The 113779-nt window shown below is 45.9% G+C and overlaps 1 protein-coding gene across 7 annotated transcripts; it reads right to left on the reverse strand.

The window, feature by feature from the left end:
• Positions 1-13096: 13096 nt before the first annotated feature.
• LCMT2 (leucine carboxyl methyltransferase 2) lies at positions 13097-74738 on the reverse strand. Of its 7 annotated transcripts, none has more exons than XM_030546767.1 (14): positions 74600-74738; positions 62830-62954; positions 60641-60722; positions 60132-60261; positions 59167-59323; positions 58511-58700; positions 57841-57948; positions 57103-57193; positions 34470-34715; positions 34041-34271; positions 21728-21825; positions 14985-15172; positions 14760-14895; positions 13097-14023 (listed from the first exon to the last, which is right to left on the reverse strand). In XM_030546767.1, the coding sequence occupies exons 1-14, from the start codon at positions 74642-74644 to the stop codon at positions 13856-13858; spliced, it is 1995 nt and encodes a 664-aa protein (XP_030402627.1). In that variant the 5' UTR covers positions 74645-74738; the 3' UTR covers positions 13097-13855. The 7 variants fall into 7 exon arrangements, with proteins under 7 accessions (XP_030402627.1, XP_030402625.1, XP_030402626.1 ...); XM_030546765.1 differs by having other exon boundaries at positions 60081-60261; XM_030546766.1 differs by lacking the exon at positions 74600-74738 and adding an exon at positions 69627-69658 and having other exon boundaries at positions 60081-60261.
• Positions 74739-113779: the final 39041 nt, after the last annotated feature.

Below are 113779 nucleotides of genomic sequence, written 5' to 3' on the forward strand. Positions count from 1 at the left end.
CCCTTAACTATCTGTTTATGACAGCTATAGACCGCCGGGATCTGATTGGGGTATGGATAGAGACCTCTTTAATGTCTTTAATGAAGTAAACACAAAGGGGAAATGTGTGATTATGGGGGACTTCAACTTCCCGGATATAGACTGGAGGACGAGTGCTTGCAAGAATAATAGGGGTCAGATTTTCCTGGATGTGATAGCGGATGGATTTCTTCATCAAGTAGTTGAAGTACCTACGAGAGGGGATGCCATTTTAGATTTGGTGTTGGTGAGCAGTGAGGACCTCGTAGAAGAAATGGTGGTAGGGGACAACCTTGGTTCGAGTGATCATGAGCTGATTCAGTTCAAACTAGATGGAAGGATAAACAAATGTAGATCTGGGATTAGGGTTTTCGACTTCTCGAGGGCTAATTTTAAAGAGTTAAGGAAATTAGTTAGGGAAGTGGATTGGACGGAGGAATTAGTGGATTTAAATGCGGAGGAGGCCTGGAATTACTTTAAGTCGCAGCTGCGGAGACTGTCAGAAGCCTGCATCCCAAGAAAGGGGAAAAAAACCATGGGCAGGAGTTGTAGGCCAAACTGGATGAGCAAAAAACTCAGAGAGGGGATTAGACAAAAGCAGAAAGCTTACAGGGAGTGGAAGAAAGGCAGGATCAGTAAGGAAAGCTACCTTGGTGAGGTCAGAACATGTAGGGATAAAGTGAGGAAGGCTAAAAGCCGCATTGAACTGGACCTTGCAAAGGGAATCAAAACCAATAGTAAAAGGTTCTACAGCAACATAAATAAGAAGAAAACAAAGAAAGAAGAAGTGGGGCCGCTATACACTGAGGATGGAATGGAGGTTAAGGATAACCTAGGCATGGCCCAACATCTAAACAAGTACTTTGCCTCAGTTTTTAATAAGACTAGTGAGGAATCTAGCGATGATGGAGGGATGATAAACGGGAATGTGGATATGGAAGTGGATATTACCGCAACTGAGGTAGAGGCCGTACTTGAACAGCTCAATGGGACGAAGTCGGAGGGCCCGGACAATCTCCATCCGAGGATATTAAAGGAATTGGCTCGTGAAATTGCAAGCCCGTTAGCGAGAATTTTTAAGCAATCGATAAACTCGGGGGTTGTGCCGTATGACTGGAGGATTGCTAATGTAGTTCCTATTTTTAAGAAAGGGAATAAAAGTGATCCGAGTAATTATAGGCCTGTTAGCTTGACGTCTGTAGTATGTAAGGTCTTGGAAAAAATTTTAAGGGAGAAAGTAGTTAAGGACATAGAGGTCAATGGTAATTGGGACGAATTGCAACACGGATTTACTAAAGGTAGATCGTGTCAAACCAATCTGATCTCCTTCTTTGAGAAGGTGACGGATTACTTAGATAAAGGAAATGCGGTAGATATAATTTACCTAGATTTCAGTAAGGCGTTCGACATGGTTCCGCATGGGGAACTGTTAGTTAAATTGGAAAAGATGGGGATGAATATGGAAGTTGTAAGGTGGATAAGGAACTGGTTAAAGGGGAGACTCCAGCGGGTCGTATTGAAAGGTGAACTGTCAGGCTGGAAGGAGGTCACTAGTGGAGTCCCTCAAGGATCGGTTTTGGGACCGATCTTATTTAACCTTTTTATTACTGACCTTGGCACAAAGAGCGGGAATGTGCTAATAAAGTTTGCGGATGACACAAAGCTGGGGGGTATTGCTAACACGGAGAAGGACAGGGATACTATTCAGGAAGATCTGAACCACCTTGTAAACTGGAGTAATAGAAATAGGATGAAATACAATAGTGAAAAGTGCAAGGTCATGCACTTAGGAATTAATAATGAGAATTTTGGATATACGTTGTGGGCGCATCAGTTGGAAGCAACGGAGGAGGAGAAGGACCTTGGGGTACTGGTTGATAGCAGGATGACTATGAGTCGCCAATGTGATACGGCTGTTAAAAAAGCAAATGCGATTTTGGGATGCATCAGGCGGGGTATTTCCTGCAAGGATAAGGAGGTGTTAGTACCGTTATATAAGGCGTTGGTGAGACCCCATCTGGAATACTGTGTGCAGTTCTGGTGTCCCATGTTCAAGAAGGATGAATTCAAACTGGAACAGGTTCAGAGACGGGCTACAAGGATGATCCGAGGAATGGAAAAACTGCCTTATGAAAGGAGACTCAAAGAGCTTGGCTTGTTTAGCCTGGCCAAAAGAAGGCTGCGGGGGGATATGCTTGCTCTATATAAATATATCAGGGGGGTTAACGTTAGGGAGGGAGAGGAATTATTTAAGTTTAGTACTAATGTAGGCACGAGGACGAATGGGTATAAATTGGATATTAGGAAGTTTAGACTTGAAATTAGATGAAGGTTTCTAACCATTAGGGGAGTGAAGTTCTGGAACAGCCTTCCGAGGGAAGTAGTGGGGGCAAAAGATTTTTCTGGCTTTAAGACAAAGCTTGATAAGTATATGGAGGGGATGTTATGATAGGATCGTTAATTTGGGCAATCGATCTTGGATTACCACCAGATAGGTCTGCTCAGTGGTCTGCGTGGAGATGTTGGATGGGATGGGAACTGAGTTACTGCAGAGAATTCCTTCTTGGGTGCTGGCTGGTGAGTCTTGCCCACATGCTCAGGGTTTAGCTGATCGCCATATTTGGGGTCGGGAAGGAATTTTCCTCCAGGGCGGATTGGCAGGGGCCCTGGAGGTTTTTCGCCTTCCCCTGCAGTGTGGGGCACGGGTTGCTTGCTGGTGGATTCTCTGCAGCTTGAGGTCTTCAAACCAATTTTGAGGATTTCAATAACTCGGTCCTGGGTTAGGGGTTGTTATAAAATTGGATGGGTGGGGTTCTGTGGCCTGCCTTGTGCAGGAGGTCAGACTAGATGATCATATTGGTCCCTTCTGACCTATGAGTCTATGAGGTGAAGCCTCATACCCCTAAGGCTGGGAGGTCTGCTGCCACCACTGATAAGAAACGTAGAGTAGTGGTGGTTGGAGACTCTCTGCTGAGGGGGACGGAGACACCCATCTGTTGCCCTGACCGTTCATCCCGGGAGGTATGCTGCCTGCCAGGGGCCCGTATCCGAGATGTTACAGAGGCATTCTCAAGGATTATCCGGCCTTCTGACTACTACCCCATGCTACTCATCCATGTGGGCACAAATGATACTGCGAGGTGTGATACTGAGCAGATCAAGAGTGACTACAGGGCTCTGGGAGTACGGGTTAAGGAGTTTGGAGCACAGGTGGTATTCTCTTCGATTCTTCCTGTTGAAGGTAGGGGCCCGGGCAGAAACAGATGCATCATGGAGGTGAATGCCTGGCTGCGAAGATGGTGTCACCAGGAGGGCTTTGGCTTCCTCGACCACAGCATGCTATTTGAGGAAGGACTGCTAGGCACAGATGGCATTCACCTTTCGAAGAGGGGAAAGGCCTTATTTGCGCACAGACTGGCTAACCTAGTAAGGAGGGCTTTAAACTAGGTTCGACGGGGACACGTGAGCAAACCCCACAGGTAAGTGGGGAACAAGACCTGGGAGATGGGTTGGAAACAGGAGGGAGCACGGGCTATAATGGCAGTGAGGAAGGAGGGTCAGGGCAAAGCTGGGAGGCAAGATCAAACCAGTATCTCAGATGCCTATATACAAATGCAAGAAGTATGGGTAATAAGCAGGAAGAGCTGGAAGTGCTAATAAATAAATACAACTATGACATTGTTGGCATTACTGAAACTTGGTGGGATAATACACACGACTGGAATGTTGGTGTGGATGGGTATAGTTTGCTCAAGAAGGATAGACGGGAAAAAGGGAGGAGGTGTTGCCTTATATATTAAAAATGTACACACTTGGACTGAGGTGGAGATGGACATAGGAGACGGAAGTGTTGAGAGTCTCTGGGTTAGGCTAAAAGGGGTAAAAAACACGGGTGATGTCGTGCTGGGAGTCTACTACAGGCCACCTAATCAGGTAGAAGAGGTGGATGAGGCTTTTTTCAAACAACTAACAAAATCATCCAAAGCCCAAGATTTGGTGGTGATGGGGGACTTCAACTATCCAGATATATGTTGGGAAAATAACACCGCGGGGCACAGACTATCCAATAAGTTCCTGGACTGCATTGCAGACAACTTTTTATTTCAGAAAGTTGAAAAAGCTACTAGGGGGGAAGCTGTTCTAGACTTGATTTTAACAAATAGGGAGGAACTTGTTGAGAATTTGAAAGTAGAAGGAAGCTTGGGTGAAAGTGATCATGAAATCATAGAGTTTGCAATTCTAAGGAAGGGTAGAGGGGAGTACAGCAGAATAGAGACAATGGATTTCAGGAAGGCGGATTTTGGTAAGCTCAGAGAGCTGATAGGTAAGGTCCAATGGGAATCAAGACTGAGCGGAAAAACAACTGAGGAGAGTTGGCAGTTTTTCAAAGGGACGCTATTAAGGGCCCAAAAGCAAGCTATTCCGATGGTTAGGAAAGATAGAGAATGTGGCAAAAGATCACCTTGGCTTAACCACGAGATCTTGCGTGACCTACAAAATAAAAAGGCGTCATATAAAAAATGGAAACTAGGTCAGATTACAAAGGATGAATGTAGGCAAATAACACAGGAATGCAGAGGCAAGATTAGGAAGGCAAAGGCACAAAATGAACTCAAACTAGCTATGGGAATAAAGGGAAACAAGACGACTTTTTATCAATACATTAGAAGCAAGAGGAAGACCAAGGACAGGGTAGGCCCACTGCTCAGTAAGGAGGGGGAAGCAGTAACGGGAGACTTGGAAATGGCAGAGATGCTTAATGACTTCTTTGTTTCGGTCTTCACTGAGAAGTCTGAAGGAATGTCTAATATAGTGAATGCTTACGGGAAGAGGGTAGGTTTAGAAGATAAAATAAAAAAAAGAGCAAGTAAAAAATCGCTTAGAAAAGTTAGATGCCTGCAAGTCACCAGCGCCTGATGAAATGCATCCTAGAATACTCAAGGAGTTAATAGAGGAGGTATCTGAGCCTCTAGCTATTATCTTTTGGAAATCATGGGAGACGGGGGAGATTTCAGAAGACTGGAAGGGGGCAAATATAGTGCCCATCTACAAAAAGGGAAATAAAAACAACCCAGGAAACTACAGACCAGTTAGTTTAACTTCTGTGCCAGGGAAGATAATGGAGCAGGTAATTAAAGAAATCATCTGCAAACACTTGGAAGGTGGTAAGGTGATAGGGAATAGCCAGCATGGATTTGTAAAGAACAAATCGTGTCAAACTAACCTGATAGCATTCTTTGATAGGATAATGAGCCTTGTGGATAAGGGAGAAGCGGTGGATGTGATATACCTAGACTTTAGTAAGGCATTTGATACGGTCTCGCATGATATTCTTATAAACTAGGAAAGTACAATTTAGATGGGGCTACTATAAGGTGGGTGCATAACTGGCTGGATAACCGTACTCAGAGAGTAGTTATTAATGGCTCCCAATTCTGCTGGAAAGGTATAACAAGTGGGGTTCCACAGGGGTCCGTTTTGGGACCGGTTCTGTTCAATATCTTCATCAACGATTTAGATGTTGGCATAGAAAGTACGCTTATTAAGTTTGCGGACGATACCAAACTGGGAGGAATTGCAACTGCTTTGGAGGACAGGGTCAAAATTCAAAATGATCTGGACAAATTGGAGAAATGGTCTGAGGTAAACAGGATGAAGTTCAATAAAGATAAATGCAAAGTGCTCCACTTAGGAAGGAACAATCAGTTTCACACATACAGAATGGGAAGAGACTGTCTAGGAAGGAGTATGGCAGAAAGAGATCTAGGGGTCATAGTGGACCACAAGCTTAATATGAGTCAACAGTGTGATACTGTTGCAAAAAAAGCAAACGTGATTCTGGGATGCATTAACAGGTGTGTTGTAAACAAGACACGAGAAGTCATTCTTCCGCTTTACTCTGCGCTGGTCAGGCCTCAGCTGGAGTATTGTGTCCAGTTCACGCATTTCAAGAAAGATGTGGAGAAATTGGAGAGGGTCCAGAGAAGAGCAACAAGAATGATTAAAGATCTTGAGAACATGACCTATGAAGGAAGGCTGAAGGAATTGGGTTTGTTTAGTTTGGAAAAGAGAAGACTGAGAGGGGACATGATAGCAGTTTTCAGGTACCTAAAAGGGTGTCATCAGGAGGAGGGAGAAAACTTGTTCACCTTAGCCTCCAAAGATAGAACAAGAAGCAATGGGCTTAAACTGCAGCAAGGGAGATTTAGGTTGGACATTAGGAAAAAGTTCCTAACTGTCAGGGTAGTTAAACACTGGAATAGATTGCCTAGGGAAGTTGTGGAATCTCCATCTCTGGAGATATTTAAGAGTAGGTAAGATAAATGTCTATTAGGGATGGTCTAGACAATATTTGGTCCTGCCATGAGGGCAGGGGACTGGACTCGATGACCTCTCGAGGTCCCTTCCAGTCCTGGAGTCTGAGTCTATGGTGCAGAGCTAGGGCCTATGGGGGTACTGAAACAGTGAAAGGGAATGTGGGTGGGTGAGCAGGAGAGGGGTATTAGAACACTGCAGTGGGCGTTGGGTTGGTAGGTTTCAGGGATGGGAGTGAATGGGGAAACTAGGGGGTGGGGGGAAGGAGTTGAGGAGTTTGGGGCAGTGGTAAGGGGCAGAAGCTTTAAAGAGGAGGGATGGAAGGGGGCTAGGGAGCTTTATCTTTAGAGCATGTGAGGATTAGAGGGAGTCGTTTGGGAATGGAGGGAGGGAAGACATAGGGGAGGGTGACAGGGAGGTCTGTCAGCCCTTATTTTCCCCTCCAGTTTGAAGGTGATGCTCCCTCCCATCCTCTTCTCCTGGCTTAGGCAGGCAGTAGAGGGTAGGGGAAGATAACTCCCATTTACAGCCCCATTTCCAGGGTAATGGCTGAGGCTGGAGGGGGTGTGCCTCACAAAAGGGCAGGAGGGCTGAGCCCCTCTCTCTGGTATGAGCCAGGATCAGGGGGTGCCTGCTGCTCTATCGGGTCTGCATGCCTCTCCCAAACACCTCCCCCCCATGTGAGCCACAATCTGGGGGGCAGGCAGAGCCCCCATCATGCTTAGGCTGCCTCTAGCAGTGGGAAAGGGGCTCCAGGCTTATCCTCCCCACCATGAACGCAAGCTGCCTTTCCTGTTCAGTGAGCACAGTGAGAGTGCTGCAGCTACCTGCTGCAATTCAGATGAGAACACAAAAGCAGACTTTGACTCCCTCAGGGAACTGATGGGCAGGATCCCCTGGGAGAATAACATGGGGGGCGGGGGAAGAGTCCAGGAGAGCTGGCTGTATTTCAAAGAATCCTCATAGAGTCTGCAGGAACAAACCATCCCGATGTGTAGAAAGAATAGTAAATATGGCAGGCGACCAGCTTGGCATAACAATGAAGTCCTTGCTGATCTTAAAAACAAAAAAAGAAGCTTACAAGAAATGGAAGACTGGACAAATGACCAGGGAGGAGTATAAAAATATTGCTCAGGCATGCAGGAATGAAATCAGTAAGGCCAAATCACACTTAACATCTCTTGCTAGCTGCAAGTCCAAGAGTAACAAGAAGGGTTTCTTCAGGTATGTTAGTCACAAGAAGAAAGTTAAGGAACGTGTGGGCCCCTTACTGAATGAGGGAGGCAACCTAGTGACAGAGGATGTGGAAAAAGCCAATGTACTCAGTGCTTTTTTTGCCTCTGTCTTCACGAACAAGGTCAGCTTCCAGACTGCTGCACTGGGCAGCACAGCATGGGGAGGAGGTGACCAGCCCTATGTGGAAAAAGAAGTGCTTCAGGACTTCTTAGAAAAGCTGGACGAGTACAAGTCCATGGGGCTAGATACACTGCATCCAAGGGTGCTAAAGGAGCGACGGATGTCACTGCAGAGCCATTGGCCATTATCTTTGAAAACTTATGGTGCTTGGGGGAGGTCCCAGATGACTGGAAAAAGGCTAATATAGTGCCCATCTTTAAAAAAAGAGAAGGAGGAGGATCCAAGGAACTACAGGCCAGTCAGGCTCACCTCAGTCTCAGGAAAAATCATAGAGCAGATCCTCAAGGAATCAATTCTGAAGCACTTAGAGGAAAGTGATCAGGAACAGTCAGCATGGATTCACCAAGGGCAAGTCATGCCTGACTAAAGCCTAGATAACTGGGTCTGTGGATAAGAGGAAAGCAGTGGACGTGTTATTCCTTGACTTTAGCAAAGTTTTTGATATAGTCTCCCACAGTATTCTCGCCAGCAAGTTAAAGTAGTACGGGTTGGCTGAATGGACTGTAAGGTGGATAGAAAGCTGGCTAGATTATTGGGCTCAACGGGTAGTGACCAATGGCTCTATGTCTAGTTGGCAGCCAGTATCAAGTGGAGTGCCCCAAGGGTCAGTCCTGGGGACAGTTTTGTTCAATATCTTCATTAATGATCTGGAGGATGGCGTGGATTGTACCCTCAGCAAGTTTGCAGATGACACTAAACTGGGAGGAGTGGTAGATACGCTGAAGGGTAGGGATAGGATACAGAGAGACCTAGACAAATTAGAGGATTAGGCCAAAAGAAATCTGATGAGGTTCAACAAGGACAAGTGCAGAGTCCTGCACTTAGGACAGAGCAATCCCATGCACTGCTACAGACTATGGACCAAAAGGCTAGGCAGCAGATCTGCAGAAAAGGACCTAGGGGTTACACTGGATGAGAAGCTGGATATGAGCCAACAGTGTACCCTTGTAGCCAAGGAGGCTAATGGCATTTTGGGCTGTATAAGTAGGGGCACTGCCAGCAGATTGAGGGATGTGATCATTCCCCTCTATTCGACATTGGTGAGGCCTCATCTGGAGTACTGTGTCCAGTTTTGGGCCCCACACTACAAGAAGGATTTGGAAAAATTGGAAAGAGTCCAGCGGAGGGCAACAAAAATGATTAGGGGGCTGGAGCACATGACTTATGAGGAGAGGCTGAGGGACCTAGGACTGTTTAGTCTGCAGAAGAGAAGAATGAGGGGGGATTTGATAGCTGCTTTCAGCTACCTGAAAGGGGGTTCCAAAGACAATGGATCTAGACTGTTCTCAGTGGTAGCAGATGACAGAACAAGGAGTAATGGTCTCAATTTGTGGTGGGGGACGTTTAGGTTGGATATTAGGAAAAACTTTTTCATTAGGAGGGTGGTGAAGCACTGGAATGGGTTCCCTAGGGAGGTGGTAGAATCTCCTTCCTTAGAGGTTTTTAAGGTCAAGCTTGACAAAGCCCTGGCTGGGATGATTTAGTTGGGGATTGGTCCTGCTTTGAGCAGGGGGTTGGACTAGATGACCTCCTGAGGTACCTTCCAACCCTGATAGTCTATGATTCTATGATGCAGGATAGTAGTCTACAAAACCTACCATTAAATGTTGGCCCCACCCATTGACACATCAGGACACAGCACTGGTCAGGTTGACTTGGCCTTTAGGCCCTGCCCACCTGTCACCATAAGACCCCCTCCGGGGTTTTACTTCCAGGGTCAAGATGGACATATGCCTGGAGGCATGGGGGGGGGGGCAGCATGTTGTCAGAGTTAATAGTAAAGAATAAAAGTGTCAGACACCTAGAAGAACATAAATTGAGCAAAAGTCAACATGGTTTCTGTAAAGGGAAATCGTGTCTTACTAATCTATTAGAGTTCTTTGAAGGGGTCAACAAACATATGGACAAGGGGGATCCGGTGGACATAGTGTACTTAGATTTCCAGAAAGTCTTTCACAAGGTCCCTCACCAAAGGCTCTTACATAAATTAAGTTGTCATGGGATAAGAGGGAAGGTCTTTTCATGGATTGAGAACTGGTTAAAAGATAGGGAACAAAAGGTAGGAATTAATGGTAAATTCTCAGAATGGAGAGGGGTAACTAGTGGTGTTCCCCAAGGGTCAAGTCCTAGGACCAATCCTATTCAACTTATTCATAAATGATTTGGAGAAAGGGGTAAACAGTGAGGTGGCAAAGTTTGCAGATGATACTAAACTGCTCAAGATAGTTAAGACCAAAGCAGATTGTGAAGAACTTCAAAAAGATCTCACAAAACTAAGTGATTGGGCAACAAAATGGCAAATGAAATTTAATGTGGATAAATGTAAAGTAATGCACATTGGGAAAAATAACCCCAACTATACATACAATATGATGGGGACTAATTCAGCTACAACGAATGAGGAAAAAGATCTTGGAGTCATCGTGGATAGTTCTCTGAAGATGTCCATGCAGTGTGCAGAGGCAGTCAAAAAAGCAAACAGGAAGTTAGGGATAATTTAAAAGGGGATAGAGAATAAGAAGGAGAATATATTATTGCCCTTGTATAAGTCAATGGTATGGCCACATCTTTAAAAAAATGGAAGTTAAATCCTAGTGAGAATAATAGAACGGAGCATAAACTCTGGCAAGTGAAGTGTAAAAATATAATTAGGAAGGCCAAATAAGAACAGTTAGCCAAAGACTCAAAAAGTAATAGAAAAAAATTTTTTTTAAGAACATCAGAAGCAGGAAGCTGCTAAACAACCAGTGGGGGCCACTTGACAATCAAGATGGTAAAGGAGCACTCAACGGCAATAAAGCCATTGCGGAGAAACTAAATGGATTCTTTCATCAGTCTTCATGGTTGAGGATGTGAGGGAAATTGCAAAACCTCAGTCATTCTTTTTAGGTAACAAATCTGAGGATATGTCCCAGATTGAGATGTCATTAGAGGAGGTTTTGGAACAAACTGATAAATTAAACAGTAATAAGTAACCAGGACCAGATGCTGTTCACCCAAGAGCTCTGAAGGAACTCAAATATGGAATTGCAGATCTAACTGTGGTTTGTAACCTAACATTTAAATTAGCTTCTGTACCAAATGACTCGAGGATAGCTAACATGATGCCAATTTTTAAAAAGGGCACCAGAGGTGATCCTGGCAATTACAGGCTGGTAAGCCTAACTTCAGTACCGGGAAAATTGGTTGAAACTATAGTAAAGAATTGTCAGACACACAGATGACCATAATTAGTTGGGGAAGACTGAACATGGATTTTGTAAAGGGAAATCATGCTTCACCAATTTACTAGAATTCTTTGAGGGGGTCAACAAGAATGTGGACAAGGGGGATTCAGTGGTGTAGTAAGAAGAGGGCCTGAAACATAAGCCCATGTATCAGAGACCTGGTATGAGGCCCGAGGCGTAGGCTAAAGTAGTCAAACCTTTGCTGATACAATATAAAGCAAAGTTAAGTTGTGAGCAAGAGGCAGGCCCTGCTCACAGAATCTGGCAAGAATAGGGTTGATATTGCAGAAACACATATTCTAAGAAATGTGAGGCACAAAGCACTCACACAAGCACATTCCAGAAGGGTGATACCAGTACATTCCTCAAAGATAACAGGAACACACTGATCCATCTTAAAGATAAGGTCACGATGACAGCATGATGAATAGAAATGTTTTCAAACCAACATATACAAGGCACCTGATACGTCAGGGGCAATACGTAATTTGTTTGTATCTGTGCATAAAGATATATCTCAGAGGGAGTGTCTTTGGCCGGCCTAGGAAGAAGTGGAAAGTCCACCACTGACTGAAGTATGTCCATTGTCACGGGTATACACGTCTTAGTATACTCATGGAGTCTGCCAGGTGCTATTACCTTGCTTCATTGATAATAAATTTGGCTGGGCACCTTCGTACCTTAATGGATTTTTGGTGGTTCGCTCGAGGTCTGCTGTGCCAACTATCTGCGCAGAGCTGGAGCAGCACACAGGGAGAACATATACACAGCTGAACATCTGATGACAAGTGCACATAGTGTACTTAGATTTTTAAGTACACTCATGCATCTGACGAAGTAGTTATTCACCTATGAAAGCTCATGCTCCAAAACCTCTGTTAGTCTATAAGGTGCCACAGGAGTCTTTGCTACTTTTACAGATCCAGACTAACACGGCTACCCCTCATATTAGATTTTTAAAAAGCCTTTGACAAGCTCCCTCACTAAAGGCTCTTAAGCAAAATAAGCGGTCACGGGATAAGAGGGAAGGTCCTCTCTGGATCAGTAATTGGTTAAAAGATAAGAAACAAAGAGTAGGAATAAATGGTCAGTTTTCAGAATGGAGAGAGGTAAATAGGGGTATCCCCCAGAGGTCTGTACTGGGACCAATACTAATCAACATATTCACAAATTATCTTAAAAAAAAGGGGTAAACAGTTAGGTGGCAAGATTTGCAGATACAAAACTACTCAAGATAGTTAAGTCCCAGGCAGACTGCAAAGAGCTACAAAAGGATCTCTCAAAACTGGGTGACTGGGCAACAAAATGGCAGATTGCATTTATCAACATTGAATGTCAAGTATTGCACATTGGAAAACATAATCCCAACTATACATATAAAATGATGGGGTCTATATTAGCTGTTACCACTCAAAGAGATCTTGGAGTCATTATGGATAGTTCTCTGAAAACATCCACTCAATGTGAAGTGGCAGTCCAAAAAGCAAACAAAATACTGGGAATAATTAAGAAAGGGATAGATAAGAAGATGGAAAATATCATATTGCCTCTATATAAATCCATGGTACACCCACATCTTGAATACTGTGCGCAGATGTGGTCGCTCCATCTCAAAAAAGATATATTGGGATTGGAAAAGGTTCAGAAAAGGGCAACAAAAATGATAAGGGGCATGAAACTGCTTCTGTATGAGGAGAGATTAATAAGATTTGGACTTTTCAACTTGGAAAAGAGACAACGAAGAGGGGGTATAATAGAGGTCTATAAAATCATGACTGGAGTGGAGTAAGTAAATTAATTAAGGAATTGTTATTTACTCATTCTCAACTGAAGAACTAGGAATCACCAAATGAAATTAATGGACAGCAGGTTTAAAACAAACAAAAGGAAGTATTTCTTCACACAACGCACTGTCAACCTGTGGAACTCTCTGCTAGAAGATGTTGTGAAGGCCACGCTGTGAAGGCTATAACAGGGTTCAAAAAAGAACTAGATAAGCTCATGGCTATCCACCAGGATAGGCAGGGATGGTGTCCCTAGCCTCTGTGTTCCAGAAGCTGGGAATGGGTTACAGGGAATGGATCATTTGATTATTACCTGTTCTGTTCATTCCCTCTGGGGCACCTGGCATTGGCTACTGTCAGAAGACAGGATACTGGGCTAGTCTGACCCAATGTGGCCATTTTTATGTTCTTGTCTACATCTCCATGGATTCTGGCATCACCCTACCCAATAGCTGTGGAGGTGACTGATTGCTTTGATGGAACAGGGAAACTTCCTATAATGGGTTGGGAGTGCATCAGGATACCTGAGGCATGAGCTGCAGGGCTGTGTCTGCCTAGTCTCTTCCCTACACTAAACAAATGTTTTGCCCCCAGCGCCCCTGAAAATCCCCCACAATCTTTGGCTAATTGTGGTTCTACTGCATACCCTAGGAATTAGGCCGGCTCCCTCATTTCATCCGGAGGGGCTATGGCACCAGCAGAAAAAGCAGCTTTGGGATGATTATTTATTTTACTATGTAAAATAATGAGAGAGAACAGTAGAAAAAAAGTAGGATACATTCATGTAGACAATGCCAGCCACTCTTCCCAAAGTCACTGCTCAGACCACCAGGCTGTCACATCACCTCTCTAGGTCTTCAGCCACTTTTCAACTCCCCCACTGCCCAGGGTATTTTTGCTGTTCTATGTCCTTGGACCTCCCCACTGCCATCAGGCCAGATTACTGCTCTGGGTGGCAATCCCTCGTGGGACCACATCACCGGCTTGTGCCGCAGTACACCCACTTCTGCTATAGGGCCACCTGGCCTCTGCGGTATGCAATTGCACCATCTTCCCATGCTGCAGCTCTGTGGTTCTATCCTGGTTTATCTCCCATCACTGACTGGTCAGGATGTTGCTGAGGCCTAAGCAGACGGGGTGCAGGTTGAGATGGGTCCCAAAGGAGAAGCAGTTCCCACCACCACCAATAAGCAGCAGCTCGCTTTTGTCCGGCAGGAAGACGCTGCTGTGATTATACAGCATTAATGGCCACTTCAGGGACACCTGGAAAAGAACAAGAGTCCTGTGAGGGAAACGTACACTGTCCGTTCCAGGTGAGCTGGCCAGACTGGCATTGGAGAGGTGCATGGAGGCCAACAGGGAGCACGGGAAGTGGTGGTGGTAGGGTGCATGGACAAAGTGCTCAAAGCCTGGGAGGTGGAGGGAGTCTGGGTGTTCAGACACCCAGAGTGTGTGGATCAGCCCAACAATTCAGAATTCTTTGCTAGAACAAAGAGTAGGGGGCAGAGCAGGGGCCAGGGCCAGCCTGCTGAAAGTTTATATATGGAAGCCAGTGACCTTTCACAAATTACAAAAAAAGTTCTGAGGAAAGAGGAGCCTCCTCTAGCCCACCCCAGCCGTAGCCCTCTGTCTCCTCCCTTCATTCAGCTTCCCAAAGGCAGCATCCTTGATCCTGATCTCTCCTCTTCCCACATACTCTGTGACTCCTGTGGCCTGGGCCATCTTGGTCTCTCCCTCCTCTAGTCTTGGCTATGGCAGCTCCCCACCGTTTGGCCTCACTGAGCCACAGAATCCCATCTCTGCTGAGATCCCCATACACTCTGTCCAGGCTGAGTCTAGCTAGCAGATGCAACAGCATTCTATTCTGGTCCCAATTTATCCCCTTCTGTATTCTCTATTCCAGGGGCCTAGTCAGTGACAATCAACAGAGCCCAAGAGATTGCTCCTCCCTTCATGGAACACAGATTCCTCCTGGAAAGGGGGTTGTTTTAGCACTTACAGTGTCAATCTGATAATCCAAGCTGAAACCCGTCGTCAGGTCAATCACAGTCACACCGGGTACTGATTCAGAGTGAAGCCATACTCCCCCCACAAGCAGGAGTTTCCCATCATGTACATGGGCAGTGTGTGAATATCTGCGGAAAGAGTTCAGAGAGACAACTCCAGTGATGAGGAGAGTGAGATATAGGGCATGTACTCACTGTCCCATCGGATCGTCACTGACCTGGGGATGAAAGGAGGGTGAGTCTCTACACCCTGCCACTGAAAGCCACTCCCAGTCGGTCTCAGAAAGAGCACAGAGTTCAACGGTTCCCCAGCTGCTCCCAGGCCCCCTGCAATGAGCGCTCCCCCGTCCCAGCTGCAGGCGCTGTGAGAGTGACGGCCCTCAGGGACTGGGCCCCCAACAGGAATCTAGACAAGCAGAACACAATGAGCTGTAGGTTCAGAGGATCAGGAGCAAGGAGAATGTTTGTCCTTCCCGTTCACCCCCAACCATCCCCACAGGATTAATCTTTCCTTTTCTCACCCCCACCCCACCCCTGGGATCTGGCACTCTCTCCTCAAGGAAAGAACTGCAGGTAGATTAGGTATGGCTGAAGGTGAAGTGAACCTCAGGGAGGACATGCCCAGCTCCCCACTGGAGGGAGGATTCTGTCTAATCTATCTCCAGCATTTATAAGGCCTCCATTACTAGAGTATCTGACCCCCTCACAATTTTTAGCATATCTGGTCTCATACCCCTGAGAGGTAACGTAGCTCTTTGTAACACTTCTTCATCAGCCTCTCACCTAAAGCTTTTAATACTGTCTCGCTTGACCGTCTCATAAACAAACTAGGGAAATACAACTCAGAGCGAGCTACTATAAGGTAGGTGCATAACTGGTTGGAAAACCGTTCCGAGAATAGTTATCAATGGTTCACAGTCACGCTGGAAGAGCTAACAAGTGGGGTCCTGCAGAAATCAATTCTGGGTCCAGTTCTGTTCAATATCTTCATCACTGATTTAGATAATGGCATAGACAGTACACTTATAAAGTCTGCAAACGATACCAAGCCGGGAGAGGTTGCAAGTGCTGTGGAGGACAGGATCAAAATTCAAAATGATCTGGACAAACTGGAGAAATGGTCTGAAGTAAATAGGATGAAATTCAATAGGGACAAATGCAAAGTACTCCACTTAGGAAGGAACAATCAGTTGCACACTTACAAAATGGGAAATGACTGCCAAGGAAAAAGTACTGTGAAAAGGGATCTGGGGGTCATAGTGGATAACAAGCTAAATATGAGTCAACAGCGTAACACTGCTGCAAAAAAAAGCGAACATCATTCTGGGATGTATTAGCAGGAGTGTTGTAAGCAAGACACAAGAATTCTTCCGCTCTACTCCACTCTGATTGGCTTCAACTGGAATACTGTGTCCAGTTCTGGGCACCACGTTTCAAGAAGAATGTGGACAAATTGGAGAGAGTCCAGAGAAGAGCAACAAAAATGATGAAAGGTCTAGAAAACATGACCTATGAGGGAAGATTGAAAACATTGCATTTGTTTAATCTGGGAAAAAGAAGACAGAGAGGAAATAACAGTTTTCAAGTATGTAAAAGATTGTTACATGGAGCAGAAAGAAAAATTGTTCTTGTTAACCTCTGAGGATAGGACAAGAAGCAGTGGGCTTAAATTGCAGCAAGGGCAGTTTAGGTTAGACATTAGGAAAAACTTCCTAACCATCAGGGTGGTTAAGCACTGGAATAAATTGTCTAGGGAGGTTGTGAAACCTCCCTCATTGGAGGTTTTTAAGAGCAGGTTAGACAAACACCTATGTGACGCTCTATACCTCAGGAGAACACCCTACACCCCCACATTCATCCTTACAATATGATTGTGCGGTATCCAATGCCAAGTTTGTCATGTTGGGTGTCTTCGGGAGGCTCATGATGCACTGAGCATTGTTGTTAGAGGTTGTAATTTCATGTATACAGTTATGAGGCTGAAAATATGTCCTCACCACTTAAAACAAGCCCAGGCAAAACTCTCCAAGAGCAGAGGGGCAGTTCACACCTCATCAGGGCATGTATGGGACAAACCCTGCCCAGCCTCACAGGAACAAAGGACACTGGCCTAGGCAGCAACAAAGGATCTGTTGGACTCTCGAGTGAGTCACCCTCCTTTTCCTTAGTCAGTGTGGGACTACGATGAGGTAATGCTTACCTGACCCTAAAGTGGGAGGGGGCCAAAGCCAAGAGGGAAGAAAGAACATGATAAAACAGAGTAACGTTTGCCATGCTTTTCCTCTCTCTTCCATCTCCACCAAGCGATTGATGCACTGATCGAAGGGGAGAAGCTGTCTGAAGAGCAACCAGCCAGTTTGTGGTGAGAAGCATCTACATTTGTAAGGGCACTGAAAGTTTAGAATGTGTTTTGCTTTTATTTCATTTGATCAAATCCAACTTGTTATGCTTTGACTTATAATCACTTAAAATCTATCTTTGTAGTTAATAAATTTTATTCTACCTGAAGCAGTGCATTTGGTTTGAAGCATGTCAAAGACTTCCCTTGGGATAACAAGCCTGGTACACATCAATTTTGTTGTTAAATTGATGAACTCATATAAGCCTGCAGTGTCCAACAGGCATAACTGGACACTACAAGATGGTGGTTCCTAGGGTTGTGTCTGGGACCAGAGATACTGGCTACTGTCGTTCAGTTGTACAATCCAAGAAGCAGCTTACATGCCAGAGGCTATGCCTGAACAGTCCAGGAGTGGGGGTTCTCATAGCAGAGCAGGGTAAGGCTGGCTCCCAGAGTCAAGGATTAGAGTGACCTAGCAGAGCACTGGTCCAGATAATACCAGGGGAACGTCTCCTCTAATAGCTCAGATATCTCCTCAGTCAGCTCCTTGAGTCAGGCTCTGGTGACTTGAAGGCATCCCATTTGTCCAAGTAACTTTTAATTTGTTTTATCCCTATTTTAGCCTCTTCTGATCCTACCTCAATTTCATTGGTATTCACTATGTTGGTTATAGACTACAGGTAGTAGATCTGCAGTTTCACATTTGAGTTCCTTCAGAACTCTTGAGTGAATACCATCTGGTCCTGATGATTTATTACTGTTTAGTTTATCAATTTGTTATAAAATCTCTTCTAATGACACCTCAATCTGGGATAGTTCCTCAGATTTGTCACCTAAAAAGAATGGCTCAGGTTTGGGAATCTCCCTCACATCCTTAGCCATGAAGATCAGTGCAAGGAATTCAATTAGTTTCTCAGCAATGGCCTTATCGCCCTCGAGTGCTCCTTTACCATCTCAATCATCAAGTGGCCCCACTGGTTGTTTAACTGTATGAACAAAGGCTGAAAGAACTGGGTATGTGTGACATTATACCTCGGGGGAGCACCCTGTAACTCCCATATTCATCATTTGTATATAATTGTGATATTTCATATAAAGCATGCCATGTAAAGTATTATGGGAAAGATTATCAACTGATGAAACCCATTGTTCTATCTAAATATGTATATCATTAACACATATGAAGTTATGAGATTGTGCTGTATGGTTGTCACTAAAATATGCTGTGAGTTGGGGAATCGCCCAGATATTAGCTCCCCAGAGCCAACAACAAGGGAGGTAACCAATGCCTGGATGGGTGTTGAATAACCATCAACAGCCATTGTCCAGCAAGGGTGCTACAATTCAATGACTCACTTGCATAAGACCACACCAAGAAAATTGCTAAACCTTGCCTGGTGACTCAGCAATGCCCACCAGACATGGCTGGACTTGTGTTTTCCAAGCACATGGATTGAAGATATAAAATAGGGGACAGAGGTTTTGTGGTTTGTCTTTTCTCTTATCCCTCCCATGCTGAAGGCAATGAGAATGCTGGAGCTGAGGAGATTGGTCCCGAGGCTAACAAGGAAAGCCTGCATATGAAAGACTGTAACCAACCTATCATAAACATAAAGCTACAGGTAGAATAAAATCCCCTCTATTTGTAAGGAGTTAAGAAGCTCAAATAACCTGGTTGGCACCTGACCAAAAGGACCAATGAGGAAAGAAGGTACTTTCAAATGGAGGGGGAGATGGGGGAGGTTTTGTGTGTGCTCTGTTTGTTGTTAGAACATAACATAAGAACATAAGAACGGCCGTACCGGGTCAGACCAAAGGTCCATCTAGCCCAGTATCTGTCTACCAACAGTGGCCAATGCCAGGTGCTCCAGAGGGAGTGAACCTAACAGGCAATGATCAAGTGATCTCTCTCCTGCCATCCATCTCCATTCTCTGACGAACAGAGGCTATGGCACCCTTCCTTACCCATCCTGGCTAATAGCCATTTATGGACTTCACCACCATGAATTTATCCAGTTCTCTTTTAAACACTGTTATAGTCCTAGCCTTCACAACCTCCTCAGGTAAGGAGTTCCACAAGTTGACCGTGTGCTGTGTGAAGAACTTCCTTTTAGTTGTTTTAAACCTGCTGCCTATTAATTTCATTTGGTGACCCCTAGTTCTTGTATTATGGGAATAAGTAAATAACTTGTCCTTATCCACTTTCTCAACATCACTCATGATTTTACATACCTCTATCATATCCCACCTTAGTATCCTCTTTTCCAAGCTGAAGAGTCCTAGCCTCTTTAATCTTTCCTCATATGGGACCCTCTCCAAACCCTTAATCATTTTAGTTGCCCTTTTCTGAACCTTTTCCAGTGCTAGAATATCTTTGGGGTGAGGAGACCACATCTGTACACAGTATTCAAGATGTGGGCATACCATGGATTTATATAAGGGCAATAATATACTCTCAGTCTTATTCTCTATCCCCTTTTTAATGATTCCTAACATCCTGTTTGCTTTTTTGACCGCCTCTGCACACCATGTGGACAACTTCAGAGAACTATCCACGATGACTCCAAGATCTTTTTCCTCATTCGTTGTAGCTCAATTAGCCCCCATCATATTGTATGTATAGTTGGGGTTATTTTTTCCAGTGTGCATTACTTTACATTTATCCACATTAAATTTCATTTGCCATTTTGTTGCCCAATCACTTAGTTTTGTGAGATCTTTCTGAAGTTCTTCACCATCTGCTTTGGTCTTAACTATCTTGAGTAGTTTAGTATCATCTGCAAAAATTTTGCCACCTCACTGTACCCCTTTCTCCAGATCACTTATGAATAAATTAAATAGGATTGGTCCTAGGACTCTCGGGACAAAGAGAGTGACCAAGCAGGTAACACAGCTCCTACTGATACATCTAAACTTACAGAAATTGTAAGTAATAGAAAGAAAATGCCTTAGACTATCTTTTGTTTTAGCTTGTGAATTTTCCCTATGCTAAGAGGGAGGTTTATTTCTGTTTTTGTAACTTTGAAATTGAGCATAGAGGGGAATCCTCTGCGTTTTAAATCTTTTTATTACCCTGTAAAATTACTTTCCATCTTGATTTTACAGAGGTGCTTCTTTTACGTTTTTCTTTATGATAAAGTTCTACTTTTAAGAACATGGTTGGTTTTTAGTGTCCTAAAAACCCAAGGGTCTAGTCTGTGCTCACTTTGTTCCCCAGGAAAGGGGGTGAAAGGGTTTGGGGGCATATTTTGGGAAATAGGAACTCCAAGTGGTCCTTTTCCCGAATCTTTGTCTAAATCACTTGGTGGTGGCAGCAATACCGTCCAAGGACAAGGGAAGGATTTGTGCTTTGGGGAAGTTTTTAACCTAAGCTGGTAGAAATAAGTGTAGGGGGTTTTTCATGTGGGTTCCCACATCTGTACCCCAGAGTTCAGAGTGGGAAGGGAACCCTGACACAACCGGCAGTATCCAGTGGGGTGAGAAAAACTACTTAGTCCAGATATTATCTAGTCTAATTAGGTTGAGAATTTAGACCACGCCTTTGTCTTTTATTTTCTTTTGGTAACCACTCTGACTTTTGCTTATCACTTATACTCACTTAAAATCCATCTTTTGTAACCAATAAACTTATTCTAATGTTTATTGTTACCAGTGAGTTTGACTGAAGTGCTTGGTAAATTAGTAAACTTGCATTGCTCAAGAAAGGGTCTTGAGCAGTACAAGACAGTATATTCCAGTGTTACAAGGCTGGGAGCTTGGGGATTTGGCTGGTGCCTTTCTCTGTGTGATTTGTGAGTGGCTCTGGGAGCATTCATGAAATCTGGATGGACGTGGGGGCTCCACATGTGGTTGTACTGCACGGTAACAGCACCTAGAGGGGTTTGCTGCTTGCTACCAGTAAGGCATAGTGAGAAAAAACACAGATTAGTAGTTAAGGGGTCACAGGTCATATTGTTATTTATGCCTAGAGCTTCAGCAAGGCCTACAAAATGCACTAACTTCAGATAATATTTCCCTTATTTAATACATCTTTAGTTTTAAACGCAAGACATTTTGATAAACCCACTTTTTTCCCTTATGGATCCAGCATATTCAACTAATAAAAAAATATTTATATAAAATCTTTTTTTGTGCATTTTTAATTGAATTCCAATTGCAGCTTGACACAAATCATATAGTAAATAAGAAATGTGTCATTCACTATTTTCTAACATAAAGTAATGTCAAATAGAAGAGCCTGAACACATGTAAAGTTATATAATTGCTTAAATAAATGTGTACAGATGTAGTGTAACTTCCTGGTTAGAGAGAAATACTAAATTTTAATATAAATGCTAAATTTAATTAGAAATAAGGTTTAATGCTTACCAACAATGAGAATCAACTTTTCTATAGGAAAATAACTAAAAAATACAAATGTAAAACAAGATTAGAATTGATTATTTAAATCAAAGTATCTTTCTTGCCATTTAAAATCATGATTAACATCTGTGATTTAAATCAATCTATTCTGCTGCCTCAACTCACAAAACTGGAACATTAAATGGGCTCCCAGTACTGGAGCGCCCAGTCACAGAGCTAGGACAGACATTATTCCTCAAGGTCTTGTGGGGTACTTACCCTTCTGCAGGAAAACTCTTCCAAATGCAGGAAATACCAGTCCCCCAGGACAGGCTGCACAGCAGAACGGCCCCCATAGATAAACAGGTACTTCTGGCCTAGAAAGAAGACACAGTCAGCTGAACAGAGGAGCTGGATCATGAAAGGTCACGTAGGCCACAGATGCATCTTCTGCCTGGATCGCTGCAAGGCAGTTGTCATGGGGGACCTCAATTATATCCACAAGACTGGATGCTTTGTACTCCAGACTTCTAAGAGAGTCTGCCACTATCTAGCAATTCCACTAGTGTCTGTTCAATCTCTCCCTGCTAGCTAATGTAGAACCAGACAGCTGGAGGGAGAGACTAGGCATAAGCCAGCAATTTCAGGATAGTCAGCCTAACTCATGCCTCTTGTCTGAGTCAACTAGAAGATATTTTTTTTATCTGGGGTGGCCAAACTGCGGCTCCGGAGCTGAATGCAGCTCTTCAGAAGATAAAAGGCGGCTCCTGCTAGGAGCCGACTCTGGGGAAAGAATGGTAAGTGCTGAGCACCCACCAACAGCCCTATCATCCCCTCCCCCCCCGAGCCTCCTACCTGCTGGCAGCCCACCCAATCAGTGCCTCTTCCTCCCTCCCTGTGCCTCACACCTGCTGCAATCAGCTGTTTTGTGATGTGAAGGGGTGTGTGGGAAGAGTGAGTACATGGCTCACTCAGGGGAGGGTCAGGAAGAGGTGGCGGGGAGGTGGGGGCTTGGGAAAAGGGGTGGAGTGGGGGGGCAGGGCCTCGGACAGAGCCGGGGTCCAGAACCCCCTGGCTGGCACCAGTGTCTCCTTGAATAAAGCACACGGTGACTAGCTGGTGTGGAAAATTTTAATCAAAATTTTTCTTACACCATCTAACAATGGAAAGCAAATGCAAACAGAAAATAAAAAACACAGATGAAAAAATGGAGGCTTCTAACAGGAATGGGAGAATAAGTACTTTTTTGTTGAACATAATGGTAAGGCCATGTGTCTTCTTTGCCAGGCGTATATCTCTGTTCAAATCTTCAAACTTGCAGCATCATTTTGCTCCTAGCTGTCCCTGCCTGCAGGTGTATGGGATCTTGGGGAGCAATTACCACACAGGTGGGGTGCCAATTAATTTCTTTATTAAAGGAAAAAGGAAGTGGTGGGAATTTAACAATGAAATACGATGGGATGGGGTGTATAGGGTGTTTACAATGGACAATGATGGGGGGGTTCTTATGAACAGTATAGGGAGTTCTAACAGTGGGGTACAGTAAGTGGGGTTCAGCACAAGGGGATACAGTACAGTCAATAAGCGTATCAAAAAGAAATGCAAAATAAAATGGTAGCTTCTATGTTATAATTACAAGTAAAATGTGAATATAAGTGAATTTATGCAATGTAACGGTATAAAAGAAAAGTAATGACTTAATTTGTGAGGCCAGAATAGCAGATAATCTGTCAAGGAACAGGAGCGGGGAGGGGAGTGAATGATTAGTGGCAACTGATGAGAGGAGAGTGCGGCTGGAAGCAACGAGAGACTCTGAAGCCCTGCAAGGTAAGGACAACGGAGCAGTGATGGTGATCTGCGGTAGGGGAGGGGCAGCGGAGAAGGGCTGGAGAGAGGTTTAAGCAACAAGTGGACACCAAAAACAAAGGGAAAAAAAGCGGCAAAGGGTTTGGGAAGTTTCACAGGGGGAGAAGCAGCAAGGGGTTTGGGGAGTTCGGAGGGTGATGCAGACGCGGGGTGGGGGCAGCAAGGAGTTATGACAGGGAGACACGGAGAAGCACACAGAGGGGGAGATTGGAGCCGGGGAAAAACAGACACGGGAAAGTTCAGGGAGAGATCGGGACAGCGGGAAGACTAATTTAAGCAGCAAAAAACTTATCTGTCTTAACCAACGACTAGGCAAAACAACAAATATCATAATTCTAAGCAAACCTATAACAAGCAACTATACGGAGCAACAAAACAGTAAACTATAACAAGGCAGGTGAAATTTACAAGCTCTACAATCTTAACAAACTATGACTTATTAAACTAAAAAAAACAAAACCTGTGGTGCACCTTATGCTATGGGGAAGTCACAAAGGGCAGAATGGTATGTGCCCAGGATACAGCTCCCAAGGAAGCCAAGGAATGGTGGCTGAAGCCAAGGGATACAGCTGAAAGCAGGGAGCTCCGAGGCAAAGTCCACAGGAGCAGAGTTTAGCAGCGGCACAAACTTATTTTTAGCAGCAAAGCGCCGCGGAGTTTAAGAGAGGTTTTAAGACACAGACCAAGGTTTAGCTTGAGTCTGTGTGCTGGGGAAACAGAGCCAGCAGCTAAAGTAATAAAATAAAAGTAGGGAAAGTTTCACAGAGGGATTCTTACCAGTCCCGAAGGCAGCAGCAAAGGCAGAAGCAGCAGCAACATCAGAAGAAGCAAGGAGGGCTCGTACAGTCTCAATAATCAGGAGATCTCTCAGGTAGCAATTCGTTCTTCATGGGGGGGGTTCAAAAAACGGGGGTACGCTCAAAAAATAAAACGAGAGTGGAGAAAGGACCCCCCAGAACGCCTAGCTGATCAGACCAGGCAGCAATGCAGGAACCTTTCTGATGTTGGTTTCAAAAATGTCTGTTTTTAAAGGCAAACTCAGGCAGTTTCCCGCCAGTAATCCTGACAGGCTCCCTCTGTCACAGGGGAGGAGGCACAGGGAAAAACCAGGCAGGTGAGCACAGAAACATGTCTGGGCAGAGTCCTGTGCAATAGGTGACTCAAAAGCACATGAGGCCTATGACTCATGCCCAGGATCTTAAAAACACAATAGGTCTTGCAGCTCTGGACATTGCCTGCCCTACACCGAGCCCAGGTTCAACGAGGTGATAACAGGACTAACCCTTTGAACAGGGCAGTGGTCCCATTTAGCACGCAGCACAAGTGGCCATCCCTTTGAGAAGGGCAATGGCTCTTGTTAAACAACTCAAGGGGCCCTCCCTTTGAGAAGGGCAGTGGCCCTGGTAAGAAATTTAACAGCCAGGGAAGGGCGGCCACAGGAGGAGAACAAAAACAAAATGGAGTACGGGGACAGCTGTAAGAAACAAAATGGAACAGACACTAGCCATGCACATATGGATCAAGAATTCCCACAAGGTTCTGAATTCTGCACTTTAAAACTGAAAACTTTGAAAGGACAAACAGATGTAGAAGCCTAGTTGTGAACCAGATTTGCCAACTGATCACAGACTGTAATGTTAGCCCCCTATTATGTGGGCTGGCACATAACCAGCGTGAAAAAGCCTGACTCTGAAGGAGAGCTTATAAAAACTGCCTCACTGATGTGATTTCAAACCTGTTACCAGAGAATGAGAATCTACAGAAGAAAATGTCTGGCCTGTGGTTTTCATGCCACACAATTGAACCTGAATCTCCAGCCTAGGAGGAGGGGACCTAAGGACAATTCGTAGCTCTTCACCGAACCTTCTCTAATTTATCAACATAATAAGAACATAAGAAGAGCTAGACTAGGTCAGACCAAAGGTTCATCTACCCCAGTATCTTGTTTTCCGACAGTGGTTAATGCGAGCTGCCCCAGTGGGAATGAACAGAACAGGTAATCATCAAGTGATCCATTCCCTGTCACCCATTCCCAGCTTCTTGCAAACAGAGGCTAGGGCTATCATCCCAGCCCATCCTGGCTCACAGACATTGATGGACCTATCCTCCATGAATGTATCTAGTTCTTTTTTTTAACCCTGTTATAAATTTGGCCCTCACAACATCCTCTGGCAAAGGGTTCCACAGGTTGACCGTGCATTTTGTGAAGAAATACTTCCTTTTGTTTGTTTTAGACCTGCTGCCTATTAATTTTATTTGATGACCCCTAGTTCTTGTGTTAGGAGAAGGAGTAAATAATAATTCCTTATTTTTTCTCACCACACCAGTCATCATTTTATAGACCTCTATCATATCTCCCCTTAGTTGTCTCTTTTCCAAGCTGAAAAATCCCAATCTTATTAATCTCTCCTCATACAGAAGTCATTTCATACCCCTAATTATTTTTGTTGTCTTTTTCTGAAACTTTTTCCAATTCCAAAATATCTTTTTTGAGATGGGGCGACCACATCCGCACACAGTATTCACGATGTGGGCGTGCTATGGATTTATATAGAGGCAATATGATAATTTCTGTCTTATTATCTCTTTCTTTCTCAATGATACCTAACATTCTGTTTATTATCCACAATGACTCCAAGATCTTGAGTGCATAGTTGGGATTATGCTTTCCAATGTGCATTACTTTGCATTTATTAACATTGAATTTCATCTGCCATTTTGTTGCCCAGTCACCCAGTTTTGTGAGATCCTTTTGTAGCTCTTTGCAGTCTGCCTGGGACTTAACTATCTTGAATAGTTTTGTATCATCTGTATCATCCCCCTAGGGGATACTTTTATTTACCTCTTTCCATTCTGAAAACTGACCATTTATTCCTACACTTTGTTTCCAATCTTTTAACTACTTACCAATTCATGAAAGGACCTTTCCTCTTATCTTTACTTTGCTTAAGAGCCTTTGGTGCAGGATCTTGTCAAAATCTTTCTGAAAATCTAAGTACACTATCTCCACTAGATCCCCCTTGTCCACATGCTTGTTGACCCCTTCAAAGAATTCTAGTAGACTGGTGAGGCATGATTTCTCTTTACAAAAACCATGTTGACTCTTCCACAACGAATTATGGTCATCTATATGTCTGATAATTCTGTTCTTTTTCAACTAAATTTTCAAGCAGTTTGCCTGGTACTGAAATCAGACCAAGTACCTGCTCTGGCCAAGATCTAGATGTCAGCTGAGAAATGACAAACTCATAGCTGGAAGTCAGCCCAATTCACTTTATGTTAGTTTAAACAAAGTGATTGTTAAATGTATAAGAATGCATTTGGTGTTTAAATTTCATGAAAACTAACGGGATGCTCATGCATTGTTTTCACTTATCCGTATTCTGTTGGAATGTAATAGCAAACATTTACATTGTATATACCAGCGTAACTAAATAACTTATCAAACGAGTAAGAAGACTTATGTAATGCAAATTAAGAACTTCCCTATTAAAGTGCTAATTTTTGTGCATTTGAAGGCAAGTACTGATGGTATGTGATGATCAGAGATCAAAGACTCTCAATGCATTCCTTTCTCTCAACCCTGAAAGAAAGAGCCCACGTGGGTAGAGATCTAGTCAGCTTGTTTTCAGTGAGAAACAGCTGTAAGGATGGACACGAGGAAAAACATTTCACCTCTGAACTGTTGGATTCTAACAGGGCAGAATAACTGAACGAGAAGACTGAGATCACAAGTTATTCTGGGTATGGCTGAGAGACTGTTGGGAAACTGGCAGATACTACATTTCTGCTACCATTTGGAGTTATAGACCATGACTCACCTGTACAAATATTTTACCTGCTTTAACATCTCAAGAACACTCATTCCTTTTCCTTAACTAATAAACCTTTAGTTAGTTTACTATAGAATTGGCTGCCCTTGTTGTCTTTGATGTGAGATCTAGGATGCTGAGTGATCGATCTCTTAGGACTGGGTGTAACCTGGAATATTTTGTGATTTTTGGTGTAAGTGACAATTTTTCACACAGCCCAGCTTGCCTGTGTGGCAAAATAGACTGTCCCTGCCAGCCTAGTGGACTTTCTGTGACTACACTGTAAGACTATTATAGTACTTTAGGAGTTCACATTTGGTATCGGGTTGGTGAAATCTAATTATAGAACACACCACTAGTTTAGGGTGTCTCCTCTGCTTTTGATAGTCTGCCCTGAAGTAGGCACTTGTGGTTGTGAGCATGTTGAAAAACTGGAGCAAGTGCAAAGAATAACAAAAATTATTCACGGGGCTGAACAAGTGCCTTACAATGAGAGACTTTAACAGACAGCTTTTGATCAAAAACAAGTTTGAGAGGTAACTTAGCCCTGGTCTACACTATGAGCTTAGGTTGAATTTAGCAGCATTAGATCGATTTAACCCTGCACCCATCCATATGACAAAGCCATTTTTGTTGATTTAAAGGGCTCTTAAAATCGATTTTGGTAGTCGTCCCCGCCGAGGGGATTAGCACTGAAATCGACATTTCCAGGTGGAATTTGGGGGTAGTGTGGACGCAATTTGACAGTGTTGGCCTCTGGGAGCTATCCCAGAGTGCTCCACTGTGACCACTCTGGCTTTCAACTCAGATGCAGTAGCCAGGTACACAGCAAAAGCCCTGGGAACTTTTGAATTTAATTTCCTGTTTGGCCAGTGTGGCGAGGTGATCAGTGCAGGTGACCATGCAGTCCCAGAATCGCAAAAGAGCTCCAGCACGGACTGAACGGGAGGAACTGGATCTGATCGCTGTTTGGGGAGATGAATCCATGCTATCAGAACTTCATTCCAAAAGACAAAATGCCAAAATATTTGAAAAAATCTCCAATGGCATGATGGACAGAGGCTGCAACAGGGACCCGCAGCAGTTCTACATGAAAATTAAGGAGCTCAGGCAAGCCTATCAAAAAACCAAAGAGGCAAACAAACAGCTGCTCCAGGTCAGAGTCCCAGACATACCGCTTCTATGATGTGCTGCATGCAATTCTGGGGGGGGCCTTACCACTACCCCACCCCTGACCATGGACACCTGCAAGGGGGGGGGAGTCTCATGCAACAGGAATGAGGATTTGGGAAATGAGAAAGAGGAGGAGGTGGAGGAGGATGATAGCGCACAGCATGCAAGCAGAGAAACCATTCTCCCTGACAGGAACTGTTTATCACCCTGGAGCCAATATCCTCCCAATCCTCCCAAGGCAGGCTCACAGATCATGAAGCTGGAGAAGGCACCTTTGGTGAGTGTACCTTTGTAAATATAATGCATGGTTTAAAAGCAAGCATGTTTAATGATTAATTTGCCCTGAAGACTTGAGATGCAATCGCAGCCAGTACTGCCCCTCCTTTTAAATGGCCAACCCAACTGGTGCTTGGTATGGGAAAGGAGGGTGCAGTTGTTTGAAACCATTCCCATATGTTATGAAAGTTGAAGAAGCCGAAGGACTGTGGCTTACCATGGGTGCCTGCAAGCAGAATTCTGTTGCTCAGCTGTGTGATCTCTCACACCAGACTGGCAGGCCCTCAATATGAGAGGCAAAATGCAACCTTGTACCAAAACCACATGTGCTATGTAACGTTAACAGCTTGGTTCACCATGAAAGAGTTTACCCATTGTTCTCTAAAATGTGTCTTTATAAATACCACTCTCCCTTTTTTAGCTCTCACAGCTGGAAATGTTTCAACGCTCCCTTTATCAGCTCCTTCCCAGAGGCTAGCTCAGATAAGAAGGCAAAAAAAATGCACTTGTGATGAAATGTTCTCTGAAAGAGCTCAGCAGAACGCGTGGAGGCAAACAATGTCAGAGTCCAGGAAAGCAGAAAACGAACGTGAGGACAGGAGAGATGAGCTAGATGAGAGGTGGCAAGAGCAAGACGAGAGGTGGCAGAAGCAAGATGAGAGGAGGCAGGATGAAATGCTGTAGCTACTGGGGGATCAAACTGATATGCTCCAGCATCTGGTGGAGCTGCAGGAAAGGCAGCAGGAGCACAAACCGCTGCTGCTGCCTCTGTGTAACTGCCCACTCTCCTCCCCAAGTTCAATAGCCTCCTCACCCAGGCGCCCAAGAATGTGGGGCGGGGGGGCCTCCAGGCACTCAACCACTCCACCCTAAAGGACTGCCCAAGCAACAGAAGGCTGGTATTCAATAAGTTTTGAAGTGCAGTGTGGCCTTGTCCTTCCCTCCCCCACCACTCCCAGGCTACCTTGGCAGTTATCCACCTATTTGTGAGATGAATTAACAAAGAATGCATTATTTTGAAACAACAATGACTTTATTGCCTCTGCAAGTGGAGATCAAAGCGGGGAGGGTGGTAGAGGAAGCAAGGGGGCAGGTTTTCATCCAGAAAAACAAACAGAACTGTTACACCATAGCCTGGCCAGTCATGAAACTGGTTTTCAAAGCTTCTCCGATGCACAACATGCCCTACTGTGCTCTTCTAATCATCCTGGTGTCTGGCTGCATGTAATCAGCGACCAGGCAATTTGCCTCAACCTCCCCCCACCCAGCCATAAACATCTCCTCCTTACTCTCACAGATATTGTGGAGCACACAGCAAGCGGCAATAACAATTGGAATATTGGTTTCGCTGAGGTCTAACCAAGTCAGTAAATGGCACCAGCGCACTTTTAAACATCCAAATGCACATTACCACCCTGATGTCCAAATTGCCAGGGCCCATGCTTTGAGAGAAGTCTGTGTCCATGTCCTCATCATTATCGTGATCATGCTGTCATCGCCTCCTCACCAGCTTTTGCAGGTTCTAGTTCTGCACATACTGAAGGCTAATGAGCGATGTGTTTACAATGCACACAACAGCAGCGGTGAGCTGAGCAGGCTCCATGCTTGCCGTGGTATGGCTTCTGCAGGAAAGCAGAGTTGCAGTGGAAATGGTGGATAACAACGGATGCCACGAGAATAGATATTTATACTGAACGATGAGAAGACCACCTGCAAGGTGAATTCATGGCACCAGGAGAGCAGAGTTGCAGTGGAAGCGGTGGAGGAAGACAGTTAGCACTGAGCGCATTTCCCAAGGAAGAACACACATTCCCAGAAGCCCATGACAGACAACATGGAAAAATTCGCTATCAAGACAAGCACGAGAGCATAGTTGCAGTGGAAGCAGTGGATGACTGTAAACTGGAAAACCTTTAATTCTCTGGAATAAAAGGGCTTTAGAGAATTAAAATGGTATACCTTAGGCTTTAGGTTTGATGTGGTTAATGCTATGAGATAGTCAACAGCTCCTCGGCACTTCTGGACCATGAATGGCCTTTCCACGACGCTTTCATTTTATGGGTCTGGAGTGCCTTTAAGACCAAGACTTGGTTCTCCACTTTGAAGGAACACTCTCTGGCATGTTTTTTATACCAGGCCTTTTGCTCTTTTTGAGCATTTTTTAAGGGTTTTTTTTAGCAAGGGCTAAAGAGTTTCAGAGGGTGTTTTGTAGGTTGCTTACAAAGTTCAGAATGTTAGTTCCTGGAGAAGGCGTAAACTCCTCCCATTCTTGCTTCACCAACTGTAATGGCCCCTTAACCTTGCGGCCATACACACGTTTAAATGGTGAAAACCCTAAACTGGGATGTGGTACAGTCCTGTAGGCAAAAAGCAACTGCTGCAACACTAGGTCCCAATTATTGGAGTGTTCATTTACGAATTTACGTATTATGGCTCCCAAAGTTTCATTAAACCTGTTCACCAGGCCATTTGTTTGATGGTGATAAGGGATGGCAACCAAATGGTTCACCCCATGAGCTTCCCACAGGCTTTTCATGGTCCCTGCCAGGAAATTAGTTTCTGAATCTGTAAGGATATTGGAGGGCCAACCTACCCTGGCAAAAATGTTTGTTAATGCCTGGCACACACTTATAGCCCTGGTGTTGCTTCAAGCTACCGCTTCCGGCCATCGGGTGGCAAAATTCATGAAAGTCATTATTTATTGCTTTCCTCTGGGTGTCTTTTTTTGGAAAAGGACCCAGAATATTTACAGCTACTTGCTGAAATGGAACCTCAATTATGGGGAGTGGCTGGAGAGGGGCTTTGACTTGGTCTTGTTTTTTTTCCCACTTTTTGGCACACCTCAGAAGACCGGACATAAGTAGAAACATCCTTGCCCATTCCCTCCCAGTGGAATGACTTCCCCAAAAGGTCTTTGGTCCTGCTCACCCCAGCACGGCCACTAGGATGATCGTGGGCTAAGCTTAAGAGCTTTACCTGGTACTTAGTTGGAACTACCAACTGTCCTTGAGAATGCCAGTCTTCCTGATGTCCACCAGAAAGAGTTTTCTTATATAAAAAAGTTCTCTTTTTTACAACAAACCAGGATGGGTTAGAAGAGCTGAGAGGCAGTGGGTTGCTTCGTGCTGCCGCCTAAACTCCCTGGAGGCTGTTATCTGCTTCCTGCTTGGCCTGGAACTGTTTCCTTGATGTTGGAGACATCAGTTTCTCATTGAATTGTGGACTTGGGCTTGGTCCCTCTTGAAGTGATGTAGCATGATGGGGCTATTTTTGTTGACTGTGAGCCGCTCTTTGCTGGCACACTATGTTGTATTTTAGGCTCCTGCTGAGCCTCTTGCGTAGGGTTATTTGCTGCTGCCAGTGCAGGCTTGCTAGTGCCCTCTGGCATTGGAGTTGTAGACGGGGTTGCAAGCGCTGGATTCAGTGCTGGCAATGGTTTTGGTGCTGGTTGCTCCAGTTCTGGTTTTGGGACTGGCTCTGTCTGGGTCTTTGGGACTGGATCCACTACTGCTGCCGCAAACATGGGCATGGGGTTCGGTTCCACCACCTTAGTATGGGTCTCTGGCAACACAAGCTGGGCCCTTGCAGGAGGCTCAGGAACAGAGCTAGGTGTGAAGGCTTGCTTAGCCTGGCTGCAGGTGACCATTCTCACCCTTTCGGCTAGCTTCACATGGTTGTCCAAGTCTTCCCCAGCAGCATGGGAATGGGATAATTATCATAGACTGCAAAAGTCCACATTCCTGACCAGCCCTTGTACTGGACAGGCAACTTGGCTCTAGGCAAGTTTAAAGAGTTTGACATGAAGGGTTGAATCGTTACCGGAGCCTCTGAGTTGATGAATTTGGGGTTTACTAAGGATTGGTGGAGAGTTGACACTTGTGCTCTAGTATCCCTCCATGCGATAACTTTCTTCCCACCCATACTCACGGTTTCCCTTCGCTCTGAGGGTACTTGGGAGGCATTTGGGCCGGGGGACCTTTGGTGTCGATTCTGGTGTAATGAACTGCAATTTGTTGGGGTTCTTGGGGCAGTTGGCCTTTATATGCCCCAGCTTAGTACATTTAAAACATTGCCCAGCTGACTTGCCACTGGGGCGAGGTGGGTTGCTGGAGACTGGTGTGGTGGGACGATAAGGAGTTGGGGTTTTCCTTGGGATGTAGGTGGGGCCTTGGGCTGCCCCTAGTTTTGTTTTAGGTTACTCCTTCTGATATTTGCTTCAACTGCTACTAGTTATTTTCTTTTCTACCACCTCCACCCATTTGGTTTCAATTTTCCCCGCCTTGATTACAGTTTTGGACTTCCCATTTAGGATGTACCTTTCTATTTCCTCAGGAACACCCTCTAAGAATGGCTTCATTTGCATTAGGAAAGGCAGATCTTCCAGAGATTTAACGCTTGCTCCTGCTATTTAGGCATCCCAATTTTTTACAATGTGGTAAGCGTGTCAGGAAAATGCCATGTCTGGTTTTCACTGCTCAGGTGTTAGCCCCATTCTAATCCTGGCCTTGTTTTTAAAAAGTTTGTAGCTGTTTGGATGTTTTTTAGGCATTTTAGTTGTCACCTCTGCTAAGGGTCCACTGAGCTGCGGTCTCAGCTCCACTATATACTAGTCTGTAGAGAGGCTGTATTCAAGGCAGGCCCTTTTGAAATTTTTTAAGATGGCCTCTGTATCATCGCCTCCTTTGTAGGTGGGGAACTTTCTGGGATGGGACGCGGTACTTGGTGAAGGATTGCTACGGTTGTCTGATATATTCTGCTTAGCCCTGGCCCTTTCTAACTTCAGTTTATGCTTCTGGGCTGCTCTCTGGGCCTCCACAGCCCTCTTGTGGGCAAGTTCCTCTGCCTTCATAGCTCTCTCATGGGCAGCTTCTTCCCTGGCCATCTGTCTATTACATTTTTTTATTCTTTTCTCAGCTTCGAATTTAGCTAATTCTAGTTTTGCTGGACATTGCGTTTCGCCATACTAACTCCTGCTTGCCTAGCTTACCCGAGCTAGAAAAAAAAACACCTTGCTTGTGAATTCCCTTGCAGGAAGTTAACTATCTTGCCCTCAGGCAGATAAAAAAATCTCCAGCTGCTCACAGTTTAAAAAAAAAAATATCCCTTTGTTAAAAGAACTTAGCACCTCTGCTTCCAGGCAAAGAGAGAAAAAAATCTCTAGCTGCTCTCAGCTAAACAAAAACCTTTTTGGCTTTCAAGCAGCCAAAAAAAACAAAAACAAAAAACCTGTCCTTTCAAAATCCCACTGGGCTTTTGGTTATAACAATAAATAATAATAATAATAGGAGATTTACCTATCTCCTAGGACTGGAAGGGACCTTGAAAGGTCATACAGTACAGCCCCCTGCCTTCACTAGCAGGACCAAGTACTGATTTTTGCCCCAGATCCCTAAGTGCCCCCTCCCTGTCATAACTAAACATTCTTCCCCCACTGACTGAGGAAATTCTCTTTTGGGCCCTTTTACCTTGGCACATCACTTCAGTTGTAGTATGTCTCCAGCGCGATAAGGCTAGGTCCTCAGCAGGCTGTGGGCTCACAAGTTCCACCACAACACAATCTGGATCTGAGGCTGTCATGGATTCAGGAAACCTTAGCCAAAGGATCCCCAAATCTGCATTCGTTGGGGACATTCGCCCACCCACTGCCAGGGCCTGGCTCCCAGAAACACACGTCACAGTATGGAACAACCGTCCACCTGAAGAGAGAGAACACCAAGATTCAGATTGGTACCTCTACAGGAAGACTGAGGGTTACCAGACCAAAGGCTTCAATCCCCTCTACCCTTCAGTGCTGAGCACTGATAGTACAGTATGAATCTCCCCCTTCCCCTCCAGGGTTACCCCATTAATATTAGAGATCTCTGTGTGTGCTCCACCCTAGGGGGAAAACGTACCCCAAGTGTTACCAGACTTTTCCATTTTCACACTTCTAACACGCCAGTTGTCCTCGTGTCTGATTAGGACATGGAAATCTCTCAGGCGGCAGTGTCGTCCACCCTGCTCTCCGAAGCCTCCAGTAGTGAGGACCACGTGTGGTTTGATAAGTACAGAGTGGTGGCCATACCGCCTCAGGCCAGCGATTGAGCACACAGATGCAGAGATGCTACCAGCAACTCTGGGAGGGTCATCAGCAGAGAAAGCTGCAATCCAAAGAGAATCAGACTGAGGCATAGGGGTTTGTTTGCAGTAGTGCCCAGACATGACACACACAAGAACAGAGATTACCCTCTAACCAGAAAAAAGTGAGAGAGCTTAAATTCTTTCACTTATCAAAGAGAATGAGAGGTGGGCTTGATTACGGTGTGTAAATACCTTCAGGAGGGGAAAATAGCAGGTACTAAAGGGCTCCTCATTCTAGCAGAGAAAGACAAAACGCGAACCAATTACTGGAAGCTGATACGAGGCAATTCAAATAGAAATAAGACAATATTTTTAATGGTGAGGGTCATCAGCCATCGAAACAAACTGCCAAGGGGACGATGGATTCTGCATCTCTTTTCAGAGTAGCAGTCGTGTTAGTCTGAATCCGCAAAATGAACAGGACTACCTGTGGCACCTTAGGGTATGTCTACACTACAAAATTAGGTCAAATTTATAGAAGTCGGTTTTTTAGAAATCATTTGTATACAGTTGATTGTGTGTGTCCCCACACAAAATGCTCTAAGTGCATTAAGTTGTTGGACTGCGTCCACAGTCCCAAGGCTAGCGTCAACTTCCGGAGTGTTGCACTGTGTGTAGCTGTGAGTAGCCATCCCACAGTTCCTGCAGTCTCCGCTACCCTTTGGGATTCTGGGTTGAGATCCCAATGCCTGATGGGGCAAAAACAGTGTTGTTGCTGGTTCTGAGTACATGTCATCAGGCCCCCATCCCTCCCTCCCTCCATGAAAGCAACAGACGACAATCATTTTGCGCCTTTTTTCCTGGGTTACCTGAGCAGACGCCATACCACGGCAAGCATGGAGCCCACTCAGCTCACTGTCACCGTACGTCTCCTGGGAGCTGGCAGACGTGGGTCTGCATTGCTACACAGCAGCAGCTCACTGTCTTTTGGCAGCAGACGGTGCATTACGATTGATAGCCATCGTCATATTCCTGGGTGCTTTTTTAGCCGACCTCGGTGAGATCGGTCAGGGGCATCTGGACAGACATGGGAGTAACTCAGCCAGGTCATTCCCATCTTCTGCTGAGCACCCAGGAGATGACGATGGCTTGCAGTCATACTGCACCATCTGCTGCAGCCTAAGATGTAAAAGATAGATGGATCAAAACAAGAAATTGACCTGATTTGTTTGTGAAATCAACAGCCTGCTAAACCCAGGGTTTTGAGTTCAATCCTTGAGGGGACCATTCTGTGTGACAGTTGTTTGTGTTTCTCCTTGATGCAAAGCCACCCCTTTTGTTGATTTTAATTTCCTGTAAGCCATGTCGCCAGTCGCCCCTCCCTCCGTCAGAGCAACGGCAGACAATTGTTTCACGCAAAACCAGGCGAGGAGGCACCAGCAGCGCGGTGACAATAGGGTCATGGTCATAGACTTCTCACAAAGTACGGGCCGGGCACCGTGCACATCATGCTGATGAGCTCTGAATGAGCTCTGCAAACACACTGGCCAAACAGGAAATGAAATTCAAAAGTTCGCGGGCCTTTTCCTGTCTACTTGGCCAGTGCATCAGAGTTGAGAGCGCTATCCAGAGCGGTCACAATGGAGCACTCTGGGATAGCTCCGGAGGCCAATACCGTCAAATTGCGTCTAGATTATCCCAAGATCTGTGAGAGTGAGGGATCATCTTTCAGGATAGGCTATAGATCTTTGATAATGCACTGGAGAGGTTTTAGTTTGGGGCTGAAGGTGATAGCTAGTGGCATTCTGTTATTTTCTTTGTTGGGCCTGTCCTGTAGTAGGTGACTTCTGGGTACCCTTCTCGCTCTGCCAATCTGTTTTTTCACTTCAGCAGGTGGGTACTGTAGTTCTAAGAATGCTTGATAGAGATCCTGTAGGTGTTTGTCTCTGTCTGAAGGACTGGAGCAAATGCGATTGTAACCCTAACCCTCACTCTCACAGATCTTGGGAGACAGACCAGGCCTCGCTTACAGACAGCCCCCTAACCTGAAGCAAACACTCACCAGCAACCGCACACCACACAACATAACCACTAACCCAGGAACCTATCCTTGCAACAAAACGTGATGCCAATTCTGTCCACATATCTATTCAAGTGACACCATCATAGGACCTAATCACATCAGTCACGCCATCGGGGCAAGTTCAGCTGCACATCTACCAATGAGATATATGCCATCATGTGCCAGCAATGTCCCTCTGCCATATGCATTGGCCAAACTGGACAGTCTCTACGCAAAAGAATAAATGGACACAAATCTGACATCAAGAATCATAACATTCAAAAACCAGTGGGAGAACACTTCAACCTCTCTAACCTCAAGTGACAGTCTTGAAGGTGGCAATTTTACAACAAAAAAAACTTCAAAAACAGACTCCGAAGAGAGAGACTGCTAAACTTGAATTAATATGCATATTAGATACAATTAACTTAGGTTTGAACAGAGACTGGAAATGGTTAGGCCATTACACTAACTGAATCTATTTCCCCATGTTAAGTATCCTCACACCTTCTATGGGTCATCTCGATTATCACTTCAAGTTTTTTTTCCTCCTGCTGATGATAGCTCATCTCAATTCATTGGCCTCTTACAGTTGGTATGGTTACTTCCACCTTTTCATGTCCTCTGTATATATAAATATCTCCTTGCTGTATGTTCCAGTCTTAACATCCGATGAAGTGAGCTGTAGCCCACAAAAACTTATGCTCAAATAAATTTGTTAGTCTCTAAGGTGCCACAAGTACTCCTGTTCTTTCTGCATCTCTTGTGATCTTCGAACTCAGATTAGTCCCTTTCTGGATGTTGCTTTAGCCAAACAAAAGGTTTTTGTGCTTGATACAGGAGTAACTGGTTGAAATTTTCTGGCCTGTGTTATACAGGAGGTCAGATCAGATGATCCAATGCCCCCTTCTGCCCTCTAAATTTATGAATTAGCAAAAGTTTGGAAACAGAACTGATGCTGTACACACAGCAATGCCATACTGTATGTGTCGGGAAGACACCCCATTGTGACGCTGCAGTCTATACGGTTTTATAAAATATATGCTAACAAGTGAATATAATGTAATTGGAATATGCTTCATGCAGAAAGTCTCTTGTAAGGTATCATTACAAAGCTTATAATCTACTGTGTGTGATCATCCTATTTGTATAAATGTACCACTCTTGTATCTGAAACTACAAATATAATTCTGAGGGCCTATTGTAATTATGCAAAGTGTGGGCCATTAATGGTGGTTTGGAATCTTGATGACTCCCATGAACCAGGACAACTGACTGCAGATGGCTGTTTTACCTGTAAATCTTCCTGTAGATGTGTGTGCTAGCAAGTGGGCAATGAAGTCTTGCAGTGACATGTGATCATGTCACATGAACTGGAATCCATATTTAACCTGGTTTCTTTCCATTAAGAAGGAGGGGGTGGGAACTCAGACAGGGACAAAGGATTCCTGCCTTATGCAAAAGATATAAAAATGGGTGGAACAGAACAAAAAAAGAGAGGCGCCATCATGAAGAATCCCCTAGCTACCACCTGAGCTGGAACACGAGCTGTACCAGGGGAAAGAATTGTGCCCAGGCCTGGAAGGGGTACAGTCTGAGGAAAAAAACTTACTGAAGCAGCTCTGAGGGTGAGATTATCTGTATTCACTTTAATTAGACATAGATTTGCACATTTTATTTTATTTTGCTTGGTGACTTTGTTCTGTCTGTTACCACTTGGAGCCACTTAAATCCTACTTTCTGTATTTAATAAAATCACTTTTTACTTATTAACTCAGAGTGTATATTAATACCTCGGGGAGCATACAACTGTGCATATCTGTCTATCAGTGTTATAGAGCGTGAACAATTAATGAGTTTATCCTGTATAACAGGGGTCTGCAACATCTGGCACGTGGTTCGCCAGGGTAAGTACCCTGGTGGGCTGGGCCACTTTATCTGCCACGTAAGCAGGTTCATTGACTCATAGACTTTAAGGTCAGAAGGGACCATTACGATCATCTAGTCTGACCTCCTGCACAATACAGGCCACAGAATCTCACCCATCCACTTCTACAACAAACCCTAACCTATGTCTGAGTTATTGAAGTCTTCAAATTGTGGTTTGAAGAGCTCAAGCTGCAGAGAATCCTCCAGCAAGTGACCCGTGCCCCACGCTGCAGAGGAAGGCGAAAAACCTCCAGGGCCTCTGCCAATTTGCCCCGGGAGGAAAATTCCTTCCCAACCCCAAATATGGCGATCAGCTAAACCCTGAGCATGTGGGCAAGGCTCACCAACCAACACTCAGGAAAGAATTCTCTGCAGTAACTCAGATCCCATCCCATCTAACATCTCATCACAGACCACTAGGCATACTTACCGGCTGATAATCAAAGATCAATTGCCAAAATTAAGCTATCCCATCATATCATCCCTTCTATAAACTTATCAAGCTTAGTCTTAAAGCCAGAGATGTCTTTTGCCCCCACTACTCCCCTTGGAAGGCTGTTCCAGAACTTCACTCTTCTAATGGTTAGAAACCTTCATCTAATTTCAAGTCTAAACTTCCTAGTGTCCAGTTTATACCCATTTGTTCTTGTGTCTATATTGGTGCTAAGCTTAAATAATTCCTCTCCCTCCCTAATATTAATCCTTCTGATATATTTATGAAGAGCAAGCATATTCCCCCCCCCCCCACTAGGCTAGGACTTTTCAGTTTAGAAAAAAGACTAAGGGGGGATATGATAGAGGTATATAAAATCACAAGTGATATAGAGAAAGTAAATAAGGAGAAGTTATTTACTTGTTCCCATAATATAAGAACATGGGGCCACCAAATGAAATGAAACAGTCAGCAGGTTTAAAACAAATAAAAGGAAGGAAGTTCTTCCTCACACAGCACACAGTCAACTTGTGGAACACCTTACCTGAGGAGGCTGTGAAGGCTAGGACTATAACAGGGCTTAAAAGAGAACTGGATAAATTAATGGAGGTTAAGTCCGTTAATGGATATTAGCCAGGATGGGTAAGGAAGGGTGCCCCTAGCCTCTGTTTGTCAGAGGGTGGAGATGGATGGCAGGAGAGAGATCACTTGATCATTGCCTGTTGCTTCATTCCCTCTGGGGCACCTGGCATTGGCTACTGTCGGCAGACAGGATACTGGGTCAAACTGACCTTTGGTCTGACCCAGTACTGCCATTCTTATCATAGAGTATCAGAGTTGGAAGGAACCTCAGGAGGTCATCTAGTCCAAACCCCTGCTCAAAGCAGGACCAATTCCCAACTAAATCATCTCAGCCAGGGCTTTGTCAAGCCTGACCTTAAAAACCTCCAAGGAAGGAGATTCCACCACCTCCCTAGGGAACCCATTCCAGTGCTTCACCACCCTCCTAGTGAAAAAGTTTTTCCTAATATCCAACCTAAACCTCCCCCACTGCAACTTGAGACCATTACTCCTTGTTCTGTCATCTGGTACCACTGAGAACAGTCTAGATCAATCGTCTTTGGAACCCCCTTTCAGGTAGCTGAAAGCAGCTATCAAACCCCCCCTCATTCTTCTCTTTTGCAGACTAAACAGTTCCGGGTCCCTCAGCCTCTCCTCATAAGTCATGTGCTCCAGCCCCCTAATCATTTTTGTTGCCCTCTGTTGGACTCTTTCCAATTTTTCCACATCCTTCTTGCAGTGTGGGGCCCAAAACTGGACACAGTACTCCAGATGAGGCCTCACCAATGTCGAATAGAGGAGAATGATCACATCCCTCGATCTGCTTGGAATACTCCTACTTATACAGCCCAAAATGCTGTTAGCCTTCTTGGCAACAAGGGCACACTGTTGACTTATATCCAGCTTTTCATCCACTGTAACCCCTAGGTCCTTTTCAGCAGAACTGCTTCCTAGCCATTCAGTCCCTAGTCTGTTATGTTCTGTTCTTATGAGTTCTACTTTGTGCAAAGTATCAGAGGGGTAGCCGTGTTAGTCTGGATCTGTAAAAGCAGCAAAGAATCCTGTGGCACCTTATTTAGAAAAGGTTGGAAGGTATATTGCTAAAATCTTTTTCTGTCAGGGTTGGAGGGGTGTGTTTTTTTAATTTTGGGGCTAGTAATTAAAGTTGTCTGAAAAAAACAAAAAAATAGATATGGAAATACTTGCTGGCAGGAAAGGGCATTTTAGGGGGTGGAAGAGCAGGGAAAATAGAAGCGACAGGAGTTTGGGAGCAACATCAAGGGGAAAGGGATAAATGGAGATGAGTGGTAGTGGGACTGGGTGAAAAGGGGGCAGGAGGAGAACAGGGACAGAGGTGCCTGTCAGCCCTACACTCCGTGTGTGTGCGTGTAGATTAGGGAATCTGTGCCCTTTTCCCTATCCCTTGATATTAGCCGAGATCTGGGGGTTCCTGCTCTCTGGGGGTGACTGAGGCCTGCACCTGTGTATGTGCACACCGTGATCTGAGATATCTGGAGGGATCCTGCCAATCCAGGAGGATCTGACTCCCCATGTCCCCCTCATGAAAGCCAGGTTCTGGAGTTCTGAGCCCCACTCCCTAACCGCACCTCATGGGAACTGGAATCTGGGATGCTTTGTCCTTTTTAGAGGATACAAAAATTTTGCAGATAGTTAAGTTCAAAGCAGACTGAAGAGTTACAAAAGGATCTCACAAAACTGAGTGACTGGGCAAGAAAGTGGTAGATGAAATTCAGTGTTGATATATACAAAGTAATGCACATTGGAAAACATAATCCCAACTACACATACAAAAGGATGGGTCTAAACGAGCTGTTGCAACTGAAGAAAGATGTTGGCGTCATCGCGAACAGTTATCTGAAAACATCTGTTCAATATGCAGCAGTAGGCAAAAAAGCTAACTGTGTTAGGAACCACTCATAATGCCACTGTGATGGGTTGCATCACAGAAACCCCCTTGGGGCTGCCAACTGATGTGCTTTCCCCGTTAGCTTGGGACTCAAGCACCCTGTCTTGTTGAGCCAGTCTGCTCCAACACAGACCCACGGTCTGAACCACATCCCCTAATAGCTGTTGGCTTAAACTGAAAGCAGTTTAAGAAGTGTTCCTGTCTTTAATACTCAGATGCTCAACTCCCAATGCGGTCCAAACCCCAAATAAATCTGTTTTATCCTGTAGAAAGCTTATACAGGGTAAACTCATAAATTGTTCGCCCTCTATAATGTTGATAGAGACAGATGCACAGCTGTTTGCCCCCCCCAAAGTATTAATACATACTCTGAGTTAATTAATAAGTAAAAAGGGATTTTATTAAATACAGAAAGTAGGATTTAAGTGGTTCCAAGTAGTAACAGACAGAACAAAGTGAATTACCAGCAAAATAAAATAAAACAAAACATGCCAGTCTATGCCTAACACAGTAAGAAAACTTAATACAGATAAAATTTCGCCCTCAGAGATGTTTCAATAAGTTTCTTTCACAGACTGGATGCCTTCCTAGTCTGGACACAATCCCTCCCTGGTACATCCTTGTTCCAGCTCTGGTGGTAACTAGGGAATTTCTCATGATTGCAGCCCCCTTTGTTCTATTCCACTCACTTTGGGGAGGGATAGCTCAGTGGTTTGAGAACTGGCCTGCTAAACCCAGGGTTGTAAGCTCAGTCCTTGAGGGGGCCATTTAGGGAACTGGGGTGTAAAAAAAAAACAAACAAACCACTGTCTGGGAATTTTCCCTCCTGAGGTCCCTTCCAACCCTGATATTCTATGATATATCTTTTTCGTATGGCAGGAATCCTTTGTCCCCCTCTGGGTTCCCACCCCTCCTTTTCAATGGAAAAGCACCAGGTTAAAGATAGATTCCAGTTCAGGTGACATGATTACATGTCACTGCAAGACTTCATTACCCACTTGCCAGCACACACACATATACAGGAAGACTTACAAGTAAAACAGAATCATCTACAGTCAATTGTCCTGGTTAAGGGGAGCCATCAAGATTCCAAACCACCATTAATGGCCCACACTTTGCATAATTACAATAGGCCCTCAGAGTTATATTTCATATTTCTAGTTTCAGATACAAGACTGATACATTTATACAAACAGGATGACCACACTCAGTAGATAAGCTTGTAAGGTATCATTACAAAGAGACCTTTCGCATGAATCATATTTTAGTTACATTATATTCACACTCATCAGCATACTTTCATAAAATCATATAGAGTGCAACGTCACAGCCACTATACACATTTATGTTAAAACAAACAAAAGGAAGTACTACTTAACACAACACACAGTCACTCTGTGGAACATGTTGCCAGGGGATGTTGTGAAGGCCAAACAGAATTAGATAAATTCATGGAGGATAGGGCCATCAGTAACTATTAGCCAAGATAGTCAGGGACCCAAACCCATGCTTTGGGTGTCTCTAAACCTCTGACTGTTGGAAGCTGTAATGGACAACAGGGACGGATCACTTGATAAACTGCCCTGTTCTGTTCACTGTCTCTGATTAATCTGGCACCAGTCACTGACCCACTATGGCCATTCTTATGTTCTTAAACTCCTGTCCTTCTAGGAGGTTTGAGCCCATATCCTGCCAGAAAATCCTCATTCAGTTCACAGGATGTATCAGTCTTGTGTCGTAAAAGAGGATGTGATATGAAGAACCCTATCTTAGTTATTGCAAAAGTTGGAAAATGTGTAGTGAATGAAACAGGGAATTGCAAGAAGAAAGGATGGTGTCACAGAATCATAGAACTGGAAGGGACCTTGCAAGGTCATATAGTCCAGTCCCCTGCACTCGTGGCATGAATAAGTATTATCTAGACCATTCCTGACAGGTGTTTGTCTAACCTGCTCTTAAAAACTGCCAATAGAGATTTCACAAACTCCCTAGACAATTTACTACAGTGCTTAACCACCCTGATGGTTAGGAAGTTTTTTGTAATACCCAACTTAAACTGCCCTTGCTGCAATTTAAGCCCATTGCTTCTTGTCCTATCCTCAGAGGTTAAGAAAAACAATTTCTCTCTCTCCTCCTTGTAACCACCTTTTACGTACTTGAAAACTTATGTCCCCTCTCAATCTTTTTCCAAACTAAACCACCCCAATTTTTTCAATCTTCCCTCATAAGTCATGTTTTCTAGACCTAGAATCATTTTTGTCACTCTTCTCTGGACTCTTTCCAATTTGTTCACATCTTTCCTGAAATGTGGCACCCAGAACTGGACACAATACTCCAGTTGAGGCCTAATCAGCGTGGAATAGAGTGGAAGAATTACTTCTCGTGTCTTGCTTACAACACTCCTGCTAATACATCCTAGAATGATTTTTGCTTTTTTTGCAACAGCGTTATGCTGTTACTCATATTTAGCTTGTGATTCACTATGTTCCCCAGATCCCTTTCCACAGTGCTCCTTCCTAGGCAGTCATTTCTTATTTTGTATGTGTGCAACTGACTGTTCCTTTCTAAGTGGAGTACTTTGCATTTGTCCTTATTGCATTTCATCCTATTTACTTCAGACCATTTCTCCAGTTTGTCCAGATCATTTTGAATTTTAATCCTATCCCCCAAAGCACTTGCAACCCCTTCAAGCTTGGTACATAAGAATGGCCCTACTGGGCCAGACCAAAGGTCCATCTACCCCAGTATCCTGTCTTCCAACAGTGGCAAGTGCCAGGTGCCCCAGAGGGAACAAACAGAACAGGTAATCATCAAGTGATCCATCCCTGGTCACTCACTCATTCCCAGTGTCTGGCAAACAGAGGCTAGTGACACCATTCCTTACACATCCTGGCTAATAACCATTGACAGGTCTATCCTCCATGAATTTATCTAGTTCTTTTTCGAACTCTGTTTTGGTCTTCACAACACCCTCTGGCAAGGAGTTCCACAGGTTGACTGTGCACTGTGTGAATAAATACTTCCTTTTGTTTCTTTTAAACCTGCTGCCTATTAATTTCATTAGGTCATTCCCTAGCCCTTCTGTTATGAGAAGTAGTAAACAACACTTCCTTATATACTTTCTCTACACCAGTCACGATTGAGGTCTATAAAATCATATCTCCCCTCAGCCATCTCTTTTCCAAGCTGAAAAGTCCCAGTCTTATTAATTTCTCCTCATATGGAAGCTATTCCACACCTCTAATCATAGAATATCAGGGTTGGAAAGGAGCTCATCAAGTCCAACCCCCTGCTCAAAGCAGGACCAATCCCCAATTAAATCCCAAAATCCCTAAATGCCCCCTAAAGGATTGAACTCACAACCCTGGGTTTAGCAGGCCAATGCTCAAACAACTGAGCTATCCCTCTCCCCCAAATCATTTTTATTGCCCTTTTCTGTACCTTTTCCAAGTCCAATATATCTTTCTGAGATGGAGCAACCACATCTGCACACAGTATTTAAGATGTTGGTGTACCATGGATTTATATACAGGCAACATGATATTTTCTGTCCCATTATCTATCCCTTTTTTAATTATTCCTAGTATTCTGTTCACTTTTTGGACTGCCGCTACACATTCAGCGGATGTTTTCAGAGAACTATCCACAATGACTCCAAGATCTTTTTCTTGAGTGGTAACAGCTAATTTAGACCCCATCATTTTATATGTATAGTTGGGATTATGCTTTCCAATGTGTATTACTTTGCATTTATCAACATAAAATTTCATCTACCATTTTATTGCCCAGTCACTCAGTTTTGAGAGATCCTTTTGTAGCTCTTCTCAGTCTGCCTGGGTCTTAACTATCTTTAGTAATTTTGTATTACACCTCTACCTTGCTATAAAGTGATCCAATATAACACGAATTCAGATATAATGCGGTAAAGCAGTATTCCAGGGGGGTGCGGCTGCGCACTCTGGCGGATCAAAGCAATTTTGATATAACGCGGTTTCACCTATAACATGGTTAAGATTTTTTGGCTCCTGAGGACAGCGTTATATTGAGGTAGAAGTATATCTGCAAATTTTGGCACCTCACTGTTTACCCCTTTTTCTAGTTCATTAAGGAATATATTGAATAGGACTGGGCCCTGTACAGACCCCTGGGGGACACCACTATTTACCTCTCTCCACTCTATTTATACCTATCCTTTTAACCAGTTACCAATCCATGACAGCACCTTCCCTCTTATCCCGTGGCAGCTTACTCTGCTTCAGAGCTTTTGGTGAGGGACTTTGTCACAGGCTTTCCAAAAATCTAAGTACACTATATCCACTTGATCCCTTTGCTCCACGTATTTGTTGACCACCTCAAAGAATTCTAGTAAATTGGTGAGGCATGATTTCCCTTTACTAAAACCAAGTTGACTCTTCCTCAACAAATTACGTTAATCTGTATGTCTGACAATATTGTTCTTTATTATAGTTTCAAAGAAACAGTTTGCCCGGTACTGAAGTCAGGCTTACAGGCCTATAATTGATGAGATCACCTCTGGAGCCTATTTTAAAAATTGGTATCCCATTAGCTATCCTCCAATCATCTGTTACAGAAGTTGATTTAAATGATAGATTACAGACTACAGTTAGTAGTCCTGCAATTTCACATTTGAGTTCCTTCAGAACTTTTGGGCGAATACCATCTGGTCCTGATGACTTACTGCTGTTTAATTTATCAAATTGTTCCAAAACCTCCTCTAATGATACCTCAATCTGGGACAGTTCCTCAGATCTCTCACCTAAAAAGAATGGCTCAGGTTTGGGAATCTCCCTCACATCCTCAGCCGTGAAGACCAATGCAAAAAATTCATTTAGTTTCTCCGCAATGGCTCTATCATCCTTGAGTGCTCCTTTAGCACCTCAATCATCCAGTGGCCCCACTGGTTGGTTAGCAGGCTTCCTGCTTCTGATGTACTTAAAAAAAAATTGCTATTACATTGTGTATCTTTGGCTAACTGTTCCTCAAATTCTTTTGGGGCCTTTTTTGGCCTTCCTGTCATCCGCAAACTTTATAAGTGTATTCTCTATGCCACTATCTAAATCACTGATGAAGAACCAGACCCAGAAGTGATCCCTGTGGGACCCCACTTGTTATGCCCTTTCAGCAGGACTGCGAATCGATGCTAACTACAGGAACTCCTCACTTAAAGTCAACCTAGTTAACGTCATTTTGATGTTAAGTTGGTGATGAATTAGGGAACATGCTCGTTTAAAGTTGTGAAATGCTCCCTTCTAATGTCATTTGGCAGCCGCCTGTTTTGTCCACTGCTTGCAGGAAGAGCAGCCTGCTGCAGCTAGCTGGTGGGTGGTTGGAACTAGGGTGGACCAGCAGCTCCCCACTCCCCTAAGTTCTCTGTGCAGCAACTGTCTCTCCCACCACTGCCATGTGCTGCTCCTGCCCTCTGCCTTGGAGCTGCTCCCAGAGACTCCTGCTTGCTTTACGGGGGGGGGGGGGGGGGGAGAGAGAGGGGCTAATGTCAGGGTGTCTCCCCCTCCCCCCTGCTCCTCACTTACCCTATTTTCCATAGAGCAGGGGGGACACACGACAGAGAGAGGGAGCTTTTAGGCAGTAGCTGCTGTCTCAGCTCTCAGCAAGCTGATTTAATTAACAAGGCAGTGTACTTAAGCCTGGGGTGAGCTACTTAAAGGGGAAATGTGCATTTTTTTCTCCCACACACGGTGTGTGTGTGTCTCTGTCTGCCCTCCCTCCTTTCCTGCTGCCTTGTAGAACATTGAGAGAATTAACCCTTCAGGGCTCAGTTAATTGCTAGTTCATTTAGCAGTAAGGCATACCCTGGGAAACATCCAACCCTTTGACTCCTCCACCTCAACCAAGCTTCACAATTATCATCGCTATGTACCAGTATTAAATTGTTTGTTTAAAACTTAGAGAGAGAGAGAGAGAGCGCGCGCAAAAAGAATTTCCCTGGAACCTAACACCCTCATTTACATTAATTCTTATGGGGAAGTTGGATTTGACTAACATTGTTTCGCTTAAAGTCACATTTTTCAGGAACATAACTACGTTAAGTGAGGAGTTCCTGTACCAGGAATGGGTTTCTAAGGAGATTTGTGCCCACCTTATAGTAGTTCCATCTAGGTTGCATTTCCCTAGTTTGTTTATGAGGTCATGTGAGACAGTATCAAAAGTTTTACTGAAGTCAAGATATACCACTTCTACCGCTTCCCCCCATCCACAAAGTTTGTTACCCTGTCAAAGAAAGCTATCATGTTGGTTTGACACATTTTGTTTTTGACAAATCCATGCTGACTGTTACTTATCACCTTATATAGATGTTTGCAAACTGACTGCTTAATTATTTGCTCCCAGCATCTTTCCAGGTACAGACGTTAAGCTGACTGGTCTGTAATTCCCTGGTTATCCTTATTTCCCTTTTTATAGCTGGGCAGTATATTTGCCATTTTCCAGTCTTCTGGAATCTCACACATCTTCCATGACTTCTCAAAGATAATTGCTAATGGCTCAGATATCTCCTCAGTCAGCTCCTTGAGTATTCAAGGATGCATTTCATCAGGTCCTGGTGACTTGAAGGCATCCCATTTGTCCAAGTAATTTTTGACTTGTTCTATCCCTGTTTTAGCCTCTTCTGATCCTGTCATTCACTACGTTAGATATCCAACCACCACCAACCTTCTTGGTGAAAACCAAAACAAAGAAGTCATTAAGCACCTCTTCCATTTCCACATTTTCTGTTATTATTCCCCCCCGCCCCCCATTGAGTAACAGGCCTACTCTGTCCTTGGTCTTCCTCTTGCTTCTAATGTATTTGTAGAATGTTTCTTGTTACTCTTTATGTCTCTAGCTAGTTTGATCTTGTTTTGTGCCTTGGTCTTTCTAATTTTGTCCCTACATACTTGTGTTGTTTATATTCATCCTTTCTAATTTGACCTAGTTTCTACTTTTTGTAGGACTCTTTTTTGATTTTTAAATCATTGAAGATCTCCTGGCTAAGCCAGGCTGATCTCTTGGCATACTTCCTATCTAACCTATGCAGTGGGATAGTTTCCTTGTGTGCCCTTAATAACATCTCTTTGAAAAACTGCCAACTGTCTTCTGTTGTTTTTCCCCTTAGACTTGCTTCCCATGGGATCTTACCTGCCAACTCCCTGAGTTTTCTGAAGTCTGCTTTTTTGAAATCCATTGTCTTTAGTTTGCTGTTCACCCTTCTACCATTCCTTAGAATCATGAACTCTTATTTCATGATCAACTTTCACAAAACCTGCCTTCCACCTTCAGATTCTCAACCAATTTCTCCCTATTTGTCAAAATCAAATCTAGAACAGCCTCTCCCCTAGTAGCTTGCTTCCATCTCCTGAAACAAAAATATGTCTCTAATGCATTCCAAGAACTTTAGTGGATGATCTGTGCCCTGCTGTGTTATTTTCCCAACACGTCTCGGTAGCTGAAGTCCCCCATCACCACCAAGTCCTGTACTTTGGATGATTTTGTTTGCTGTTTTAAAAAAAAGGCTTCATCCACCTCTTCTTCCTGTAACAGACTCCTACCATATCACCCTTGTTTTTTACCCTTACCCAGAGACTTTCAACAAGTCTGTCACCTATTTCCATTTCAACCTCAGTTCAAGTGTATACATATTTAATATATAAGGCAACACCTTCTCCCTTTTTTCCCTGCCTGTCGTTCCTGAGCTATATTATACACACACACAGAGGGTTCTCAAACTGGGGGTCAAGAAGTGATTACATGAGGGGTCACGAGCTGTCAGCCTCCTCCCCAAACCCCACTTCGCATCCAGCATTTATAATGGGGTTAAAGATATTTTTTAAAAAGTTATTTTAATTTATAAGGGGGGGGGGTCGCACTCAGAGATACGCTATATGAAAGGGGTCACCAGTACAAAAGTTTGAGAACTAATATTCTGTACCAATATTCCAATCATGCATATTATCCCACCAGATCTCTGTGATGCCAACTATGTCATAGTTGTGTTTATTCATTAGCATTTTGAGTTGTTCCTGGGTATTCCCCATACTTCTCGCATTAGTATGTGGACATTTAAGATACTGATTTGATCCCACTCCCGCACTAGTCCTGTCTTGTCTCTCCTTTTCTCCCTGCTCTAACAGCCTATGCTTCCCCCAAATTCCAAACCTTCTTCCAGGTCTCCATGTTCTTGACTTACCTGTGGGATTTGGTCACCTGATCCTGTTGAACCTAGTTTAAAGCCCTGCTCACTAGGTTAGCCAGTCTGTATCCAAATAAGCTCTTCCCCTTCCTCAACAGGTGGACCTCATCTCTGCTTAGCGGTCCTTCTTCCTGGAAGATCATCCCATGGTCAAGGAAACCAAAGCCCTCCTGGCAACAACATCCTTGCAGCCAGGCATATACCTCCAGGATTCATCTGTCTCTGCCTGGACCCCTACCCTTGACCAGAAGGATCGAAAAGACCACCACCTGTGCTCCGAACTCCTTCACCCTTACTCCCAGAGCCATGTAGTCATTTCTTATCTGCTGAGGGTCATACCTCACTGTATCATTAGTGCCCATATGGATGAGCAGCATGGAGTAGTAGTCAGAGGGCCAGATGATCCTCGACAATCCCTCCATAACATCTCTGATACAGGCCTCTGGCAGACAGCATACCTCCTGCGATGCCATGTCAGGGCGACAGATGGGTGCTTTCGTCCCCCTCAGAAGAGAGTCATCAACCACCACTACCCTACGTTTCCTCCTAGGAGTGGTGGCTGTGATCCTCCCAGCCTTGGGGGTACATGGCTTCTCCTCCTCTGGGGGCAATTCCTCATCACTCATTGCCAAGGCAGCATATCCGTTTTCCATCACCATGATGGGTGGGTTGGGAGTAGGGGTGAAGCACTGCCTGCTGCCAGAAGTAACCAGGAGCCATTGCCCTCCCTGTGACAGAGCCATATCCTCCTCCTCCGGTGGTGCGACAGCAATCCTCAGTAACTGGATAGCTTCCTCAGCCTTGGATGTCTCCATGTGAATACTCTCAAGGAATTCCTCGTGTGCACAGATGCTCCTCATCTTAGCAACCTCCTCCTGTAAGTCTCTCACCTGCTTCTTGAGAGATTCCACCAGCAGGCACCTTTCACACTGGATGGTCCCCTCAGCCTGGCTTTCTGAGAGGGGGAATTGCAGGCCACAGTCTCTGCTAATCCACACCAGGATTTGGATAGAGGCATCCATGGTTATGTTGTCTGTCTGGATAAAGGCACAGGTGATGGAGACAGGAGCAGCGTTGGTACTGGTGATGGGGCCCTTCCTAACCATAGCGGCTATATTACAACTCACTCAAACTCCCCTGTTTGCAGTCCCCTATTCAATAGCTATGGTTAAGGCAGTTTAACACTCCCCTGAAGAAATGGATTTTACCCCTGCCTCTGTCACAGAGTTACTATGTGGTGCTAGGCAAGTCTGATTTGCAGAAGTGCTGCATATTCACAGCTGCAAATGAAGTCAGAGGGTGATTTGACCATATGAAGTGTTATATAATGCTAAATACTCAGAAAAACTCAAACCCTAGGTACCTCAAATTGGGCACCCAAAATTAGTGGATACTTCTGATCTTAATCTCTCTATGGCTCAGTTGCCTGTATAACTAGTAAGCTTAAGAAGAAATAAATAATTCTGTATTTAGAGCAGGGTTTGAAAACTGTTATAGTTAAAGCATAGGGCCATACATTGAACAATGGGACAAAACAAAATACTGAATAGCTGCTCATTCAACTAGCACTGTTCATCCTATGCACTGAATGAGGCAAGGGTCCTGTAAAAAAAAATTATATGCTGGAATGGCCAAACTTACTGATCCTCTGAGCCACATATAAATTTTCAGAAGTTTGAGAGCCGTAAGACATGCACAACCTTTTACTCATGCATTTTTTTACTTACTGAAGCATGGCTAATTACTGCTAGAGCTAGAGGCCTTGTGGGTCTCCATCCTGGTTGAGAGTCTTTGGAAATGTGGTTGATATGTTGTCAAGGTGATGCAGAGGAGCTCGGTCACATGTTTTGATTTTACGAACTTCAGCACAGAGTACAGAGATTCATAGCAGTATGTTGTGTCAAAAACTGAAATGAGTCGCACATTAGTCTTCTTGAGTTAGTATATTTCCTTTTGGACACTTGCTTCTAGAACTTGATTGTATAAATCACAGTCTGCATCACCTTGACAGCCTGTTCCTCCTGGAGTTCCAATAGTTCCATTTCTACAGTAGATCTTTCTGTAACCACGATTCTGGGAATCAGACAGCCATTGCTGATCACATCAAGCATGAATGGATTTATAAGAAAGGCTAAGCAGGATCTCAACTTCTGCGAGTCCTCAAACTTGCCCTGAAAATCATCAAGCAGGCCTTGTAATTTACCTATGTATTCATCAAGTTTGTGATCATCTACTTCAATTTCAGGGAATGTGTTTACCCTACTCTTGAGATGGGGAAAGTGGTTGAAATATCTTGACACCATGTCTCTCTGCAGAAGTTTTACCTTGTTCTAGAAGCTGAAGACTGTCTGAGTAAGGTCAGAAATAATCTTATCCTACCCTTGGAATGCCAAATTGAATTTGCGCAGATGCTGCATAGTATCAGTGAAAAACATCAGATCCTACATCCACTGCTAATCTTTCAGATGTGGATAGGACTTTTCCTTTTCTTCAAGGAAAGCATTAATAGGCTCCAACAGTTCCACAAGCCTAGTTAAGACATTGCTGGTTGATAACCACCTCACAATACAGTAGAAAGATGTTGTTAGGTTTCTCTTCAAGATCCAGCTCTTCGATTAAATTTTTGAACTGTCAATGAGTCTTCCCATTCGAGTGGATGAAATTGACAATTTCTAAGATTTTCATACTTGAAGTATCTTCCTGTGATATGTTCATGATGCAACAAACAGGGAGAAACTCCAGAAGTTTGGGATTGCTTTTCAAGAATATGATACGGCCTACTTCCCCCCTCCCCCGCCACACCATTGCAGGTGCTCCATCCATTGCAATACTGACGAGTTTAATCCAGCGGTACATCGGCATGTGTAAATGCATTGTCAAGTGCATTCTTTATGTCAATACCACAGGTTGTTTCTTTTAGCGCCACTAAGTTCAACATTTCTTCTTTCACAATTACATCCACAGAAACATAGCGAACAAATATCGCTAGTTGTATATCTGTGGATTTACCAACAGCTAGACTGAATGCTAGAGAATTCTTTAGATTGTTTTGCAGCTTGTTTATAACATCAGCACCGATATGGGAAATACGGCTCTCCATAGTGTGGTGCAAAATTTAAATTTGCGTTATTAGTTGTTAAAGTTTTGTGTTACTTGCATCTAAAATTGCAACCATTTCTGCAATATTATTCTTAAATTCTCTATCGCAATACGGATGTTTAGCACGAGCGATATTCCATAACAAGAACAGGATTACTTGTGGCACCTCAGGCCTGGTCTACACTACACATTTAGTGTGGCCGCAAATCGATGGTATTGGCCTCCGGGCGGTATCCCACAGTGAACCATTGTGACCGCTTTGGAAAGCAATCTGAACTCCGATGCACTGGCCAGGTAGACAGGAAAAGCCCCGCGAACTTATGAATTTCATTTCCTGTTTGCCCAGCGTGGAGCTCTGATCAGCATGGGTGGTCATGCAGTCCCAAATCCAAAAAGAGCTCCAGCATGGACCGTACGGGAGATACTGGATCTGATCACTGTATGGGGAGACAAATCTGTTCTATCAGAGCTCCGTTACAGAAGACGAAATGACAAAGCATTTGAAAAAATCTTCAGGCTATGACAGACAGAGGCCACAGCAGGGACTCGGCACAGTGCTGTGTGACAAGCGTAACAGAAAGCCAAAGAATCAAATGGATGCTCATGGAGGGAGGGAGGGGGGACTGAGGACTCCAGCTATCCCACAGTCCCCGCAGTCTCCAAAAAGCATTTGCATTCTTGGCTGAGCTCCCAAAGCCTCTAAGTAAGAGAAAAAACTTTTGAAGTGATAATCAAGATAGCCCAGTACAGACAATTTGATAAGAAGTGTGAGAATACTTACATGGGGAGATAGATTTAATGTTTGTAATGGCTCAGCCATTCCCAATCTCTATTCAAGCCTAAGCTGACTGTATCTAACTTGCATATCAATTCAAGTTCAGCAGTTTCTCGTTGGGAGTCTGGTTTTGAAGCTTTCTGTTGCAAAATTACCACCCTCAGGTCTGCTATTGAGTGACCAGAAAGGTTAAAGTGTTCTCCTACTGGTTTTTGAATGTTATGATTCCTGTTGTCTGATTTGTGTCCATTTATTCTTTTGCGTAGAGACTGTCGGGTTTGGCCAACATACATGGCAGAGGGGTTGGTAAGACAATTCCCACCTTTTCATGCTCTCTGTATGTGTATATATATATCTCCTCACGATATGTTCTATTCTATGTTTCCGAAGAAGTGGGCTGTAGCCCATGAAAGCTTATGCTCAAATCAATTTGTTAGTCTCTTAGGTGCCACAAGTACTCCTGTTCTTTTTGCGGATACAGACTAACACGGCTGCTACTCTGAAACATTTCGTAAAAAAATTACCTTCAGTCATTGTGTTATATTCCTTACTGAATGCCAAAACTAGTGTTTGTTAACTGTTTAGCCGTAATTTTAATGTGGCTAGCTTGTTTTTCCTTAATTCTGATTCAGCAAGGTATTCAGATGAAAAGCTATTGTGATTCATTTCATAGTGACATTTCAAGTTGCTTGCTTTGTAGAGAGCGAACAATGCATTGCAGATAAGGGACAGGAACTTGGCATCTTTAACAGTGAATGCAAAATCTTCCTCCAATTCTAGCTTAAAACTTCGGTTCTTCTTCATATTTGCATTTCTTACAATTTTGAAGATGTCGTTGTTAGAATACAGATATTCAGGCCAGCCTGTAAAGGCCTATACTTTAAGAACTTAGGTGTATTATTATCACTTAGCTAGTTATAGAGGTATAAAACAAAGAAAAAAAAAAATCACAAGTTCGCCTGTGTAAGGGCCTTCTCGCACCAAGATAGCCTAAGAACAAGGCCTCAGACTAAGGCCTTTGGCAAAGCAGCGGAGGCAGCCATAAGCTGGGAAGCAAATGGTCACATCCTCACATTCCAAACCAGGCACATTGAAATAAGGTGATATTGGACTGTTAGGAAGACGATCCTGTCCTGATAGTGCCCATCACCACCAGGAAAAGAAACAAATCTTAAGACGGTTAAAGAAAACTTAGTTTGATAGCATCCTGTCCGGCAAGAAATCACTTATCAACGGTTGTGAAATTTTCATTTCTGTATTGTTTTCTCTTTATGGCCCCCAATTTTCTATTGTGAATCTGTCCGGTTCTCTAATTGTTTTTGTCTGCTGATAATTAATTTTGCTAGGCGTACGCTAATTAGGGTAGTGAGATATAATTCTCTAACCAATTATGTTACAATATATTAGGATTGGTTCAGTAAAGTGACTGGTTAAGGTATAGCTGAGAATATTACTATATAAACTGGGGTCAAACAGGAAGTGAGTTGGATATTGGAATCATGCTTGCTGGAAATTAATCCGAATAAACATTGCATTGTCTGCACTTCGGACTTCTGGTCTTTTGCTGCTTGCTGTCTGCGTGACAAGAACCAGGAAAGTGGGAGAATGAAGGGAAAGCCCTCTAACAATTGTCATCCACAAAATAAATAGATGGTTAACACTTAAATCTAGAACTATTCAAATGCGACTAATGAACAGTAAACACAGTCTGTATTCTGCAGAATGCAAGGAGATCGTGAGCCTACAGGATTCACACAGCCCAAGGTCTGAATACAGAATGATGCAATTTCCTGCTATAATGCACATGTGCAAGCTTCTCTTTCTATTGGTCTCACTCTTACATTATTGGGTTCACCAGGGTTTAAATTCTCTTGAACTATTTCCCGGAGGCCACAGAGCCACTTCTCCACCTACCAGATTGGGAAGGTGGGAAAAGCTCAGACCTTCAGCCCTGCAGGAGGCACCTCCAGTCTGGTAGGCAGAAAATGGGCTGGGGGCTCCATGAGCCACACTTTAACAGTAAAAGAGCCACATGCAGCTCACAAGCCGTGGTTTGACCAAGCTTGCTATATATAATAGAAAGAACAGAATGGCCTACAGGGCTGTCATAAACATACAGCTAAGGCGGAATAGGACTCCAAGTGGTCCTTTCCATGATTCCTTGTCTAAATCACTTGGTGTTGGCGGCAGCATACTGTTCAAGGACAAGGTGGAATTTGTGCCTTGGAAAAGTTTTTAACCTACACTGGTAAAAATAAGCTTAGGGGGTCTTTCATGCGGGTCCCCATATCTGTACCCCAGAGTGGGGAAGGAACCCTGACAAGGATCTTGTGGGAAGGCAGGAGTGAGGAAAACAGAGAGATAGAGTCTAGAGAATGCCACAAATAAGCGGTCGGAGGGAGGAGTTGCAGCCACCATCCAGAATAACTCAGAACTAGGAGAGTGCAACAACCTGAAAGAATGAAAAGTTCTCACCATTCAGTCCCACTGAGCCAGGACACCAACATCGCAGGGTGCAATGCTGACTTCAGAGTGTGGTGGGAAACCTGACAGTAGCACTCAACTCTGGGGTACAGATGTGGGGACCTGCATGAAAGACACCTTGAGCTTATATTTTACCAGCTTAGGTTAAAAACTTCCACAAGGCACAAATTCCTTTCCTGGTCCTTGGACAGTATTGCTGCCACTACCAAAGTGAATTGCACAAAAATGCAGGGACGGGTCACTTGGAATCTCTATCCCCCCAAACCCCTTCATCCCCTTTCCTGGTGAGGCTTGAGAATAATATACAACTAATTGCCTTAGCAATTTGAGTACAGACCAGGACACTAAAATCAATCAGGTTCTTAAAAGAAGAACTTTATAATGAAGAAAAAAGTAAAAGAATCACACCTGCAAAATCAGAATGGAAGGTAACTTTACAGGGTAATAAAATGATTTAAAACACAGAGGACTCAGCTTCACAGTTACAAAAACAAGAATAAAACTACTTTTGTAGCATAGGAAAATTCACAAGTTAAAACAAAAGATAACCTAATGCATTTCCTTGCCTACTTCAATTTCTGTGATTTTAGATGGATCATTTTAGGTATATTTTCAGGAGATGTTGTAGCGGCTTGGTCTTTCCCTCCATCTGGAGAGGGAACAAACGCAGAGAGCCACAAACAAATTCTCCTCCCACCCCAGATTTGAAAGTATCTTCTTTCCTCATTGGTCCTTCTGGTCAGGTGCCAACTAGGTTATTTGAGCTTCTTAACCCGTTACAGGCAAAGTGATTTAGTACAGCTGCGAAAGAGAGATTTTATGCTACCCTTTTCTCTATATTTATGACAGCTACAGATTGTAAAGTCATTGTTAGCAGGAAGTCTGGCGAGGTCTGCTCAGATGGCAGAATCTCATGTGCTCTTTCTGGAGAAAGGCTATACCCTTGGATTTTTTCAGAAGCCTGTGCCAGTGAGAGTCAGTTCATATTTACCAGGCATCTTGGAGATTAGAGGACTCCAGGCAAGCTCTTCCCCCTTTGATGCAGCCAGGATAAAGTAATGTGAACACTTCAGGTGCCATTCCTGCAGCAAGCCAGAAAAGAGAAACTCAGATCTTTGCAGCAGTGGGGGGGGGGAGGGGCGAGGGATGTAGGGGAAGGGCTGCACGGGCCCACAGCAGATGGAAATAAGATTAACCTGTTAGATTCCCAGACCCTATTAAAAATGATATCAAAGTAGCCAACAATGCACAAGGAAAGCTGTCCTTTTCCCTGTTTCTGGTGCAGGGACCACACTGCTGTAATCCAGGCACTTTATCTTAGGTCTGGTCTTGTGCCCTAGCTTCAGTCTCCAAGTGGGCTGAGGCCCACTCAGGAAGTAAGCTACAGCACTGGCGCCTGCACTGACTTCTGGGAAGTTTAGGGAATAGGGTATGACTCTTCCCGTGGGATGGGGAGTGCAGCCAGGTGTGGGAGCAGGAGGCAGGCAGTCACTGAAACACATATTAAAAAGGCCAGAACATCTGCTGTCTGCCTCAGTTTCATGGGTAGCTTCCCTGTGGGCTCCACATTAACTGGGTCTCAGATCCCCAGGGCCTCTTCTGTCTACCCAGTAACACCTATATCCCAGGCAGCACCTGCGCAACCAGCCCCATGACCATAAGGGAAACTACAGTGCACAGCCCCTTGGAGCCAGGCCCCTGGAATAAGAAAGAAAGAGGAAAAAGTTACCTCATATTCATCAAAGGGCTCCAGAGCCTGTACTCTCTGTCGCTCATCTTCGGTGATAAAGCTGGCGTAGAACTCATTCATATCAATGACACTGCACTTGGCCCATCCCTAAAACAGAGGCCCACATTCCCTCAGGGACAGAGCCATAACCCGCTCCACTCCCTTACAGCAGGGGCTTCACTCCCCCAGTGACAGACTCACAACCTGCTCCCAACCCTAAAACATGGTCAAATTGGCAGTGCTGACCAGATTCCCACACAACAGGCTAGCCCGAACATGGACAGCTCAGTCCCCATGGCGGGGGCATACCTCCCGGCTGCAGGATTCACATCCTGAGCATGTTGCTATGACTAGCTCAGAGTTGACACTCACTGCACCTCAGCTAATATGTCCTGAACTTGTGAGACTCTCTGAGGAATGGAGCTTCACCACAATGAGCATGTACTAGCTCCTGCATGGAGAAAGCTGTCAGACAAGGGAAGGTGCTCTAAGAGACTGGGCATAGGGAGAGGAGGCCATGTGGCTGCGGGAGAGGGTAGCGCATCTTATGTCTGGCCTGGTTCTGACCAACCCACACCAAAGCCCAGTGGGATCATCCCTGCCTTCTGAAGTTATGTTCTTTCCCAGATGGCTCAGACCCCATACCTGCTCCAGGACCATAATCACCTACCCGCTGGAGAAAGCGTCTCCTCTGCGCCTCACAATTGGGATACTGGGCTAGGGTGTGCAACACAGAGTTCAGCCGGCTGAAGTGCTGCTGCATGATGTGACCAAAGGGGTCCTCGGGGTGCATCTGCTCATAGACCACAAACTGTGCACAGGAGAAGTGCTGAGCTGCCCACTGGATCAAAGCATCTGACCTGTCAGAGCAACACGCAGAGGAGAGAAATTAAGAAGGCTGTGGCCCCAGCAGGGATGGGAGCAGACACCAGGATCCTTTCTGCAGATCCACAGAGGGGGCCACTGGAGGTGGTTCTTCTGTTTGGAGGGAAGTGTGCTGAGCAGAGATGCCTCTGGTGCTGGGAAGCTACAAGAGCCCTCCCCCAGCTGCCCAGAGAGCTCGAGGAGCTGCCAGGATCCAGAGCCATTCCCATTTGAGATGTAGTTCTGCACATTACCAACTTAATGAAGGGATTTACCCCATGGCAGCTCAATTAAGTAGCTACCAGTGGCTTCCACAATTCACCCAGGGAACAGCCAAAAGGCTCTAGATACAGGTCTCCAGGATCAGACTTCCCTCTCTCAGACCCTCTTCACATACTAATACTGTCCTCACTGCACCCACTTAGGCACCTAGCTAACAGGGAAAAGAGTGAGCCAGCCAACCTGCTGATCTCCATGTAAGTGAGCACCACTTCTGCTAAAAGCATGGTGGGAAACTCAGGGTCCAGGCCTGCCTCCTTTAGGGCTTGCTCCAGCTTAGACAGGTCAGATAAATCCACTCCCAGCAATTTATAATCCTCCACAGCAAAGCTCATGGCTCCTGGGGGAAAACAATCAATACACTCTCATTACAACACTAACCTCTTGCTGATATGCTGGCAGCAGCAGCGACAGGAACACCCACACAAGAGACAACCCACTCTCAACAGTGTCACCACCCCCACTGACAGCATGTGGGGGCATAAGTTTAATTCCCTTTAAGTTGCGCAGCTGCACAGCAGCTTATTAAGGGCAGAACAGGTGCTTAGGGATGTGTCAGGGAGAGGCGACCCTCCCCCAGCCCCGGACCTGCCCTGGCCTGGACCTGCTGCTGCCGGGGGAGAGATGCCTCTCTCCCCACTGCAGCCCCAGGGCAGCCTGCACTCCAAACCCCTCATCCCCAGCCCCACCCCAGAGCCCACACCATCCCACCCCAATCCTCTGCCCCAGCCCTGAGCCCCTTCCCACACTCCAAACCCCTTGGCTCCACCCCTGCCTCATGAATTTTGTTATGTGCACCAGTATGGAGGTGATGTGTCACACATCACCTCCATACTAGTGCACATAAAATTAATTCCACCCATGTGTGGGAAAAATTAGAGGGAACACTGGGCAGGAGACTGGGAAAACCTGTGCCACAGACTCCCATCACTAATAGGCCACAGAGGGACAATGTCAAGAATGGTCTGCAAAAGGTCCAGGAAACTTACAACCAGTGTATTCTCAATATCCCTTGTGCACACTCCACCTATATACTCTGCATCTGAGGACAGGTAAATTGCATTCTGGCTAGCCTGCTGCAGCCAGAAACGTCATACCTGATTCTCCCCTTCCAACTCCTCCCACAACCATGGCCAGGTCCTTTGTACCCTTGATAAGAGCAGCTTTTCGGCTTGTTACACTTGGGAAATCTACTTCATACACCACAGTGCAACTCAGAAGACCCACAGCCTTGAGGCGGAAATACAGGGAGTCAAAGCCAGCACCAAAAGAAAGGATCTGCATGGGGATTAAAAAAAAAAAAAAAAAAAAAAAGAGAGAAATTTTATTTAACTCCAGCAGCAGCCTGGGTATTTGCAGGGCACAAAGCACCAAAGTATGTAGATGCCAACATCCATCGGGCATTAGCCTGGCATGGCAATGTAGTAGGAACGTGTATATAGACAGTGCCCCTCTCCCAATGATTTTGTCTCCTCTGCCCAGGCTCAAAGAACTAAAGTGGGCAACTAATGGTGCCAGTCTCATATACCCATCTGTGCCTTCCTGGGAGGGGATCACAGGAGATATGCCACCCTAATGCAGACCACAGACACCAAGGAGGTCTTCCCAGACCCACAATGGGAGCTCAGCCCCTGCACTCCTCTCCCAGAGAATTCACCTGTCTCCTGGGGTGGCCTTGACTCTGTCGCAGAAACTCTTGCACACAATGATCCACAGCTCGAGCCCGGACATAGTAACCCCTAGGAAATAAAATCCAACTGTTGTATCCAGATTTCCCCTTTCACTCAAAAACACTACACTCCCCAGCTGGTGGGAACCTCACTCCTTACCTTCAGAACCCATTCCTTTCCCAAAAGGTGTTATTCCCACCTCTTCTATTTCACACCTCTGTGATTCCCCTGTGCTGCAGAAGAGCATGCATAGCCCATTCCTGTTATTCTGGCCTCTGAAGTAGAGTAGGCAGTCTGGAGCTTGCTTCCTTTCCCCTTTGCTGCCTCCAGTTTGGTAAATGTGCTTCTCACAGCCCAGCTGCTACCACTATCCTTCCTTCATAAGGCCACTCTAGGCCTCCTGAGGATAAGGGGAGGGCAGAGCTGGTAGCTGAGCAGTGGGGAAGTATGCCCAGGATGTCCTCTGAAGTGAAATAGCCTATTCATTACCACTGGTGTTCTCCTCCCCATCTCCTAGTCTCAGCATTACATGTCTGTGGCCTGCACCAAGCATGCATATTCCCAGCTCCCAGCACAGACCCAGTCAATTGTGCATAATGCTGGAAATCAATGGGCCTCTTCTGGCACAGAACTGATTCATCTTGACCAAGACTCCCTTGCCATCCTCTCTGGTGTCATTTTCACCTTGACAGCTAGACCCTCCCACATAAGCCTCTACTACACCAGGAAAAAGACAGACTGAGAGCACTAACATTCATATCACACAAATCTCCCTAGAGGAGGATTTGAACTCTTCATCCTTTAATTTAAGGAGCAGTGTCTGTTCCCCTAAGGATTCAAATGAGTAAATCGTAAAAGAGCTACTAACAAAATAACCTTTAAGCAGTGGTGCTAAAGTTTTATAGAGCAGCAAGTGTTGAAATATTTCTAAACTGGGACAATCCATTGACAGATTTTATGAAAGTTAATAGCCTTCTTCCCTAGACCTGTGGGAAAAAAAAGTTTAACTGTGATGGGGTGTCCACATCACATGAGCCCTGAGCATGGTAATGTGTGCCAGAAAGGGCCAATTAACCTTATATGCTGCAGGGGAAGCAGACACTGATAAGGTTTAATGGCAGATGAAGCCCAGCTGAGGGAAGGAGCAGGGATAGGAGTGTAATGCCAGGAAGTGAGAGAAGGAGAGGGTGCAGGATGACTTCTGCAGTCACTCACTAGACTGAAAGAGAGTTGGCCAAGGTCAAGGAGTAAATCCACAGACAGGATAAGCCCTGGATCCTGCCCTGGATTAGGGAATTTGACAAGTGGTTAAGGTGGTGAAGTAGCCACAGAGAGGGGCAGAAGCTCCAGTGGTAAACCCACAGATATGCAAAGAGATAAATAGGTGAAGCAGGGAAGAGCCCAGGGAAACAGCAACCGGGTCTGAGACTTAGCAGACCTAGGTTGCTAGTTATAGGGTCCCTGGGCTAGAACTACAGGAGCAGATGGGCCCAGGTTCCCCTACTAGCCACTGCAAAAGTGGCAACAAACTGGAGTTGAAACAGAAGATTGCCTGAAACAGAACAAGGACAGCTTGTCGGGTGGGACTGTGTTACCTCAGAACTGGAGGACTATACAGTGACTTGGCCAAACTGATGAGTCATGAAAGAGGAGCACCCTGAGTCCCAGAGAGAGAGGCCACAGCACAAGCAACAGAAAGGGGTGTGAAATGGGCGCAAGGGCTAATTCTCAAAACCAGCCATAAGGAGGTGCACCTGCAGTGAGTGGAACTCTGTTACACCATCTGAAAATTTTAAAACCCATCTTTGGGGGGAGCCTATAAATCAGGAACTCCATTACCAAATGACACTAAAACTGTACCCTAAAATATACTTGTGCCCCTATTATTGCACTGTAATGTTTAGGACAATCTCACTGTGCACATGGATCTCAGAATACTCAGAAAAATTACCTCAACATTGAGCATAGCTTTCTGCTCAATGACGACAGTGCCTTTCTATTAAGAAAAAAAAATGACCAAGACTGAAGGCCAGGCTATGATTTACTGACAGTACAGAGCACTGGAAGCTCTACCCACAAAATAAAAATCAAAGCAATCCCCCCTCCCACTAAGTAACAGTAGCCCCTTCCAAAGGATAGCAAGAACCAAACAAACAAACCGAAGCCTGTTCCTCACCAATGAATCAGCGGCGCTCGTCTGCATCTCTTTGTAACGAAGTACTGTAGGAAGCCATCATGGATGTAGCCAAGAGCAGCGGTGGAGCATTTACTGACAATACTGCTGTCATTAGTGCCCTGAATCTGAACAGGGAACAAGGAGAAGGATTGCTCACTCACATTCTGTCTGCTGATGTTTACTTAGGAGTAGCCATAAGAAAATAGCTGGATCTAAACAGGGCAGCGCAGGCCCTTTCCTCCTTTACAAACCAAGTTAATTCATCCCTTGGAGACTCACAAGCCCAGTGAGTTTCCTCAGTGTCCAAGTGAAACGTCCTGCTGCCAGGCAGCAAGACTAGGGCACTGACAGACTACACACTTCTGCTGTACCCATAGATGCACTCTCCCCTCCCACCATACCAGTCATGGGGACTCACCAACAGCTTGTGTGAGGTCAGGAGACTAGAGCATCAGTGACCCAACATGCAGTCCAAGTCTGATGCATAAACTCTTTGTGCCACAGTGTAAACCTATGCCACAGGCATCAGAGGCAGAGAGAGTTCCTCTCTTCTTCTGTAAAGACTGCAAAGCTGTACTAGAAAGGGAGTCAGGACCTTGTTCAGGATCCTGAACACATCGCTCTTGCCCCACTCCATGATGGCAGAACACTCCCATCATCAATGAAGTTACACTAGGAAAATATGTAATATTTATACTGTGATTTAGCAGCTAAGGAGAAGCCAGCCTCCTCCCTGCAGAGACCTCTACCCCAGGACCCAAGACAACAAAAAGTGCCTCAACAGGCCCCACCTCATCCTCACTGCTTCCTCCTGACTGTTTCCACAGGCCAATGGTTCTCAACCAGGAGTACGCAGAGGTCTTCCAGGGGGTATATTAACTCATCTAGATAGTTGCCTAATTTTACAACAGGCTACATAAAAAGCACTAGCAAACTCAGTACAAACTACAATTTCATACAATGACTTGTTTATACTGTTCTATATACCATACACTGAAATGTAACTACAATATTTATATTCCAATTGATTTTATAATTATATGGTAAAAATGAGAAATTAAGCAATTTTTAGATAATAGGGTGCTGTGACATTTTTGTATTGTTATGCCCGATCTTGTAAGCAAGCAGTTTTTAAGTGAGGTGAAACTTGGGGGTATAAAAGACAAATCAGACCCCTGGAAGGGGTACAGTAAACTGGAAAAGTTGAGAGCCACTGGTCTAAAAACTGCCAAGGATAGGAATTGAATTCACAGAATGTGCATATAGTTCATGACCACAGAATATAACCTTGAGCCCACCCAATTACTCTGACAACAGACTTCTTGTAAACCCTCTAGCTTGCATCAGAGCCCCAGTCACTACTCCTCAGGGAATTCTGAGCCAAGAAATAAAAAATTCTGCAAATTTTGTCAAAACAAAACAACACAATATAATCATGCCATTTTCAATTATGTTGGTAATTTATTTCAAAATACCTGTCAGCAAATATGCCTGTAACAATACAGACAACAAAAGATTCAAAAATTTTTTTTTGACAAATAGATTCCTTACAAGTATATTAGCACATCTATATGGCTCCACAGAGTAGATGGTAATACACCTCTACCCCGATAAAATGTGACCTGATATAACTCGAATTAGGATACAATGCAGTAAAGCAGCGCTCCAGGGGAGCGAGGCTGCGCACTCCAGCGGATCAAAGCAAGTTCAATATAACGCAGTTTCACCTATAAACGGTAAGATTTTTTGGCTCCTGAGTGTAGTAAGATGAGGCCCTGAAACAAACTCTGGTGTCAGAGGTCTAGTCTGAGGCCTAAAGCCTGAACCAAAGTACTTCCAGGCACTGCTAAGCAAAAGCTGGGCTGTGAGCCAGAGGCAGGTCTCACTCACAGAAATTAGTGAGAACAGGGTTGTTAGAAGCAGGTGTGTTCACACATAAGGGCTAATAAGAGGCACTTGTGCCAAGATGACACCTGGACAGCCTGATACAAGGACACCCCATAGACATAACAAGGAACAGGCAGGTGCACCTTAAAGACAGGACAGCATGATGGATAGATCTGTATGTCTGGAACAACATGATCAAAGCAGAGACAGCACCCTAATGAGCCAAGAGGCTGTACCTCAATACGTCAGGAGGGATGAGTAATCTGTCCACTCACTCACTCATGCCCGTCATCCCGATCGGGGTATGGGCCGCCAACCACAGATCTCCAGAGTCCTCTATCCTGGGCCATTTGCTCTAGCTGGTTCCAGGTATAGCCCATTTTTTTGCTATCAGCCTGAAGGTCGTGTCGCCAGGTGTTTCTTAGACGGCCTCTTTTCCGCTTGCCTTGGGGGTTCCACCGCAGTGCCTGTCTGGTGATGTTAGTTGGCTGCTTACGTAGTGTATGTATGTCCTATCCAACCCCACCTTCTCCTTCTGATTTCTTCCTCTGCTGGGAGTTGACAGGTCCTCTCCAAGAGGTGGATATTACTGATGGTGTCTGGCCAGCGGATCTGGAGAATCCTTCTGAGGCAGCTATTAATGAAGGTCTGGATCTTCCTGATGGTTGTTTTGGTTGTCCTCCAGGTTTCAGCTCCATACAGTAGGACTGATTTCACATTGGAGTCAAACAGTCGAATTTTTATTGCCAAAGACAGTTCTCTGGAGCTCCAGATGTTCTTGAGCTGTAAGAAGGCTGCTCTTGCCTTACCAATCCTTACTTTGATGTCTGCTTCTGTGTCACCCTGCTGGTCGATGATGCTACCTAGGTAGGTGAAGGACTGCACTTCTTCCAGGGGGCTTCCATTCAGTGTGACTGGGTCATTGCTGATGGAGTTAATCCTAAGGATCTTGGTCTTGTCCTTGTGAATGTTGAGGCCAACCTGTGATGACGTGGCTGCCACTACGTTAGTCTTCTCTTGCATCTGCTGTTTACTGTGTGAAAGGAGTGCAAGGTCGTCCACAAAGTCCAGGTCATCAAACTGGGTCCACAACGTCCACTGGATTCTGTTCCTACGCTCATAAGTGGATGTCTTCATAATCCAATTGATGATGAGGAGAAAGAGAAGTGGTGACAACAAGCATCCTTGCCTGACTCCAGTTTGCACCTGGAAGCTGTTAGTAAGCTGCCCTCCATGGATCACTCTACAGTGTATACCGTCATATGAGTTCTTGATCAGGTTGACCACCTTTGCTGGGATGCTGTAGTGCCGAAGGAGCTTCCAGAGGGTCTCTCGATCCACACTATCGAACGCTTTCTCATAATCAACAAAGTTGATGTACAACGAGGAGTTCCACTCCATAGACTCGAGTATCAGAGGGTAGCCGTGTTAGTCTGGATCTGTAAAAGCAGCAAAGAATCCTGTGGCACCTTATAGACTAACAGACGTTTTGGAGCATGAGCTTTCGTGGGTGAATACCCACTTCCTCAGGTATTCACCCACGAAAGCTCATGCTCCAAAACGTCTGTTAGTCTATAAGGTGCCACAGGATTCTTTGCTGCTTTTACTCCATAGACTGCTCGACTATGATGCGAAGCATTGCTATCTGGTCCGTGCATAATCTATTCTGCCGGAAACCTGCCTGTTCATCTCGTAGCTGTGGATCAACGGCATCTTTCATTCTCTCTAAGAGGACTCGGTTGAAGACAATCTGTCCTGTAACTGTATAAAAGTAGATCCCGGAGTGCATATCTTTGTCCAGCCTAGGGGGCAGTGGAAAGTCCCACCACTGACTGAGCTGTGTCCGTTGCCAGGGGGCACATATTCGTAGTATGTCCTGTAGAGTCTATAGGAAACTATTACTGTGCTTTGTCTGGCAATAAACCTGGCTCAGGTTCTTTCGTACCTTACTAGAGTCTGTGATCTTTGAGGGTTCTCTCGGGGTTTGCTGTGTCAGCTATCTGCGCAGAGCCGGGACAGCACACAGAGGGAACACGCATGCAGCCGACTGTTATCATCAAACAAGAGCAGAACTACACACAGGTAGCTACTAACAACACCAAGGACAGCATTATATCAGGGTAGAGGTGTACTAATATTTCCATGTATGTCAGGCACAGAAGACTTTAAAGGTATGGTGACAAAGCAAAGAAAAACTGCAGCTGGCCCATGCCAGCCAACTTGGGCTCACAGGGCTCAGGCTGCAGGGCTGTTTCAGGCTGCTCTGCAGAATTCTGGGCTTGGACTAAAGCTGGAACTCTGGTACCCTCCCACCCTGCAGAGTCCTAGAGCCTGGGCTCCATCACTGAAACAAAGACCTCAGGGTCCTGCCTCTCTGTGCCAGGGGCATCACAAGAGTGAGCAAGAGGGATAGATTCTCACAAGCACACCCAGCCTGAGGGATAGGTCAGTGGTTTGAGCATTGGCCTGCTAAACCCAGGGTTGCGAGTTCAATCCTTGAGGAGGCCACATAGGTATCTGGGGCAAAACCAATACTTGAGCCTGCTAGTGAAAGCAGGGGGCTGGACTTGACCTTTCAGAGTCCCATCCAGCTCTATGAGATAGGTATATCTCCATATATGTATAGCCCTCTGTCATAAATAGATAGCTAAGGGGTAACGTCTCTTTCACCTGGAAAGAAGTAATCTGAACCACCTGACCAGAGGACCAATCAGGAAACAAGACTTTTTCAAATCTGGGTGGAGGGAACTTTGTGTGGGAGTCCTTTGTTCTGGTCTTCTGCCTGTATGCTCTCGGCTATGAGAAGTGATTTCTGTTTCCTGCTTTCTAATCTTGTTTCCAAGTTGTGAGTACAAAAGATCAGATAGTGATTTATGGTTTTTTTTGTATTTACATGTCTATAGTTGCTGGAGTGCTTTGAATTGTATTCTTTTTGAATAAGGCTGTTTATTCATATTTCTTTTAAGCAATTGACCCTGTATGTGTCACCTTAATACAGAGAGACCATTTTTATGTATTTTTCTTTCTTTTTATATAAAGCTTTCTTTTTAAGACCTGTTGGAGTTTTTCTTTAGTGGGGAACTCCAGGGAATTGAGTCTGTGCTCACCAGGGAATTGGTGGGAGGAAGAAGTCAGGGGAAAATCTGTGTGTGTTAAATTTACTAGCCTGACTTTGCATTCCCTCTGGGTGAGGGGGGAAGAGAGATTAGCTCTTGGTAATTTTGTTCTCCAGGACTGGGAATGGGGAGGGTGGAGTCCCTCTGTTTAGATTCATGGAGCTTGCTTCTGTCTCTCTCTCCAGGCACACCTGGAGGGGGGAAGGGAAAAGGTTTATTTCCCTTTGTTGTGAGACTCAAGGGAGTTGGGTCTTGGGGTCCCCAGGGAAGGTTTGAGGGGACCAGAGTGCCCCAAAACACTCTAATTTTTTGGGTGGTGGCAGCTTTACCAGGACCAAGCTGGTAACTAAGCTTGGAGGTTTTCATGCTAACCCCCATATTTTGGACGCTAAGGTCCAAATCTGGGACTAGGTTATGATATGGTAGCAGCGTTTGTGGGAAAGATAGAATCCAGAAGCCAGTAGGAATATTATATTTTTCCTTTTCTCTGCTAGGGGCTTTTAAGCAGAGAGAAACAGTTTGGTTTTAAAAAGGAACCAGAGAGAATTTTTTTTTCTGCTCTCTCTGGCAGTTTTTGGCTTGCATATTAAGCAAGGAACCATTAAGGGATTATTACGGGTCTTTTGTCAGACAATAGCACTCCCATTAGGGGGCAATTACCAGCACTATACACATGCAAACAAAGTGGTTTTTCTAGTTTACTTTACATTGAAAAGATTAGCTAGAGGAAGAAAGGGGAAAAGGCACTGTTGGTAGGCAGACCTCAGGAGGCAACAGAGCCTGCGGTTCAGACAATAAACACCAGAGGGCACCCCAACACAAGAAAACAGGAACCATGACTTCCAAGGAAAAAAGGGAGGCAGAAGCACAATTCAAAGAAGCTGAACACAGGCGACAACTGGAAATAAAACAAAAAGATGGGAGAAAGAGAAAGAGAAAGAGAGGCAGCCCACAGAAGAGAACAAGCAGCCAGAGAGGCGGCCTACAAAAGAGAGCAAGCAGCCAAAGATGCAGACCACCAAAAACAGCTGGAAATAAAAGAGAAAGAGTGGGAACTCCAGAGGGAAGCCCACTGACAGGCCATGGAATTAGAAAAGGCTAAGCAAAACACAGCCAACCATAACAACCCTGCGCCAATGATTGTTCCACAGCACAGGAAATTTCCCACCTACAAGGCAGGTGATGACACCGAGGCCTTCTTGGAAAATTTTGAAAGAGCTTGTCTTGGGTACAGCATGTCTGAAGACCAGTACATGGTAGAATTGAGGCCACAGCTCAGTAGACCTTTAGCAGAGGTAGCAGCTGAGATGCCTAAGGAAAACATGAATGACTATAAACTTTTTCAAACCAAGGCCAGATACAGAATGGGGATAACCCCGGATCATGCCCGTCGGCGTTTCAGAACCCAAAAGTGGAAACCAGATGTGTCATTTCCCAAACACACCTACTACGTTGGGAAAAATTATGAGGCCTGGATATCAGGACACAATGTTAAATCCTTGGAAGAACTGCACCTCTTCATACAAATGGAGCAGTTCTTGGATGGTGTTCCTGAGGACATAACACGGTACATACAAGATGGAAAACCCAAAAATCTCACCGAGGCGGGGGAGATTGGAGCCAGATGGATGGAAGTGGCAGAAAGCAAGAAAGCTACTGTCAAGGGGAATGAATACCCCAGAGGGCACACCGACCATGAACCCTACAACCGAGGGCAGCCAAAAACCCCACCTACAACCCAAGTAAAGCCACAGACACGCTATTCTTCCACCTCACCAGTCTCCAGTAACTCACCTCGACCCAGTGACCCATCAGATGGAAGATGCTTTAAGTGCAATGAACTGGGACATATCAAGGCCAACTGTCCAAAGAACACCATCCGAGTGCTGTTCATTACACCACCATCACACAAAAGATCCCCAGGCCCAGATGCCTCTCAAATACCCTTGGAGCGAAGGGAAAATTTGAGAGTGGGCGGAAAGAAGGTTACTGCGTGGAGAGACACAGGGGAACAAGTGTCAGCTATCCACCAATCCTTCGTAGACCCCAAATTCATCAACCCAAAGGCCCAAGTGACAATTTATCCCTTCATGTCACAAGCTGTAGACTTCCCTACAGCTGAACTGCCTGTCCAGTACAAAGGCTGGTCAGGAATGTGGACTTTTGCAGTCTATGACAATTATCCTATCCCCATGCTACTGGGGGAAGACTTGGCCAACCAGGTGAAGCGGGCCAAGCGAGTGGGAATGGTTACACGTAGCCAAACCAGGCAAGCTTCCAGACCCATTCCTGTTCCTGAGCCATCCACAGACGCCCCGTCTGTGTTACCAGAGACCCAGACAGAGGTAGTGGACCCAGATTCCATGCTAACCACTGAAACAACCACAGCGCCTCCAGTCCCAGGCCCAGAACTGGAACATCAACCAGCACCAGCAATTGCAACCACATCTTCAAACTCAACGCCAGAGGGTGCCAGCGAGCCAAAACTGGCAGAAGCAACAGACAGCCATACCCAAAAGGCTCAGCCAGAGCCTGAAATACCCTCAGGTGCACCAGCGGAGAGCGGTTCACCAGCAACGGAAACCACCCCATCACCTACATCGCTTCCAGAGGGACCAAGCCCAAGTCCACAGTCTGAGGAAGAACTGGTGACCCCAGCCTCAAGGGAACAGTTCCAGACAGAGCAGGAAGCAGATGACAGCCTGCAGAAAGCTTGGGCGGCAGCATGAAGCACCCCACCGCCTCTCAGCTCTTCTAATCGATCCCGGTTTGTTATAGACCAAGTACTTTTATACAAGGAGATTCTTTCTGGTGGACACTGGGAAGAATGGCAGCTACAAAAACAGTTGGTGGTTCCAACTAAGTACCGGGGGAAGCTCTTAAGCTTAGCCCATGATCATCCCAGTGGCCATGCTGGGGTGAACAGAACCAAGGACCGGTTGGGGAAGTCCTTCCACTGGGAGGGGATGGGCAAGGACGTTGCCAAGTATGTCCGGTCTTGTGAGGTATGCCAAAGAGTGGGAAAGCCCCAAGACCAGGTCAAGGCCCCTCTCCAGCCACTCCTCATAATTGAGGTCCTATTTCAGCGAGTAGCTGTGGATATTCTGGGTCCTTTCCCAAAAAAGATGCCCAGAGGAAAGCAGTACGTACTGACTTTCGTGGACTTTGCTACCCGATGGCCGGAAGCAGTAGCTCTAGGCAACACCAGGGCTAACACTGTGTGCCTGGCCCTAACAGATATTTTTGCCAGGGTAGGTTGGCCCTCCGACATCCTTACTGATTCAGAATCTAATTTCCTGGCAGGGACCATGCAAAAACTGTGGGAAACTCATGGGGTGAACCACTTGGTTGCCACCCCGTATCACCATCAAACCAATAGCCTGGTGGAAAGGTTTAATGGAACTTTGGGGGCCATGATACGTAAATTCGTCAACGAATACTCCAATAATTGGGACCTAGTGTTGCAGCAGTTGCTGTTTGCCTACAGGGCTGTACCACATCCCAGTTTAGGGTTTTCACCGTTTGAACTTGTGTATGGTCACGAGGTTAAGGGGCCATTACAGTTGGTGAAGCAGCAATGGGAGGGGTTTACGCCTTCTCCAGGAACATTCTGGACTTTGTAAGCAACCTACAAAGCACCCTCCGACACTCCTTAGCCCTTGCTAGAGAGAACCTAAAGGATGCTCAGGAAGAGCAAAAGGCCTGGTATGACAAACATGCCAAAGAACGTTCCTTCAAGGTAGGAGACAAGGTTATGGTCCTGAAGGCGCAACAGGCCCATAAGATGGAAGCATCATGGGAAGGGCCGTTCACAGTCCAAGAGCGCCTGGGAACTGTGAACTACCTCATAGCATTTCCCAATTCCTCACTAAAGCCCAGAGTGTACCATGTTAATTCTCTCAAGCCTTTCTATTCCAGAGACTTACAGGTTTGTCAGTTTACAGTCCAGGGAGATGATGCTGAGTGGCCTGACGGTGTCTACCACGAAGGGAAAAAAGACGGTGGCGTGGAAGAGGTGAACATCTCAACCACCCTGGAACATCTGCAGCGGTGACAAATCAAGGAGCTGTGCACTAGCTTCGCCCCATTGTTATCAGTCACCCCAGGACGGACTGAACGGGCATACCACTCCATTGACACAGGTAATGCTCACCCCATAAGAACCCCACCCTACCAGGTGTCTCCTCATGCCTAAGCTGCTATAGAACGGGAGATCCAGAACATGCTACAGATGGGTATAATCCGCTCATCTACCAGTGCATTGGCATCTCCAGTGGTTCTGGTACCCAAACCAGATGGGGAAATACGCTTTTGCGTGGACTACCGTAAGCTAAATGCGGTAACTCGTCCGGACAACTATCCAATGCCACGCACCGATGAGCTATTGGAGAAGTTGGGACATGCCCAGTTCATCTCTACAATAGACTTAACCCAGGGGTACTGGCAAGTACCGCTAGATGAACCTGCCTAGGAGAGGTCAGCATTCGTCACCCATGCGGGGGTGTACGAATTTAATGTCCTTCCTTTCAGCCTTCGAAATGCACCCGCCACCTTCCAGAGGCTGGTAGATGGTCTACTAGCAGGACTGGGAGAATATGCAGTTGCCTACCTCGATGATGTGGCCATTTTTTCCAGCTCCTGGCCCGAACACCTACTACACCTGGAAAAGGTCTTTGAGCGCCTCAGGCAGGCCGGACTAACTGTTAAGGCCAAAAAGTGTCAAATAGGCCAAAACAGAGTGACTTACCTGGGGCACCAGGTGGGTCGAGGAACCATAAACCCCCTACAGGCCAAGGTGGATGCTATCCAAAAGTGGCCTGTCCCAAGGTCAAAGAAACAGGTCCAATCCTTCTTAGGCTTGGCCGGGTACTACAGGCGATTTGTACCACACTACAGCCAAATCGCTGCCCCACTGACCGACCTGACCAAAAAGACCCAGCCAAATGCAGTTAAGTGGACTAATGAGTGTCAAAAGGCCTTTACCCAACTTAAGGCAACGCTCATGTCTGACTCTGTGCTCAGGGCCCCGGACTTTGACAAGCCATTCCTAGTAACCACGGATGCATCTGAGCGTGGTATAGGAGCAGTTCTCATGCAGGAAGCAACAGATCACAACTTCCCTCCTGTCGTGTTTCTCAGCAAGAAACTGTCAGAGGGAAAGTCACTGGTCAGTCAGTAAAAAGGAATGCTATGCCATTGTGTACGCTCTGGAAAAGCTACGCCCATATGTTTGGGGACGGCGGTTCCAGCTACAAACTGACCATGCTGCACTAAAGTGGCTTCATACTGCCAAGGGGAACAACAAGAAACTTCTTCGTTGGAGTTTAGCTCTCCAAGATTTTGATTTTGAAATTCAGCACATCACAGGAGCTTCTAACAAAGTAGCTGATGCACTCTCCCGTGAGAGTTTCCCAGAATCCAGTAGTTAAAAAGTGTTCTTAAAATGTAGAAGTCTGTTAGTTATATACTTAGTGGTATATGTAAAGGTGCATGTGTTGTATTAATCTGTTTATTTTAAAGTTCTAGAAGGAAATCACCGCCAGTGAGCTTCCCCACTGTCTGCAATTTGGGGGGCGTGTCATAAACAGATAGCTAAGGGTTAACGTCTCTTTCACCTGGAAAGAAGTAATCGCTAGAAGCCTTAACAGCAAAAGTATAACCTGATAATAAACAGGAAAGCTTGTTGCTTTTGTATTCCTAATAAGGAGCTGTTTTTCTGTTTAAAAGGATATTACGATTGAAGTGTTTGACTAAATGTGAAGCTTCCGTGTATAGAAGCTTCTGTGTTCCCTTGTTAGACAGACCAGCTAGGCTGGCTGTGTCTCCCTACATGCTTGTAATAAAGTGGGCCTCAGGCTGTTTTGATCCAAACACCATGTGTGGTTAATTTTTCCACCACATAAGTCATGCTGCACATGCACATTTCACTCTCTTTGGAGCAACAGTTTATTTCCAAGCTGAGACAGAGTTCTTAACCCTCAATATTTGAGATACTGATTTCCCCAATTGGTGCTATACCCTAGCTCACCATTTCTCAAATGCGGCCACCAGGAGATTTTCTTGCACCCACAGCCTCTTGGGCAGTGACTGGGGAGGCAGGGCAAAGCAGTGGATCCTCCCTCAAGGCCACCTCCCCACCTGAAGCCACAAATGCCAGAGAAGCAAGTAGCCAGTGAGTTCGTTACCTTCCTTGGGCTTCGGGCTTCAGACCTGGGGTGGCAAGCAGCAGGCTCCAGCTGTGAAGCTTCGGGTTGTGGCCTTGAGTTCACCACACACACACACACTCATCGCCCCTGACCCCCGCTGTTTCTCCCAACCCTGGTACTCTGGCCACCATCAGCCAGGCTCTGCTCTCGGGACTCTGGCCACACAGGCGCTGGCTCCAGCTCTGGCCTCACCCCCACAGATCGCCCCTGGCCCCCACTATCATGACAGGCTCCCATCCGGCTTCCCATCACCCCGCTGCACTGACACCCCTGACGGGGCCCCGAGTGCACAACAGCAGTTACGAGCAGGCGGATCTGCCGCTGTGCGCCGCCACCCCCTAGCGAGGCGGAGACGCCCAGGCTCGAGTTCCCCGAGCTCCGGGGGCGAGGGGATGGGCCCGCTGCCCGGACCCGCCCTGGGGCCCGGGCTGGCGAACGGGCTCGGCAGCGCCCCCAGCACGACGCGGCCGGGCCGGGCCGGGCCGGGCCAGACCAGCGCTGACCCCGCAGCGCCCCCCGGGCAGGGCTCCCACAGGCCGCGCGATCCCGGCGCTCACTCACCGCCTCGTCCCGCGCCGCGCTCCGCCCCCTCCCGTGCCGGCCCATCCTACCGCTGCGAAGCAACCTGCGCCCTCGCTCGAGCGCCAGCCCGCAGACGAGTCTGGGCAGTGAGAAACTTCCCGCTGTACAGAGTGACCTTCCTGAGACCATAGAGAGCGACTTCCGGCGGCGCCCAGAAGAGACCCGCCCAGGGTGATAGAGCTCAGCCTCCGGGGTGGATGGATGAGGCTATTGGTCAGCTTCTATGGTCACGTATGGAGGAAAGGGCGGGGCTAAAGGCTGATCTACGACAGGCGCTGAGGGGGTGGGGAAGTCGGGTCTCCACGGCACAACCCGCTTCGTATTAGCCGTGTCCCGCGGTGGGCTGGTCCCGCGCTCGCTGCTGGCTCAGCGCCGAGGGGAGAATGGGCCGGGTGGGGGGAGGCTCTTAACTTTTACTGCCCAGCGCTTAAGGTGCCAATAAAATAAACATTCTGTGCACAGTAACGTGAAACTCTGCAAAATTCTGCAAGTTTGATTTGTCAAGTGTAGAGGCTGCAGCATCGCACTGGGGCCCACTGGCGGCACAGAGCTGGGAGATCACAGTGCAGTTCTCCTCCAGTGTCCTGCCAGGTGCCCCAGAGGGAGTGAAGCTAACAGGTAATGATCAAGTGATCTCTCTCCTGCCATCCATCTCCATCCTCTGACAAACAGAGTCTAGGGACACCGTTCCTTACCCATCCTGGCTAATAGCCATTATTGGACTTAATTGCCATGAATTTATCTAGTTCTCTTTTAAACACTGTGGCAGTTGGGACTGAGTGCCTGACCTTGTTCCCTTGATTGCCTTTGATTGGCCTCCCCCAGTGTGACTCATGAGGGGGTGGGACTGACCTAGGCAAGCAGGCCTTAAAAGCCAGCGGCAGAGCAATCAGGGTGCTGCAGACAGGGGAATTTGACAGAGGGAGGCATATGATGGTTAGGAAGATGTGCAACACCTGTGCCTGTAGCCAGACAGAGCACCTGAGCATGGATGCATCTAGCCAGATCCTGGTGTGGTTTTGCAGGGACTGTGACCTACAATTCCCACTTACTGATACCCAGGCTGGGGGGAACCATCCAATGTGAAAAATGCCTGCTGGTGGAATCTCCCAGGCAGCAGGTGGGAGAGCTACAGGAGGTGGTGGCTAGGTTGAGGAGCATCCAGATCCATGAGCAAGTCCTGGACAGTGTCCACTTGGAGACAGCTGAGATAGCTGTCCCAGTACACTGGACTGCTGACACACCACTGGTGGAGGAGGAGATGGCTCAGGGTGAACACTGGCAGCTGGTTACTTCTGGCAGTGCTCCACCCCTGCTTCAAACTCTCCCACCATGGTAATAGGTAACTGGTATGCTCTTCTTGATACAGGAGAGAAGGAATCAGCCCTACAGTAAAGGAGAAGAAGCCTCATACCCTTAAGGCTGGGAGGTCTGCTGCCACCACTGCGAATAGGAAATGTACGGTAATGGTGGTCGGAGGCTGTTTTCTCAGGGGGATGGAGGTGCCATTCTGTCACCCTGACAATTCATCTTGAGAAGTATGCTGCCTGCCAGGGGCCCATATCCAAGACATTACAGAGGCATTGTTGAAGGTTATCCAGCTCTCTGACTACTCATGCTACTCATCCATGTGGGCACAAATGATATTGCAAGGTGTGACACTGAGCGAATCAAGAGTGACTACAGAGCTCTGGGAGTACAGGTGAAGGAGTTTGGAGCACAGGTGGTATTCTCTTCCATCCTTCCTGTCAAAGGTAGGTGCCTGGGCAGAGACAGATGCATCATGGAGGTGAATGCCTGGCTGAGAAGATGGTGTCGCCAGGAGGGCTTTGGCTTCCTCGACCATGGGATGCTATTCGAGGAAGGACAGCTAGGCAGAGATGGCTTTCACCTTTCAAGGAGGGGAAAGACCCTATTTGGACACAGACTGGCTAACCTAGTGAGGAGGGCTTTAAACTAGGTTCTATGGGAACAGGTGAGCAAAGCCCACAGGTAAGTGGAGAACATGGAGACCTGGGAGATGGGTCAGAAATAGGAGGGAGCGTGGGCTATAATGGCAGAGAGAAAGGAAGGTCAGGGCAAAACTGGGAGGCAAGATCAAATCAGGATCTTAGATGCCTATATACAAATGTGAGAAGTATGGGTAATAAGCAGAAAGAACTGGAAGTGCTAATAAATAAATACAACTATGACATTGTTGACATCACTGAAACTTGGTGGGATAATACACATGACTGGAATGTTGGTGTGGATGGGTACAGCTTGTTCAGGAAGGATGGGGGAAAAGGGAGGAGGTATTGCCTTGTATATTAAAAATGTGCACACTTGGACTGAGGTGGAGATGGACATAGGAGATGGAACTGTTGAGAGTCTCTGGGTTAGGCTAAAAGGGGTAAAAAGCAAGGGCAATGTCATGCTAGGGGTCTACTACAGGAAATCTAACCAGGTGGAAGAGGCTCTTTTTAAACAACTAACAAAATCATCCAAAACCCAAGATCTGGTGGTGATGGGGGACTTCAGCTATCCAGATATATGTTGGGAAAATAACACAGCGGGGCACAGACTGTCCAATAAGTTATTGGACTGCATTGCAGACAACTTTTTATTTCAGAAGGTTGAAAAAGCTACTGGGGGGAAGCTGTTCTAGATTTGATTTTAACAAATAGGGAGGAACTTGTTGAGAATTTGGAAGTGGAAAGTAGTTTGGGTGAAAGTGATCATGAAATCATAAAGTTTGCAATTCTAAGGAAGGGTAGAAGGGAGTACAGCAAAATAGAGACAATGGATTTCAGGAAGGTGGATTTTGGTAAGCGCAGGGAGCTGATAGGTAAGGTCCCATGGGAATCAAGACTGAGGGGAAAAATGACTGAGGAGAGTTAGCAGTTTTTCAAAGGGACACTATTAAGGGCCCAAAAGCAAGCTATTCCGCTGGGTGGGAAAGACAGAAAATGTGGTTAAGCCAAGCTGGTCTTTTGCCACGAGATCTTGCATGATCTAAAAAATAAAAAGGAGTCATATAAAAAATGGAACCTAAGACAGATTACAAAGGATGAATATAGGCAAACAACACAGAAATGCAGGGGCAAGCTAAGAAAGGCAAAGGCACAAAAGGAACTCAAACTAGCTACGGGAATAAAGAGAAACAAGAAGACTTTTTATCAATACATTAGAAGCAAGAGGAAGACCAAAGGCAGAGTAGGCCCACTGCTCAGTGAGGAGGGAGAAACAGTAACAGGAAACTTGGAAATGGCAGAGATGCTTAATGACTTCTTTGTTTCGGTCTTCACCGAGAAGTTTGAAGGAATGCATAACATAGTGAATGCTAATGGGAAGGGCGTAGGTTTAGAAAAGAAAATTTTAAAAAAAGAACAAGTTAAAAATCTTAGAAAAGTTAGATGCCTGCAAGTCACCAGGGCCTGATGAAATGCATCCTAGAATACTCAAGGAGCTAAAAGAGGAGGTATCTGAGCCTCTAGCTATTATCTTTGGAAAATCGTGGGAGACAGGAGAGATTCCAGAAGACTGGAAAAGGGCAAATATAGTGCCCATCTACAAAAAGGGAAATAAAAACAACCCAGGAAACTACAGACCAGTTAGTTTAATTTCCGTGCCAGGGAAGATAATGGAGCAAGTAATTAAGGAAATCATCTGCAAACACTTGGAAGGTGGTAAGGTGATAGGGAATAGCCAGCATGGATTTGTAAAGAATAAATCATGTCAGACCAATCTGATAGCTTTCTTTGATAGGATAACGAGTCTTATGGATAAGGGAGAAGCAGTGGAGGTGGTATACCTAGACTTTAGTAAGGCATTTGATATGGTCTTGCATGATATTCTTATCGGTAAACTAGTCAAATACAAGTTAGATGGGGCTACTATAAGGTGGGTGCATAACTGGCTGGATAACCGTACTAAAAGAGTAGTTATTGATGGTTCCCAATCCTGCTGGAAAGGTATAATGAGTGGGGCTCTAGAGGGGTCTGTTTTGGGACTGGCTCTGTTCAATATCTTCATCAACGACTTAGTTATTGGCATAGAAAGTACGCTTATTAAGTTTTGCAGACGATACCAAACTGGAAGGGATTGCAACTGTTTTGGAGGATAGGGTCAAAATTCAAAATGATCTGGACAAATTGGAGAAATGGTCTGAGGTAAACAGGATGAAGTTCAATAAAGATAAATGCAAAGTGCTCCACTTAGGAAGGAACAATCAGTTTCACACATACAGAATGAGAAGAGACTGTCTAGGAAGGAGTATGGCAGAAAGGGATCTGGGGGTTATAGTGGAGCACAAGCTAAATGAGTCAACAGTGTGATGCTGTTGCAAAAAAAGCAAACGTGATTCTGGGATGCATTAACAGGTGTGTTGTGAGCAAGACATGAGAAGTCATTCTTCAGCTCTACTCTGCGCTGGTCAGGCCTCAGCCAGAGTATTGTGTCCAGTTCTGGGCACTGCATCTCAAGAAAAATGTGGAGAAATTGGAGAGAGTCCACAGAAGAGCAAGAAGAATGATTAAAGGTCTAGAGCAGGGGTAGGCAACCTATGGCACACACGCCGAAGGCAGCACACGAGCTGATTTTCAGTGGCACTCACACTGCCCGGGTCCTGGCCACCAGTCCGGAGGGCTCTGTGTTTTAATTTAATTTTAAATGAAGCTTCTTAAACATTTTTAAACCGTATTTACTTTACATACAACAATAGTTTAGTTTTATTATAGACTTATAGAAAGAGACCTCCTAAAAACGTTAAAATGGATTACTGGCACATGAAACCTTAAATTAGAGTGAATAAATGAAGACTTGGCACAGCACTGCTGAAAGGTTGCCGACCCCTGGTCTAGAGAACATGACCTATGAAAGAAGGCTGAAAGAATTGGGTTTGTTTAGTTTGGAAAAGAGAAGACTGAGAGGGGACATGAGAGCAGTTTTCAGGTATTTAAAAGGATGTCTTAAGGAGGTGGGAGAAAACTTGTTCATCTTAGCTTCTAAGGATAGAACAAGAAGCAATGGGCTTAAACTGCAGCTAGGGAGGTTTAGGTTGGACATTAGGAAAAAGTTCCTAACTGTCAGGGTGGGTAAACATTGGAATAAACTGCCTAGGGAGGTTGTGGAATCTCCATCTCCAGAGATATTTAAGAGTAGGTTAGATAAATGTCTATCCGGGATGGTCTAGACAATATTTGGTCCTGCCATGAGGGCAGAGGACTGGACTCGATGACCTCTCGAGGTCCCTCCCAGTCCTAGAGTCTATGAATCTGATAGTCCTAGCCTTCACAACCTCCTCAGGCAAGGAGTTCCACTGGTTGACTGTGCATTGTGTGAAGAAGAACTTCCTTTTATTTGTTTTAAACCTGCTGACCATTAATTTCATTTGGTGGCCCCTAGTTCTTATATTATGGGAACAAGTACATAATTTTTCCTTATTTACTTTCTCCACATCACTCATGGTTTTATTTACCTCTATCATATCCCCCCTTAGTCTCCTCTTTTCCAAACTGAAAATTCCTAGCCTCTTTAATCTCCCCTCATATGGGACCCGTTCCAAACCCGTAATCATTTTAGTTGCCCTTCCCTGAGCCTTTTCTAATGCCAGTATATCTTTTTTGAAATGAAGAGACCACATCTGTACTCAGTATTCAAGCTGTGGGCGTACTATGGATTTATATAAGGGCAATAAGAGATTCTCCATCTTATTCTTGATCCCTTTTATAATGGTTCCTAACATCCGGTTTGCTTTTATGACTGCTGCTGCACACTGCGTGGATGTCTTCAGAGAACTAGCCATGATGACTCCAAGATCTCTTTCCTGATTAGTTGTAGCTAAATTAGGACCCATCATATTGTATGTATAGTTGGGGTTATTTTTTCCAGTGTGCATTACTTTATATTTATCCACATTAAATTTAATTGGGCAACAAAATGGCAAATCACTTAGTTTTTTGAGATCTTTTTGAAGTTCTTCACAGTCTGCTTTGGTCTTAACTATCTTGAGCAGTTTAGTATTGTCTGCAAATTTTGCCACCTCACTGTTTACCCCTTTCTCCAGATCATTTATGAATAAGTTGAATAGAACTGGTCCTAGGACTGACCCTTGGGGAACACCACTAGTTACCACTCTCCATTCTGAGAATTTACCATTTATTTGTACCCTTTGTTTCCTGTCTTTTAACCAGTTCTCAGTCCATGAAAGGACCTTCCCTTTTATCCCATGACAACTTAATTTAGGTAAGAGCCTTTGGTAAGGGTGTGATGGAGCAGGGCGAATTTGACCTGGAAATGTTGCAGGGAGGTTACATTGGGGATGAGAGGAAATCTACCTGAGCAAGAAAGGGGGTTTGGAGAATTCACACCTTCTGCCTGGGAGACTGAACAAAGGACAGGAGAGAGAGGGGAGGGGAAGAGAGCTGCTGCAGGGATTTTTGGTTTCAGTTTGGGCAGGGTGGTGCAATGCAGGGAACCCCAAGCTGGGGTCTAAGCTCCCTGAACCCCCAAAAGGACTTGATTGAGGGGTCCTGGTCATGCCTACAAGCTCTGCTGTAGACTGCGTTCCTATTGTCCAATAAACCTTCTGTTTTACTGGCTGGCTGAGAGTCACTGTGAGTCCCAGGAAGAGGGGTGCAGGGCCCTGACTTCCCCACACTCCGTTGTCGCTGGCACAGAGTGCCCGAGGGTGGCAACAGTTGGGTCCGTTGCCCGGTGTGCTTCACAACCAATTAAACACACCAGGGTGGAGAAGTAACCAAACTTTATTTGGGCTCAAATAAGATGCCTGGAGCCACGCAGGGCTCAGATCAAGCGTGCGAAACAAACAGCTAACCTAACTATTTATACTAGAACCAAAACTGATACACACTATAACATGATCTGTCACTCACACAGTCCCCACCCAAGGCTAAGTCTGCCTTGTAACAGTCAAGTTTCCCACCCAAAGGTTAAATCTACCCAGCAACTGAGGGAGTAGGAGTAGCCCCTCCCAACAAGGGCAACCTGAAGTCAAACATGGAGGAGTAAATCTCAAAATGGAGGAGCTGGTACACTATGGCTCAGAACAAGAGGACTTCATCGGGTCTCATGGCCTTCCATTCTCCCGAATTACCTGGGTCCCCAGGTGCATCCCCAACAATCCCTCCTTTGAGAATACTCAAAATGCTCCTGCTTGAGTCTTCTCATAATATGATGACAGCACTTGGTTTAAATCTGGGTCTGGGGAATGCTGAGGGTGGCCAGCCATCAGCACAGGTGTGACAGAGGTTGTAGAACAAACATTACCCCATACTAACCTTACAACAGGTAAGTAACAGTAGAACAAGTAAACATAACACTATCCCTATTACCAAAAACCGAATTAATTTTGAACCTATCTCACCAAGGTTAGGTAACCAACTAAAGAGAGTCAGAAAGGGAAGGCACCTGTTCCTGAGTTTTCCACTGGTTAAGGGCTTGTTTAGAGACATATGTACAACATTTATTACAACTGAGAACACAGACCCTACCTTGAGAGGCTAGGATATAGTTTAGGGTCTATTTAATTTGCAGAGCCCTGAGCCAAAGCTGGTAGAGCTAAGAGCTGAGGCTCCTTTTAATGACTAAGGTTTTATTGGCACATTTAGTAAGGAACACCAAGAGCCTACAGTAGAGTTGGGTTATTTTTTATGCCCTATAGAAAAGGGAGGTGGATTATACTCAGTCTATCTTCCTTACCAATGGGCTCTGAGGTGGCTTGCAGATACCTGCACTGCCTGGGCTTGACCTGGTGGGAACTGGCTGTGACACAAAGAGAAGGTACAAGGAATATTAGATAGTAGTTTCCATACCATCTGTGGGATAGCCACTTATAAACAAATTTGCCACAGATACAAAAGAAATTGTCAATTGTCACTATCCCATTACCTTTTTCTAACTCATGAGAGAATTGTTAGCAGAGAAGTACATAAGCCCTTTTCTGTGTTCTGACCTAAAGTATTAAAGACAGTGGGGATACATAGAACTGGCAGGTGCTCTTATCAGCAAACCAGATGTAATTGGCTGTTGCTTTTTGTTGAAGGTAGGTAAAACCAGAAGGACACCGGGAGTTATTACCTATAGCATAACAAGACTTGTTTTCCCTCAATAGCAAATCATCATTGGCAATGATTAGACAGGTTTCAGGGAATTACTTTTCAGGGCAGCTTTGCTGTATGATAGGGGATTTGAGAGCATATCCAGCAGAGATTTAATTTGCTGGCAAAAGCAATCTCTAAGACCTTATATGTACTAATCATTAAATCGGGAGGATTGGAATCTCAACCAGCATACAATTGGGCCTTAATTAGGGAAACCATAACTAAGAGCATGAAAAGTTCTCTACCAAAGGAAAATGTTAACAAAGCATACTGAGACTCATAATGTTTCCCTGAGGTGAGGAGTAAGGAACAAAACACTGTACATCCAGGGTCCAAAACCACAATAAACAGAGACTTATATAACCCAACACACTTAAGGTAAGTAACCTGTTCCCCTTTTAAACCTCAAAGTCTTTTGAACAGTAACTTCAGTCCAAAGTTCTTGTCGTCTTGGTCACCAACAGGCTGGACAGTCCATTGACCTAATAATGGAGGTTTCTTTACTGCCTTAAGTCGGGAGTGGTGTATCCCATTCTTATGTCCCTTGACCTTGGCTATTGTGCAGGATACCGGCAAGACTGCATGTGGTCCCTTCCACCGTTCCTGTAGGGGTTTGTCCTTCCAGGTGCAAACGAGGACCGAGTCACCTGGCTGCAAGGAATGGACAAGGGAATCCAGCGGAAGAAACTGCAAGTCTTTAATGTACCTGTGAAAAGAAAAGAGAACAGCAGACAACGAGCACATATACTGAGACTACAAATTATTCCCAATATCTATTCTCCTTTGCCAGTACCAGAGTTCCATTCATAAGCCATGGTAGTCCTGACAAAATTTCAAAAGGCCTGAACCCTAACCTACCCTGGGGAAGAGCACAAAAACAGAGTAGGGAGAGTGGCAATACCTAGGGCCATCCTGTACTTTAGACTATGACAGAGGAGTTTTCTTTTCCTTACTGGGTGATGTCTTGGAGAGTAGCATGCATTTCATCTGTTCAGCTGGTGGATTCCTGGCCTGTGTGTCACGAATGCTGGTGTATGTTGTCAGTCTCTTGGACTTTTCAGGACTCATTCCAGAACTTTGACCATAGTTACTCTCAAAGAATCATTCCTTCCATAGGTCCACTTTCTTCTCCTTTTTAGTCTCTTGCCGTATTCTTAGTTGCATTTCTGGAATGAACTCACCTTCTGACAACCTCTCTTTCCAGCCTTGGGCAGCCGAAGTGAAGAACTCATTGTTGAATGCTGAGCCACTCATCCTCATCAAACCATCTGCCCCGACTTGCCTATCCACCTCGGGGAGCAGCAGTAGCAGCTGCTGCTGATAGTCTGTGGGTAGGACAGAGAACGCATGCTTGTCAATCAGCGCCAGCAGATCTGTGTTCGCTAAGACGGAGTCAGGTGTTTTCACATCAATTTCAGTGCGTTTTGCCCTCTTTAGCTGCCTTGCATGGAGTCTGTCAGATTTCTGGAATGATTTCTTCCTCAGATCTATGGGGAGTTATCAACCTTAATAAAAGGAGAGGAGCTGAAGGTAGAGTTCTGAGGACTGGTTGGTTGTCCATCTGACTGCCTTTCTTCTTTAGCAGGCTTAGCAAGTGTGGAGTTACTGGCTGCCTTCACAGTCTTTAATAGGCGATGCTGGTTAGAGGACACAGGCATACTTGTTCTGCGTTGCTGCCTCTGTTGCTACTGCTTTGGGGCCCACTTGAGTGTCTTCTTGCTGTGTTTCTGGGAAGTACATATAGTTGTACTCCAGGCTGTAAACATTGTGACGTGATGACATCAGAACAAATGGTTACCACTAGTTGCTCCTTCCTTTTGAGGGAAACCTACTATAAAAACGATTGTCCTAAATAGTTAGCAATGTGCTAAAAGCAAAGGTCATCTCTTCTGAGCCAGGAACTATAAGGTTTAGAAAGACTGCTGACAGGGTTTGGAGAGCCTGAATTCTAAACTGCAAGAGGTCCTGGTGAGAAACTGCTGTGTGCCAGCTGTGTAACTTCTAGAGAAGCAGCAGCAGCAGCAGAACCAGGTCCATGGTTACCAAGAGCTCTCACTGGCTGTTGAAAAACCAGAGGTGATGGTGCTGCAGGGGGGGCTGGGATTTACTTGGATCACCCCAGCATATCGTGCCCTCCTTAGTCCGTTCTTCTGTGCTAGCAGAATGAGGTGTTTCAGGTCTGCAGCCTTTGGCCGTTCACAACAGTGCTGCTGTACCACTCACAACTTGTCTTCAGAAGAGGTTAATTCTTTAAGTTTCTCAAATTTCTTTTTCAAATCCTTGCTTTTTCCTGCTTCCTTTTTCAGGGCATTCCACTTAGAGGAGGATTTTCCAGGCATGGATATGCTCCTGTCTTTAGCCTGAAGCATTGCTTGAGGTCTGATCACTGGTTTCAATGTGTCTTTGCTGATATCTCCAGTTTCTTCTTTTCCCTTTGTATTCTAGCAAAAGGGTGGCTGGGCTAAGGGAAGGACAGGTCTGTAGAGTAACTTCGGGTTCTCCAGGAGCTTGGCTTAAAGGTAAGAAGTTAGGTCCACAGCAGCTTAACCCTCCTTTTGTCCTCCCTCTTAAAGGAAATCTTTTGTATGGAGTGCAGACCGAAATCATGAAGTCATCAGTATATATGGGTTTAGGACAAGAGAGTTCAGAGTCTTAACCCATTCGTTACCCTTCCATAGGTACAAGATGAGAGTATTCCAAGCTGACTGACATTTCCCTGATACTGTTTGAAGCGTTATTATCCAGGAGTAAAATGCAGGGTGGCACTTTACACTGTACAGTATATTTACAGAGCACTTTCCATTTCTTTCTTATACAACATCACATTCTTTGTCCTTCTTACAACATACAATATACCTTTATGCCTACTTCCAAAACTGTCTTTCCTATTTTCACACAAACCAAACAACTTTCCTTTTCCATTCTCTATCACTACTCTCTGCTCTTCACCCAAGCCTTCTGCAACATGCTTAAAACCTTCAGCTCTTATTCACACAGTTCTCTTTTTAGTAGTCTAGGACATACACGAGCAATTTGACTTGCTGCATTGCTTTAGAATTTACTACAAAATCCATCTGTGAATTTGTCCACCTGCACTTTTACTTGGGGTTCCAGAGGTGGAATAGTCTGCTTCCCAATCCTCTACTTTCATCATAGAGATGGGCCTCCCGTTGGGACACTCGTTTTTCCAGTGTCCCTCTGTGACGTTATTTATATAAACTGGGACCATATAGAACATGGGTTGCAACCAAGGTCCTGTAGTGGCACCAAATCCTATGTAAAGGGGGTCATATAAGGTCATAAGACCAAGTTATGAGTTACTGGTTATGATTATGCTGTCTGTATCATTTTGTAGTTGAAGTTATAAGTATTGGCTCTATACTGTCTGTATTTCAATTTGGTGCTGCAGTTCTGGGATAGATCCCAGACAAGCTGGTGTTAGCTCTGCTTAGCCTGCTTAATGGCCCTTTAAGGACCATCAGCTACACAATTGACCCATTGAGAGGAGGCCTATATAAGGCTGATGCCTCATCTCCATCTTGTCTTCAATCCTGCTTCCTACCTCTGGAGGGACTTTGCTACAAACTGAGGCTCTACACAAAGGACGGATGACCCATCCCAGCGGGGGATGTACTTGTGATGAAATAAGAATGTTCTTAATGTTTTCTCTGAATACTGTGTTGGTGCCTCCGTGTCCCCATGGCAGTTCTTAAGTATCTGGCAGAGTAAAGGGCCAGTGCACCTAAACGCTTGACACTCTGTCTCCTAGCAACTGATGGCCTGGGCCCCTCCCCTGCAAAGGTGCCAACTGAAGGTGTTGGAGACAAAGAGATCAGGTGACCTCCTGGCCCGGGAAAGGAGCTGAGCAGAGAGGAGGGGCTGGGGGGTGTTGTTAGTCTGGCGCTGGCTGGGGTCGAGGAGTGAAGTGCAGACGTGGGGGGTCTGGCTCACTGCCCCCCAGAATGGACCCGGCCGAGGGGTCCGGTTTGCTGTATCTACAAGCTCTATTTTAGACCCTGTTCCTGTCATCGAATAAACCTCTGTTTTACTGGCTGGCTGAGAGTCACGTCTGACTGCAAAGTGGGAGTGCAGGACCCTGTGGCTTCCCCAGGACCCTGCTGGGGCGGGCTCGCTGTGGGAAGCGCACAGAGGGGCAGAGGATGCTGAATGCTCCAAGGAGAGACCCAGGAGGTGAAGACATGTGAGCTTCTTGCCCTGAACAAGTCTGCTCCAAGGGAGAGGAGGCTCCCCAAAGTCCTGACTGGCTTGGTGGGGAGCAGTTCCAGAGCATCGCCCGGTGACTCCGTGACAGTACTCCAGAGACTTGATTTGAACCTGCAGTTTACTCCATCACTGCTACAAGCCTGAACTAAGAACTTTGCCATTACTGTATGTAATTGATTCCATTTAACCAATTCTAGCTCTCATCTCTATCTTTTTCCTTTTATGAATAAACCTTTAAATTTTAGATTCTAAAGGACTGGCAACAGCGTGATTCGTGGGTAAGATCTGACGATGCGGTTCTGGCGGGACCCAACCGAGAGTGCCAATTCAGGACCAATTGCTCAAACAGGGCAGTTACAGCCCTAGGCTGGGGTTTTTCCACCTCTAAGGCAAACCAAACCAGCCAGACAAAAATGACTTCGGTTTCACCCCACTGGCTAACCACAAGTCACACAAGCAATTTCCTTAGACACTCCAGTCTCCCAGTATCACCAACAGTGCCACTCGTCCGGGGGATGAATGGTTATGAAAACCAACACCCCAGTAAAAGAAAAAGGTTCTCTCGATCCCAAAGGACCAAGCCCCAGACCCAGGTCAATATACACATCAGATCTTTTTCCAGGTGTAAGAACATCTCTTTGTTCTTACTGTGGAAAGTTACAGCAAAATGGAGTCTGGAGTCACATGGGCATACTTTGCTGAGTTACAAGGCGTATCTGCCTCCTCTCAATGGGTCAATTGTGTAGCTGATGGTCCTTAATGGGCCATTAAGCAGGCTAAGCAGAGCTAACACCAACTTATCTGGGATCTGTCCCAGAACTGCAGCACCAAATTGAAATACAGACAATATAGAGCCAATACTTATAACTTCAACTACAAAATGATACAGACAGCATAATCATAACCAGTAACTCATAACTTGGTATTAGACACCTTATATGACCCCCTTTACATAGGATTTGGTGCCACTACAGGACCTTGGTTCAAACCCATGTTCTATATGGTCCCAGTTTATATCAATAACGTCACACCCTCCTTTTGGCATAAGGCACACTGATCTCGGCCTAAACGCCTTTCTTGCGGGCCAGGACGATTTCGCCCACAGTCTTCCATTCCCCCGGCCTCGGCTGCAGCCCTGCGGTAAGCTTCCTCTGCCTGCTTGCACTGTAGAAAACATCATTTCTGCCTGCCTCTTTTTCTTTTCTTCCTCCCTGAGGGCATAGGTATAATCCCAGTGGTCCTTGGGGTTCCACTGGGGATCTGCTAAGGGGACCGCTCCTACGGGGTCTGGAACATTAGCTGGGTTCCCTTTATATCTCCACTGTGCCTCCTCCCTTGCCTTGGGAATAACTTGATTCCACTCAATCTCAGAGATTAAAGTTTTTAAGAGGACCTGACAATTATGGGTCAGGTGTTTAAGATTTGCTAGGCATTCTAAATTTACAGGATTAGATTGTATTTGGGTAGACACTTGCCTGGTGGGAGCTTGCGGTGCTTCAATTTCTGGCCTAATAATCGCGGCTTCAGTAAGAAGGGGAGATAGGCCCGTATCTAAGATGGCTGACCTGTCCTGACTATCCAAGATGGCCACCCTATCCTGACTACACAACCCCTCACAAGATGGCTGACAATATGTAACCCCACAAGATAGTAGAGCTGTGGCTGAACAAGATGGCTGCATGATAGTGGCCGAAGGGGACACCGGTTCTGGCATTACAATTCTTAGGGGATTTTCAGTCACTACAGAAACACTGACTGGTGCTCCAGTCACAACCAAATTACAAGTAGACAACCATAAGCAGCGAACAGGAGCTGCTAACAGGGAGTTTTGCAAGGGAGTTCTCCAGGTGAAGGAGGAGCGCATACAGCATCTGTGGGGTAAGTGACTGTCTGCAGTGTTTGGGTTTGTGTGTGTGTTTGGGGGTTACTTGCTGTGTGCTGAGCTTGTGTTTGTCAGTCTGTTTGGTTTGTTTGTTTGTTTGAAGGACCGTGTGCTGTAGCTGGCAGTTGGAGGTGGAGCTACTAGGAAGGTTTGAAAGCTAGAAGCCTCTGGTAATTGGCTGAACCTTAACCAGTGGGCGGGGCATTCACTCAGGCCAGGGCTTTATAAAGCTGCGCACAAGCGACCAGGGAGCTTAGCGACCAGGAGCTGCTAACAGGGAGTTTTGCAAGGGAGTTAGGAAGGGGGGGGTCCCTTGTCAGTCTCATCTATGACCCATTGGTCCCCTGAACCCATAACCTGAGCCACATCGAAAACCTTTCTGTTTACAGCAGAGAGGAGCGGATAGGGAGCTGTAGACAGGAATTTGAGAGTGTTTGACAGAGGGAGGCTTACAATGGTGAGGAGGACCCGCAACACCTGTGCCAGCACTGCTTCTGTCTCCTCCACCTGCGCCTGTAGCCAGACAGAGCACCAAAGCATGGATGCTTTTACCCAGATTCTGGTGTGGGCTTGCAAAGACTGTAATTTGCAATTTCCACTTACTGATATCCAGGCTGGGGGTGGCATCCAATGTGAAAGGTGCCTACTGGTGGAATCTCTCAGGCAGCAGGTGGGAGAGCTACAGGAGGAGGTGGCCAGGCTGAGGAACATCTATGTCCATGAGCAATTCCTGGACAGTATCCTTGTGGAGACAGCTGACGGGGCTGTCCCAGTTGACAGGACTACTGACACACCAGTGGAGGAGGAGATGGCTCAGGGTGTATCTGACACACCAGTGGAGGAGGAGGAGGCTCAGGGTGGACACAGCCAGCTGGTTACTTCTAGCAGGCAGGCAGTGCTCCACCGCTGCTGCGAACCCTCCTGCTGTGGTAAAAGATAACCGTTATGCTCTTCTTGATACAGGAGAGAAGAAATCACCCCCAACAGTTAAGGGGGTGAAGCCTCGTACCCCTAAGGCTGGGAGGTCTGCTGCCACCACTGATAAGAAACGTAGGGTAGTGGTGGTTGGAGACTCTCTGCTAAGGGGGACGGAGACACCCATCTGTCGCCCTGACCGTTCATCCCGGGAGGTATGCTGCCTGCCAGGGGCCCATATCCGAGATGTTACAGAGGCATTGTCGAGGATTATCCGGCCTTCTGACTACTACCCCATGCTACTCATCCATGTGGGCACAAATGATACTGTGAGGTGTGACACTGAGCAGATCAAGAGTGACTACAGGGCTCTGGGAGTACGGGTTAAGGAGTTTGGAGCACAGGTGGTATTCTCTTCGATTCTTCCTGTTGAAGGTAGGGGTCCGGGCAGAAACAGATGCATTGTGGAGGTGAATGCCTGGCTGCGAAGATGGTGTCGCCAGGAGGGCTTTGGCTTCCTCAACCACGGGATGCTATTTGAGGAAGGACTGCTAGGAACAGATGGCGTTCACCTTTCGAAGCGGGGAAAGGCCTTATTTGCGCACAGACTGGCTAACCTAGTAAGGAGGGCTTTAAACTAGGTTCGACGGGGACAGGTGAGCAAAGCCCACAGGTAAGTGGGGAACAAGACCTGGGAGATGGGTTGGAAACAGGAGGGAGCACGGGCTATAATAGCAGAGAGGAAGGAGGGTCAGGGCAAAGCTGGGAGGCAAGATCAAACCAGTATCTTAGATGCCTTTATACAAATGCAAGAAGTATGGGTAATAAGCAGGAAGAACTGGAAGTGCTAATAAATAAATACAACTATGATATTATTGGCATTACTGAAACTTGGTGGGATAATACACACGACTGGAATGTTGGTGTGGATGGGTACAGTTTGCTCAGGAAGGATAGACAGGGGAAAAAGGGAGGAGGTGTTGCCTTATATATTAAAAATGTACACACTTGGACTGAGGTGGAGATGGACATAGGAGACGGAAGGGTGGAGAGTCTCTGGGTTAGGCTAAAAGGGGTAAAAAACACAGGTGATGTCGTGCTGGGAGTCTACTACAGGCCACCTAATCAGGCGGAAGAGGTGGATGAGGCTTTTTTCAAACAACTAACAAAATCATCCAAAGCCCAAGATTTGGTGGTGATGGGGGACTTCAACTATCCAGATATATGTTGGGAAAATAACACCGCGGGGCACAGACTATCCAGTAAGTTCCTGGACTGCATTGCAGACAACTTTTTATTTCAGAAAGTTGAAAAAGCTACTAGGGGGGAAGCTGTTCTAGACTTGATTTTAACCAATAGGGAGGAACTTGTTGAGAATTTAAAAGTAGAAGGAAGCTTGGGTGAAAGTGATCATGAAATCATAGAATTTGCAATTCTAAGGAAGGGTAGAAAGGAGTACAGCAGAATAGAGACAATGGATTTCAGGAAGGCGGATTTTGGTAAGCTCAGAGAGCTGATAGGCAAGGTCCCATGGGAATTAAGACTGAGGGGAAAAACAACTGAGGAAAGTTGGCAGTTTTTCAAAGGGACGCTATTAAGGGCCCAAAAGCAAGTTATTCCGATGGTTAGGAAAGATAGAAAATGTGGCAAAAGACCACCTTGGCTTACCCTTGAGATCTTGCGTGACCTACAAAATAAAAAGGCGTCATATAAAAAATGGAAACTAGGTCAGATCACGAAGGATGAATATAGGCAAATAACACAGGAATGCAGAGGCAAGATTAGAAAAGCAAAGGCACAAAATGAACTCAAACTAGCTATGGGAATAAAGGGAAACAAGAAGACTTTTTATCAATACATTAGAAGCAAGAGGAAGACTAAGGACAGGGTAGGCCCACTGCTCAATGAGGAGGGGGTAACAGTAACGGGAGACTTGGAAATGGCAGAGATGCTTAATGACTTCTTTGTTTCGGTCTTCACTGAGAAGTCTGAAGGAATGTCTAGTATAGTGAATGCTTACGGGAAGAGGGTAGGTTTAGAAGAGAAAATAAGGAAAGAGCAAGTAAAAAATCACTTAGAAAAGTTAGATGCCTGCAAGTCACCAGGGCCTGATGAAATGCATCCTAGAATACTCAAGGAGTTAATAGAGGAGGTATCTGAGCCTCTAGCTATTATCTTTGGGAAATCATGGGAGACAGGGGAGATTCCAGAAGACTGGAAGGGGGCAAATATAGTGCCCATCTATAAAAAGGGAAATAAAAACAACCCAGGAAACTACAGACCAGTTAGTTTAACTTCTGTGCCAGGGAAGATAATGGAGCAGGTAATCAAAGAAATCATCTGCAAACACTTGGAAGGTGGTAAGGTGATAGGGAATAGCCAACATGGATTTGTAAAGAACAAATCATGTCAAACTAATCTGATAGCATTCTTTGATAGGATAACGAGCCTTGTGGATAAGGGAGAAGCGGTGGATGTGATATACCTAGACTTTAGTAAGGCATTTGATACGGTTTCGCATGATATTATTATAGATAAGCTAGGAAAGTACAATTTAGATGGGGCTACTATAAGGTAGGTGCATAACTGGCTGGATAACCGTACTCAGAGAGTAGTTGTTAATGGCTCCCAATCCTGCTGGAAAGGTATAACAAGTGGGGTTCCGCAGGGGTCTGTTTTGGGACCGGTTCTGTTCAATATCTTCATCAACGATTTAGATGTTGGCATAGAAAGTACGCTTATTAAATTTGCGGACGATACCAAACTGGGAGGGATTGCAACTGCTCTGGAGGACAGGGTCAAAATTCAAAATGATCTGGACAAATTGGAGAAATGGTCTGAGGTAAACAGGATGAAGTTCAATAAAGATAAATGCAAAGTGCTCCACTTAGGAAGGAACAATCAGTTTCACACATACAGAATGGGAAGAGACTGTCTAGGAAGGAGTATGGCAGAAAGAGATCTAGGGGTCATAGTGGACCACAAGCTTAATATGAGTGAACAGTGTGATACTGTTGCAAAAAAAGCAAACGTGATTCTGGGATGCATTAACAGGTGTGTTGTAAACAAGACACGAGAAGTCATTCTTCCGCTTTACTCTGCGCTGGTTAGGCCTCAACTGGAGTATTGTGTCCAGTTCTGGGCACCGCATTTCAAGAAAGATGTGGAGAAATTGGAGAGGGTCCAGAGAAGAGCAACAAGAATGATTAAAGGTCTTGAGAACATGACCTATGAAGGAAGGCTGAAGGAATTGGGTTTGTTTAGTTTGGAAAAGAGAAGACTGAGAGGGGACCTGATATCAGTTTTCAGGTATCTAAAAGGGTGTCATCAGGAGGAGGGAGAAAACTTGTTCACCTTGGCCTCCAATGGTAGAACAAGAAGCAATGGACTTAAACTGCAGCAAGGGAGATTTAGGTTGGACATTAGGAAAAAGTTCCTAACTGTCAGGGTAGTTAAACACTGGAATAGATTGCCTAGGGAAGTTGTGGAATCTCCATCGCTGGAGATATTTAAGAGTAGGTTAGATAAATGTCTATCAGGGATGGTCTAGACAGTATTTGGTCCTGCCATGAGGGCAGGGGACTGGACTCGATGACCTCTCGAGGTCCCTTCCAGTCCTAGAGTCTATGAGTCTATTCCAACCTATTACAACGACTGGGCGTCCACAGCCTCGGGCAACCACTCCAGATAGCCTAGGACACCAGATGGTAAAAGAATCAGGAATAAACCAGACTGGTCTTACCTTGTCCAGGGGGGACTGGACCAAGACCGTTGTACAACCCCATGATCTGGAGGGACCGGTTCTCTACTGACGTCTACCTTCCATAGGGGAACCAATCTACCCTAACTCCCTCTTACTTCTCCACTATACGATTGCATTGCACCGTTGTGTCCTCCGAGATCGGCCTGACGCATCTCTGCCGAGGCCCCTGGTAAATTTACCGGTGCCGGCTGGGTGTCGGCCGTGACCATCGGCCATCGGAGGAGTCTGAGCAAGACACAATTTTGCCTCGAGCCCCACGTTGGGCGCCAAAAAATGTTGCCGACACAGAGTGCCCAAGGGTGGCAACGGTTGGGTCCGTTACCCGGTGTGCTTCGCAACCAATTAAACACACCAGAGTGGAGAAGTAACCAAACTTTATTTGAGCTCAAATAAGACACCTGGAGCTATGCAGGACTCAGATCAAGCAAGCGAAACAAACAGCTTACCTAACTATTTATACTGGAACAAAACTGATACACATTATAACATGATCTGTCACTCACACAGTCCCCACCCAAGGCTAAGTCTGCCTAGTAGCAGTCAAGTTTCCCGCCCAAAGGTTAAATCTACTCAGCAACTGAGGGAGTTGGAGTAGCCCCTCCCAACAAGGGCAACCTGAGGTCAAACATGGAGGAGTACAACTCAAAATGGAGGAGCTCATAGACTCATAGACTCTAGGACTGGAAGGGACCTCGAGAGGTCATCGAGTCCAGTGCCCTGCCCTCATGGCAGGACCAAATACTGTCTAGACCATCCCTAATAGACATTTATCTAACCTACTCTTAAATATCTCCAGAAATTGAGATTCCACAACTTCCCTAGGCAATCTATTCCAGTGTTTAACTACTCTGACAGTTTGGAACTTTTTCCTAATGTCCAACCTAAATCTCCCTTGCTGCAGTTTAAGCCCATTGCTTCTTGTTCTATCACTGGAGGCTAAGGTGAACAAGTTTTCTCCCTCCTCCTGATGACACCCTTTTAGATACCTGATAACTGCTATCATGTCCCCTCTCAGTCTTCTCTTTTCCAAACTAAACAAACCCAATTCCTTCAGCCTTCCTTCATAGGTCATGTTCTCAAGACCTTTAATCATTCTTGTTGCTCTTCTCTGGACCCTCTCCAATTTCTCCACATCTTTCTTGAAATGAGGTGCCCAGAACTGGGCACAATACTCCAGTTGAGGCCTAACCAGCGCAGAGTAAAGCGGAAGAATGACTTCTCGTGTCTTGTTTACAACACACCTGTTAATGCATCCCAGAATCACGTTTGCTTTTTTTGCCACAGTATCACACTGTTGACTCATATTAAGCTTGTGGTCTACTATGACCCCTAGATCTCTTTTGCCATACTCCTTCCTAGACAGTCTCTTCCCATTCTGTATGTGTGAAACTGATTGTTCCTTCCTAAGTGGAGCACTTTGCATTTATCTTTATTGAACTTCATCCTGTTTACCTCAGACCATTTCTCCAGTTTGTTCAGATCATTTTGAATTTTGACCCTGTCCTCCAAAGCAGTTGCAATCCCTCCCAGTTTGGTATTGTCCGCAAACTTAATAAGCGTACTTTCTATGCCAACATCTAAATCGTTGATGAAGATATTGAACAGAGCCGGTCCCAAAACAGACCCCTGTGGAACCCCACTTGTTATACCTTTCCAGCAGGACTGGGAGCCATTAATAACTACTCTCTGAGTACGGTTATCCAGCCAGTTATGCACCCACCTTATAGTAGCCCCATCTAAATTGTACTTTCCTAGTTTATCTATAAGAATATCATGCGAGACCGTATCAAATGCCTTACTAAAGTCTAGGTATATCACATCCACCGCTTCTCCCTTATCCACAAGGCTCGTTATCCTATCAAAGAATGCTATCAGATTAGTTTGACACGATATGTTCTTTACAAATCCATGTTGGCTATTCCCTATCACCTTGCAACCTTCCAAGTGTTTCCAGATGATTTCTTTAATTACTTGCTCCATTATCTTCCCTGGCACAGAAGTTAAACTAACTGGTCTGTAGTTTTCTGGGTTGTTTTTATTTCCCTTTTTATAGATGGGCACTATATTTGCCCTTTTCCAGTCTTCTGGAATCTCCCCCGTCTCCCATGATTTCCCAAAGATAATAGCTAGAGGCTCAGATACTTCCTCTATTAACTCCTTGAGTATTCTAGGATGCATTTCATCAGGCCCTGGTGACTTGCAGGCATCTTACTTTTCTAAGTGATTTTTTACTTGCTCTTTTTTTATTTTATCTTCTAAACCTACCCTCTTCCCGTAAGCATTCACTATATTGGACATTCCTTCAGACTTCTCAGTGAAGACCCAAACAAAGATGTCATTAAGCATCTCTGCCATTTCCAAGTTTCCCGTTACTGTTTCCCCCTCCTCACTGAGCAGTGGGCCTTCCCTGTCCTTGGTCTTCCTTTTGCTTCTAATGTATTGATAAAAAGTCTTCTTGTTTCCCTTTATTCCCATAGCTAGTTTGAGCTCATTTTGTGCCTTTGCCTTTCTAATCTTGCCTCTGCATTCCTGTGTTATTTGCCTATATTCATCCTTTGTAATCTGACCTAGTTTCCATTTTTTATATGATGCCTTTTTATTCTGTAGGTCACGCAAGATCTCGTGGTTAAGCCAGGGTGGTCTTTTGCCACATTTTCTATCTTTCCTAACCATCGGAATAGCTTGCTTTTGGGCCCTTAATAGCGTCCCTTTGAAAAACTGCCAACTCTCCTCAGTTGTTTTACCCCCCAGTCTTGATTCCCATGGGATGTTACCTATCAGCTCTCTGAGCTTACCAAAATCCGCCTTCCTGAAATCCATTGTCTCTATTTTGCTGTACTCCCTTCTACCCTTCCTTAGAATTGCAAACTTTATGATTTCATGATCACTTTCACCCAAGCTTCCTTCTACTTTCAAATTCTCAACAAGTTCCTCCCTATTTGTTAAAATCAAGTCTAGAACAGCTTCCCCCCAGTAGCTTTTTCAACTTTCTGAAATAAAAAGTTGTCTGCAATGCATTCCAGGAACTTATTGGATAGTCTGTGCCCCGTGGTGTTATTTTCCCAACATATATCTGGATAGTTGAAGTCCCCCATCACCACCAAATCTTGGGCTTTGGATGATTTTGTTAGTTGTTTGAAAAAAGCCTCATTCACCTCTTCCACCTAATTAGGTGGCCTGTAGTAGACTCCCAGCACGACATCACCCGTGTTTTTTACCCCTTTTAGCCTAACCCAGAGACTGTCAACACTTCCGTCTCCTATGTCCATCTCCACCTCAGTCCAAGTGTGTACATTTTTAATATATAAGGCAACACCTCCTCCCTTTTTCCCCTGTCTATCCTTCCTGAGCAAACTATACCCATCCACACCAACATTCCAGTCGTGTGTATTATCCCACCAAGTTTCATTAAGGCCAATAATATCATAGTTGTATTTATTTATTAGCACTTCCAGTTCTTCCTGCTTATTACCCATACTTCTTGCATTTGTATAAAGGCATCTAAGATACTGGTTTGATCTTGCCTCCCAGCTTTGCCCTGACACTCCTTCCTCTCTGCTATTATAGCCCGTGCTCCCTCCTGTTTCCAACCCATCTCCCAGGTCTTGTTCCCCACTTACCTGTGGGCTTTGCTCACCTGTCCCCGTCGAACCTAGTTTAAAGCCCTCCTTACTAGGTTAGCCAGTCTGTGCGCAAATAAGGCCTTTCCCCGCTTCGAAAGGTGAACGCCATCTGTTCCTAGCAGTCCTTCCTCAAATAGCATCCCGTGGTAGAGGAAGCCAAAGCCCTCCTGGCGACACCATCCTCGCAGCCAGGCATTCACCTCCACGATGCATATGTCTCTGCCCGGGCCCCTACCTTCGACAGGAAGAATCGAAGAGAATACCACCTGTACTCCAAACTCCTTAACCCGTACTCCCAGAGCCCTGTAGTCACTCTTGATCTGCTTAGTGTCACACCTCACAGTATCATTTGTGCCCACATGGATGAGTAGCATGGGGTAGTAGTCAGAAGGCCGGATAATCCTCGACAATGCCTCTGTAACATCTCGGATATGGGCCCCTGGCAGGCAGCATACCTCCCGGGATGAACGGTCAGGGCGACAGATGGGTGTCTCCGTCCCCCTCAGCAGAGAGTCTCCAACCACCACTACCCTACGTTTCTTATTATCAGTGGTGGCAGCAGACCTCCCAGCCTTAGGGGTACAAGGCTTCCCCTCCTTAACCATTGGGGGTGATTCCTTCTCTCCTGTATCAAGAAGAGCATAACGGTTATCTATTACCACAGCAGGAGGGTTCGCAGCAGGGGTGGAGCACTGTCTGCTGCCAGAAGTAACCAGCTGCCAGTGTCCACCCTGAGCCATCTCCTCCTCCACTGGTGTGTCAGTAGTCCTGTGAACTGGGACAGCTACGTCAGCTGTCTCCACATGGATACTGTCCAGGAATTGCTCATGGATACGGATGTTCCTCAGCCTAGCCACTTCCTCCTGTAGCTCTCCCACCTGCTGCCTGAGAGATTCCACCAGTAGGCACCTTTCACATTGGATGCCACCCCCAGCCTGGATATCAGTAAGTGGAAATTGCAAGTTACAGTCTTTGCAAACCCACACCAGAATCTGGGTAAAAGCATCCATGCTTTGGTGCTCTGTCTGGCTACAGGTGCAGGTGGAGGAGACAGAAGCAGAGCTGGTACACTATGGCTCAGAACAAGAGGACTTCATCGGCTCTCATGGCCTTCCATTCTCCAGAATTATCTGAGTTATACCAAGTGTGTCCCCAACACCGTGACAGAGGGACCTTGTGAAATCCTTTCTGGAAATCTAAGTACACTATGTCCACTGGATCCCCCTCGTTCACGTTTGTTTGACCCATTCAAAGAACTCTAATAGATTAGTAAGACATGATTTCCCTTTACAGAAACCACGTTGACTTTTGCCCAACAAGTTATGTTCTTCTATGTGTCTGATAATTTTATTCTCCATTATTGTTTCAACTAATTTGCCTGGTACTGATGTTAGATTTACTGGTCTGTAATTGCTGGGATTGCCTCTAGAGCCCTTTTTAAATATTGGTGTTACGTTAGCTAACTTTCAGTCATTGGGTACAGAAGCTGATTTAAGACAGGTTACAAACCATAGTTAAAAGTTCTGTAATTTCACATTTGAGTTCTTTCAGAACTCTTGGGTGAATGCCATCTGGTTCCGGTGACTTGTTACTGTTAAGTTTATCAGTTAATTCTAAAACCACCTCTAGTGACACTTCAATATGTGACAATTCTTCAGATTTATCACCTACAAAGGACGGCTCAGGTTTGGGAATCTCCCTAACATCCTCAGCTATGAAGACTGAAGCAAAGAATTCATTTAGTTTCTCTGCAATTACTTTATTATCTTTAAGCACTCCTTTTGTATCTCGATCGTCCAGGGGCCCCAGTGGTTGTTTTGCAGGCTTCCTGCTTCTGATGTACTTAACAACATTTTGTTATTAACTTTTGAGTTTTTGCCTAGCTGTTCTTCAAACTTCTTTTTGGCTTTCTTATTACATTTTTACACTTAATTTGGCAGTGTTTATGCTCCTTTCTATTTACCTCACTAGGATTTCACTTCCACTTTTTAAAAGATGCCTTTTTATCTCTCTCTGCTTCTTTTACATGGTTGTTGAGCTACAATGGCTCCTTTTTAGTTTTTACTGTATTTTTTAATTTGAGGTATACGTTTAAGTTGGGCCTCTATTAGGGTGTCTTTGAAAAGTGTCCATGCAGCTTGCAGGGATTTCACTTTAGTCACTGTACCTTTTAATTTCTGTTTAACTAACCTCCTCATTTTGGCATAGTTCCCATTTCTGAAATTAAATGTCATAGTGTTGGGCTGTTGAGATGTTCTTCCCACCACAGGAATGTTAAATGTTGTTATATTATGGTCACTATTTCCAAGTGGTCCTGTTATAGTTACCTCTTGGACCAGATACTGTGCTTCACTCGGTACTAAATCGATAATTGCCTCTCCCCTTGTGGTTCCTGTACCAGCTGCTCCAAGAAGCAGTCATTTAAAGTATGGAGAAATGTTTTCTCTGCATTTCGTCCTGAGGTGACATGTATCCAGTTAAAATGGGGATAATTGAAATCCCTCACTATTATTGAGTTATTTATTTTGATAGCCTCTCTAATCTCCCTTAGCATTTCATCGTCACTATCACTGTCCTGGTCAGGTGGTCGATAATAGATCCCTACTGTTCTTATTAGAGCCTGGAATTACTATCCATAGAGATTCTATGGAACATGTGGATTCATGTGAGATTTTTACTTCATTTGATTCTACATTTTCTTTCACATATACTGCCGCTCCTCCTCTTCTCCCCCACCACGACTTGTTCTGTCCTTCCAATATATTTTGTACCCCAGAATGATTGTGTCCCATTGATTGTCCCTACTTCTGCAGATTTCTGTGATGCCTGTTATATCAATAGCCTCCTTTAACACGAGGCACTCGAGTTCACCCATCTTATTATTTAGCTGTCCAGCACTTACATACAAGCGCTTGAAAAACTTGTCACTGTTTATTTGTCTGCCCTTTTCTGATGTGTCAGATTCTTTTTTATGTGAATGTTTCTCGTCTGATCTGGCCCTTACATTATCCTCTTCCATCCTCTACGCCTGACTAGAACCTAGAGAATCTCTATCAATAGGCTCTCCTCTAAGTGAAGTCCCTGTCCGATCCACGTGCTCCTCTGCAGCAATTGGCTTTCCCCCATCTCTTAGTTTAAAAACTGCTTTGCAACTTTTTTTAATGTTAAGTGCCAGCAGTCTGGTTTCACTTTGGTTTAGGTGGAGCTCATCTCTCCTATATAGACTCCCCTATCCCAAAAGTTTCCCAAGTTCCTAATGAATCTAAACCCCTCCTGTCTACACCATCATCTCATCCACGCATTGAGACTCTGAAGCTCTGCCTGCCTACCTGGACCTGCGTGTGGAACTGGGAGCATTTCTGAGAATGCCACCAGACAGGTCCTGGATTTCAGTCTCTTCCCTAGCAGCTTAAATTTGGCCTCCAGGACGTCTCTCCTACCCTTCCCTATGTCACTGGTAGCTACATGTACCACGACCACCGGCTCCCCCCAGCACTACACGTAAGTCTGTCTAGATGCCTCGAGAGATCCACACCTTTGCACCAGGCAGGCAAGTCACCACACAGTTCTCCTGGTCATCACAAACCCAGCTATCTATGTTTCTAATGAGCAACTGGAGTTCCCTCTCTTGGAGAGGTAACCTCAGTGCAAGAGGCAACCCCAACATCATCTGGAAGGAGGGTCCCCACTATGGAAGGTTTCCCTCTGCTCCCGTTGACTGCTCTACTTCCCTGAGCCTCTCATCCTCCTTAACAGCGCTGGGGCTGTCTGACCGGTGGTGAGACAAATCTACTGTGTCCCGGAAAGCCTCATCAACATACCTCTCTGCCTCCCTTAGCTCCTCCAGTTCCGCCATCCTGGTCTCCAAAGCCCGTATGCGGTCTCTGAGGGCCAGGAGCAACTTGCACCGAATGCACACATACGCCACCTGCCCACAGGGCAGGTAATCATACATGCTACACTGAGTGCAATAAACAGGATAGCCCCCACTCTTCTGCTGGGCTTATACCTGGATTCTCTCCTATTGCTACCTAGGATAATGGTAGGGTTTTTGTTTAAATCAAGAAGTTTTGATTATAGTTTAGTTTAAAGGTTTTAAGGAATGGCAAGTGTACCTTGCTCCCTTTCCACTCCCCTAACAAACTCCCTCTTGAAAATCCCTGTTAACGGCCCCAGTTCACAAAGCTCCCTGGTCGCTTGCAGGAGTGTGTTCCGGGCTGAGATGGAGGGGTTTGGAGGGTGGGAGGGGGATTAGGGCTGGCACAGGGAGTTGGGATGTGGGAGGGGGTCAGGAGTTCAGACTCCGGGTGGCACTTACTTGCAGTTCCCGGAAACAGTGGCATGTCCCCCTCTGCCTCATACACAGAGGTGCAGCTCTGCACAGTGTGTGCACCCCCGTCTGCAGGTACTGCCCCTGTAGTTCCCCTTGGCCACATATCCTGGCCAATGGGAGCTTCAGAGCTGGTGCTTGGGCCGGGGGCAGCCTGTGGTGCCCCTGGCTGCCCCTACACCTAGAAGCCGTGCCGCTGTTTCTGGAAGCCGCGTGGAGCCAGGGCAGACAGGGAGCCTGCCTTACTGTTGCTGCACCACCGACTAAAATTTTAACAGCCTGGTCAACAGTGCTGACTGGCGCCTCCAGGGTCCCTTTTCGACTGAACATTCCCGTAAAAAACTAGACACCTGACAACTCTAAGGGGTGGTCACTGGGGTGTGAGTGAGAGCAGGGACCTAGGTGGGGTGAGAAGGGGGTGATACCATGGTGGTGTGTGTTGCTTCATACAAAATATGCCTTGTTGAGGTATTTGAAAATTAATAACCTGATGTTCAATAATATTATGGAGAAATGTGTGTAGCAACTTTATATGTAAAGTTATAAACAAGCTGAAATTAGGTCTGAAACACGTTTACTAGTTTCTCAAAGACAAGGGACAAGCTGTTGCCTCTAGCCAGGTGTCATCAAAGTTGATGGGCAGTCCCCTATCAAGTGGCCATTCTTTGCCAAGGAAGGTTTGGGGGCAGGAACAGACCAATTTGCATCTTAGCAAACAACAGCATGCAACCTCTTTCACCACCAGATGCCTTGTCTCTGTCATCACAACAGGAATGAACTGTATCTAGGAGTAACCCTCAGGAAAATGCATTTTCAAAGAGTAACTGACTTGTAAAAGTGAGGGTTAAAAATACTCCCCATTATCTCTCATCTCATTCTCTCTTTCACTTAAGAAGACAAAGGATACATATGCTGGACTTTGAAAGCCAGTCCTGGCCTGAGAGTTTGGTCAGCAATATTACTGGGAACACGTGGTAAAGGATTTCATCTTAAACCAAGTCTACCTTAAGTTTTAGTACGAGGAAGTGTTTTATCTTTATTTCTTTTGTAACCATTTCTTACTTTAATGCCTTATAGTTGTACTCACTTAAAATCTATCTGCTTGAAGTTAAATAATCTTGTTTTATTCTTTAATCAAACTAATCCAGTGTTGTGATCTGTGCGGGTAACTCCATTTAGAGTAGTATCTAGGACAGGGAGTGTGTTGGGCTCATCCTGCAACTGGTAGCCAAGGCTGATATAAGCCAGAGTGTGACTGAAGTGTGCTGACAGGCTGCTGGACCCTGGCTGGGGCTGTACGCAGATACTCAGATTGGGACCTGCATGCTGGCAGGATGACCGGGAGGTGTGGTGGTTTGTGGGAGGTAACTAAGAAAAACAAGTTTTCTCCTCCTCCTTGTAACAACCTTTTTATGTACTTGAAAACTGTTATCATGTCCCCTCTCAGTCTTCTCTTTTCCAGACTAAACAAACCCAGTTTTTTTTGTTTTTTTTTAAATCTTCCCTCATAGGTCATGTTTTCTAAAACCTTCATCATTTTTGTTGCTCTTTTCTGGACTCTCTCCAATTTGTCCACATCTTTCCTGAAATGTGGTGCCCAGAACTGAACACAATACTTCGGTTGAGGCCTAATCAGCACGGAGTAGAGCAGAAGAATTACTTCTCGTGTCTTGCTTACAATACTCCTGCTAATACATCCCAGAATGGTGTTTGCTTTTTTTTGCAACAGTGTTACACTGTTGATTCATATTTAGCTTGTGATCCACTATGATCCCCAGATTCCTTTCCGCAGTACTCCTTCCTAGGCAGTCATTTCCAGATCATTTTGAATTTTAATCCATTCCTCCAAAGCACTTGCAACCCCTCCCAGCTTGGTATCGTCCACAAACTTTATAAGTGTATTCTCTGTGCCATTATCTAAATCATTGATGAAGATATTGAACAGAATATTGAGCCACATCTTCAAGGTCCCATTATATCTCTCTACCAGCCCACTCGACTGAAGGTGATACATTGAGGCTCAGGAGTGCTGGACCCCACAATTCTCGCACAAGCACCAGAGTGGACTGATATGAAATTGGACCCCTGGCCTGTAAGGACCTCCTGGAGGAACCCCCATCTGCTTGAAGATGGTCAGCAGCATGTCCACCACAGTGTCTGCCTTGATAGAGGATAGGGGCACCACCTCTGGGTAATGGATCTCAAAATCTACCACCACCAGAATGTATTTCTTCCTTGCCCAGGTTGCCTTGCTGAGAGGCCCCCATATGTCTATGACCACCTTCTGAAAAGGCTCCTGTATGACAGGGAGGGGTGGCAAGGCTGCTTTATCCTTGTCCCGTGCCTTCCCTACTCTCTGGCAGGGGTTGTAGGACCTGCAGTACTGCTGGATGGTGTCACAGACTCTGGACCAGTAAAAGTTCTGTAGCAGCCTCTGCCTGGTGCACTGGATCCCCTGGTGTCCCGGGAAAGGGACATCATGGCCCAGGTACAACAGCCTGTGGTGGTACTTCTGGGGGACCACCAGCTGCCTCCTGATCCCCTGTAGTTCCACTCCCCCTGGAGGAGCTCATTCCCAGTACAGGAATCCCTTCTCCCATAGGAATCTTTCCCTGCAGTCTTCACAGCATGGCGAAACCTCTTGGGGGTCAGCAAGTTCCCTCAGCTTCTCTAAGGAGGAATTCTTCCACAGCTCGGTCTGGAATTCAGCGGCTGGAGAGGGGAGTGAAACCAGTTACCTCTTGCTGCCTGCAGTCACAGCCCTCCAGGCTGGAGCACTGGGTTTTGGGCTGTCTTGGTTAAGTGCCCCTGTGATACTACACCCCATTTTTCATAGAGAAATTTTTATGATATTTATATGGCATAACTAAGATATGTTTTATGCAAGATGAGTCTTGTGAGATATCACTGAAAAGGTTTGATTTCCTGAAGATGATTATCCTATTTACATGCATGTGTAAGCAGAGTCAGGATAAGCTCTACACTGACATCTGGTGGAAAGAATTTCAGAGAGTGTATTTGCATAGGCACGCCTACCCTATCCCAGACTCCCAAGCTGTGGGACTAGACATGGGACATGGGTTCCAAAACCCAGAGAATTGAGAGAGGCTGGGGACAGGTATTTGTGCCTGGTGGTGCAGTCTCCTTGTGGAGCCAGAAGCACCAGTTGCACCCCCTCCTCTCTCCACTGTGGAATGTAAGAGATGATTTTTTTATTCCCTCAAGAATTTAAATACAGGTTACTGAGCTGAAATCACTTTGGGCTAATGGTGCACCAGCACTGGGGCTCCCCTACTATGAGCTGGAATCACTAAGAGCTGAAAATCACTAAAAAGCTAAAATCACTGAGCTGAGAGCACTGAGTACGGTGCTAACTAGTGGGGAGCCCAAAGCTATACTGTGGAACAGAGCCACTGGCGGAGTGGAGCAGTTTGTGGGGACGGCTGGAGCGGATCACGGGACAGCTGGTGGCAGCAGAGTGGCTGACAGAGTGGAGTAGCTGTGGGACGGGTGGAGCGGCCCACAGAGCGAGCGGAGCCGAGCAGTTTGCAGAGAGAACCGGAGCAGCTCATGGAGCAGAGCAGCTGGTGGAGCGGAGCAGTTTCTGAGGACGGCTGGAGGAGCGGCGTGCAGCGGCTGGTAAAGCGGAGCAGTTCGTGGAGAAGGCGGAAGCAGAACGCACGGAGAGGCAGGGCAGTTGGCCCAGGACCACGTAAGGTGCCGCTTTTTATCCAGGCTGGGGGGAGGGACCTCTACAGATAAACTCTCGAACTCTGGGGTGGCATTGACCAGAGACTTTTGGGTTGTTGGACTTTGGGGTGATTGGACTTAAAACCCTAAGGGGAAAAAGGACAGTGCCAAAAGTACTTGGAGGTGGGTTTTTGTTTATGGTTTGTGTTATAACCCTGTTTGTGGTGTTTCTCCAATGGGATGCCACATTAATTCCTTCCTTTATTAAAAAGATTTTGCTACACTCAGACTCCGTGCTTGCGAGAGGGGAAGTATTGCCTCCTAGAGGCGCCCAGGGGGTTGTGGTATGTGAGTGTCCCAGGTCACTGGGCGGGGGCTCGAGCCGGTTATGCATTGTGTTACTGAAACGGAACCCCTGGATACTGAACCCGGCCCTTGTTGCTGCCAACTCAGAGGGGCAGAAGGGTTACACATGTATCATTTCTGTGTCTGAAGTTAGGAATATTGACTATGTAACAATTACAAAGTGAGTTTACACCTGGGGAACTCCCACCAGACAGAATGCAATCTATCTGGATGGGCCATTAGGAGGAAAAATAGGACTCTGAAGATGCTCATTTCCCAACTTCCTGGGAAGCTTCCTGGGACACTACAAACAACCTTTGAATCATGGCTGCTTTGACACTGTAGGGTCATGTGATTAAGTCACCTGGTACTGGATTCCATGATAGAATATCAGTATTTTTCCATTGGGCGGGAAGAGGAACCACACTGGAAAACAAAGGGTTCCCACCATATGTAAAACCTATTTAAGACAGGAGAGTGACTTATTCAGGGTCATTCTTCACTGAATCCCTGCCCAGGATGCCTGCTGGAAACATCCTAGGCTACGTTTACACTAGAGACTTCAAAGTGCTGCTGCAGGAGCGCTCCTGCAGCAGCGCTTTGAAGTGTGAGCGTGGTCAGGCATGAGTGCTGGGAAAGAGCTCTCCCAGCACTCCTGGTGATCTACCTCCACGAGGGGAATAACTCCAAGCACTGGGAGCACGGCTCCCAGCACTCGGAGCCTGTCTACACTAGCACTTTAAAGCGCTCAGACTTGCTGCTCTCGGGGGTGATTTTTCATACTTCTGAGCCACCAAGCTTAGAGAGCTATAAAATGTATGTGTAGACAAGCCCTAAGAAACAAAGACAAAAGTTGGGGAGAAGAGCTGAGTCCTGGCTGGAAAAGGTGTCTGACCTGCAAAAGAAATGCCTAAAACAACATTTAAGGTGAGAAATTACTACTTGTAAAGTAAAGTAGAAAGTAACAGAAAGCCACTAGCCATCACCTACAGCCTCCAACTAAAACCTCTCCAGCACATCATCAAGAATCTACAACCTACCCTGAAGGATGATCCCTCACTCTCACAGACCTCAGGAGACAGGCCAGTCCTCGCTTACAGACAGCCCCACAACCTGAAGCAAATACCAGCAACTACACACCACACAACAACATCACTAACCAAGGAACCAAACTCTGCAACAAACTCCACTGCCAACTCTGTCTGGATATCTATTCAAGGGACATGATGATCATAGGACCTAACCACATCAGCCACACCATCAGGGGCTCATTCACCTGCACATCTACCAATGTGATATATGTCATCATGTGCCAGCAATGCACCTCTGCCATGTACTTTGGCCAAACCGGACAGTTTCTACACAGAAGAAAAATGGGACACATATTAGACCTCAAGAATTATAACATTCAAAAACCCAGTCGGAGAACACTTCAGTCTCCCTGGACACTCAACAACAGATCAAATTAGGCTTGAATAAAGACTGGGAGTGGATGGGTCATTACAAGAATTTCCCCCTGCTGATACTCACACCTTCTTGTCAACTGTTTGAAATGGGCAACCTGATTACATTGCCCTCATTACCACTACAAAGGTGATTTTTCCTCCCTTGGTATTCCACTGTTGAGAACAGCCCACTTCCACTTTAATTGAATTGTCTCATTCGCACTTGGTAATGCAACTCCCATCTTTTCATGTACTGTGTATATGCTACTGTATTTTCCACTCCATTCATTGATGAAGTGGGTTCTAGCCCATGAAAGCTTATGCCCAAATAAATTTGTTAGTCTCTAAGGCTATGTCTTCACTACCTGCCGTATTGGCGGGTAGCAATCGATTTCTCGGGGACCGATATACCGCGTCTCATCTAGACACGATATATCGATCCCCGAACGCGCTCCTGTCGACTCCGGAACTCCAGCGGAGCAAGCGGCTGTAGCGGAGTCGACAGGGGGAGCCGTGGACGTTGATCCCGCGCTGTGAGGACGGTAGGTAATTCGATCTAAGATACTTTGACTTCAGCTGCATTATTCACGTAGCTGAAGTTGCGTATCTTAGATCGATCCCCTCCCCTAGTGTAGACCAGCCCTAAGGTGCCACAAGGACTCCTCATTTTTTTTGCTGATAGAGACTAACACGGCTATCACTCTGAAACCTGTGTAAATAAAACTTATCACTAGATGGAGCTATTTCATATCAGGGTTTTTTGTGTGTGTGTCTCTGTGTCTTCCTGCAGTATAGCTAGAGAGTACTGTTTTTATGGCAGTGTGTATGTGCACTGTTACTATGTTGACTCGTGCCATTTGTGTGTGTGTTTAGGGGTGGAGGCGCTTGCTGGGAATATTTGGCAGGATCTAGTATTCAGCATGCACGAAGTGTGGTAGATGGAACCCAGTTGTCTGTGATTTAAAACCAAGGGGAACCTTATGATCCAGGGTTTGGGTTGTTTTTTTTTTCTTTTTCCTTCTCTCCCAGGAGGACTTACCAGGCCTCTCATGTCTCTGTTTCAGAAACCACCTGTCCCTAAGTGCTAGGCCAGAGAGAAGGCTACTGCGTGAGGACAAATTCAGGCACTGATGGGTAATGCCTGGAGATTTTCCTCCTCCCTGTAGTCTCCACACCCCGGCTCCCTGCTCTCAAGCTGGAGAGGTCTGTTGGAGTCAACAGCATGTGGGTGAGTCTCAAGTCGGCTGATCTCAAAATCTTTCCTTCCTGAACAAACATTTTCCATTCTGAAATAATCCCCTCTCTAAATTTAGAAAGCTCCGGATCCTCCAAAGCAACCGGCGTGTTCCTTGGGAAGGGACATTCCCCAAATCGTTTGCTTCCCTTTACAAAACGCCAACAAGCCCCTCACCACCAGGTTTGCATCTGTCCGTGAGCAGTGTTGATCAAAGGCATATGTTTGACTTGCACCAAAATAACTCGAGTCCCCTAGGCAGCAGCTCCTGCTCTCCCCACCCCCAACGGAGTTTGAGACGAAGTCTGTAATCACAATCCACAGCATTTCGGAAACCACCTCCCCATCTTGCTTCCTCCCAGCTGATTTCCAGGGGAACAGAAGGAGACTGTTCACTACAGGGGAGGAAGTCCAGGCCTAAGTGAGCAGCTTTCTAAGAGGCACCTACCAGAACAAGGCATGTACTGCCGGGTAGTCCCTGCCAAGTGAGGTCGCTGTGCTGCAGAAGAGGCAGCCAAGACAAGAGCTAAGAAGAGTTAGGAGTTAAGGGCAGTTCTTACAGTGGGCTGAAAAAAAAGGTGTTTCTGTGGGGCAGGGGATGTCTACTATCACTCACACATCAGCCCATCTCCCTACCCAGCAATTAATTCACCCCACAATCCCCAAATCAGTTCTGCCCCCTGCCTCCATCATTCTGCCCTCACATCAGTTCTTGCCCCTCCCTCCAGCCTCTGTTCCTCCTGCAGCTAAGGAGACCTTCATCCTCCTCTCCCCTTCCCAGGCTTAGTGTTGCAAGGAGGAATGTGGTGGTGAGGGGGCAATGAGCAGAGGAGCAGCAGGGAAGTAGGGAGAGAGGGGAGCAGCTGGGACCTTTCTGCTCCTCCCTCAACTCCTGTAAGAATGATGAGGGCTTCTGACGAGCAGGGGAAGAGGTCTGCCTGCTGACCCTAGCAGCAGCCCTGATCAGTGATTGGCTGCTCTTCCCCAGGAAGTGAGTAACATGGGGAAAACAGTCAATCAGGTTTTTTTCCCCAAGTGGTACTAAAAACGTGCATCTCCTAACTTATCTTCCTCATTATTTAAAAAATATATTTCCTAAGTCTGTGACCCAGCGCACTTTGTGTGTGTGTGTGCACGCGCAGACCCATTTGGGACCCATCAGTGACTATTACCCAAGATGGTCACGGACACAGCCCATGTCCTTGGTGTCCCTAGGCCTCTGACTGCCAGATGCTGGGGCTGGATTATGGCATGGATCACTCACTAACTGGCCTGTTCTTTTCATTCCCTCTAAAGCACCTGGCATTGGCCACTGTTGGAAGACAGGATACTGGGCTAGATGGACCATTGGTCTGACCCAGTATGGCCATTCTTATTTTCTTAGGTTATGTTCTTATGGTCTGAAAATTGTGGTAGGAGGGCTATCATAATCTGGGAGCCGCAGCTTTGGTAAGATTAGCGTTTAAAGAGCACCTCTCAGCAACCCACCTCAACTGAATTTTTTTCCTGCATCTGCCCCCTTGTCATTCTCTCACACACACACTCACTCTCTCTCTCTCTAATCGCTGCTAGAAATGTAGGTTTCAATCCTGTCTTGGTTCCTAGATTAGAAAGTGTGTGTTGGTTTCCCCCTTATTCACCTCACAGTTTGACACAGTTCTTCAGTCTAATTGGGAGAATCCCCAAACAACAGCAGGTCCTTCACACTGGGTTCCCAGATAAAGAGATTAGTGTATGTTTAGGCCAGAAAGGCCCATTATGAGCTAGTCTGACCATCTGAATAACAGAGGCCAGAACAGGTCACCCTGTGATTACTGCATCCAGCCCAACAACTTCTGCCTGAGCTAGTGCAGATCTTTTACAATGAGATGCCTAGTCTCTATTTGTAGCTGCCCAGTGATGGTGAATACACCCCATCCCTGGGTGAGTTGTTTTAATGGTTCATTCCCTTCCCTGCTATATAGTTGCCTCTTATTTTCGGTTGGAATTTTTCTGCCTAAGTCTGTGAAGTAAAGAACTGTCTGCTATCAGAATTCTCCCCATGTAGGTATTTGCAGACCATCATCAATTCACTGCTTAATCTTTTCCTTGTTAAACTAAATAGACTGATCTCCTTTAGCTTCTCACTGTGAGGCAGGTTTGACCCTTTCCAATTTTTCAACATTCTTTGTAAAGCGTGGACACCAAACCTGGACACTGTCCAGCTCTGGTTTCACCAAGAGCAGTATAAAGAGGTAATATCACCTCCCCACTTCTGCTCAATATGCCCTGTGTAATGATTTTATATTTGCTTGCTAATCAGTGAAAGCAACTGAATAACAATTAACCAATTTAAAATCCATTAAATATGGGCTACAAAATATATCATAAAAAATTACTTTTTAATCAGAATGTTGTGTGGGACTACATCTCATACCTTATAGAAGTCTGTTATGTCAAAACAATTACCTTTACCAAACAAACTGTGATCGCCTCAGAAATTATATCAAGTGGATTGAGGTAATTTGTCAATTTTTCCAACTAACAGCCTTGTGTATTCTCCCACACTACCTCTTATATGTGGAAGTAGTTCCCTGTAATAATTCACAAGACCACTACATTATTCTCCTTTTAAATCTCCCCTAAAAACTCACTTATGCTGTGGTGTTTTGTAAACACTTGGCAATGGTCAGGCAGCTGCTGTGTTGTGAACACATACCACTACTGATCACCACAACTGGCTCACAGTTGAATGGTGCTTCCCATCTGTTTGTTATATACACCTGCTGCCTCTTGTCTTAACCTTAGATCATAAACTCTGGGGCAGGACCTGTCTTATTGTTGTGTTTCTAAAGCGCCTGGCATACTGGCACCTTGGCTGGGATAGGTGAGTTAGAATGAACAGGGCCGCCATAGACACCTCAGGCTGTGGAGATGCAGAGGCTGGTCAGATTATTTGTTGAATGAGATGTTAGGCAGGGAATTGTCTTCCAAAGGATGGGGTGGAAGCCCCCCTGCTCAGAATGGTTAGGACTGGACAGGGCAGAGTCCTGGGAAATAGACTGTAAGGATGGATCCTGTCATGGGCCCCAGGAGAAGGACTCACTGATAGTGGAAGGAAGGGGGTAGGTCTTGGAGGCAGGGGCAAAGGACCCTCTCTGCAGGGGATCTGCAACATCAGTGAGATGCAGATGCTGTTGCTCAATCCAGCTGTCTCCAAAGGGCCTGTCAGAGCCGCACAGTTTCCATGATTGTAAACATTCTTGTAAACAAATTAACAGAAACCATATCCTCCTCCATCTCTCCCCCGCCCCTGCAACAGCCAATCGCACACAGCCCTAGGATGGGCCTCGCACTCAGGGCTTCAGTATGGGCCTGATCAAAAACTGAAGGATGGGAACATGCAGGAAACGCCCATCAGCAGGAACCCTGTGTGGTCATTCAGCAGGCCAACAGAGGAGAGGCAACCAGATGGTTGGCTCCATGCTTGCACTAACCTTTGGAGAGCCTTGTCTGAACCTGTCCTAGCAGCAATGTGCTAATATAGCTTCTCTGGGACGAGGCCACAGGAATGGTTCTACAAAGCCAAAGTATCAGTTCCCATCACTCAGGCAACATTGCAGGGACATGGTTAAATGGTGTGACCCTAATGCAGAGGCAGTCTCACCAGGAGAACAGTGTTGCTACCCAGATAGTTGAAGGGAATGCTGCTCTCTCTCCCTGGAGTGCTGGGACTCTCATAGGCCTAGCAGGTGCCTGGTTTCTTCACTTATTTTTAATCTCCATCTGGATGCAGGAAGCTGCTGATGGCTGGGAACATCCGGGAATCAGGGCCCAAGCACATCCTGGTGGGATTTCCTGTTTGTGACTTCACCATCAGAGACTCCAGCATAAGAGATGAGGGTGGGCAGGAGCCTGACACCCAAGGGATCCGGCTGGGCCTCCTGACTGGTTACACCAAACCCCAATTCAAGTGCCAAATTCCATCTACCAGGAAATAGTAAAAGGCCAGGCCCTTCCCCCTGGGTCATGAGGGGCAGTGTGGCACCTGGCCACAGTGTCCTGCCAGGGAGCAGAATGTGAGGGGCAGCGCAGCCCCCCCAGTGCCCTGCCAGGGGGCAGGACATGAGGGCCAGGGCTACCCCTCCCACGCCCTTCTTTCTAAAAGTCCAAATACAAAAGGCAGGTCCCTTCTATCCACTGTGGTGTGGAGAGGCTCAGAGATTACTGGAGAATGATGCTTAGGGGGAACCAGCTCAGTCCTGCTCTAGAACTGGGAAAGTCAGGCAAGGTCCCTGGCTGTGACTCACTTTCTCTCAGGACTGTAGACACAACCTATGAGAAGGGCACCTGGCCCAGCCAGGCCCACTCCAGGCAGCTGCTATCCCTACTACCCACCTCACCTTGGGACCATCCTGCGGCCAGGGAGCAGTGGATCCAAGTTACTCCTATACTGGGCCCTATGCAGCAGGCCCCATCCAGGGCCACCGAGAGTGGGTTTGGGCCCTGGTGAAAAAACTTTTTCGGGCCCCCCATCAAGGGGCAGACCGACTAAACAGGGCCAATGACGCTCGGGAAGCCGGGCCTCGGTAATTTGTACCGGCTCCCCTGACTTCTCATCAGCCCTCCCCCTCCTTTCACAGTCCTTTCTCTGCTCCTCCCTGCTTGCCCCCTCACACTCCCCTCCCCATCCCCTCTCTGCTCCCCCTGTCCTGCCCAGCCCCCTCCCCGACCATCCCATCTCTGCTCCCCCCTCCCTGCCACCTCCCCTCCCAGTCTCTTCTCTGCTCCTTTCTTCCTCTCTCCCCCTCCCCTCACTGTCCCTTCTCTGCTCCCACCCAGGGGTGGCTCCAGGCCCCAGCATGCCAAGCACGTGCTTGGGGTGGCAAGCTGCGGGGGGCGCTCTGCCAGCGCCACAAGGGTGACAGGTAGGCTGCCTTCTGCGGCTTGCCTGCGGAGGGTCTGCTGGTCCCGCAGCTTCAGCGGACCCTCTGCAGGCAAGCCACCAAAGGCAGCCTGCCTGCCGTGCTTGGGGCGGCAAAATGCCTAGAGCCGCCCCTGCTGCCCCCTCCCCTGACCATCCCATCTCTGCTCCCCCCTCCCTCACTATCCTGTCTGTTCCCCCTCCCTACCCCTTCCCCTCACTATCCCTTCTCTGCTCCCCCCTCCCTGCCCCCTCCCCTTACTGTCCCTTCTCTGCTCCCCAACCACCTCCCCTCACTATCCTGTCTGCTCTCTCCTCCCTGCCCCCGCCCTCACTATCCCTTCTCTGTTCCCCCCCCATCTCCTCCCTTCATTGTCCCTTCTCTGCTCCCCACTCCTCTCCTCTCACTATCCTGTCTGTTCTCCCCTCCCTGCCCTCACTATCCCATCTCTGTTTCCCCTTCCTGCCCCCTCCCCTCCCTATCCCTTCTCTGCTCCCCCCTCCCTGCCCCCATCCCTCCCCTCACCATCCCATCTCTGTTCCCCGGCCCCTCCCTGCCCCCCCCCGCCCCGCGGGCAGCCCCCAGCCCAGCTGTGCGCGGTTCCCTTTCCCCTGGCCTGGCTCCCGGTGGCGCGATGAATCGTGCAGCCTGGGGAGGGGGGATGGAAAGAAGGGAGGGAGCGGGGCGGTGAGGAGGGAGCGG

Source organism: Gopherus evgoodei, unplaced genomic scaffold (assembly GCF_007399415.2).
Source record: "Gopherus evgoodei ecotype Sinaloan lineage unplaced genomic scaffold, rGopEvg1_v1.p scaffold_49_arrow_ctg1, whole genome shotgun sequence".
NCBI classification, from domain to species: Eukaryota; Metazoa; Chordata; order Testudines; family Testudinidae; genus Gopherus; species Gopherus evgoodei.

Bases quoted from the DNA above. Each gene is read 5' to 3' on its own strand.
- LCMT2 (XM_030546765.1), bottom strand. From the start codon at position 74,644: ATGGGCCGGCACGGGAGGGGGCGGAGCGCGGCGCGGGACGAGGCG. The intron at 60,262-60,640 runs GTGAATTCTCTG...ATCCCCATGCAG, and splicing joins AAGGCCACCCCAGGAGACAG to ATCCTTTCTTTTGGTGCTGG. The intron at 21,826-34,040 runs GTAAAAGGGCCC...TCTTCTTTCTAG, and splicing joins AACTGAAGTGATGTGCCAAG to GCCAGAAGTACCTGTTTATC.